This window comes from Budorcas taxicolor, chromosome 1 (genome assembly GCF_023091745.1).
Source record: "Budorcas taxicolor isolate Tak-1 chromosome 1, Takin1.1, whole genome shotgun sequence".
Classification (NCBI taxonomy): domain Eukaryota; kingdom Metazoa; phylum Chordata; class Mammalia; order Artiodactyla; family Bovidae; genus Budorcas; species Budorcas taxicolor.
In genome coordinates this window covers 161,687,056-161,831,234 of record NC_068910.1, presented here as the reverse complement: position 1 = coordinate 161,831,234, position 144,179 = coordinate 161,687,056, and the positions used below count along the sequence as shown (strand labels likewise).

General features: G+C 41.3%; 5 protein-coding genes and 2 non-coding genes across 7 annotated transcripts; 4 read left to right on the top strand and 3 right to left on the bottom strand.

Annotated features, from left to right (window-relative positions):
- Positions 1–22,176: 22,176 nt before the first annotated feature.
- On the bottom strand, positions 22,177–23,834 carry ACTRT3 (actin related protein T3). Its single transcript, XM_052649139.1, has 2 exons — positions 23,647–23,834; positions 22,177–23,095 (listed from the first exon to the last, which is right to left on the bottom strand). Exons 1-2 carry the CDS (start codon positions 23,832–23,834, stop codon positions 22,177–22,179), a joined length of 1,107 nt encoding a protein of 368 aa, XP_052505099.1.
- A 4,816-nt stretch (positions 23,835–28,650) lies between these two features.
- On the top strand, positions 28,651–28,723 carry TRNAV-AAC (transfer RNA valine (anticodon AAC)). Its single transcript has one exon. It is a non-coding gene; the product is annotated as a tRNA-Val (tRNA).
- A 2,002-nt stretch (positions 28,724–30,725) lies between these two features.
- On the top strand, positions 30,726–44,786 carry MYNN (myoneurin). The gene is made up of 7 exons (XM_052646116.1): positions 30,726–30,760; positions 31,716–32,012; positions 35,706–36,496; positions 37,201–37,360; positions 40,677–40,855; positions 42,671–42,757; positions 44,394–44,786. The coding sequence occupies exons 2-7, from the start codon at positions 31,747–31,749 to the stop codon at positions 44,654–44,656; spliced, it is 1,746 nt and encodes a 581-aa protein (XP_052502076.1). The 5' UTR covers positions 30,726–30,760; positions 31,716–31,746; the 3' UTR covers positions 44,657–44,786.
- Positions 44,787–53,445: 8,659 nt separating this feature from the next.
- LRRC34 (leucine rich repeat containing 34) lies at positions 53,446–71,471 on the bottom strand. Its single transcript, XM_052647423.1, has 11 exons — positions 71,372–71,471; positions 65,461–65,581; positions 64,841–64,959; positions 64,680–64,744; positions 63,483–63,566; positions 59,981–60,109; positions 57,950–58,045; positions 56,549–56,703; positions 56,031–56,186; positions 55,276–55,402; positions 53,446–53,649 (listed from the first exon to the last, which is right to left on the bottom strand). The coding sequence occupies exons 1-11, from the start codon at positions 71,469–71,471 to the stop codon at positions 53,446–53,448; spliced, it is 1,356 nt and encodes a 451-aa protein (XP_052503383.1).
- Positions 71,472–73,388: 1,917 nt separating this feature from the next.
- TRNAY-GUA (transfer RNA tyrosine (anticodon GUA)) lies at positions 73,389–73,478 on the top strand. Its single transcript is given in 2 exon segments — positions 73,389–73,425; positions 73,443–73,478. It is a non-coding gene; the product is annotated as a tRNA-Tyr (tRNA).
- A 3,389-nt stretch (positions 73,479–76,867) lies between these two features.
- Positions 76,868–93,600, top strand: LRRIQ4 (leucine rich repeats and IQ motif containing 4). The gene is given in 9 exon segments (XM_052649868.1): positions 76,868–77,392; positions 77,394–77,486; positions 77,488–77,733; positions 77,735–77,887; positions 83,823–83,996; positions 85,202–85,340; positions 86,823–87,019; positions 92,351–92,482; positions 93,550–93,600. Coding segments are annotated over 9 exon segments (1,710 nt in total).
- A 1,013-nt stretch (positions 93,601–94,613) lies between these two features.
- Positions 94,614–120,762, bottom strand: LRRC31 (leucine rich repeat containing 31). Its single transcript, XM_052648050.1, has 9 exons — positions 120,573–120,762; positions 114,214–114,357; positions 110,956–111,123; positions 106,256–106,423; positions 105,579–105,746; positions 104,635–104,799; positions 101,409–101,576; positions 97,568–97,735; positions 94,614–94,945 (listed from the first exon to the last, which is right to left on the bottom strand). Exons 1-9 carry the CDS (start codon positions 120,760–120,762, stop codon positions 94,614–94,616), a joined length of 1,671 nt encoding a protein of 556 aa, XP_052504010.1.
- Between the last annotated feature and the right edge of the window lie 23,417 nt (positions 120,763–144,179).

The following is a 144,179-nucleotide window of genomic DNA, read 5'->3' as shown; positions in this document are numbered from 1 at the left end:
ATCCTGTTAGGTCTCCTGTTTGGCTCTTGTCTATTTCATCTCTGAGAGGGGCCAACAGTTTCAAACTAAATTGCTGTTACTACAAGGGTGGAAGCTGGTTTCAGATGTGGAACACCCCAACTTAGATCAGATCAGGCAGAGAAAGACTTCTGCTCTGCTAGGCAGGCCTATGCCCATGCACAGCAGGAATAAGTTACAGAAGAAAGAGACCTCCGCCCCAAATCCCAAGGAGTATCTTGAATATGAAGTCTCTCAGTGGGGAGTTGTTAGGGGAAGCACACTGATTGAAACCACCCACCCTGGCCAGGCACCATAGTAACCATTTGCATGAGTTGTTTTATGACAGGAGAGCCTGATAAGGAATACGGAACTAATAAGCCACCACTAACTGGAAGAGTCCAGGAAAAGTCGAAAGGAGACACCGCGTGTCCGTCCACTTCCCAGAATCCCTCTCGCTAGCACCCATCTTGGCTGAGCGATGCATGCACCATCAGGAAAGACTCTGAATTAGAATGATTGGCCAAAGACCACCCGGAAACTAATCCCATCACCATAAAACCCGAGACTGCAAGCCACATGACAGGGCAGTTCTCCTGGGTTCCCTTACTCTACTGCTCTCCGCCCCGGTGCCCTTTCCCAATAAAATCTCTTGCTTTGTCAGCACATGTGTCTCCTCAATTCAGTTCAGTTCAGTCGCACAGTCATGTCTGGCTCTTTGCGACCCCATGAATCGCAGTACGCCAGGCCTCCCTGTCCATCACCAACTCCCGGAGTTCACTCAGACTCACGTCCATTGAGTCAGTGATGCCTTCCAGCCATCTCATCCTCTGTCGTCCCCGTCTCCTCCTGCCCTCAATCCCTCCCAGCATCAGAGTCTTTTCCAATGAGTCAACTCTTCGCATGAGGTGGCCAAAGTACTGGAGTTTCAGCTTCAGCATCATTCCTTCCAAAGAACTCCCAGGGCTGATCTCCTTCGGACAATTCATTTCCGAGTGTTAGGTAAGAGCCCAGTTTCGGGCCCTGGAAGGGGTCCGCCTTCCTGCAACAGTATCTTCTCTTGTTGCATGGCACTGGATCGAGAGCAGGAAGACTCAGAGGTTGTGGCACACTGGCTTAGTGGCCTCGAGGCATGTGGAATCTTCCCGGACCAGGGATCGAACCTGTATCCCCTGCATTGGCAGGTGGACTTTTAACCACTGGACCACCAGGGAAGTCCTAAACATTAACTTTTACATAAAAATTAAAGTAGATGGATATCTGACTTCAGATATAACATTATTCACAGGAACTTCTCTATAATAAACAACCAGCCAATAAAGGGATAGCCTATTCTGAGAAAAGGAAGGAATGGGATTGGGAGATGGAAAAATTCAAGTTTTCATTACTGTATATCGCATTATTGAAAAGCTACACATCAACACACAAGACACACACATAGAAGAAAAGATTCTTTCTTCTCTTAGAATAAGCAGTCTAAGCATTCTTAGGAAGTTGGCTCCAACTTCCTCGTCTTTGGGCCTATATCCCTGAATAGCATAAGTCTCTTGTCAAGATTGGTGCTGCCTCTGCATTCCAGCATCTGTGCCTCTGCTCTTTGATATTATAAATAATCACATGCCACATCCATGGTAGTGGTAGCTACAAAACATCCCTAACAGGAGAAAATCTACTTGCAAATATAGTATCTGAAAGTTGCAAGTCCTGTCTTTAGAAAGAGCAATGCCCTCATCACTAGGCATCCAGGCTGTGGGAGTTCCCAGTGGAAGAAGAACAGGCCCCAGAGATCTCCGAGGCAGGCCTCCTATGTCATGGAGAACATCTTCTTCTAGGACAGAAGCCACCTAGAACAGGAACACAGTTCCATTACTTGGCAAGATAGCAATCATACTGCAGTCATGCCAGTCCTCCTGCATCATTACACTGAGCTTCGTAGAAGCAACAAGAACCTTGACTCCAACTGACTTGAAGAATAAGTGATTTATTAGCTCATGTATTTGAAAAGTCCAGAAGCAGGGCAAGCTTTACAATACAGTCCATTAAGGACTCCACCTTTCTCTCTGTGTGTCTCTGGGTTCTGCTTTTCTTTATGTGTTGACTCTGTCCTCAGAATGGCTTCCCTCTTTGTTGCCAAGAGAAGCAATATCAGTTTCTTGCTTCTTCGTTCCCATCGGAAGAGACTCTTACTTCACTGAACCACTAAACTGAAGTGAGGGACTTGTATCAGCTGGACCATCCTAGAACCATCATGATGACAAGGGAGATGGGAATAGAACCGTTCCAGAAAGAGGCCAGGGTCAGTCTATCCCACCTGCAATGCATGGCTGCAGCTAAATGCATGAGTCAGGTGTGATGTAGGAATGGCATCACTGTCTCCTTATCCAGCCTCTGTACTAATATTCTTTGTCCCTGTAACCTAGAACGTCAGAGCCGTCCAAGAAAGAGACGCACTCTGTTCTTGGTTATTCTCTCTCTTTCTTTCCACTCTTTCCCTCTCTTTCTTTCTCTCATTCTCCATATCATCATTACCTTCTGCCTTGTGAAAACTGATTGGCAGTGAAAGCAAGGTGGGAAAGGGGATGAGGAAAAGACAAAAAAGATATAATACGTCCTTCATTTTAGTAGAAGGACTCTAGAAAACTTCTAGACTTGAGAAATGAAAGATTAAATCTACACAGCTACCCAAAGTCTGAAACTGTGGTCCGAACTCATGCCCTACATTAGCAAAGTGTGTGGTGATCCAGAAAAAAATTTATTATGGAAACTTTAGACGAGAAAGCAAAATAGGTAGATTATTATACCAGCTTGGACAATTCTGCTTCAAACCAATTCTATTGCTTGTGTTAGTCATGCACTCTCAGTAATTAAGTAAATGAATAATCTAAAAATATGTCAAGAAGTTCCCTGGTGGCCTAGTGGTTGTAATTCCAGGCTTTCACTGCCATGGCTCAGGTTCAATCAATGGTTAGGAAACTGAGACCCCACAAGCTGTGTGATACAGGCAAAAATAAAGCTCAACATTTAGAAAATGAAGATCATGGCATCTGGTTCCATCACTTCATGGGAAATAGATGGGGAAACAGTGGAAACAGTGTCAGAGTTTATTTTGGGGTGCTCCAAACTCACTGCAGATGGTGACTGCAGCCATGAAATTAAAAGACGCTTCCTCCTTGGAAGAAAAGTTATGACCAACCTAGATAGTGTATTCAAAAGCAGAGATATTACTTTGCCGACTAAGGTCCGTCTAGTCAAGGCTATGGTTTTTCCAGTGGTCATGTATGGATGTGAGAGTTGGACTATGAAGAAGGCTGAGTGCCGAAGAAGTGATGCTTTTTAACCGTGGTGTTGGAGAAGACTCTTGAGAGTCCCTTGGACTGCAAGGAGATCCAACCAGTCCATTCTGAAGGAGATCAACCCTGGGATTTCTTTGGAAGGAATGACGCTAAACTGAAGCTCCAGTACTTTGGCCACCTCATGCAAAGAGTTGACCCATTGGAAAAGACTCTGATGCTGGGAGGGATTGGGGGCAGGAGAAGAAGGGGACGACCGAGGATGAGATGGCTGGGTGGCATCACAGACTCGATGGATGTGAGTCTGGGTGAACTCCGGGAGTTGGTGGCAGACAGGGAGGCCAGGTGTGCTGTGATTCATGGGGTCGCAAAGAGTCGGACACAACTGAGCTACTGAACTGAACTGAACTGATTAGGGACTTCCCTGATTGTCCAATTGTTAAGACTCCATATGCAGAGGACATGGGTTCAATCCCTGGTCGGGGAACTAAGATCCCACATGCAGTGCAGTGTGGCAAAAAGAATTAAAGAAAAAAATCAAAATTGGCAAATGTGCATAATAATTATTCACAATAGCAGGAAAATAGTTGAAATTAACTTAAATATCCATCAGTAGATAAAATGTCATGTAGATTACAGTTCAACCTTTCAATGGAACATTAAGTAACAGTATTAAATAACAGTTCTGAAGGATCTGCAATATCAAAAAGCAATGCCTGTGATGGCTTTACCACCAAGTATTAAAAAGCAGAATTTGAAAAATAATTCTTTAAAATTTACATGTCAGATATAATTATGTAAAATATACAGTCAAAAAGAGAGTAAAAAGAAATATACTGAATGGTACTTGAGTTTTACTGAAATACTGTTATCTAGTTCTCAATGTTTTTTGTGATACTGTTACATTCATTTATAACTGAAAAAAAATTAGAAAGCATTATTACTTGGCAGAAATCTACTTAGCATTTGGCCTTTGTGCTGATAAAAGAGCAGTTACAATTGGTGGTCTGTGGTCTGTCCCAACAGCACTCATTCACTTACTCAACAGTTGCTGAGTAATTATTCACTACCTGCTGTGTACTAGACCCCAGGGATATTTCAGTGAGGGAAATGACTTTCTCCCTGCCCCATCCCTACAGCCCAGTGAGGAAGACAGACAATAAGCAAATAATTTATTACAAATCAGGAAAACATGCTATGAAGGTAACCAACAACATGTCATACAAGGAAGGGGAAGCTGCTTGAAAAGAGGGTCAGAGGCTTCCAAGGAGTTAGTATCTAAATCGAGATGAGGATGAGAAGGTGCCCAAAATTCCAAGTGCAGGGACAGAGCAATGCAAGCAGAGGAACGATGGTGACTAAGAGCTTGGCAAGTCCTGGGAACTGAAAGGAGGAGGCCCTGGGGGGCTGGAGCACAGAAAAAGAGAGAAGAGCGGAGAAAATGAGGTGGAAAAGGCAAGGAGGGATCAGGTTATGCAAAACCTTGATAAAAATTTTGGATTTTATTCCAAGTGCAATGTGAAACTATTGAAGAGAAGAAACATAGTCTGGTTTGCATTTTAATAAGTTCACTCAGGCTGCTTTGTGAAGAATGATTTGGTGGTGACCATGGTGCGCTGCAGTCCATGGGGTTGCTAAGAGTTGAATGAGACTTAGCGACTTCACTTTCACTTTTCACCTTCATGCATTGGAGAAGGAAATGGCAAGCCACTCCAGTGTTCTTGCCTGGAGAATCCCAGGGACGGCAGAGCCTGGTGGGCTGCCATCCATGGGGTCGCACAGAGACGGACACAACTGAACCGACTTAGCAGCAGCAGCAGGGGACATGATAAGAAGCAGAGAACAAGTCAGAAGGTCTCTGCAGGAGAAACAGTGAACTGGATTAGGGTGGTGGTAATGGAATGAATTACCGCGTTGGCTGCACAGGCACAGGAGGGCCTAGAGGAGCTATCCCACGTTGAAGGTCAGGAAGGGCGGTAGTGAGGAGATACCCTTCGTCCAAGGTAAGGAGCAGCAGCTGCACTTTGCTGGAGCAGCCGTGAAGAGATACCCCATGTCCAAGGTAAGAGAAACACAAGTAAGATGGTAGGTGTTGCAAGAGGGCATCAGAGAGCAGACACACTGAAACCATACTCACAGAAAACTAGTCAGTCTAATCACACTAGGATCACAGCCTTGTCTAACTCAATGAAACCAAGCCATACCCACAGGGCAACCCAAGACAGGCGGGTCATGGTGGAGAGGTCTGACAGAATGTGGTCCACTGGAGAAGGGAATGGCAAACCACTTCAGTATTCCTGCCTTGAGAACCCCATGAACAGTAGGAAAAGCCAAAACGATAGGATACTGAAAGAGGAACTCTCCAGGTCAGTAAGTGCCCAACACGCTACTGGAGATAAATGGAAAAATAACTCCAGAAAGAAAGAAGGGATGGAACCAAAACAGAAACAATACCCAGCTGTGGATGTGACTGGTGATAGAAGCAAGGTCTGACGCTGTAAAGAGCAATATTGCATAGGAACCTGAAATGTCAAGTCTATGAATCAAGGCAAATTGGAAGTGGTCAAACAAGAGATGGCAAGAATGAATGTCGACATTCTAGGAATCAGCGAACTAAAATGGACAGGAATGGGTGAATTTAACTCAGACGACAATTATATCTACTACTGCGGGCAGGAATCCCTCAGAAGAAATGGAGTAGCCATCATGGTCAACAAAAGAGTCTGAAATGCAGTACTTGGATGCAATCTCAAAAACGACAGAATGATATCTGTTCATTTCCAAGGCAAACCATTCAATATCACAGTAATCCAAGTCTAGGCCCCAACCAGTAATGCTGAAGAAGCTGAAGTAGAACGACTCCATGAAGACCTACAAGACCTTTTAGAAGTAACACCCAAAAAAGATGTCCTTTTCATTATAGGGGACTGGAATGCAAAAGTAGGAAGTCAAGAAACACCTGGAGTAACAGGCAAATTTGGCCTTGGAATGCGGAATGAAGCAGGGCAAAGACTAATAGAGTTTTCCCAAGAAAATGCACTGGTCATAGCAAACACCCTCTTCCAACGACACAAGAGAAGACTCTACACATGGACATCACCAGATGGTCAACACCGAAATCAGATTCATTATATTCTTTGCAGCCAAAGATGGAAAAGCCCTATACAGTCAACAAAAACGAGACCAGGAGCTGACTGTGGCTCAGATCATGAACTCCTTATTCCCAAATTCAGACTCAACTTGAAGAAAGTAGGGAAAACTGCTAGACCATTCAGGTATGACCTAAATCAAATCCCTTATGATTACACAGTGGAAGTGAGAAATAGATTTAAGGGCCTAGATCTGATAGATAGAGTGCCTGATGAACTATGAAATGAGGTTTGTGACATTGTACAGGAGACAGGGATCAAGACCATCCCCATGGAAAAGAAATGCAAAAAAACAAAATGGTTGTCTGGGGAGGCCTTAGAAATAGCTGAGAAAAGAAGAGAGGTGAAAAGCAAAGGAGAAAAGGAAAGATATAAGCATCTGAATGCAGAGTTCCAGAGAATAGCAAGAAGAGATAAGAAAGCCTTCTTCAGTGATCAATGCAGGGAAATAGAGAAAAACAACAGAATGGGAAAGACTAGAGATCTCTTCAAGAAAATTAGAGATACCAAGGGAACATTTCATGCAAAGATGGGCTCGATAAAGGACAGAAATGGTCTGGACCTAACAGAAGCAGAAGATATTAAGAAGAGGTGGCAAGAACACACAGAAGAACTGTACAAAAAAGATCTTCACAACCTGGATAATCACGATGGTGTGATCACTCACCTAGAGCCAGACATCTTGGAAAGTGAAGTCAAGTGGGCCTTACAAAGCATCACTATGAACAAAGCTAGTGGAGGTGATGGAATTCCAGTTGAGCTGTTTCAAATCCTGAAAGATGATGCTGTGAAAGTGCTGCCCTCAATATGCCAGCAAATTTGGAAAACTCAGCAGTGGCCACAGGACTGGAAAAGGTCAGTTTTCATTCCAATCTCAAAGAAAGGCAATGCCAAAGAATGCTCAAACTACCTCACAATTGCACTCATCTCACATGCTAGTAAAGTAATGCTCAAAATTCTCCAAGCCAGGCTTCAGCAATACATGAACCATGAACTTCCCGATGTTCAAGCTGGTTTTAGAAAAGGCAGAGGAACCAGAGATCAAATTGCCAACATCCACTGGATCATGGAAAAAGCAAGAGAGTTCCAGAAAAATGTCTATTTCTGCTTTATTGACTATGCCAAAGCCTTTGACTATGTGGACAAGAAACTGTGGAAAATTCTGAAAGAGATGGGAATACCAGACCACCTAAACTGCCTCTTGAGAAATCTGTATATAGGTCAGGAAGCAACAGTTAGAACTGGACATGGAACAACAGACTGGTTTCAAATAGGAAAAGGAGTGCATCAAGGCTGTATATTGTCACCCTGCTTATTTAACTTCTATGCAGAGTACCTCATGAGAAACGCTGGACTGGAAGAAACACAAGCTGGAATCAAGACTGCCCGGAGAAATATCAATAACCTCAGATATGCAGATGACACCACCCTTATGGCAGAAAGTGAAGAGGAACTAAAGAGCATCTTGATGAAAGCGAAAGAGGAGAATGAAAAAGTTGGCTTAAAGCTCAACATTCAGAAAACGAAGATCATGGCATCCAGTCCTATCACTTCATGGGAAATAGTTTGGAAAACAGTGGAAACAGTGTCAGACTTTATTTTGGGGGCTCCAAAATCAGTGCAGATGGTGACTGCAGCCATGAAATTAAAAGACGCTTACTCCTTGGAAGAAAAGTTATGACCAACCTAGATAGCATATTCAAAAGCAGAGACATTACTTTGCCGACTAAGGTCCGTCTAGTCAAGGCTATGGTTTTTCCAGTGGTCATGGATGTGAGAGTTGGACTGTGAATAAGGCTGAGGGCCAAAGAATTGATGTTTTTGAACTGTGGTGTTGGAGAAGACTCTTGAGAGTCCCTTGGACTGCAAGGAGATCCAACTGGTCCATTCTGAAGGAGATCAGCCTTGGGATTTCTTTGGAAGGAATGATGCTAAAGCTGAAACTCCAGCACTTTGGCCACCTCATGCAAAGAGTTGACTCATTGGAAAAGACTCTGATGCTGGGAGGGATTGGGGGCAGGAGGAGAAGGGGACGACAGAGGATGAGATGGCTGGATGGCATCACTGACTCGATGGACGTGAGTCTGAGTGAACTCTGGGAGTTGGTGATGGACAGGGAGGCCTGGCGTGCTACGATTCATGGGTTCGCAAAGAGTTGGACTTGACTGAGTGACTGAACTGAATGGAATGAATTAGAGATAGACCAGAAGATATGGTGACGTGAGGGGAGAATGAGTCAGGGGTGAGGCCCAGATTATTGGTTTGAGCAATGGAGTGTACAGCAATGGCACTTACAGAGATGGGGAAAGTGAGTAAGAATTAGGGAAATAAAACGAAGAATTTAGTCAAACTTAGATAACACTGTGGGAACTCCCTGGTGGTCCAATGAGTAAGATTCCACTTTCTTAATGCAAGAGGCATGGGTATAATCCCTGGTTGGTGAACTAAGGTCCTACATGCCATGTGGCATGGCCAAAAAAAAAAAAAAAGATGCAATATATTACCTGTTTATATAATCTTACCCTCCAGGAAGAACTTTGGGGAGGGGAATATGTTTCTCACCTTTGAATTCTCAACAATGCAACATGTTACAGACAAAGTATTTAGTAAGTGTGAAATGAATGTCACACACATGAATGCAAATATTTCATTCCTTCCAGTGTAATAAAATTCTACTTATTGTGAAAAGCCTGATTTTAGACAGTTTCCCTTTCCAAGGCAGACAAGGAAAAAGTGATTGACCATTAATTATTCTTTAATTGAAAAAGAAAAAGTTTAAGATGCTTATTTTTGTAATTCTTTGTTTGTTTAGTTTTCTGTAGTTAAACTAAAATGGGAGTTAAAAGCTTTAGTGTGTATGTTTAAATTCTTGGGCCTGCTACTGACCTTCTTCAAGTGAGTTTTACCTCCCAGTGTTTTAGTTTTCTCCATTTGCAAAAGGGAGATAATGGTAGTTGCCTTATCTCACAAGGATGTCATGAAAATAAGTCAGATAAATTGCTTTGCCCTCCTTAGAGAGGGGCTCTAGAAAGTAAGCATTATTACATATGATGATGAATACCCACAACTTCAAAGATATTTTTAAATTGCCCCCCAAGTCTTTGAACATGTTAAGCCTATGAATAGCACTGTGTTAGGTGTTTATACATTTCTGGCAAGCTTTCACCTCTTGTTAAAGCAGTAAATGGTCTTTGAACAAATGTATTTCTCATTCTTTGATAACTGTGCTTCCTTGTTTGTACACTTGAAAGATGATTATCATCTGGCATACGAGGTCAAGTTGAACTTGGTGCCATTGCAGTTCAATTGCAGCTTTAATTGAGTTTTTCTCCCAAGGTTGAAAATAAGTCAATGGTTCACTTTAATAAGCTACTTACATTTTAAATAATTATGAGATGAATTCAACTATTTTCTGCAAATGATATGTACAAATAATGCTTTTCATTTTAGCTATAATATCCTCACTCAAAACTTGATATAAAAATTCAGTATTTTTATTTCTTCATTTGCTGTATTTTTTTTTCTGATGGGTTTTCCTAAAATTGGGTTTAATAGCTATAATTATTCTTTTAACATTTCTAACATAGACAGCCATGATGCACATATAAATATCATCAAAGTAAAGACCTACAGCCCTCAAGACAAAACATAGGATAGCAAACATCTTCTAGAACCACTTTTTTTCTTTTCTTTTCTTTTCTTTTTTTTTGTTGGTCATGCAGCATACAGGATCTTACTTCCCCCTGTTCAATCAGGGATTGAACCCATTCCCCTTGCAGTGGAAACATGGAGTTATAATCATTGGACCACCAGGAAAGTCCCTAGAACAGTATGTCTTATTACTGTTCATAAGCAGTTCGGAATTACAAGTTCATAATCAGTGTGATATAAAAAACCTGACATTAGCACTTCCAACCTTATCCATACATCCTTTACCTGTATACTCAACACAAATCAAAACCACTTTCTGCTGGAGTGGACACAATGCTCCCAACAGAGTGCTATAAAATCATTCTTTGCAAACTATGAGAATAAGACCCGTCTCTCCTCTTAAGTAAAACCATTTAAGTTAAGCCTTAGTATATCCATTTGATAAATGTCAAGTCTGCAGTTAGATGACTTATACTAGATTCTTTCCACCAGGTTAGAACCCAGGCTTAAAATGTTTGAGTATTTCTTCCTGTCTCCTTCTTCTCTTGGGGAAGAAATGAGAATTTGAAGATACTGCTACTGAAAAAATTTCATGTGCCTGATGCAGAGTGAGATCAAATAAACCAAAATGTCAGAGTTTGGAGCAGAGAAAGGTTTACTACAAGGCCAAGCAAAGAGAATGGGTGACTTGCACTCAAAAACCTCAAACTCCCTGATGGTTATGGGGGGAAAGTTTTTATAGGACAAATTTGGGGTGAGGGCTGCAAGGTGTGTAGCTTTCTTCTGATTGGTTGGTGAGGTAACAGGGCAGTACTCCAGGCATCTTGTGGTGAGCCTGAAGTCTCCACCCTCCACTTGGGTGGGGGACTTAGTTCTGCAGAAGAATCTAAAGATATTGTTGGAAATATTCCTCGAGGACCCTGCCCCATGGCTACAGAACTCTGCCTCCTGGCTAAACTATTGTTTCTTGACTGCCCCTCCAATGTTTTTGCATTCCCTCTCCTCCCTGATTAGCCCTGTGAAGCTCAGGGAAGGTCACAGAGGCTGAATGAAGCCTATTTCCTACAAGTTAAAAAAGGGCGACCCAGAGAGGAGTTGTTCCTGGGAGTCCCACAGGGTTCTACTCAGTTTCAATACTGGACACTTTGATGACTTTCTAAGAAGGGAGATCTAAACCAAGGTGGAGAAAGAGTATGGGGGAAATAGCCTCAGCCTCACCAAGAGATGGTAGAAGCCTCCTCACACCCCACCAGGATCTGACCGATGGACACTGAAGGACAGGCCTGTCCCTCAGGCTGATTCACGAAACAAATGTCCTAGGTGTCCTAGGTCCTAAAAGTGGGGAAGGAGTTCCAATTATATTTTCACAATGTTATTAAGGTTTTATTTTGAAATTTCTGTCTTTAGTGATATTTCCGGGGGCCTATAAAAGTTGCCATGAGCATAGCCTCCTCTCAAATACAATTATCTTGCATAGGCCTTTAACTGGTGGGATGGCCCAAACTGCCCTAGTTCTGGGAAAATCACTCCTAACTTCTGGTATTGTTGTAAGCCATGCATTCCAGGAAACAAACTCACTCAGAAGGACAATGCAGATAGTGGAGTGCAGTTTATTACACCGGTGGGCTCAAGGCAGTCTCCTCTTAGCCAAGGACTCCAACCAGTTTTTGTGAAAACCTTATATACCCTAAGTGTACATGCACAAATCCACCTCCCCAAACTCCCTGACAATAAAAGTTAACCCATGATTCATATGCCTTAAGCCTAGGTAGTTAACAGTGGACAATTATCAATCGGCCTGTGGTCATACCCCAACAAGCATAATAGAATGTATGATTCTATTCCATTACACAGATAATTAGGGTATTCTTTTAGCAATGGAGAGCCCTGGGGCTCTCCCTTCCCAGGGCCTGGTTTTCCAGTTGGTATGTCATTTCCATAGATACTGGGCATATAGCTCAAAGTCCACACACAGTCCGGCCCAAGATGGAGTCCTGCTTTCAAGATAGAGCCTTTTCTGTTTCCTCCTTCAGTATTGTTGAATTTACTTAGGCCAAAGGTCACAGATAAGTAGGTAGAGTGGGCCAGATGTTTCCTCAAAATGTTTTTGAGTGGTCCATTGCAATGACTTCTGACACCAACATCCAAGTTAGGCCAAATTTCACAGGTTAAGGGCACAGTTCTCCATAAGGCTGCCCTTAGTGATATAAGGGGTGATACAGGGGTTCCCCAAGCCATCCTCACTTCTGACGAGCTGGCTGCAATTCAGTTGACTACTCCTCAGGTTAGATAATTCATTAGAGTGACTCATAGAACTCAGAAAAGTGCTATACTTATGATTTCAGGTTTATTACAGAAAAAAGATTCAAATCCAAACCAAAGAGAGAGATGTGTATGGTGAAGTCTGGGAGGGTCCCCAAAGTGAAGCTTCCTCGCCCAAGCTTCAAAATGTCCAGAGTACTTATTGGGACTTCATTATGTCAGCATGACCGGTTGAGTCATTGGTCAGTCTCTAACCCCACTACTCTCTTGAGAGGTCTGGCTGATGAGGACATGTTTGGGATTGCTGGTGTAACCAGCCTCCATCCTAGGTCATCCCATAAGATATCAGGTGTGGTCTAAGGGGCCCACCATGAATAAGAAAGGCATTCCTAGGAAATCCCAAGGATATAGGAGCTACTTCTCAGGATTCAGGAATAAAAGCCATCCAAATTCTTTATTGGGGCTTTCCCAACGGCTCAGATGTAAAGAATCTGCCTGCCAATGCAGGAGACTCAGGTTCCATCTCTGGGTGGGAAGATCTCCTAGAGAAGGGAATGGCAACTCACTCCAGTATTTGGATAGAGGAACCTGGTGGGCTATGTCTATGGGGTAGCAAAGAGGCTGATACAACTTAGCAGATTAACAATAACAACAAATTGTTTATTATACAACCATACTGAAATGGAGCAGGACCCTATGGTCCTTCCCTCCACTACCCACCCCCGCATGTCTTCTGCTTGCCTTTTGTCTGTGGAAAACTTTAGTCAAAGAATAAGTTTATTCAGAGAATGAAAAATGCACAAACAAAACAGAGAAGGAAGACCAAGTAATAATAATGTAGTCATTAGGCATAGTCAAGGGCCTTTAGTTCTTTCTCAAGGGCTATAAATAATATTCTGAGCTATATCTTGTGAGCTGTCTTATAGATAGCAAAACACCAGGTGGAGAAGTTAACTACAAGATGACCAGACTGTACCCACGACATGAGCTGCCACAATTCTGAGAACTGGCTTCAAAGAAATGGGAACAAATGGATCCTGGAACTGAAGATATTAACTGTACCTAAAACAACCAAGATTACACTGGTCAGACCACCGATGGCCAATTTGCAGATGACTGTCAGAGCTGACTGTTCTGTTTTTGCAGGTAGCCCCTTCCTTCTGTCTTAAAAAAGAAAAAAAAGCTCTTGCCCCACGGGTTGCCAGAGCGAGAGTTGGCTTTTGGACAGATATTTGCCTTCCCCTCCTTCCTCCCCAGTTGCCAGCATATGAAATAAAGCAAATTTTCCTTTCCACCAACCTGCCTGTTTATGAGTTTTTGAGCAGTGAGCAGCTGGACCCCACACTCTTTCAGTAGCAATATTTAAATTTTATTTTAAATTAGCTATCAACATTTTGAAATCAGTCTTCACATAAATATCTCTACTTTTTGTCTCCCCCTGAAATATTTGCAATTTGGGGACTCCATTCCCACAAGGCCACCTCCCCTTTAAAAGGGATAGTTTCCCCACTATATCCACAGTCTATTTTCTTAATCTTGATGTGATTCATTCCTTTTGTTTCCTTCTGGGGCACTGCAGAGATTCAAATTGCGAACCTTGGCCTAAGTCTTGGATATTTTTGCTGTTTTTAACGTCCATCACACATTATTACCTTAAAAGAATAAATGGGGAAGGAATGGCAATTACCTTTTGTCCTTTCATTCTCATCTGAATTTAAAACCACTTTTTCTGTACACTTCGTGTGAGTGTGGGTGCAGGTATCTTCTGTTTGTCTCTTATATCTTAAGCCAGGCCAATGTGATCGAGAAGGCAATGGCACCCCACTCCAGTACTCTTGCCTGGAAAATCCCATGGACGGGGGAGCCTGGTAGGCTGCAGTCCATGGGGTCGCGAACAGTCGGACACAACTGAGCGACTTCACTTTCACTTTTCACTTTCATGCATTGGAGAAGGAAATGGCAACGCACTCCAGTGTTCTTGCCTGGAGAATCCCAGGGATGGGGGAGCCTGGTGGGCTGCCGTCTATGGGGTCGCACAGAGTCGGACACGACTGAAGTGACTTAGCAGCAGCAGCAGGCCAATGTGAAATTTTTGACTGCAGAACCAGGACAAACTAAATTAAAACTCATGACATCCTCAAATAAAAAACTATACTATACTACTAAGTTGCTTCAGTCGTATGTGACCCCATGGACAGCAGCCCACCAGGCTCCTCCATCCACAGGACTCTCCAGGCAAGAACACTGGAATGGGTTGCCATTTCTTGCTTCGGCACCATACCTAGTAAGGCTAAATGTCATTTGGGAAATCTTTTTAGTTATGTGTGTATCACAAATTGCCATGTAAATGATTATTACTGTGGATAATGGTTAAAACATTTGAAAAACAGACATAAAACATACCTGTAATATAAATTCCATGCTATCAGAAGTTCCTATCCCTTTTAAACACTTTAATTTTATACCAGGTAGGAATGAAATCTACAACAGAGCTAGTCAATGGCCTGCCATTGCTATGATTAATAATATGCATTTGGTGGCCTAATCTTCAGGAATTATCAGTATATTCTGTAACATATATTTGTCATATCTGTCATTCACTATTAAAATCAGACATTTTTCAGCTTTCATTGAGACTTTTTTTAAGACTAAGGAAACAAAATACAAATATTTCGCTTACTTTTCCAAGTAGCTAACAAAGAGGCAAAACTCAAAATTTTCAAACTATAGCCAACCTTAGAAAGAAGACTCTCTTTCTAAAGACAAAACAAAACCCATGTTTCTCAATAATTTTAAATTCTCACATTCCCCTTTATAACTTGAAATTCATCATAAGTAATTAAAACTAAGCTCATAGGTAAGTAATCTTTAAGGATGTTATTTTAAGTCAGAAAATGATGGTGGGGCTAACACTAATAATCTTTGCCGGCAAGCCAATGAAGCATTAAGGTGGCACATAGTAAATACAACACTGGACTTCAACAGTTCAAGGGGCTAGTTGCTGGTCCCAACTCAGCAAAAAATAAACTTAGATAAGGGAGTTTCTCCATCTGGTGAAGGCACTAAAATCTTGTAGGAATAGGAAGTCATACTTGTTATAATTATTATCTATAAAACAGTGCCATGTAAATTATCTCATTGGATAACAAACGGTCCTACTACTGAGAATTTTCCTTTGGAATGTTTATAAGACATTTGTCAAGGAAAGGATTTCAAGTGTAAGAACAAGAAAATAGCTGTAGTATTTTTGAATTGTACTTATTAAATCACTACTTTCCTTTTTAAAAATGAGAGAGGGGCCTATTATACAGGGTGACGTAAGTCAGAAAGAGAAAGATAAATATCGTATACTAATGCATATATACAGAATCTAGAAAAATGGTACTGAAGAATTTATTTGAAGGGCAGCAGTGGAGAAACAGACGTAGAGAACAGACTTATGGACATGGGTAGAGGGGAGGAGAGGGTGAGATGTATGGAAAGAGTAACATGGAAACTTACATTACCATATGTAAAATAGATACCTAATGGGAATTTGCTGTATGTCTCAGGAAACTCAAACAGGGGCTCTGTATCAACCTAGAAGGGTGGGGTGGGGAGGGAGATGGGACGGAGGTTCAAAAGGGAGGGGATATATTATACCTGTGGCCAATTCATGCTGAGGTTTGACAGAAAACAAAAAATTTTGTAAAGCAATTACCTTCAATTAAAAAATAAAAAATTTTTTGGAAGAAAATAAAAAGAAGAGAGAGAGGGACTTCCCTAACTGTTCAGTGGTTAAGACTCTGCACTTCCACTGCAGGGGCATGGGTTAGGGGAACCCCACTGATTTACAGAGCAGCCAAACAGAAAAAAAAAAAAACAGAGAGAGAGAAAAAGAGCCTCCCCAGCAGGAGGCTCACTTCAGACCAGCCTCCACCACAGATTTTGTAAATGTGGAGAAGCAAAAGTACCACTAGATGGAGCAGGAACAAAAGACATCTATTTATTTATAGTTTAAGGAACACTGGCAGTCTTCAAAAGCGATCTTAAGAGATCCCTTTCTGAGTAAATGCAAGCTTAGTAAAGCTAGCTGAGTTACCTCAAAAACCTAGAAAAATCTTTAGCAAAATCAGAACTAGAACCTTATTCACTAATTTACTCCATGTTCTTTCCACAAAGCCATGCTGATGGGAAGATTCTTTTTCCTTCTTACACAGAGAACATTCCCAACAACGGTGCAGTTTTTTCCACATTTCTTAACTGAAGGATAAGAATTGTATTGGACAACACTGATTGGACAATACTTCAGGCAACAAGATGAAATGCTAGACACGTTCATAAAAGCATATACTCCCATGGTCCTCCCGATCTATCTTCCAGGGTCAAGATCCCAACAGGGTATCACACTGATTGCCTTTGTAATTCAGGCTGCCTGCTACTCTCTCTCCCAGCAACTGCTACCAGAAGAGCTGTCTTAAGAGAGTGAAGGCCTCCAGTCAAAATGGCCCTCATCAAAGTCTACAAACAAAAGCTGGAGAGGATGTGGAGAAAAGGGAACCCTCTTGCACTGTTGGTGGGAATGTAAATTGATACCATCACTATGCAGAACAGTATGGAAATTCCTTGTGAAATGGGGAATAAAACTACCATATGACCCAGCAATCCCACTACTGGGCATATACCCTGAGAAAACCACAATTCAAAAAAGATACATGTACCCCAATGTTCATTGCAGCAGTATTTGCAATAACCGGGACATAGAAGAAACCTAAATGCCCAGATGAATGGATAAAGATGTGGTATATATATCTATGTGTGTGTGTGGAATGTTAGTCAGTCATAAAAAGGAACAAAATTGAGTCATTCGTAGTGATGTGGATGAACCTAGAGTCTGTCAGAGTGAAGTTAAGTCAGAAAGCGAAAAACAAATGTCATATATTAACATATGTATGATATCCAGAAAAATGATACTGAACCTATTTGCAGGGTAGGAATCCAGACGGAGTGGGGGGTGCAAACTGAGAGAGCAGCAGTGACATACACACACTACCGTGTATAAAACATTAATAGGTAGCTAGTGGGAAGCTGCTGAATAGCACGGAGAGCTCAGCTTGGTGCTTTGTGGTGACCTAGATGGGTGGGATGTGGGGAGCTGGGGGAGGTTCAATAGAGCGGGACTGATCTATACATATGGCTGATTCACTTCTCCTGGACAGCAGAAACCACTACAACACTAAAGCAATTACTCGCCAATTAAAATGTTTTCATTATTATAGAAGAAAGTGAAGGCATTGACTTCGGATGAATCCTCACAGAACTTGAAAGTTAGGTTTTATGAAAGGAGGGCAGAATGACTTGTTGGTTGTTTCCTAATTGGCCTTTTTTTTTTTTTCCTTCCCTTTTGGCAAAGAAACCTAATTCTTGTGGATGGGGGCATAGATTTCTTCTTAAATTCCTATCGCCCCCTTAATACTTTGCATCCAAAGATGGAGACAAAGATGAAAAACGACGACCATTAAAGGACATGACTTCCACTGTTTTGAGAACACACTAGATCTTCCTGTTAATAAATACGAATTAATGATCTCACACACAGAAATCACCGCTGTTCCAAATCCCAGGACTGATCAGGATCAAGTTCGACAGAGGCAAAAACCTGGACAAAATCTGCAGAGCAGGAACTAGGTTGAGATACACTGACAAAGGGCAATAAAACCAAAGGAGGGGAGGAGGAAAAAACCCTATAAGATAGCCGACTACTCGGCTCATTGCCCGTTCATTTGGACGGATTTTGGAGCTGCCTCCACTTGTCCTTCTGACAGTCTATTTGCACGCTCTCCGGTCTAATCTGCAAAATTCGAGGTTCACTGATGGCAGGGGAAGACAGACGCACACAGACGGACCCCCTCCATTCAAGGAGAAAACAGATCCCTCCGCTACCCTTCCCCTTCCCGCCCTCCGCAGTCCCTCAGGCTGCAGGTGTCTGAGCCGAGTCCCGGGTGCAAGTCCCACAGCTCAGGGAAGCGCACCGCGCGCGGGGACCCTGCTCCGTTCCTTTCCCTGCGGTTACAGCCATGCCTCGGCCCACCGAGCGACCCGCGGCTGACAGAGCCCAACTCTTCACGGCGGCAATGGGCACCTCCAGAGAAGCACCCGGCCGACCGCGGCCTCAGGCGGGGCACTGGGGCTGGGCGAGCGGGCCACCGCAGGTTCCCGGGAGAGGTGAGCGAGCCAGCGGCTGACATTTTTTGTTTGTTCCAGACTGGATGGTGGATGGCGGTAGGCCGAGGCTTTTCCGCCCGCTGAAAGTCAGCGAGAAAAACAGCGCGCGGTAACCAAAAGCACAGCACCTACGCCTGTCTCAATTAGGGTTAGGTGAGAAATGGCTGCCACCAACCCGGGGCCCACCCTCCGCATCCCGCCGCGCCGCCGGCTGCGTGTCCTTATGAATGCAGCAGCCGGCGCCTACGCGGATTGGCTGAGCCTGTCCACCGCGGTTCTCGCGATAACCGGTCTCGCAAATTTTTTTTTCAAAAGTTCTGTTTCCGGCCAAAAGGATAGTCGCCGCCCCACCCCACGTTTATTATCCGCAGATTTGAATCTTTACTTCGGACGTATGACCTTGTGACTTAAAAATTAACTTGAGTGCTTCTGAGCGCTGTTTTCCACCTCTTAAAAACCAGGTACGGCGCACGATATCATCTTAAACAAATGCAGTTCTTAGAAAAAATGTAGGGCCAATACAGTGATGCTCAGTTCTGATCATCACATTTGATAGAGAGCTTTAATAGATTCCCTAGCAGCACCGGCTAAACCAGAATCTTGGTTCGGCTCGTTGGGCTGCCTCTGAGATCCTACCTGTTCCCTCCTCCTTAGACTGTCCTCTCAACTTTTTGAGCAGAGGATGTTTTTATTACATATAACTAATTACTTCATTCTTGATCTTAACGTTAAGAACTGAATCTCCCTTTTATTAGGAAATAAAGGCTTTTCAATCATGGACTTTGCTTTAATGTGTCATGATCACATTAAGAAAGAACAACGCACCATAAATTGTAGCAGGTACGATGGTGTTTTTCATATAATTGGTTGATCTTAAAAGTTGAACTTTTCAATTGGGTAAACTCCATGGAGCTGCCACTATTGGCATCTCTATATGAGAGAAAAGTAAAATGTTATGGGGATTTGATTTGATACGGGAACAACAAAAACTACCAAACGAAAAATTTCACATTTCCCTTCCCTAGATTTCCTGAAAAGGATCATCCATAATCCTAAGAGGCTGGAGTCTATTCCAGGCTAGTTGTTGGGTTAACTGCCTAAGAAGCCACAGTTAAATTAGTTAAGTTAGTTAACCCAGTAAGCTACTTTGGGAATCACTTTAAATTTTTATCTCTTAATCTCTTTAAATCTCAGCTTCTTAATTTGTCAATGGGAATACTACTTGTCTTGCCCATCTCTCTGAGCTGTTGAAGTTTAAATTAAGGTAACGCGTTGGCTGAGATTTCTTACAGGAAAAAAGCACTTTAAGAACTCTGAAATGAGGGGGTTGGGATCATTCTCTCTACAGTGCTTGTGGATCTAGTGAGTACCTCACGAAATGTTCAAAAACTGCTCTCAGATAATCATTTTCTACACCATATGCAATCTAGTAGTTTGGCTTACAGTCACTATTAATTAAATGGGAAACATGTCAAAAAATGAAATGCACCTCTTCACAAATGTTTCTTTCAGGCCAAACTGAATTACTTCCTGCTGCTTGTACATACCATCATTTGTACACCTTGGAACCTTTGCCCTAATGTCCCTAATGTGTGCTTTTCGTCAGTTCTCTATATCTGCATACCTACCACAGAAGTCATGAGGGAAGGGGACAGAGATGAAGAAGAGAAAGCCCACAACTCGTCTTCTAAGAATGTATCTAGTAAGGGAGAAAGACAAGCAAACCAAAAGAAAAGCCTGCATAAATTGTGATCAATAAAAGTTCAAGTAATATAATGTGTGCTGAAGGACACAAACGATTTTTGACTCTGCAGAGGAATTAGCATGAACTGGATCTATAAATTGTCTAATTCTATAAGCAAAGTAACATTTTGAAAGTGCTTATAGAATCATTATCTCACGTGTATTTCATAAGGACCGTGTGAAACAGATAGGGATTAGGATTAGCAACCCCACTTACCAATGAGGAAATTGATATTCAAAATGTTTAAACAATTTGTTGAAATGCAGCTGGTAGGGTGGCAGGGCCTGGACCTGAATCCACATATATTGCCCCTAAATTCGGAGGGAGGGCAATCTGTTAGATTTAAATTCCAGCTTCAAGTTCAGCCCCAAAGCCAAATCTATCAGAAAGTCTTCCTGAGCACTCAAGGTGTTTTCCCTCCTATGAAACCCCATTTCACATTTCTCTTAAGACACTAACCCACTTTGCATCTTATTGTAGTAGGTATGAACTTCATCTCTTACACTGAACTGCTGGATTCCACAGGATACAATCTGACTCCTGATTTAGCACTTACTGCACTTAAAACTGCTTTGCACAGGGCAGATAATACACTGTGTCATGTCAACACTGCCAACATTCTCTCAGCCATCTTGGTCATTTCAGACCCTTCTTTCCCCTTCATAACTAATTAAGCACCAAGACTTGTCAGTTTTTCATTTCTTGCTTATAATCTTGAGTGTGAGACTTCTTTATATCTAGACTAATAACTTTTTAATTGATCATTGAATCTACAGGGCCTTTCCCAGGACAATTTATCCTCCCAACTACCACTACATTCATCTTAATTTCTTTACGTCTCCTGTTTTCAAATCTTTTACCTATACAACATTTAAAACAAAGCCTTCCAGCCTCTGGCCTTAATTTACATTCCTAGTCATTGCTCTTAGTCTGTTCAATAAGAGCTCTTCATTTTAACTAAACCAGTGTATTAAACATGCCTTGAATATGCTTTGTTCATCCTCATATCTAGACTCTTACTCATTTCCATTATGCTCTTCTGAATATCTGCCCTTTTTTTTTCACCCTGCCATGCCCATCCTAGGTAAAGGTAAATTCGCTCAGTCGTGTCTGACTCTTTGCGACCCCATGGGCTGTAGCCTACCAGGCTCCTCTGTCCATGGGATTTTCCAGGCAATAGTACTGGAGTGGATTGCCATTTCCTTCTCCAGGGGATCTTCCTGACCCAGGGATCAAACCCGGGTCTCCCACATTGTAGACAGATGTTTAACCATCTGAGCCAACAGGGAAGGCTTCCCTCTGCTATGAAATCTTCCCTCATAGCAACCTTCCTTTCATAAACTTCAACAAACTGAAAGCTATATCACTCATTTGGCACATACTATGTTGTACCACAAATTGCTCTCTCCCTCTAAAGGAAATGTCAGATCTCCAAGGTCAAGAATAATGTCTCCTCTAGCGTTTAACTTGCTTCCCAGGTAGCGCTAGTGATAAAGAACTGGCCTGCCAATGCAAAAGAAATGAGACATGGGTTCAATCCCTGGGTCAGGAAGATACCCTGGAGTGGGGCATGACAACGCACTCCAGTATTCTGGCCTGGAGAATTCCATGGACAGAGGTGCCTAGTGGGCTACAATCTATGGGGTCATGAAGAGTGAAGATACAACTGAAGAAACTTAGCACGAGCATTTAATTTGGTTCAACTCAGTAAGCATCTGTTATTTGACTGCTTCTCCATTATTTCCCCCCATTATAGAAATACAAGAGAGACATGGACATTCCAATAACTGAAATATTTTGTTTTCCCAGAAACATATAATATCCAAAGTTTTCTATCACATATACCCAAAACATTTTCTCCTAACCATGTTATCTGTAGTCAGAAGCATCTCTGGTGTACTATATTGGGTCCAACTTCTTTATATTCTGCAGCAGTGATCCACATGTCCTGGAAGGCAGACAGGGATGCAAGAATAGAGCCTCCCATCCACACTGATATTTTCCTTTCTGGGGGAGCAATAACCTGCACAGGGGTGTTGGCAGGCACCATCTTTGCTATATCCTTAACTAGACGTTTATCTAAACCAGGGAAAGAGGTTGATCCCCCAGCAAGGATAATATTGGAGAAAAAAGCATTCCTCAGATCTGCATCGCATTTCATTATGCTGCTGAAGCACATCTTATCAATGCCAGGGGTCTCAAGGTGCATGAGACTTGGAGAGAAGAGGGCCTCTGGACAATGAAAGAGCTGGTTATGGAGCTTGAATCTCTTCCCATCAGGTAGTTGGTAAATCTTCTCTATACAGGCAGCTTTCTTGGCCTTTTCTTCTTCAAAGTTCATTGCCACATAGCAATAGGTTTCCTTAATGTCTGTGATGATCTTTCTGTCTGAAGCATGAAGCAGCATGATGCCCTTCTCCTTCAGCAGCATCATGAGGTGGTTGGTGAGGTCAAGACCTGCCAGATCTAGTTGCTGGACACCATGAGGCAGACAGTAACCCTCAAAGATGGGTACACACTGGGTAACCCCAGCACCTGAATTCAGCACAAAGCCAGTTGTGAAGCCAGCTGCAAAGAGAGCTAGCACCCCCTGGATGGACATAAAGAAAGCAGGAACCTCCAGATGTTCAAAAAACACCTCAGTGACCCGTTGCCGGTTGGCCAGTGGGTTCAGTGCTGACTCTGTAATCAAGACTGGGCCATCACAGGGCTTTAGCCCAAGGTTGTCATCATAGATATGCTGCCACATGATCTCCATGTCCCCCCACGAAGTAATGAGACCACGTTCCACTGGGTAGCTGTAAGAAGAGCAATAAGATAAATGGGAGCTTTAAATTTTTCCAGTTTTTACTCTCTTCAAACTTGGGTTAATCCTCATATTTATTAACAGTATCCCTTTATGGGTGGTGACTGCCAGCAAAAGATAGCCTAGCTGCCTTCCTCTGAAATTTTTTGTTGATTTCCATCTTCCCTGTCCCTTTGGAATACCCTTTTTAATTAAAAAGAAAATAGGGAGATCTTCACATAATAGTAGTTTTCATATCAGTTAGCTGAAAACAAATAGCCCAAATGACAAAGGTACCAGGAATTAACATTTCTAAATGAACTTGTATTTTATGAACGATAATGTTTATACATTTGAATATATTCGAATAGATACAAAGAACAAGTAATGTTCACTCTTTAGGTATGTGGTACACTCAGAGATTTGTGCTCAAGCGTTTGCAATAACGCTGCCTGGCAGAGACTCTCGTTACTCGCTTTTTATCCTTTCTCTAGCCTAGGTCCCTCCTCTGGGTTCTCCCGCCTTCCCCTCCACCGGGTCCTGGCCGCCGGGAGAAGGCGGTACCTGATGGAAAGCGAGCTTCTCCGCTGCTCCGCTTGGTCTCCCACGCACACTTCCTGCGCGCCCTCGACGCCTTTGGCGCGGCCCACAATGTTCGAGTAGACAAACTGAGGCTCCCGGGACCCGGCCAGGCCCGCCTTGATCACTCCTGAGCCGTTGTCGATCACCACTGGTAGCTGGTAGTAGCTCATGCCGCCGCCGCCTCCTGTCTCCCGGCTGCTCGGACTGCCGTGGCTGCGGGGAGCGAGGAGAGTGATGTGCGGGGTCTCAGTTCCTGGAACCCCGCGTCATAGAGGCCCTGGCACCGCCCCATGGGTCTGAGCCGGGCGGGCTAGGGAAGGGGTCGGGGGGAGCGGGGGAGGGGTTGGGGGCAAGAGAGTCCCAGGCAGAGGACTCAATGGATGCAAGGTGCGCTCTAAAGTGCAACTTACAATTGCGTCGGCCTGGACCACTCCTCACCCCCTTGGAATCCAGGAATACCAATATCAGGAAAACCTGACTTTCTTCCCCAAAAGCTTAATAAAAAAAAAGGCTTCACAAAAGGCTATCTCTAATATCTCCATGAGCTGTAAAAACCTTTTATTTCTCAACGTCATTAAAATGAAGTCACTCAGTCGAGTCCGACTCTTTGCGACCCCATGGCCTGTACAGGCGCCTTCATGGAATTTTCCAGGCAAGGATACTGTAGTGGGTTGCCATTTCCTTCCCCAGGGGATCTTCCTGACCCAGGGATCGAATCCGGGCCTCCTGCACTGCAGGCAGACTCTTTACCATCTGCTGCTGCTAAGTCACTTCAGTCGTGTCCGACTCTGTGTGACCCCATAGATGGCAGCCCACCAGGCTCCCCCATCCCTGGGATTCTCCAGGCAAGAACACTGGGGTGGGTCTTTACCAGAATGTAGATTCTGGTTAATACATGCCTGTCCAGGGTCCTGCGGGAAGTTCTCAGATGCGCCCTTGAAATTGACAAAAGGTGCAGAGATTTGAACCGGGAAAGTGTTGTATAAGGCAGGGCACGATTCACGCTTTTCAACTTCTTGAAAGAGAACTTTGTCAATTTCTAACAGGAGAAAGGGGAAAAGTGCCAGGATTTAAAGTGGATTTAACATAAATTATATCTATACATAATCGGCAATACTTTGTTTCTTTCTCCGTGGCTTCTAAACAAAGTGTACTCAAAACCGAAATAGTACCATCTCACTTTTAATTTTTTTTTAGTAATCCCATCAGATTACTCCTCCAATCCCCGCCCCCGGTGTAATATGGAAGCTCACTCTCATTCCCTAAAAATTACTGATTTTTAAGGGTGTATCTGCTTCTTTTCAGAATAAACGATATTACTTAGGTCATAAGAAGTTCAGGCTTAGAAAATATATGCACGCTGTGCGGCAAAAAGTGCATCTTGGTGTCTGATTTAAAAAAAAACCCTGAATTTTGCACACCCTATAGAAGACTTATATTCACTCATTCAAGTCCATTTTAGTTCACTGATTCCTAGAATGTCGACGTTCACTCTTGCCATCTCTTGTTTGACCACTTCCAATCTGCCTTGATTCATGGACCTGACATTCCAGGTTCCCATGCAATATTGCTCTTTACAGCATCAGACCTTGCTTCTATCACCAGTAACATCCACAGCTGGGTATTGTTTTTGCTTTGGCTCCATCCCTTCATTCTTTCTGGAGTGATTTCTCCACTGATCTCCAGTAGCATATTGGGCACCTACTGACCTGGGGCGTTCCTCTTTCAGTATCCTATCATTTTGCTCAGGTGACCATTGTATCTACTACTGTGGGAGGAATCCCTCAGAAGAAATGGAGTAGCCATCATGGTCAACAAAAGAGTCTGAAATGCAGTACTTGGATGTAATCTCAAAAACGACAGAATGATCTCTGTTCGTCTCCAAGGCAAACCATTCAGTATCACAGTTATCCAAGTCTATGCCCCAACCAGTCATGCTGAAGAAGCTGAAGTTGAATGGTTCTATGTGAAGACCTACAAGACCTTTTAGAAGTAACATCCAAAAAAGACGTCCTTTTCATTATAGGGGACTGGAATGCAAAAGTAGGAAGTCAAGAAACACCTGGAGTAACAGGCAAATTTGGCCTTGGAATGCGGAATGAAGCAGGGCAAAGACTAATAGAGTTTTGCCAAGAAAATGCACTGGTCATAGCAAACACCCTCTTCCAACGACACAAGAGAAGACTCTACACATGGACATCACCAGATGGTCAACACCGAAATCAGATTCATTATATTCTTTGCAGCCAAAGATGGAAAAGCCCTATACAGTCAACAAAAACAAGACCAGGAGCTGACTGTGGCTCAGATCATGAACTCCTTATTCCCAAATTCAGACTCAACTTGAAGAAAGTAGGGAAAACTGCTAGACCATTCAGGTATGACCTAAATCAAATCCCTGATGATTATACAGTGGAAGTGAGAAATAGATTTAAGGGCCTAGATCTGATAGATAGAGTGCCTGATGAACTATGGAATGAGGTTCGTGACACTGTACAGGAGACAGGGATCAAGACCATCCCCATGGAAAAGAAATGCAAAACAGCAAAATCGCTGTCTGGGGAGGCCTTACAAATAGCTGTGAAAAGAAGAGGCGAAAAGCAAAGGAGAAAAGGAAAGATATAAGCATCTGAATTCAGAGTTCCAGAGAATAGCAAGAAGAGATAAGAAAGCCTTCTTCAGCGATCAGTGCAAAGAAATAGAGGCAAACAACAGAATGGGAAAGACTAGAGATCTCTTCAAGAAAATTAGAGATACCAAGGGAACATTTCATGCAAAGATGGGCTCGATAAAGGACAGAAATGGTATGGACCTAACAGAAGCAGAAGATATTAAGAAGAGGTGGCAAGAATACACAGAAGAACTGTACAAAAATGATTTTCACGACCCAGATAATCATGATGGTGTGATCACTAATCTAGAGCCAGACATCTTGGAATGTGAAGTCAAGTGGGCCTCAGAAAGCATCACTACACACAAAGCTAGTGGAGGTGATGGAATTCCAGTTGAGCTGTTTCAAATCCTGAAAGATGATGCTGTGAAAGTGCTGCCCTCAATATGTCAGCAAATTTGGAAAACTCAGCAGTGGCCACAGGACTGGAAAAGGTCAGTTTTCATTCCAATCTCAAAGAAAGGCAATGCCAAAGAATGCTCAAACTACCTCACAATTGCACTCATCTCACATGCTAGTAAAGTAATGCTCAAAATTCTCCAAGCCAGGCTTCAGCAGTACGTGAGCTGTGAACTTCCTGATGTTCAAGCTGGTTTTAGAAAAGGCAGAGGAACCAGAGATCAAATTGCCAACATCCACTGGATCATGGAAAAAGCAACAGAGTTCCAGAGAAACATCTATTTCTGCTTTATTGACTATCAAAGCGTTTGACTATGTGGATCACAAGAAACTGGAAAATTCTGAAAGAGATGGGAATACCAGACCACCTAACCTGCCTCTTGAGAAATCTATATGCAGGTCAGGGAGCAACAGTTAGAACTGGACATGGAACAACAGACTGGTTTCAAATAGGAAAAGGAGTGCGTCAAGGCTGTATATTGTCACCCTGCTTATTTAACTTCTATGCAGAGTACCTCATGAGAAACGCTGGACTGGAAGAAACACAAGCTGGAATCAAGATTGCTGGGAGAAATATCAATAACCTCAGATATGCAGATGACACCACCCTTATGGCAGAAAGTGAAGAGGAACTAAAAAGCCTCTTGACGAAAGTGAAAATGGAGAGTGAAAAAGTTGACCTAAAGCTCAACATTCAGAAAATGAAGATCATGGCATCTGGTCCCATCACTTCATGGGAAATAGTTTGGGAAGCAGTGGAAACAGTGTCAGACTTTATTTTGGGGGGCTCCAAAATCAGTGCAGATGGTGATTGCAGCCATGAAATGAAAAGATACTTACTCCTTCGAAGGAAAGTTATGACCAACCTAGATAGCATATTCAAAAGCAGAGACATTACTTTGCTGACTAAGGTCCATCTAGTCATGGCTATGGTTTTTCCTGTGATCATGTATGGATGTGAGAGTTGGACTGTGAAGAAGGCGGAGGGCCAAAGAATTGATGCTTTTGAACTGTGGTGTTGGAGAAGACTTGAGGGTCCCTTGGACTGCAATGAGATCCAACCAGTCCATTCTGAAGGAGATCAACCCTGGGATTTCTTTGGAAGGAATGATGCTGAAGCTGAAACTCCAGTACTTTGGCCACCTCATGCGAAGAGTTGACTCATTGGAAAAGACTCTGATGCTGGGAGGGATTGGGGGCAGGAGGAGAAGGGGACGACAGAGGATGGGATGGCCGGATGGCATCACTGACTCCATGGACATGAGTGAGTGAACTCTGGGAGTTGGTGATGGACAGGGAGGCCTGGCGTGCTGCGATTCATGGGGTCGCAAAGAGTCCGATACGACTAAACGACTGAACTGCACTGAACTGATAGAAGATTTTAAAACTAAGTACTCTCTAAAACTAGTGCAGAAGCAAGGAAGGAAATTCAAAACCAAACTACACATCCTTCCAACAGAGGCTGAAAGCGTCACTTTCTCTCTAAAAGCTAAGTTCAGGGCTAGGGAGTTTGGTGCCCCTCGCCCGCCCCACCCCCACCGCCCCTGCGCGAGGGGGTCCTGAGCGAGGACTCCAGGATCCAAGTGCAGTAGCCTCTTCCTAGCCAGCCAAAGCCCCGAAACACACCCGAGACACTCAGCAACAAAGAAGCTAATACACTTCTTTTCCATAGAAGAAAGTAAAGCTCAAAGAAGGGCCAACTAACGGGTGCTCAGTTTCTAACTAGGGGCTTTGAAAACAATGTACGTAAATTCCAACTTTTGAAATGGTAGCACTATTTAACTGGACTTACGGTTATTTTCCGTTGGGGTTTCTTTGTTCTTTTGTTAAAAGTTACGGCTAGCTTTGTGAGCCGCATGGTACAGCAGAACTATGAAGAACTATGAGGGAGTTTCTCAAGCTCTTTTTCCACGGAGGTTTCCGTAGTGTAGTGGTTATCACGTTCGCCTAACACGCGAAAGGTCCCCGGTTCGAAACCGGGCGGAAACAGTTTTTCATTCCTTTTTTAACAGGAGCCTGTGATCCCCCTTTTCTCATTTAGCAAGAGACTGTGATCCTTCTTTTCTTACCCTTTTAAAAAGCAAAATTCTGATGAATATTTTGCAGTACCTTGGGAATTTGAATTTTCTATGTGGAGTTTAACAAATATTCTTATTAATGGCTTGCACGTGGAAGAAGGGTTCCAGACTTTAAACAACTGTTTTTAAATTCAATTCACAACCTGATACTGAAAAAATAATGTACAGCCTAGTAAGAGTAATTAAACGCAGGGTAAAAACTGGTAATCCCTGTCACCTCAGCACTCTTTGTATTACAAGTCATTCGGTTTTCCATTAGAAAATGGAATCTCAATCCCCATTGAGATTGTTGATTTTTCTAAATGCCAGAGACCATGTTTTGCGGTCTTTCATACACTTCCTGTTTGACACCTAGTATAGACTCACAGCTATCCCTGAATTAATAAATTACGAAAAATGATTCCGACAAAAATAAATAATCAGAAAATTTCTCAGAGACAAGACGAAATCAAGAAAGAACCAGCCTCATTTTTTTCCCTTATAAACCTAACGGTTGTGGGACTTCCCCCCCCACCCCCCTCCATAAATATGGTTCTTACGGAGTCGAAAGAATTTACAAAGAGAGCAAACAAAATCTGGTTGTAAAAAAAATGTCGAGAAAAAAAAAGAATAAATTCAAGTTTACAATGTTCTTTAAAATAAAGTCGTGAGCAAATTTCCCACGGTCCTGACACAACTTTTAACAAGGAAAAAAAAAAGCTGAAGTTTTGGTTTTCTTAGATTTTTGATGTCCGCGAGTAGCACGAAAGAACTCACCCTAACATATCAGCACGTACCGTTTGTACGTCTTTTTAAATCACGGAGATAACCTTTCCCTCACTGTGGTTGACCGCGTGCTCAGTCCTGTCTCTTTCCTACCCCATGGACTGTATGTAGCCGGCCAAGCTTCCCTCACTGTACAAAAACCTGCATAGAATGCAAATAATTGTATTAAATGTTTTCTAGTCTACAGGCCCACTCCAGTACTCTTGGATGGAAAATCCCATGGGTGGAGGAGCCCCGTAGGCTGCAGTCCATAGGGTCGCGAAGAGTCGGAAAGGACTGAGCGACTTCACTTTCACTTTCGTGCATTGGAGAAGGAAATGGCAACACGCTTCAGTGTTCTTGCCTGGAGAATTCCAGGGACGGGGGAGCCTGGTGGGCTGCTGTCTATGGGGTCGCACAGAGTCGGACACGACTGAAGCGACTTAGCAGCAACAGCAGCAGTAGTCCACAAGCAGAACCTTTTCCGGCATAAAGCCCACCTTTCCTCAAGCGCATGCCCAGTGTGCCCTACTGCTTTGCGCCGCTTTCTTGCATCTCAGACTTCTATCACCAGGTAAGGGTATCCTGGATACTGGGCTCCAGTTGGCTGATGCAAACAAGACTCATAGTTTCCCAAGAGCTTTCCGGCAGTACCTAAAATAAAAAGGGGTGATCAGTCTCAGCTACAAAATTCCCATGGCCGAGAGCCGGAGTACACAAAATAGCTGTTCCCACTCGTGGGCCTCAAGGAAGTGGAGGATAATGGGAGAAGACGAGCAACTAACTACAAACCCCAGCATACAATGCACAATTTGGCTCCTGGAAAGAAGCCCGCAGGGCAGCGCGGCTCAGCCTCCGCGCAAAACGCAGGCCCAGCGCGAGATGCTGACTATCTAGAATGCTCAAGGTGAGGACAACAGGCTTGGTTCCGTAAGAGAGCCCTTAAGTCTCCTAGCCAAGACTCTCCCTGTTTCCGGGTGTCCCGGTGTGCTAAGTAGCCGGGTCTCTGTACCAGCCTGCTACCCTCAGGCTGCTGTTGGACCTCCAGGGTCCTAGAGCCTACCGCGTACACGCGGATCGCCCGGAGCCGGATGTGACGTCATCGTGGAGGAAGCAGGGAAAAGGCGGAGCGTGGCGTGGTGACGTCCTTCCAAGATGGCGGAGAGAGACTGAAGAAACTGTGTTCCCCCTCGGGTTTCTATAGGTGAGTTCTATCTTTGCCCCCAGGCCGCTATTCCCGCTCTCTCCAGACCTTGGGGCATTGGAGGGCAAGCTCCGTGGAGTTCGCATTCAGGCCGGAGTGAAGGTGTTAGGGTGGAAAGCTAGGGCGAGGCAGCCCCGATGTTGGCCTTGGCCACAACCTCTGCCGTGGGAATTGGGGGAGTGGGAGCCGGGCGAAGAGCAGGAAGGCGGAAGTCGGGAGAGACCGGCTTTTACTGTCACTTTCCCTTGCGGCCTCCAGTAGACGGGGGTGGTGGTAGGGAGGAGCGTGGCCTCCTCGGGGCGGGTGACCAGATCTTTGAAAACTTTTGGCCCTTGTGCTGGTTCTCCGCCCCCTCCGGCACCCGCCTTTCATTTAAGGTACTGTATGCTCTGCGGAAGGTAACGGGTTTCGGCAATTTGAGAGCAGTTTTACACTTAGTCGAAAGGCAGAGAGGCAGTTGAGAAAATTTTAACGAACTCCTACCATGTCCTTTGACCATTTGTCCCAAGGAATCATTTCTTAGTGGTGTATTAATTTTTTTTTGTTTTTTCGTAATTTACATGTGCCCACTGAGCTTGAAACTGTGAAGGTTCAACTGATGTTCAGTTCACTTCAGTTCAGTCGCTCAGTCGCGTCCGACTCTGTGATGTAGAAGTGTGAAATTTTGCGGTGCTTTTTTTTGTTTCACTTTGTGGAAATGTTTTCACACATCGTCATTTGTTGACGTGTCCAAAGGATTGTGTTAGTTGACCAAGATGAAATAAAAACTAGGAAGGATTTTTATCCCTTCGGCATTTTTATCCGTATTTGCTTGGTAAGAATTTTCTGGGGACGTAAAATGAGAACAGGCTTTGTTCTTGTTTGGATTCTATGTCTCTTTATTCACCAATGGCTTGGGAGAAAAGTTTGATGAAAATTTAGTGGTGCTGATTTACTCTCTCTCTTGTTTTTTTAGAACAAGGATAGAATTCGATTCCGATATCAAAATGCAGTATTCGCACCACTGTGAGCACCTTTTAGAGAGACTGAACAAACAACGGGAAGCAGGTTTTCTTTGTGACTGCACCATAGTCATTGGGGAATTCCAGTTTAAAGCTCACAGGAATGTGCTTGCCTCGTTTAGTGAATATTTTGGTGCAATCTACAGGAGCACTTCTGAGAACAATGTCTTTCTTGATCAGAGTCAGGTGAAGGCTGATGGATTTCAGAAACTGTTGGAGTTTATATACACAGGAACTTTAAATCTTGACAGGTAAGGTACCTATGTTATTTCTTTTCACTTACGAAAGCTGGTCAATAGTCTTGAGCTAAAGCAGATTAGTATTTTTTCCATTCAGTCCCTGAACTCTCTGTCTTCAAATACTGACCTGCCCAGTGTTGTTTTTAATAAAGAGGTCAATATCACTGGTTTGCAGTAAACAGACTACATTTCATAAGCACAAAAAGTAGAGATGTTCATAGAATTACAGCATGGTTTTTGACATATTTGACTTATCTACTGAAACAAGGTATGTATTTTGAGGAATGGAAACTTAAAGATCGAAATAGAAATATGAATTTTCATTTAATTCCAGTTTCCCCTTGCTTTTTGGTCTTTAGTTTCCCTCTGGTCTTCTCTCTCACTCTTCATCCTCTACCTCATAAGATGTTTGGGTGGGAGGTATAGGTGGAGAAAGAAGAAAAAGTCTGTTCTTTAATAGTGCCCTCTTTTCTAGCCGTAAATAGCAACATGCAGGACCTCTTCCTGATTTTGATTCAGAAAAATACAATGTTTAAGTCGGCTAGAATGCTTCTCTGAGATGTTGAATGCTGTCACTGCACTGACAAGAAGTAGGTTCTGAAGAACCTGGTAACTCAGGCATTTTGTCTTTCATTTTCGATGAACTGTGTAAGATTAATACTAATTAATATGTTTACTGGTTGTTGTAGAGAAAGGCGATGGGGATAAAAGGAAAGAGAAACCCATCAAATTACTCTCGCCTTCTTTTCTCCAGCTTTTTTGAAAGTGTAAACATGAATAGGTCACCATCTGACATAGCACAGTTATGAACTTTAGAATTAGATCTTGCCTGTCAGTCACTATGTCTCTTGGATCAATATACATCCTCTCTAGGCCTCAGTTTCTCCATCTGAAAAAATGAGATGATAATAACTACATGGGTTGTTAACTGTGAAAATTTAGGATTTACTGTCTCCCAGTGAACATTAGTTTCCTTCCTTTATTTCTTCTTTTCTATCCTACTCTCCAAATCCTTTGAATCCACATTTATTGGAGAAAAATTAAGGAAAAAAACAAAAAAGGAAACATCTGAAATTCTGCCACACACGGATAATCACTCTTAACACTTTGATAAATATTCTTACATTGTTTTCCAGACGATCTCTATAGATACATATGTGTTCACATTAAACAAAATCCTTCCCTTTTTTTACATTGCAGCTTATCATGAAAATATATTTCTCTGAAAAGCTGGAATCAGGATTTTCCTTAATCCTATTAAAAAGGAATCGTTCATGCTGTTTGGGATTACTTTTAAATTTTGATGTAATGAAATTTTTATGTCAGTTCTGTATAAGTTGCTTAAAGGAACAGCAGTGTCACAGATAAATGTCACATGATATTAGTTAAGTTTACTGAATATTTGGCTATACAAGTGTCTTTGATCTAGAAATTTAGAATGTGTAATATAAAATAAACAATCACAAAACCAGTGAATTTTGGTTGATCTTTGATTTAGTGATTACCCTTTCTCAGTTAACTTTGCCAGAAAATCTTGAATTGATTTGAACACACTGAAGGGCAGCTTACTTTGAGCTTTCATGCAGAGGACCAGTGTGAAGAAGAGCCAGATGTTTGGTTCAGTCTTTTTTGATATACATCTTTCCTGGAGAGCTGGGGAGTTAATTGTTTGAGCACAGCCACAAATGTAAGAGAAGATATAGACCAAAAATAGAAAGTCTGTACAACTTATTAAGAAAACAGAATAATAAAGAATTAAGAGGACTCAGGAGCTAGTTTCCTTGCTCAAATCTTAGTTTTAATGCTCTGTGATCTTAGATGAGTTACTTTGAACCTCTGATCCTTTGTATGTAAAATAGTTACTCATATAAAGCAGTTAGCCATATATCTGGCATAGGTAATAAATGATTTTCAGTGACTGTTCAAAAAATGAAATCAAGTTTGCAAACACTTTTAACTTCATGCTAATAAACAAAAATCAGTTACTGACGTGAACAAATGCTAATTGATTTTTTTAACTGTAACTGAGCTTATAGGCTGTCAATGAAATAGGTAAATAATTTGTATGAATTACAGTTTCAGTTCTGAACAGTTCGTGTGTGATTGAGTACAAGTTTGTAGTGGTCTTAAAGGTTATCTCACCTAGTTTGTGGTTCATTTACTAAGAACAATTGTAATTTGAGACCTTGGTATATTAAGTGATAGAATAAATTTGGGTTTCATTCTAATAGTGTCTCTCACTTTTTGTAATTTAATAATAGAATGTGTAACAAAATCAATTAAAATGCTTAAGAAACAATGTTTTTCCAGACTAAGTGGTATATACATGCAAAGAAATTCATATGGAAGACTAATAAGATTGTATTTGTTTGGGGGGCATTCATACTGTACCTTTGCACACAGAGAGTTAACTTGATTACAAAGATCATCCCTTATTTGTTCCAAAATTATAGCCAAAGGCCATAAGAATAGAGTAAGTAATGTATTCTTAGCTAAGGAAGTCAGTTTGCAAACATATAATTGTCCAAAAGTTTGTAGTATATTTAGGAATTTGGGATGGATTTTCCCAGAATAAAATGTTCACTAAAACTGGTGATTAGGTTTCCAGACTAGTCTATAAATCTACTTAATGTTTTCTGAAAAAAATTTCTTTCTGGGGAAAAGGACAAATAGGAGGGTTACTTGAGGGTGTATATATATATGTGTATGTGTGTTAAGTATATATTCATTCTCAAATAATTAAAAGGGCATGTTTTTGGTATTAATACCAACTCAGCTTTCTGACTTTACAACTAAGAAAATTGAAGCCCCCAAAGATGCTGACTTACCCTAATTAAGTCAGCTGGTAGCACAGAGCCGTTGTTAATGTAAGTGAACAGCCAGCCTTCCCCTGCATTGTAAACTTCTGGTGGGCAGAGTCTATTTGATATGTCTTAATATCCCTCTGAGTACCACACATGGTAGATGCTCAATAAATATTGATTTGAATGTTGAACATTCAAATTGAACGTTAAATTTTTCTACATAACTCTAATATGACAAATTTTCCAGCTAATTTATGTTGAATATCAAACACAAAAAGGTGGGAATGTTTCTAGAGAGAGCTTAGTGCATTCTAAAACCTCGTTCCTTCAGCTGTGATCCATGGGCCAGCAGCATTGGCATCACCAGGGAGTGTGTTAGAAATGCACATGCTTGGGCCCCAAAACAGACCTACTGAATCTGAATCTACATTTAACAAATGCCTGGGAAATTCAAGTACACAGGAAGTTTCAAGAAATACTGTTCAGGTTCCTCATAGGGGAGCAGAGGAAGATAATAGTTGTAAGACTCTTCTAATTACAAATAAAGAAAAGTTGGTTGCTATCTGAAGAGGCCTCAGGATAAATGGGAGGAGGCAGTAGGTTGCCAACAACTATTTTTGTGTTCCAAGTGTTTTTTTAACAAGTAGAGATATTAACATTTTTGTTTTTCCATGGCTGTACATATGAATGATCCATTACCTTTTATCTTTTCAAGTTCTGTAAAACTGAAGTTTTTTCCTAAACATTCTGAGTGAATAAATTTTAAAAATTTGTTCTGTTAATCATTTTTCATCATTCTACTTCATTAGGTGTTTAAAAGACAGAAATATCTGTGTAGTTGTGTTTCAAAAACGTTTTTTCTTTGATCAGAATATTGTCATTTAGCCTTGTTTCCTTACAGTTGGAATGTTAAAGAAATCCATCAGGCTGCTGACTATCTCAAAGTGGAAGAGGTGGTCACTAAATGTAAAATAAAGATGGAAGATTTTGCTTTTATTGCTAATCCCTCTTCTACAGAGATATCTAGTATTACTGGAAACATTGAGGTGAATCAACAGACTTGTCTCCTGACTCTGCGAGATTATAACAGTCGGGAGAAATCAGAAGTGTCTACAGATTTAGTTCAGGCAAATCCTAAGCAAGGAGCTTTAGCAAAGAAGTCATCTCAAACTAAAAAGAAGAAGAAGGCCTTCAATTCCCAGAAAACAGGGCAGAATAAAACAGTGCAATATCCCAGTGACATTTTAGAGAATGCGTCTGTTGAATTATTTCTCGATGCAAATAAGTTGTCCACACCTATAATAGAACAAGTTGCACAAAGAAGTAATTCAGAACTTGAGTTGACATCAGTTGTGGAAAATACTTTCCCAGCACAAGATATTGTGCAGACTGTTACAGTGAAACGGAAACGTGGAAAATCACAGCCAAACTGTGCTCTGAAAGAACACTCTATGTCTAATATAGCCAGTGTCAAGAACTCTTATGAACTGGAAAGCTCTGGAGAAGAGCTGGATCAGAGGTATTCCAAGGCCAAACCAATGTGTAACACATGTGGGAAAGTGTTCTCAGAAGCCAGCAGCTTGAGAAGGCACATGAGAATACATAAAGGAGTCAAACCTTATGTCTGCCACTTGTGTGGAAAGGCATTTACCCAGTGTAACCAGCTGAAAACTCATGTAAGAACTCATACAGGTAAGACTGTGGGAAGTACAGTTTTTATATTGTGACTGAAATGTTTATATAGACATTAATACATAGTGTTGACTATTTATGTCCAAAATTTAGTGTACACTTAGATTCATAAAAATATTGAGCATGTTAGACTTGAAAATACCTTTGTAATTGTGACCAAATATTTAATGGCTCTTTGTTTTGTTGTAATTGGTACTCTGAAGTCCCAGTGTGTGAACTCTAAACCATTTTTCCTCACAGTTAAAATAAGCATAAATTAAGTTCTAGCTTGCTAACTGTTTAACAGACAATATATTAAAACTGATAAAGAGAAAAAGTAATTACAACTCAGGCTGATTATCAGATTTTGCCAACATATCTCACTACCTACTTCCTTAGACTTAGTCAACTTCTGAACGAAAATTATATGTACATTGCTTCCTCAGCCTTTATTGGTATGCTAGATTTGTACTTTTTAGAAGCATTATATATTTCTCTTATCACCTTTCACTGTTACGAAATAAGAAACACTAATTTCTTTTAACTCTATTGGTATTTTCAATAATCAGTCTGGAAAAAGATCCTATATGCTTTTTTACTTCTAGCAGTTAATATTTTCTGAATACTGAAACTAATACTGTTCAACTCTTTTGAAAGCTTGTATGAATTAAGCAACTAAAACAATATTTCCTTCTAAATACAAATTTTATTTACTTTTCTTTTAGGTGAGAAGCCATACAAATGTGAATTATGTGATAAAGGATTTGCTCAGAAATGCCAGCTAGTCTTCCATAGTCGCATGCATCATGGTGAGGAAAAACCCTATAAATGTGATGTATGCAATTTACAATTTGCAACTTCTAGCAATCTCAAGATTCATGCAAGGTAAAAATAAAAGCAAAAAAAGACACTTGATCTTTAAGTCTGTCATTCACTGTAGCCTTAAATAGACTATTATATGAGAATTCAGGACAGTAGAGTTCTAATTGTGGTACTGTCACACAATATTATTAGCACAGTGAAGGAACCAGAAGGAAGCCATAATGCCTGGAGGGGAATAAGTAAGGGAGGGAAATAAGGTCTGAATGGTGTTACGGTGTTCGGAAGGAGAAGGTTTGGTAGGCCATTATGAAGCTTTTATATTTAAGAATGAGAAATAAGTGATGTGAACTTATGTGCATTTAAGATCACTGTGGATGGTTTGTTAGCAAAAAATTGTAAGATTGCAAGAGTGAAAGCAAAGTTACCAGTTAGGAAGCTATAGATAAAACCCGAGAGAGGGATGATGGTTCAGGTCAGAAAGGTAGTAGTGGGAGAGACAAGTGGTAGTCAGATTCTGCATGTACTTTAAAGGTATAGCAAACAGAATTCTCAGCACATTTGGATGTGGGGTATAAAAAAGAGTAGAATTAAAAACGATACGCAGGTTTTGAGCTTGATCATATGAAAAGATGGAATTACCATTAACTGAAATGGGAATTTGTGACTAGAGCAGTTTAAGTTTCAGTGTGGGAGTTTAGGAGTAGAGTTCTGATCATGTTAAATTTGAGATGACTTAGATACATGAATGGAAATGTGTAAGAGATGGTTCAGTCTGGAAGTCAGGGGACTGGTTTGAGCTGAAGACATAAATTCGGTGAAGAAGGAAATGGCAACCCACTCCAGTATTCTTGCCTGGAAAATTCCAGGATCAGAGGAGCCTGGTGGGCTGCCGTCTGTAGGGTTGTACAGAGTCAGACACTACTGAAGCGACTTAGCAGCAGCATAAATTCGGAGTCATTGGCATGTAGGTAGTATTTAAAGTCATGAGATGAGGTCACCAGGAGAATGAAGATAGACAGAAAAGACATCAAAAGATGGAGCCATGAGGCACACTAACTTTGAGTTCTGAGAGATAGCCAAGCTGAACCAGCTGAAGTGACTAGGAAGGAACAGCAAAAACAGAGGCAAACCAGAATGGTGGGCAGTCTTAGAATCCAGGTGGAGGAAATGATTTCAGAAGGGAGCCGTCATTGTGTCAAAATCTGATGACAGGGACATTAGGACTGAGAATTGACTATTGGATTTGGCAAAGTAAAAGGTTAGCAGTGGTTTTGACAAAAGCAGTGTTAGCAGAGATTAGTGGGGAAGAAATGAAAGTAGAACTCTTGGAGACTCAGGATCTTACCAAAAGGAGAGCAGAAAAATAGAGGAACAAGTAGGGTCGGGTTTTTTTTTTTTTTTTAAGATGGGAGATGTATCAGTATATTTGTATTTTATAATCCAAAGGGGGGAGGGAATTGATACAGGATGGAAGAAATTTCAGGAGTGAACCTGGAGTAGGCAAGGGGGATAGTGTCTTACGTGTACAAATAGGAAGAACTACTGTTCTGAAGAAAAGCAAACTCTGTAGATGCCTGTACGTGGAGGTTTGTGATGTAGAAATTTTTTTCTGATTGCTAAGATTTTTCTTAGCAAAACAGGAAGCAAGGACATCAGCTGAGAGTGAGGATGGGTGCTGAAGGTTTAAGGAAAGGGAGTGGACAAGCAAAAATCATTGCCTGTAGTATTGTGGGCATACTTGACTACCACATATAGCTGATGGGAAAACTTTGAACTGATCTCAGAACTAATGTTTTCATAACAACTGAAACATTTATTCTTGACATTATACATAGAAACTGTTGATTTTATTTTTAAATTTATTTTTAAACTTTTTATTTTGTATTGGAATATAGCCAATAAACAATGTTGTGATAGTTTCAGGTGAACAGGGAAGGGACTCAGCCATACATATACATATATCCATTCTCCCCTAAACTCCCCTCCCATCAAGGCTACCACATAACATTGAGCAGAGTCCCATGCTCTATGTAGTAGGTCCTTTTTGTTTATCCATTTTCAGTATAGCAGTGTGTACGTGCCCATCCCAGACTCCTCAACTATTTCTTCCCATCCTTCCCCCCAAGCCCCCTCCCGCACAACCATAATTTCTTTCTCTAAGTATGTTGAGCCTGTTTCTGTTCATATGTATCATTTCTTTTTAGATCCCACATATAGGGGATTTCATATATTTCTCCTTCTCTGACTGACTTCAGTCTGTGTAACAGTCTCTAGGTCCAATCTTGTTGCTGCAAAAGGTGTTTCATTCTGTTTGATCTCTGAGTAATATCTGTTGTATAAAAGTATCACGTCTTTATCCATTCCCCTGTAGATGGACATTTAGGTTGCTTTCATGTCTCGGCTGTTGTAAACAGTGCTGCAGTGAACATTGGGGTGCATGTATCCTTTTGGATCTTGTTTTTCTCTGGGTGTATGACCAGGAGTGGCGTGCAGGGGCATGGTAGCTCTGTCTTTAGTTTTTTAAGGAGCCTCCATACTGTTCTTCCTAGTGGCTGTACCAGTTTACATTGCCAACAGTGCAGCAGGGTTCCCTTTTCTCCACAGCCTCTCTTCAGCGTTTGTTTATGGATTTTTTGATAATAAGACATTCTGGCTGGTGTAATGTGATATGTTGTAGTTCTTTTCTTTTTATGTCATAGTTTTGATTTCCATTTCTCTAATAATAGTGATATTGAACATCTTTTCATGTACTTCTTGGCCATCTGTGTGTCTTCTTTGGAGAAATGTCTATTTAGGTCTTCTGCCCGTTTGTTGATTGGGTTGTTTTGATGTTGTTAAGGAAGACTAATCCCTTGTTGGTCACATCATTTGCAAACATTTTCTCCCAATCTGTGGGTTGTCTTTTTTGTTCGGTTTATTGTTTCCTTTGCTATGCCAAAGATTTTACATTTAAGTAGGTCCCATTTGTTTATTTTTGTGCTTATTTCCGTTATTCTGGGAGGCAGATCGAAAAAGATATTGCTGAGATTTATGTCAGAGTTCTGCCTGTGCTTTTCTCTAGGAATTTTATAGTGTCTGGTCTCACATTTAGGTCTTTAATCCATTTCATTTTCTTAATGTAGCTGTTCAGTTTTCCAGCACCATTTGTTGAAGAGACTGTCTTTCCAATATTGTATAGTCTTGCCTCCTTTGTCACAGATTAATTGATCATAGGTGTGTGGCTTTATTTCTGGGGAAAACTGATGAATTAAAATACATTTTCTAGATCTGTTCAGATGAAATGAAAATGCTGCATGAAAAATTGTACAGAAAAGTTTGCTATGTAGCATGATCTTCAGATTATTTGCCATCATATATCTCTATAATTATTTACTAATAGGAAGCATAGTGGAGAGAAGCCATATGTCTGTGATAGGTGTGGACAGCGATTTGCCCAAGCCAGCACATTGACCTACCATGTTCGAAGGCATACAGGAGAAAAGCCTTATGTGTGTGATACCTGTGGGAAGGCATTTGCTGTCTCTAGTTCTCTTATCACTCATTCTCGGAAACATACAGGTAAGAATGTGACATAGGGATTGCCTAAAATAAGGACAGTTGTAAATAAAAGAAAAAGGGAAATTGAGCCTTTACAAAAAGTAGGTTACAGGCTTTTGTGTTTGTGCTTCTTGAAGCTTTTTATGTTTCTGATTTTCACATCAATATTAGATGTAGAAACAGACATATTTACTAGAATAATAAACAGTGGGTGAAATTTTTTTTATCATGTAACTTACGTACATGAAAATTAGGTAATTTTGACAGTATGTAAGTTTGAGTTAAGACATTTTTTATGGCGTTAGAAAAACTCCTTAGCCTCTTGAAGCTTCATTTCCCTGGAATAAAGCTGTAAAGTTAAGGGGTTGGGATGAGTTTCAATAGAACATCAATTTAGTAACTTCTTTTCTACAAAACATTCTAAGATTTGTAAATTAAATAAATACTTAAAACCCAAAGTATCAATTTTGAAGCAAAATCTGTTGTTCAAAGATTTTCACTTTTTTAATAGGGTAATTTTTAATAGATCTTCCTAAGTGATTTTAATTCCCCTTTAATAATCTTGTAGATAACAAGAATTGAAATATGGATTGATGAATTTTCATGTTTTTAATTTTATAAAAGACTTCTTGCCCATTTTTAGTCTACTGGAAGGATATTTGGAGAAAGTTTTATTATATGAAAAAGTATCAAGTTATATGAACAGTGTAAAATAATTACTAACGTTCATTTAAGTTGGATCACACTGGAAATACCTCTAAAATACAATATAAAGAGGTCTTAATTTAAATAATACTTTAGAACAGCTTACTATAGATTATTGTAATTGATAAATATTATATTGGTATAGTACACCACTTCGCTATCTTTTATTTTCCATCTAGGTGAAAAACCATACATATGTGGTATTTGTGGGAAAAGTTTTATTTCCTCAGGAGAGCTCAACAAACACTTTCGATCCCATACAGGTCTGTGTTTAGGGAGAACGTATTATTTTTTGTTCTCTCTAATTTCTTTTTATGTAAACATTGACTTTAAACCATTATGGACTATATGGTATCTAGTCATACTCTAGCTATAGCTATATTTTAATGTATGAGTATCAGCTTTTATTTGTTTTTTTATTGTTTGGAGTATGGATTAAATTGGGTCGAGAATTATGTAGATTCTAAGACATGTTCCAGGTAATCAGTAGTTTTTAAATGATTTGGATAAAATTGCACAGATATGCCAAAAAATGAAAAGGGATGGGTAATACTAAGATAATATCAGATTTTCTTAGGAAACAATATTCAGTGTGCAAGTTTTAGGGATATATTCTAACAATGACAGGTTATTCTAAAAGGTAGTATACAGATAGTATGAAGAACATATTAAATGTTCAAGGTTTTTTAAAACAAAGGAAAAGACCACTTTGAAAATGTACTGTTCTTTCTAAAAGTTATTCCTCATAATAGAAAGGGTTTTCTAATTTATAAGCTACCTGAGAGTGGAAACCATAATTGTGCATTTTCCCCCTTCAGCTACATCTCTCAGCCAGAGTCTGGCATATTATTGGCACTCACTAAATGTCTGATAGAGTAAATTTTTTAGTTTGAGGTTTCTGTCAGTGAAAATGCTTGATTTTTCCTTGAAATAGGGAAGCTTTGCATAAAGGAAAGGAGTGCCTACGTATGGAAGCTTTTATTTTGCTATGTTAGAGCCAAGAGATTAAAATGGTAATTTGAAAGAAATTAAAGTAATATAATAATGTTAGTACTGTGTTCATGAACGTTGGTATTTTTGCCTTAGCAGTTTCTGAAATACTGAGCTTTGATTTTTTAACTTATTTTTCAGGAGAAAGACCATTTATCTGCGAATTATGTGGAAATTCTTACACAGATATTAAAAATTTAAAGAAGCACAAAACAAAAGTACATTCTGGTAAATGCTTGTGTTTTTTAAAAATTTGGAGCTCTCATTTGCTATTCCTTAAAATGTTGAGGTACACATTCTAACAGTTTAAATTAGATATATATTTTTTAAAACAAGGTATACCCATATGAGGAAGGTAGCTTTGTAATGTGCAGGTGAGTTCCCTCTTTCCATATTGACCTTGTAGTAAACATTGCTTTAAAATATTTTCTCCTTTAAAAACCTGATGTATGAACAATTTCGAGAATGAAAGAATACATAAACAACTGTTTATCACTCTTCCCCATACTAGAGTCTGGGTTACCTGGGGTTTATTGTAGTTATGCAGAGAAAGGAGCACCATGAACACTAGTCCAAAAATTGTATGAGAGGAAATAGGGAAACAGATATCCGCAAATTGTCATAATATGTGAAATGGAAAACCATACCACAGAATTTTTAGTCTGTTGCTTAAAAATGAATCCTTAAAAAAGTTTCAACATGCTTACCATTCTTTTATGCCTAGAAACAAAATTAATCTTCCTCACTGTGTAGAGATGATAGTAAGTTTTTGGTAGTAAACATCATAAAGATTAAGGTAGTAACATCTGAAAACTTTAGTGAGTCATAAATTCAACGAGCATTTATTAAGTACCTCTAAAGTACACGTAACCATGCAGGTACTAGGAAAGTGTAGTCCTAGTCCTCAAAGAGCTTACAGTCTAGTGTGGGAAACCAGAAATCTAAATAAATAACTGTGATTACAAGACAAAATGTAGGATATGGTAAAGACATAAGAGTACTGAAGAAGAGATTAAGTCTTTCTGACATGAGTATTGGGAAAGCTTAATTCTAGAGAACCTGAAACACGGAGGATGGAAAAGGGAAAGGAAATATTCATCCAGGCAGAGAGAACATTGTGAAGAGAGTCACTGCAACAAGAAACTGCAGGTTGTATTCTTGACTGGTTGAACTGAAGAGTAGTTTGGCAAAAATAGAGTTATAACTTTATAAAAGTATGCAAGTTTGTCTAATGAGGGTAGTGAGATTGAAATCATGTTAGTACTTTTGGAGTGACAAGAGCATGGGAAAGCTAGTGGAAAATTTGAAAAGTGTGTCTTTAGTCAGCCACATAATTAATCCCTTGAGTTATGCAGAATTTCTTCTGAAAATAAATGAAAGTACCATACTTCTGAACTTGAACTCACAGAATGATATGAATTACTCACTAATACATTCAGTGAATTGAAGAGTACTTATCTGTGTAGCACTGTGAAGTACTTGAAAGTAGAGAAGTATAATTAGACATTTGCTCTAAGGAATATATCATCTGTTGAGCATTCAAGGCATACCTAAGTAGGATGTTACATAGCAGTAAGATAGATAGCTAGGTGTCCCAAGGTGGTATATGAAGTATCGACAGATGAGTGATTAAGAAACAGCTTACCCTGGTCTAGAGCGATTAAGTCCATTTTTATAATGGAGTTGATGTGTGAACCTAGTCTTGAGGCCCATGATGGATTTGTGCAGGTAATGAGACGGGCAGATCAGCGGAAGAGAAACAGTGTGACTAAAGGTGGAGTTAGAATGGGAATGGTAAGTAGATGAGTCTTCCTCAGGGTTTTTGTTTTGTTTTGAAAGATAGTGAATTTTTTCCCTTCTTCAGGTGCTGATAAAATTCTAGATTCCAGTATAGAGGACCATCCCTTGAGTGAACAAGACTCCATGCAAAAAAGTCCTCTGTCAGAAACTCTGGACGTGAAACCTTCTGATGTGACTTTGCCACTGACTCTCCCACTGGGGGCTGAGGACCACCACCTGCTGCTGCCTGTCACAGACAGCCAGTCCCCTGCGCCAGACGCATTGCTGAGGCCGGCCGTGAACGGGTATTCAGAGCCACAGTTGATTTTTTTACAACAGCTATATTGACTTTGTGAGGAATATGGAATTGCTAAGACGTCTCTGGTAGTAAACATAAACATCGCTGGTAAGGTGCATATATTCATATTAAATTGACCATTCATTTGAGTTGTGACCATTATTTTCATTCACCGAAGTAAAAGCACCTGGTGCTGCATCATAGCTGCAGTGCTTGTTTTGATGTTTGGGTTTCATGTCTAGGTTTATCCACACAGCTTTTAAAGGAATGAATTATACTGCAGTAGCACTAATTGGGGTGAATAAGTATAACTTTGTTTTATAGCTGCCTTAATTTCATTTCTGTTTTTCATTTCAGAATTGCCTTTCATTTACTGAAGTGAAATCTATCAGTTTATGATTGAGTTTTGACCTGTAGAATATGTTTATTTTCTTCTCAAAATTTAAACAAAATCCATAATAGTATCAGCCCATGACAGTGCTGTTAGCAAGCTCCATAGACCAGTATATAAACTATGAAACTCGCTCAGTCGTGTCTGACTCTTTGGCGAATTCTCCAGGGCAGAATACTGGGATGGGTAGCCTTTCCCTTCTCCAGGGGATTTTCCCAACCCAAGGATTGAACCCAGGTCTCCCACATTGCAGGCGGATTCTTTACCAGATGAGCCACAAGGGAAGACTTTCACATATAAACTGTGAGGGGGGAAATTCATGTTTCTACTATAAAAATTGAGGTACTGAGTAAGAATTGTGCTATTTCTCTATTAATATAGTCCACTGAAGGTAACTTTTCTAATGAAACAAAAAGTGCTTCTCTTAAAAACTAGAAAACTACATATAAATTTTATTGTGTAGAACTCAGAATTCTGGAGAAAACCAGTGGTCAGTACTTTTTTGATTTGAGTTATCTGAGACTACATTTTCAAAATGAATTTTAGATAGATATTTGGTGTTTTTATCTTATTAAAAGCAGTTTCAAATTTGATGCAGATTGTTTTAATAAGTTTCTAGATTATTGGAGATGAGGGAAATATACTGAGTTTTGAAAATTTTTGATAAGCTTCTCTTATACTTCTTATGCACTTTTTATAAAATGAAATCCTAAAGAATTTTCTAAATGGAAACTTAGTGCATAGTATAAAACACTTGACTTCTGAATTTGGTACTTATATTCATAAATAGTTAAAAGATTAACTTCAATTATAAGTAGACATTTGAGTTATCAGAAAGCCAGTTTATTAAACATTTTATATTTGAGTTTTTTAAAGTTTCAAGTTTGAAATTTTTATAGATTAAACCATAACAGTTGGTGGTGGCTATAGTTTCACATTAGGCCCTTTCCTTCTTAATGAACTTAGAAAATTCAAATTTATTCTGATACTTACTACCACTTGGCCCTTCTATTTTCCCCACGTATTGATTTAATCTCACTGCCTAGTCTTTGGACATTAAATTTTTAGTTCCACAAAGTCTGTTCTTATACTACTGATCAAACACCATTGTGACATTATTTCCTATTTCTCCCATGCATTAGTTATGGCTCATTTGTTTTCTGCTTTTAAACTACACCTGTAATAAAATTAATGTATTTTCTATTGGTATTGATTTCTTTAATTGTGTTTTCTCTGGGGTCCTAGTCATAGGAACCAACCAGAAGACTTAATAAAACCAAATTCTTGTAAACTGTACAGATCATCACCATTTCATAGCACACTCAGCATTTTCACAATAAATTGCCACCAGTGGGATTGACTTAGAGTTTGAAATACTGCCTTTGTACAATGTACATCAAACTTAGTATTTAATTTATCTAAGAAATCTAATTATTCATATGTATTAATTTAATATACAGGATTTAAATACAATTTATAAAGTTATAAAAATGTTCAACTAATCTATTCTGGCTTAAATTCAATAGGAATTTATTGGAATGTGAAGAAATTAAAGAAAATTAAGACTCAGCCTTTTTAAGAAGTCTGCTGAAATGGAGAGGTTATATTTAATTCACATCTTCATTAATCCAAGCATCTAATGAACAAAATTTCTTTTTAAAAACTGCTACAGTGATGTCATAATTGTGTAAGGGTAGTAGTTACCAGATTTCCTCTAACATGATGATAATTAGTATTTTGTCTTTACATAAATTAGCCTTTACATTTATTATTTTTCAGATTAAAGGATTGGAGTGGCTAAGGTTGATTTATTGTGTTTTTCTTCATCACATTATCTGCTTCTTAGCTAAAATAATTTTATTTTAAATTGCCATGGCATGACGCTCTTCCAGAATGACTTGTAAAGAAAGTTTGAAGACTGAGTTTTTGTCCTGTCATTCTTCTTCTAATGTTGTATTACTATCCTATGCATATGTTTTAGTTGTATTTGCTATCATTGTAACACTCATAATTATCAGTTAAGTTCATCTTTAAATATATTTGTTACAGTGCAGTGTTTTGGGAAAGGTCTACTATAAATTATATAAGTATTACTACGTTTTTTGAAAGTCTTTTTAGAATGCTGAAGATCTTACTAAGAAATTATTTTCTAAATTAATTTTGTTTTGTATTAGATAATTCCTTCTGTATTGTTAGATTTTAGGCTTTTAAAAAAGAAACCATAGATTATATATAAAGGATTTTTTGCTGGTATGTTTTATGTTTCATTTCACAGAATGATTTTGATAGATTTTAGAAAAGTGTTTTATCTTTTTCCAAAAGAAAAGGTCCTGTCAGTTGTTGCAACAGTAGTTTGTCACTTTTCTGTATGTTTCATGTCTACAGAAATTGTACAAATGATAATTGAAATGTGCTTATATAAAGATAGTTAATCTACATGTACTCATTTAAATATCCTAGTACGATAGCTCTAACATTTGATACACATCAAAAACATTTTAAAAATAGTTGTGTCCAAGACCCACCACACCTTGGGCCCTCTGAATCAGTCTCCAGAACATGCTAGAAAAGCTCCATAGGTGGTCTTAATGCATACCAAACATAGAAAACGATTATCCTAAACACTTCCTGGTGTTCTTTCTTTCGGCTCTTGATATGTGGTATGTAGGCACTATCTTTTTTTTTTTCTTTTTTGCTGCACCCTACAACTTGTGGGATCTTAGTTCTGTGACTAAGGATTGAACCTGGGCCTTCGACAGTGAAAGTGTGGAGTCCTAACTACTGGACTGCTAGGGAAGTTCCTGTATTGTCTCTTGATAAATGAAGCTCTTAATATGACTTTCCACTTTTTACTCAGATTTTGAGTCTTTGGAATTTGGCTAGAAATACCACCAAATAAATTGTATTTTAATGCCATTTCTGTACATTCTATATTTTTACTCATTATTTATGAACATTATTGATAGTTATCAGAGCATTTCTTGAGACAGTGATATAGTTTACTTACCTGGCCTCTGCAACCCCCACCCCACTTCATTCAGCAGAGATGTGATGTATTTGCTTAAGGGATTTGGATAATTACCATGTAAACATAGTCATTCAGAAATAGGGTATTTATTTTCAAGAAGTATATACTGAAATAAACACCATGGATATGAATCAAGAATTTGAATTAAAATATCTGGCTATTGAAATGCTAGAAAATTACTGAAATCAGAATACATAAGGCCATAAAGATGAACAAGATGATTTCCTCTTTTAAGTTTACAGTCAAATGGGAAAGACAGGCCTGAATGCCAAGTGTTATAACAGAGGAAGGCAGGAAAGGAAATGTCAAGCAGTCAGTGGAAATTGAATGGACAGAGAAAGAGCTGTTGCTTTCCTGGATAGGCAGGCAAGAGGAGATGGCTATTGGGAGGGATTTGTTCACAGCTGACTGAGGTAGGGGAATGGAAAGAAAATCTGAAAGGTATTGGCAGAGATCAATCATCAAAGACACATCTAGGACTATACTCCTACCACCTTGAAAGAGTCCTCTGCCTTTCACTTGTGCTGGAAGAATGGGATTAGATAGCCAGGTTTACACTCCAGGATTTCACACCCTCAACTACAGTTGAATGCTAAAGGGCAGGGAGTAGACGGCCACGTTTGTAACATGCTTGTGATTCCATGCTTGTGATCACACCTTATAGAACACCTTGCCAGGAAGAAAACAGTTCTTAGCCCAAACAAGCTACTTCAGACACTTGGTTTATGTGTACATAAAAAAGATCATTTAGATCTGGTCCATAGTGAAGCAAGCCAGAAATCTAAAGGAAACAGTGAAGAAGCAGAGAAAGCTGATCTAGAGAACAAAGCAAGGGGATGAAGTAGGTTTGCAGAACCAAGCGACCACGACCCTGTGAGAAACCAAAGTGGCCTGGGACTTTACAGTCCCCACCCCTTCTAAAGGTGGCATAGCTATGCTTCATTTCCTTGTACCTTGAATGCTCATGATTTTTGCCTATTAAATCTTACAGTAAATCCCCCCTTTCTTTTTTTGGCTATGCTGCGCACCCTGTGGGATCTTAGTTCCCCAGCCACAGATTGAACCTGCAAATTCCCTAAATCCCCCTTGTCTTAAGCAGCCTTGAGCCAGTTTTTCTTCCTGCATCCCCAACTTAGTAACCTAAGTTTTGATCCTTAGTGATTGAGTAGATGGTGACGCTGTTAATTATGATAGGGAGATAAGATGGAGGTTTATGGAAGAGAAGACTTTTTATCTGCTGAATTTGATTGGTGGTGAGACATCTATATGAAAATGTCTAGCAGAGGTTGGAAATGGGGACTGAAACCCAGTTGAGGTTAAAGCTAGAGCTATAGATCTTGCAGCATAAGGCTAATAATTATTGTGACAAGTGATTTAGGCAACCCTGGGAGATGCTATAGAAGAACAAAAGATGAGGACAGAATCCTGGGGGAAAATACATTCTTAAGAATCAGCAAAAGACGGAACAGGAGATGGAAATTGACAACAGGAAGAAAATGAGGGTGGTGCAGATTTCATGAAGACAGAAGTGGCTTTGTACTGATCGCATAGTACAGAGAAATAGGATTCCAGTCAAAGACAAAATTGGGTTGGCTAACTGGAGCATGATGATCCTTTGAGAAAGGCAGCTGCAGTAATAACGTGGGTAGAAGCCGGGTTGATACAGCTTGAGTAGATGTAAGGGTTTTTCAGACTACTTAGTTTGAAAAACAGTGAGTACAGCAATCATTTTATGAAATATCTGAAAAGTATAAACCACTTTCTTTCTTGCTTTCAAACTTGAAACTGATAAGTGATGAGCATAATAGAGTCTGCAGCACTGTAACAGAAGTCTGGATTTGCATTGGATCTTAAAGGACGACTGCTAAGAAGGAAATGGAAGAAAACGTTTGACATGTATATGGTTGCAAATCTACTCATTACAATTCAGATATGCAGAAGAAGTAGAGTTTTCCTACAGAATTTAACATGTTCGTCCCCTTGAGCTCCCACCCAGTGGAAAGTCTGGAAAAAAAAACCTAGTCTGATATAAAGACAATTTATATCTTAAGGGAGTACTGAAACATTTTAAAACTTGTTGTCTTATCTCTACCCTTTGTCTTCTCTCTAAAATGGTGTCCACCTATGTGGAGGACAAGAGGCTTATATAACCGAGGGGCATGAGGGAAAACACTGTTCCTTCTTTTCCGTTTTCTGGACATGCTGCTGGCCTCTGATGCAGTAGGCAGCAGCTTATAAAATATGTGATCAGGTTTTTTCCTAGCCTGCTCAGAGCCCAGTACTTCTTGGTTGACCTGGCTTCACTTTAGTTCTCTTGGATGTTAAAAAAGAGAGCCCTGAGGCTTCTGCATAAATGCCTCAAACAGTCTTGTTTCAAGGTTGCAGGTTAGTACATGGCACCCCACTGCAGGCTCCAGATAAGCCTACTGTCTTCACATTCACCTATTTGCTTCCCACTCAGTTACCTTGTGAGTCTCCCCTTGGGAGAATATTGGAACTTGTGGGTCCACTCCATAGCACAGAGGAACAGAAAGTAGCCTGGGAAAGTAAACTACATCACAAAGGTTTACTTTGATGTGACTATGTCCTAGCCTGGGAGAATCTCTTTTAGAATCCTATTGATACCCCTAAAGTAAAGTAAAGTGAAGTCACTCAGTCGTGTCCTACTCTTTGCAACCCCATGGACTGTAGCCTACCCGGCTCTAAGGAGCCTCTCAGTCCATGGAATTTTCCAGGCAAGAGTACTGGAGTAGGTTGCCATTTCCTTCTCCAATTGACATCCCTACTACCCAGCATATTATGGAATATCTCAAAACAAAAGCTGAATGGATTACTGCTACATTAAACAACATGAATGAATTGCACTAATGTACAAAAGTAGTCGGATACAAAGAACATACATATGATTCCATTTATATAAAATTCTAAAACATACAAGACTGTGGTGTTAGACATCATGATGGTGGTTGTCTATTGGAGAAGATTGTTGGAGGCAGTTCTGACATTTACTCTATCTGTATCGTGGTTAACACAGATGGGTTAGCTTTGTGATAATTCATTTAACTCTTAGATACTTCCATTTAAAAGAAGTATATAAAAAAAAATTAATTTGAAGAATGAGAAAACCAGAGTGTTGGTTTTTAAACTTCAGTGAGATTAAAGATGACTTGGATTGTAAAAATGCAGGTTCCCCAGACTTTGGAAATTCTGATTCCGTAGTCCTGACTCTTAAAAATCTATTTTTAACAGTTCCCCCATTTGATTCTCATTCTCCATACTTTTTAAAAAATGCTGATTTAGCATCTTCAGTTTAAACTATACACTGGACAGATGTTCGAGCATAAGAAGTTTGTCATACTGTTACACAAGTCTGAGTTTATTGGCTGTCTTAATTGCTAAGAATAGCATTTCCTCATCAGCTTAATGTTTTCCAAATGTAATGACAATTGTTAAAAATGTTTTTATTTTTTCTTATAGCATGGCTTTCTTACACGTTGAATTCTGTGGCTTTTCAGATTTGATGAAAAAAATTTTATTTCCTATTGCGTTTTTAACAATATAGAAACCTGACTTTCCTCTGACATGCAACTTTTTTTTAGATAACAGTTATTTAGTTCTAGCTATATTCAGCATGTAATGTAAAAGTGCCAAAGAATTGATGTGTTTGAACTGTGGTGTTGAAGAAGACTCTCAAGAGTCCCTTGGACTGCAAGGAGATCCAGCCAGTCCATCCGAAAGGAAATCAGTCCTGAATATTCATTGGAAGGACTGATGCTGAAACTCCAACACTTTGGCCACCTGATGCGAAGAACTGACTCATTTGAAAAGACCCTGATGCTGGGAACGATTGAAGGTGGGAGGAGAAGGGGACGACAGAGGATGAGATGGTAGGATGGCATCACCAACTCAATGGACATGAGTTTGAGTAAACTCCAGGAGTTAGTGATGGACAGGGAGTTTTCTTTTAATATAACATATGAATGATACTTATTCCAAAAAAAGCCCTGAAACCCACTTCACACATTTTGTTGTTATTAACATCAACTAATGAGTGTATTTCTCAAACAACTGCAGATGTTATTAAGATTTTGTTTTTCAGTATAGACTCAACCCGATAGCAACCATCTGTCCTGGATGATTCAAGTTCATCTCTCTGAAAGCGTGAGAATGGATTTGGTAAGGCATTTAGGTCTTTTCTGGCTCAGTAACTCAGTAACCCTAGAACATTAAGTGAAAAATAATGGCTCATATAATTTACTCAGATGTTCTTCCCATTTCATAACCATTACCACCATCTGTGCCTACCCCTCAGCACCCCTGCATGCGTGCACACATTTCCCTAGGGAGTAAGGAAATGGGGTATTAGGTGATGAATATAAGGAAAAGCCTGATAAATTTTTAAAATCATTAAATAATAGGAAATTTCTATCTTAATTCTTTAAGGAATGGAGAATAACAGATTTGGGGTTTTTTGTAATGTTAAATTTTTGGAATAAATATAGCTATGATATGAGGAATTCATAATAATAAAGTGAAGGCAATATTTTGACAACTGTAAAGCTGAACACCTTTATTTCACCTCATTACAATATTTAGAGACAGATGGTTTTTCCTTTTAGATGCAAAACTTAGAATAACCTCTTTAAATTGTCCACAGTTGTTGGGTTGTTTTTTTTTTTTTTTCTCACACTTTGCCTGGCTTTAGCAGTAATAAGTCATTCAGGTTAAACTGTTAAGTGGTATATATGAATTAATAAATTTGTGAACATGAGTCTGTAATCAAAGGATTGTAGTGTCTGTTGCCTCTTTGTATAAATCTTAATTTGAAAACAATTGGCCACAAACAAGTGTAATTATTTGCCATCAAATCATTAAAATGTTAGTGGCATCCTCCAAAAGAGAATTCTCTTTAAAAGTTCACTGGCAGCACTGACATGTTTGCAGAGTATATATTTACATGTATTTATATGTGTGTCTGTTTATATATATTTGCCTATATTTGTGAAATTGAACTAAAACCCATCTATAAAATACCTTAAATACTTTTTCAACCTCTAAACCCCTTGATGGTACCTGGAATCTGCCCCCTGAAACCTTTTTACCTCATGACAACTTTCAGTTAGGATACCTAGAATGACCTTTCCTTCTATACTGCTTTACTGTTTGGGTGTATTTTCTTTATAAAAAGAAATTAGTTCCTTGATTTCCTTCTTCAAGTGTTCAAATTTTGGTCCCTATTTTGTAAAATTTTTTTGAAAAATTACTCAGTTTTTCACAATGGACAGTTACTTAGAATTTAGTATCTTTTACCTGTCTAACAAAAGTAACATAATCTATGAAAGAATTTAATAGATGATAAAAATATTAATATCTGAAAAGTAATAAGACACATAGATGAAAATTACTTTAAAGTTTGTTTTTCATAGATGTTGACCTACTGGTGCAAGAGAAAAACCTGCATTAGATGACGGGCTGCAAGCTTCCCCATAACCTGGTGTCCAGTAATAATGCCTTTTAAGGCCATTGGAGACTTCTGCAAGGTACACATGTCCATCCACCGCAAACGGCTCCACATCTGTATTGTCTGATTTTAGACGGCCTGTGTGAATTAAATCTGAATATGCCTAGGATTTTTAAGAAAAACTGTATCATTAAGAAAATAGTTTATTCATTTTACAAATTTCAACATTCACATTTAGATGTCATAATTTATAGTCTGAAATATTCTGAATAACTGCTGAATTTTAAAATTTTTCAGGTATTGTTCACACAGTGTGTAAATTACAATCTCATAAAACTTATTTCTCCATTTTAACATTAAGGATGTTTTGTTGTCTTATGACTCACTGAGATAACAATTCTATATATATAACCAATTTTGTGGACCAGAGGTTTCAAGTCAAAATTTTCAAGTCCCAAGGTGACTCATAAATGGGGGTGGAGTGCTATTGTATATGCCCCTGAAGATCCAGTGATAGCTGGGGATCCATTTTTTAGAAAAATAAACACCCACAGATTTTGGCTTAAAACTTTGAGTTCATGGACTCCCTGAAGGTAACTGACAGATTTAGGCTGAGACCATTCCTTTAGTATTAGATGCTGGCGTAGCTGGCCACATAGTTATTTCTTCATTGTAGAATTTTCTTTGTATATCTTGTATGGATCATTGACATCTACATAAAGGTGTCATACAAACATGTTAAACTAATTTGTCAGTAAGGCTGTGACTACTGTAGAGAAAAGCAGAAATCAGTAAAAGATTTAAGTCTAGTTGCTTTCTGCTATAGCTTGTCATTATTAGTCCAACTCAATTCAGCTTCTAGTGTTATAGAATGTGGATGTGATGTTTTTCTGAAATCAAGCTATTTTTTAAAAAATAGTGTACATGTTATTAATCTTTTTAGTGACAGAATTCTGATTAGTCTTTTGGCAGTTTTTGAGAATTCTGACACCTTATTTTTCTTTCTATTCTAACTGAAAACTATTCCGTTATGATGCTTTTTGTGTGTTTTGAAAGCAGTATTAAGGGTTCTATACATTTACATAAGCAACATACCAAATATTTCTGTCTTGATTTAATTATTGGGTAGCAGATTAGAGATTGTGCCACATCAAATTTATACTGAATCAACAATTGTGATTTTTTTTAATTAACTTTGGAGTAGAATTAGGACTGTATAATTTATCATTTTATTTATTTGTTTATTTTCCGCTGCACTAGACCTTTGTTGCTGTGCACAGGCTTTCCCTAGTTGCAGCAAGCAGGGGCTGCTCTTCGTTGCGGTGTGCGTGGTGGCTTCTCTTGTGGAGCACAGGCTGTAGGCGCACGGCCTTCAGTAGTTGTGGCACATGGGCTCAGTATTTGTTACATGGGCTCAGTATTTGTTACATGGGCTCAGTATTTGTTACACGGGCTCAGTATTTGTTACACGGGCTCAGTTGCTCCATGGCATGTGGGATCTTCCCAGACCAGGAATGGAACCCGTGTCCCCTGCATTGAAAGGTGGATTCTCAACCACTGAACCACCAGAAAAGTTCCTCGGTGATATTTATACTAACATGTAGTATTTGATATCTTTCACTGTTTCAACCACAGAACTTTCCAGTAGCTAATTTTTAGAATGTATGTTAAAATTTATCAAAACTGAAGTGTCTCACTGTACTTGGTAATCCTGACTAACTCATCAGTAAATAACATCTGATGTTGTAGGGAAAGCCCCAGGAAAAAACCTCAGTGAAGACAAACTTACCACACATGTAGCTTCATCAAATTTGTTTCCCCAGATGTAGATATGAGAGAGTGTAGGATTTGTTTTCATTGATTGTGAAAGTGCAACAAGTCCTTTTCCCTCTATGTTGTTGCTTACCACAGACAACCTGTGGAGAAACAAAAAGTAATAACCCTGGAAACAGTTCCACAGAGAGAATGGATGAGCTACCAACAGCATTTATTACACACATCTTACTGTGTTGTCTTAGCATTAAATGTATTCAATGTAGTAGTTAAAATACTGATAATTCCTGAAATCCAAGAAACTTTTCTAATTGGATTCTTCATGTACCTAAGTAGAGTTACCTACATTTTGGAAATTGTTTTAAACAAACTATTGTTCTACTTATTATTCAGTAAAGGTTTGGAGTGGATTGCAGATATATTTTTCAGGATAAAGTCACCTGAGCAATATTTTCTTCTTGATTCATTCTTAAAGTCATTACCATATTGAATGATTATAACTTTTCTGTTAGAATTTGGGATAAATAATACAAGTGATAAGAATTTTCTCTTTAACTTTAAGCATTCATAACTGGTATCAATCTAATTTTAAAAAGACGTTCCTTTAAAAAGAAAATAGAAGATACTGAAATGTTTCCTGTAACTTAATATGTTAGTTTAGAAACTGAGTTTTCATATTTCACCATGAATCTTAAGTGGTAAGAGGTTTAAGGTTAGTGTTCTAAACAACTTTTTTTCTGTTATTTTAATTAAATGTAAAACCATACTAACGCTTTAAGAGTCCTGTTGTGTGAAGCAAGAGCATCACTGAGATAGTTTGCTCCTGCATTTTCCATTCTGTTAAAAGAAAGATCTATTACTTCCAGGGTAGTATTGCTTTTCAGAACATCAGCCAAACACTTCATTCCATCCTGAGTTATTTTATTGCTGGGAAAGGAAAAATATCTAGTTATATTTGAAAATATGAAGTGTCCTTTTATTCATAGAGATCACAGGCTTAGAAACTTTTAAGCAGTACTTTGTATTTTAGTTAAGATTTATTTTAGTCACTCAATTTCCAAAAATGTTACTGAAAATTTGCCATAAAATGTTGCTTTTGTTCTGGTTTACATATTTAAATTGCTCACTCCAGTTATTAGGAGATATTATATCGGTTTAAACTGAATAATAAGTGAAGCTCAGGATAAAAAGATAAAAATAGTTTTATTTCCTAATTTTTGGATTTAGTGTCTAACACAGAATCATACCTACTATGAATCTTTACATAGATTTTCCAGATTATCACTTACCAGCTTACATCAAGGTATTGTAGGCTCCTGTTCAGATACAGTGCATCACATAACTGTTTCATACCACAATTTTTTATATCATGTTTACACATGTGTAATTCAACAAGGCACTGATTTTCTTTCAACATGTGGCCTAGGTGAACTGTAGACTCTTCCTAAAAATAGATAGTCTTTTTTTCTAAAATGTAATTTTAAAGCAGTACATGTTTATTTCAAGCATGGTCAGTTATTTAAATTAGCTTTTTAAGAAGACTTTATCAGTTAAGACTGTTAGTCTACAATTTGTATTTGTTTAGCATGGCTTTTAAAAAGAAATCATTTTGTCACAAATGATACCTTTACCATCTTAGAAACAGGCAGCAGGCACTTGTAAAGTGCAATGACTAAGTGATGTAAAAGAGGGTAGTTAAAAAGGCTGAGCGCCGAAGAATTGATGCTTTCTATTTGTGGTGCTGGAGAAGATTCTTGAGCATCCTTTGGACTGCAAGGAGATCAAATCAGTCAATCCTACAGGAAATCAGCTGTCACTGTTGGAAGGGCTGATGCTAAAGCTCCAGTACTTTGGCCCCCTGGTGTAAAGAGCTTGACTCACTGGAAAAGACCCTGATGCTGGGAAAGATTGAAGGCAAAAGGAGAAGGGGGCAACAGAGGATAAGATGGTTGGGATAGCATCATCAACTCAATGGGCGTGAGTTTGAGCAAACTCTAAGAGATAATGAAGGAGAGGGAAGCTGGCATGCTGCAGTCCATGGGATTGGCAGAGTCAGACACAACTTAGCAACTGAACAGCAACAACAGAAATCATTATTTTAAAAATATCGGTCATCCCAGAAGGAAAACAAATCACAATAATTGGTACCATAGTTGAGCATGGCAGTCCATGCTTTCACTACTGGGCCCAGATTCAGTTCCTGGTTGGGGAACGGAGATCCCACAAGCTACAGAATGCAGCTTATGTACAGAATGAAGTCCAGACCTCCTGGACTGCTATTCTTAGGCAGTATGCCATTATTACTTATGACTTCAGAGATGCAGTGGCTCATCACATCAATACAACAAAACAAACAAATGACAAGACAGTTCACACTGGGCTTTTATAATTCTCTAGCCCTTTATCATTTGTGTGTTCATCTTAAGCACTCTGCCCCTCAACAGGTTTACCCACTGAGAATGAGTTTATAAGAACAAAAGACAACATATTTGTTTAAATAAGCAACTTCTAAAACCATGTTATAACACTCTTACCAAGAATTTAAAATTTTCCATTCAAGTTTTCATTTGTAAATGGTAGTTTACAATTCTAAAAATATAGCACATTCATGAACCTTGACATAACCCTCAAGTTAGTACCTTCATTTTATTCACATACAGCATTATTAACTGCTCACTTAGAATACATACCTGTTCACCATACAGTATGGGTCGGTTTAGGTTTAATCCTTTAATTGTTTGGTTTTGAGTTAGGACTGTAGCAAATGCTATCACACTTTGCATTCCCTAAAAACAGATAAATTCATTAAGTCAACTGACAAAAACTTTAAAAAGTAACCTCCTTAATATTTCAAGATGAGTAAAACTGGGCTCTCATAAATCAAAATTGTGCTTTTAAAGGTTTAATTTCCTAGTCTTTGAATGTAGGTTGATCAGATTCAGAAAAAATCCATCTTTAACATGCACGGGGACTTTCTTAAGGATTCCTTGGACATTTACCTCTAGGTTTGCTCCTAAATCTTCAAGATTCTGTATGATGCAGACGTCAGACATGCGGACACACAAGTGGATCCCAGCTAGGGCTCTATGCTACTTACATATCCTTAATGCAAACCTCCTTTTATATTCATACTAACACTTTAAATGGGTGTTTATGGCGGCAAACCATTACTAATCACATTTTTCACAACTCCAGTTGGCCCCCTCTGCCTTTTGGAAGGGCCTGATCCTCTCGCATCTCTGTGATGGATACAAACCTAGTTGTTACACCAGAAAACCTGGGCCTCTTCCCACTCCACCCGTCCTCTTACCTTCCTGTCAGTTGACTGCCAGATCTTAGAAGCAAATCTTACAGATTCTGCTTCCAAAGATGTCTCTAATTAGTCCATCTCTAGCTACCACCTCACCCAGGTTCTCACCACCCACCTGAACTAGGGCAGAAACTTCCTAAAACTGTTTCACTTCTTTAAATGGGAAACATAAACCCTTGAAATAAATAGAAAGCATTTGTAAAAATAAATACATGAGTATTAAAATTACTTCAATCTCTGTCAGTCATGTTACACTTGGGGAAGCACACTCTCAGCACCATAGCACACTTGGGGAAGCACTTTCTTAGGGTCTGCATGTTCTGGATCCCTGGCCTGGAATATTTCTGCCATGTCCCTCTTGAAGGCAGCTCTTTCTCATCCTTCACAGATGGGGCATCTTTTTTCATCCTAGTATTCCTTCCTCAGGTCTTAGGCATAACCATCCTATCACACAGATGACCTCCTACCTACCCATTATCAGAGTACTTTGCCATCTTTGTAGCATTTTGCTCTAATTTACTGATATTTTCCCAACTAAAATGTAACCTTTATAAAGGCAGAGACTATATCTGATGCACTCCTGTATCCTTAGAATCTAGGATTGTGACTATTACGTGCAGAAAATATACAGTTGACCCTAAAGGGTCAGAGGTCAATTGTATACCTTGGTATCCATGGATTCAAGGAACCTTGACTTCTGTAGCAATTGTAATATTTACTGTTGTAAAAAGTCTGCATTTACCTGGACCCAACAGTTCAAACCCATGTTGTCGAGTCAACTGTATATTGAATTAATGCTTTCCCCATTCCTTCCTACTGTATCTACCCACTTAAACTTTAGAGCCTATTATACCAAAGAGCCTCCTTGGCCCATCTTACTGACATCCTGTCCCAGTGATGTTGCATTAACCTTTTAACTAGGTTCCTAACAGTAGGCCTGAAGGTTTGAAGGCATGTTTGAGAAAATGAAGCCTGGACTTTGAAGACATATCAGGTCAGATGAGGGCTCTTAGAATTGTCTTAGGTTTTATGCTATAACTACTCACTGAAAAATGTTTCCACAAATAAAAAATTTACATTATACAAATTAAGTATTTGTTTAATTAAAAGGAACATAAAGTTCTTTAGAAAATCCCATGCAAGTTAAGAAGGGTAATAGATGGAAATTTAGGACGATTTTTATTACACTGGATATTCTTCCATAAAATTATTATAATCTGATTTTTACTTAAAGATTTTTTTTCTCTGATACTAGATCTTAGAGATGAGCTTAAATCATTCATAAGACTGTCATGTAGCTGGTCTCTTGACACTTCTCTGTGCTAGTTTCCAGGGAGAATGATCAAGTACGTGAGTGACTCTCTTTTTTTTTTTTTTTTCGTGAGTGACTCTCATAACCAGTTTAACTCACCAGATCACAGTCACCCAGATCTAATTTCTCTAAGGATGAATTAATTTGTAGCATTGCAGCAAAAAACATTCCACCCTTATTTTCAATCTTGTTTCCAGTCATTCTTAGGTGTTTCAGAGTTCTATTCTTCTGAAAAGGAAAAGAGGCAAAACTGGATTAAAATTTTAACCCAAAGAATTCTCTTCAGATTACGTTTTAGGAGACTATTACTATTTGAGGACTCAGTTTTTCATGGAGATTGAATAGAATATATTCCATAAAGGTAACATTCAATTTCCCATAATAGGTAAAAATATAAAGTGTACAATTTGGGAATTCCCTGGTGGTCCAGCAATTAGGACTCTGCACACTCACTGCTGAGGGGTTCAGGTTCAATCCCTGGTCAGGGGACTGAGATCCTGTAAGCCACATGGTACAGCCAAAAAGTACAATTCACTGGATTTTACTACATTCACAGTGTTGTGCAGCCATCACCTCTAATTTCAAAACATTCTCTTTACCCTTAAGGGAGACCCTATACCCGTTAAACACTCACTTCACATTTCCCTGTATTACTTTGAAAGTGACACAATTTCTCAGACATTTGCAAAGTTTAATTCCTTCTCATAATTCATTCTTTCGATAAATCATTCACAAAATTACAGACATTTCATTGTCCTAATGAATAAATATTTGAACCATAAGTGCACATAATTATCTTTACAATTAAGTCAAACTTCCCTCCCCCCCCCACCCCCGCCAAGAGTGGGAAGAAGGAAAGGATGTCCACTCTCACCACTTCTATTTTACATTGTACTGGATGGGGCTAGATAAGGCAAGAAAAAAAGGCATACAGGTTGGAAAAGAAGCAAAACTTTTTGCATATGACAATCTTTTATGTGGAAAATTCTAAGGAATCCACCAAAACAAAAAAAGACCTGTTAGAACTAATATATGAAGAAACACATCCCATGTTTCTGAATCAGAAGACAATATTCAGTTCAGTTCAGTTTAGTCACTCAGTCATGTCCGACTCTTTGCAACCCCATGAATTGCAGCACGCCAGGCCTCCCTGTCCATCACCAACTCCCGGAGTTCACTCAGACTCACGTCCATCAAGTTGGTGATGCCATCCAGCCATCTCATCCTCTGTCGTCCCCTTCTCCTCCTGCCCCCAATCCCTCCCAGCATCAGAGTCTTTTCCAGTGAGTCAACTCTTCTCATGAGGTGGCCAAAGTACTGGAGTTTCAGCTTTAGCATCATTCCTTCCAAAGAACACCCAGGACTGATCTCCTTTAGAATGGACTGGGTGGATCTCCTTGCAGTAAAAACGGCACTATTCCTCAAGTTGATCTAAAGATTTAAAGCAATCCCTCTCAAAATCCCAGTTTGTTTGTTTGCTTTGCAGAAATTGATAAACTGATCTTAAAATTCATGTGAAAATGCAGGGGACCCAGAAGAACCAATACAACGTTTAAAAGAATAAAGACGACCCACACTTTTTCAAAACATAACTACAGGACTACAGTAGCCAAGATAGTGTGGGACTGGCCTAAAAACAGATATATAAATTAAGAGAGAGTACAGAAATAAACTCATTTATAATCGACTCTTGACAAGGATGCCAAAATCAGTGGGAAAAGAACAGTTTTAACACAAGATGTTGGGTCAACTAGATAGCCACGTGAAAAAGAATGAAATTGCTCCTACGTCACTTCATATACAAAAATTAAAATGAATTAAATTGAATGAAAGAGTCAAAAACTTAGAAGAAAATGTAAGTGTAAATATTCATGACTAGGTCATATATGACTTTAGATATAACACTAAAAGCATAAACAACAAGAAAAACAAAATGCATTTTACTGAACTTCTAAAATTGTGTGCTTCTAAAGATACTACTAAGAAAGTGAAGAGGTAACCTACAGAATGTCAGAAAATATTTGCAAGTTATATCCTATAAGGGACTTGTATCCAGAAAGGGCAAAACATTTGAAAAGAGAATTATCCAAAGAAAATATAGAAATAACCACTTAGCATGTGAAAAGATGTCAGCATCATTAGGAAAATGCAAATCAAAACCACAAAACCTCTTTATACCCACTGCTGCTGCTGCTGCTGCTGCTAAGTCAGCCCGACTCTGTGCGACCCCATGGATGGCAGCCCACCAGGCTCTGCCGTCCCTGGGATTCTCTAGGCAAGAACACTGGAGTGGGTTGCCATTTCCTCCTCCAATGCATGAAACTGAAAAGTGAAAGTGAAGTTGCTCAGTTGTGTCTGACTTTTAGCGACCCCATGGACTGCAGCCCACCAGGCCCCTCTGTCCATGGGATTTTCCACGCAAGAGTACTGGAGTGGGGTGCCATTGCCTTTTCATACCCACTAGGATAGCTCAAATAAAAAAGTATCAAGTATTGGTGAGGATATAGAGAAATCAGAATACCCATTGTCGGTGGAACATAAAAAGGGGCAACCACTTTGAAAAACAGTTTGGCAGTCATTCAAGATGTTAAATAGAGTTTCCAAATGATCCAGCAATTCCACTCCAAGGTATATACCCTAGAAAATTGGAAACATAAGTGCACAGAAAAATGTGTGCAAATATTCATAGTAGCATTATTCATTATAGTGGAAACCCAAGTACCCGTTAACTAATGGATGAATGAAATGTGCAATGGAATATTACTTGGCAATAAAAAGGAATGAAGTATGTTACAACATGGATGACACTTGAAAGCATTAAGCCAGTCAATAAAGGCCACATGTTATATGGTGATTCTATTTATGTGAAATGGCCAGAATAGACAGTTAGAAAGTAGATATGACTGCAGGGTGCTGGAGAGAGGGAGAGAAGCATAGAGAGGGATTACTAACAGGGTCTCTCTTCTGTGGGGAGGAGGTGTTCTAACAACAGTGATAGTGGTGATGGTTGCAAAACTGTGAATATAGCTGATCATTGAACAACACAGGGATTAGGAGCAGTGACCCTCTGCTGTTGAAAATGAGTTTATCTTCACAGTTGGCCCTCCACATCCAAGTCCTACACTCTCAGATTCGACTGACTGTGCATTGTATCGTACTGCAGCATGTATTTAGTGAAAGAAACCCATATATGAGTGGACCCACGCAGTTCAAACCTGTGCTCTTCAAGGTGTCCATTGTATACTAAAAAAGCCACTGAACTGAACACTTCCAAAGGATAAATTCTTATGTGAATTATGTCTTAATAAAACTTGATTTTTTTATTGAAGTATAGTTGATTTACAATGTGTTAATTCCTGCTGTTCAGCAAACTGTTATATATACATTTTAAAAATATTTTCCATTATGGTTTATCCATAAAATTGTATTAAAAGTGAGTTCAAAAGTGCTCATGTGATATCTAAATGTTAATGAAGTGCAAAAAAAAATATACAGTTGCACAAAATTAAATTGACATTAACATTTATTTCTGTTGGTTTCAAGCTAAAATTAAAGAAATTGAAATCCCCAAATTGTTAGTTTGAGGTATACAAATGCTTACATGTAGGGCTTTAGCAATCAGTTCTCCACCTTCAGGCCCAATGTCATTAAACATAAGATTTAAGTAAATGAGATTATGTTGTTTCTAAAATAAGAGAAAAGAAGCTATTATACATGTATTACTAGAAATCAATCAAGAATATATGAGCTGCCTTTTAAGTAAAAGTGTTTACCAGCAAAGAAAATCTTTACAACCAGAAAAGTTCAAGGTCTCCAGCAAAACAAAGGATGATTAAGGAAAAACAACATTCTCATTTAAACAAATATAATTACAGGATAAAGAAAAAGACTATTCATTTTTTTAGTTTTTTTTTTTTTAATTGGAGGATAGTTGCTTTACACTGTTGTGTTAGTTTCTGCTGTGCAACAGTGTGAGTCAGCTATTAAGCATACACATATCCCTCTTTAGCCTCCCTCCCAGTATATTCATTTTTCATCAATGATTCAAAGTATGGATGTGCTTCATGTACTGAACCATAGTGTATCACTTTGCAAAAGATGACTCAAGAGGCTCTAGGTATGAGCTCTACTGAGACCATATACACAAATGTGTTTTTACTGTATTTCAAGTGTTATAGCACAGTCAAGACCCTTGATATTTTACAAAACTATGTTTTGTGTATATGTCACTAGACTAGGTGATTTCACCATAAACAGATCTGAACATGGTGGCTATGATTTTTGGAGCGTTTTGATTTGTGGTTGTTGAAAATAACTTAGTGGTGGTTTTTTTTTTTTTTTAATCTTCACTCCATCCTTATATTCTGTGCCATTTCATGGGTATGCAAATTTTAAGACCTTTTTTGGCTCAGTAGAGACACTTGCAGCACACGAGAATGGGACAAATAGCTAGGAAATTAAAAAGCCAACTTAAGGGAAGAATAACATGATATATGCTGCTTTAAACATTTTAAGTGAAAATACAGACACACACGTATATGTCAATCTTCTGAGGTTGAAACAAAACCTTTTCTTTAAGGACACCTGTTCTTATTGGTGGACCACACTACCTTTCTTAAATAAAATGCAACCATAAAGCAGCATTTTAGTTTGGGTATCTCGAAAGTGAAGTCTACAATAAAGGGTTAGTTTAGCAGGCTAGGGCTGCTGAAACCCTGCACATTCCAAAGAAAAGACTGGTTCTTAACTTCGTCCTGGAAGAAAAAAAAAGAACAAAGAACATTTTGCAGTAAAATACCTGGAGCAGTTTCGCAGCATAGTACGCGCCAACATCACTTAGGAGGTTGTATCTAACATCCAAACCTGAAGAATACAGATGAATAGAAGCTGATATTCCTCCTAATGAATACTTAATCAGCAGAATGAGAACAGGAAGGAATGATTCTTAAGGAGACATACCATTAATATATGAATTATTCTTTAAAACTCTGCAAAGAATCCAGAAATCTTCACCTGTTACTCTTTCTCCTGATAGTGAGCGACTGTTACCAGCAATATTTAATGTGATTCCTACCGATCTGTTAAAATATTAAAAGGAAATCCAGTAAAGGAAAAATATTTTTCCTTCATGTTTAGTGACATCACTGGATAGTATTTACTGGAACCAAGTACCACAGTACAGAGTTTTATTAAGTGTAACTTAAAACTACTGAATATATACTACAGCTTTTGGAAAGCACTTTAATATATGCATAATTTAATTTTTCAGGCACAGAAAAAGTATTCCTACTTGATAGGTAATGACATTGAAGAATGTCATTCAATGATTTGCATAAATAAACCCAGCTCACAGGAGTTAATGACCAATCTGGAACTCAGACTTGGAGAATGCTGGTCTAGTGCTTTTTTTTCACTAAACTACCTCCAAGACCTGTGTCAGTCATCTATGCTGAATCAAAAAAGCATGTCCATTTCATCTAGCATTTGCAAATGGCTTTCAAATCACTCAGTATTCCAAGAGTTTTCACAGATGAGTATCAGTGGCTGTTCTGATGTAATCAAGTATATGTCTTCCTTACCCTTTTTCAATTTCTTCATCCACTTCTTGGAGTATTTGCAATATAAAAGGTTTAATTTCCTTGGACTTTTCCATACATAAGTCATTATAATATTCCTGGAGACCACCAATAGATGCTGAAACTTTTGAAAAATAAATGCAATACTTTTCATCACATATAAATTAACCCAGGAGCTTCCTCCCACCAAAATTAGATTTCTTTCAAAGATACAAATGTGTGTGTGTGTAGAGTTAGGGGTGAGGGGAAGAAAAGGAAGAATAGAGAAAGTAAAATAAGGAATGGGAGAGAAGAAAAATGCTGTTTGGAGAACTAGGGCCATAGAAGTACCCACTGAGGATGGGCAGACACTTAACTTGGAAGTGACACAAAAGGAGAACTAACTTCTGTTAAGTAACAGGCCTGGCAGCTGAGGAAAATGACGTCCAGAAAAATTAAGTATTTTGCCTGAAATCATACAGCACAGTATTGAATCAAACTTGACTCCAAAGCCTCTTCCATTCTGCCATAATGGATTAGGGTAACTCATGTTTGCTTATAATGGCTTCAGGTAAAGACAGTTTTATCATAGAGTCTAAACTCAAAAGGGATCTGAAAAATCAAGTCCAACAGGCTTCTTGAAGACCTTCTATAGCCTGTAAGTTGATAGCATCTTTGAATACAGCTCTGTCTGTTCCTCCTAGAAGAACAGGTCTCCAAGTTGAGACCTCACTCATAGAAGTGCTTTACTTGCCATTGTCTTCTATTTCCTCTTTCTAAAGGTGATTTTTCCGTCAGTCACTAATAGGGAAAACAAAACAGGAGTTGAAGTCGTCTTCCTCTGTTACACCTGCAGCAGCATCTTTCCTTGATGCATCATCTTATTATTTTGATACTACTTTTTAAAAAAATTTTTATTGTAGTTGATCGACAGTGTTGTGTTAGTGTTAGGTGTACAGAAAAGTGAATCAGTTATACATAAATATTGTATGTTGTGTAGTGTGTTAGTTGCTCAGTCCTGTCCGACTCTGTGACCCCATGGACTGTAGCCCACCAGGCTCCTCTATCCATGGGATTTCCCAGGCAAGAATACTGGAGTAGATTGCCATTCCCTTCTCCAGGGGATCTTCCCGACCCAGGGATTGAACCTGAGTCTCTTGCATTGCAGGCAGATTCTTTACTATCAGAGCCACCAGGGAAGGCCACATACATATACATATATCCACTCTTTTTTTAGGCTCTTATGCTTTGGTCACTGGTTCATTTCTGGCTTGAAGGAGGTACTGGTTGCTTTGGGCTTCCCTTGTGGCTCAGCTGGTAAAGAATATGCCTGCAATGTGGGAGACCTGGGTTCGATCCCTGGGTTGGGAAGATCCCCTAGAGAATGGAAAGGCTACCCACTCCAGTATTTTGGCCTGGAGAATTCCATGGACTGCATAGTCCACGGGCTCGCAAAGAGTCGGACATGACTGAGCAACTTTCACTTCACTTCACCCATATAATTCATGAGAGTGTATCAAGTAGAGTAGGTCCTTATCTATTTTATAAATAGAAATGTGTATATATCAGTCCCAATCTCCCAATACATCCCTTCTCCCCTCCCCTTTGTTATTATTTTAAAAGCATGTTTTTCCATGCCAAGGCTTTCTAGGGTAGAAGGTATGCTGACACTTTTCTTACAAGCACATAGCACTCCCTGTCTCTTTTCTGTCTTAGCTTTTGTGTTTGTATGTCTCTTTAAGAGAGCTTAGTGATCTCACTACTCAACCACCCTGAGATCTTGAGGATCCAGTTTCTCTAAGTCTCTTCCTCTCAAAAACGTGCCTTCATGAGTGGATTTCTGCACTATATGAACTAAAGAGTTTGCTAAACATGCAAAACAAGATTCAAGAGAAAGAACATTATGTTAAAAGTGAAAGCAAATAATCTTTTCTTACAGTTTTTTAAAAATAAACTTAAAAAAAAAAAAATTTAGGGGAATTCCTTAGTAGTCCAGTAGTTAGAACTCTGTGCTTTCACTGCCAAGAGTCCTGGTTCAATGCCTGGTTGGGGAACTAAGATCCTGCAGCTGCATGGTGTGGCCTAAATAAATAAATAAATAAAATTTAACCTACGTTTATTTCAAATAACTTGGAAATTTCAGTATCAAAAAGAAAATAAAGAAAAGAAACATTGATCAGCAATCTCATTGCCAAAGAACCACTGCAACTGAGGTCTGGGAGTGTTCCCTATTATTTTTCTTTTTCTATATCCTTTTCCTATTCAGTTAACATTATGAGCATCTTTCCCATTTCATTAGCTACCCTCTGAAAATTTTTAACAGCATAATTGTACATAAGAAATCTTCACTTACTAAGCATAAAATAATAAGGACCTACTGTATTGCACAGGGAAATATATTCACTATCTTGTAATAACCTATAATGGAAAATAATCTGCAAAAGTACATATATATTCTATATAACTAAATCACTGTGCTGTATACCTGAAACTAACACTATTGTAAATGAACTATACTCCAATTTAAAAATAATTTTTTAAGAAATCTTTCACTTATTTTAGGATGTGTATTTATATATTTAAATAATACTTTATTTCATGTATTAAATAATACTTTAGCACAGTATTTCCCAAACTGTGTTCTGTGGAATACTAATCTACTGCATGATCAAAGATATTGTAAATAGAATGGAGTTTATCCTAAAATAAATTTGAGAAATGATGAGTTAAATAATGCTAAACAGATTCCTATCTACAGTAATTCTCGGGACATTTAAAACTCTCAGGTACACAAGGACTCCTCAAGTTGTTGAGCCCGGAGGGGAAGGAGGATAAAAATGCTTCTAGACTTAGGACTTAGGAGACCATGGTTCACATGGAATACAATCCAAAAAATGCTCCCTTAGCATCCTCAACAGAAAATAAAACAAGTAGACCTCAAACGAATTAACTTGTTGGAACTGGGCTCCCACTGGGTTCCCTCTGCTCTGGCTCCTACCTTCCTTGGTATTAAAAATGTTAAACAAAATCTCAGAAATGGAGACCCAACTGAAACAGAGGTAATTATCTGGTGTTTGTTAAAAATGCAACCCAGGAGACACAGATCCAAGAAGCACTTGAACTGTGTTCCACCAGACTACAAAGTGGTGGCGATTTACAAAGGCAAAAAACCCAGAAGTTACATAAATGGTTCATCAAGAATTGGGATTGGGGTTTGAGCTGGTAAGAAATGAGGTTGCTTGTTAAGCAAGGAATGACTGGGAGTCTGAAATGATTACAAAGTTGCAATGGTGGGAAGAAATTTGAAACTATAAGGATGTAGCTAGCAGCTCCTATTTTGAAAACAGCTAGTAGTGTCCTTGAGTCTGACACTGTGCTGTATAGACCCAATGGACTGTAGACCACTAGGCTCCTCTGTCCATGAGATTTTCCAGGCAAGAATACTGGAGTGGGTTGCCATTCCCTTCTCCGGGGGATCTTCCCTACCCAGGGATAGAACCCGTCACCCACATTGCAGGTGGATTCTTTGTTGTCTCAGCCACTAGAGAAGCCCAAGAAAACTGGAGTGGGTAGCCTATTCTTTCTCTAGGGGACCTTCCTGACCCAGGAATTGAACTGGGGTCTCCTGCATTGCAAGCAGATTTGTTACCAGCTGAGCTACCAGGGAAGCCAATTCAAGTTCTCAGTGATGAAGGAATGCATCTGAAATCATATCCACAACAGCCACCCAGCTCCATTTTGCATGCCTGAGCCACAGTTACTCCATTTTGATTTTTAAATAGCTTTAAATATGTCATCAAAGAGAAGAGAAGGCTGCCTTGAGAATTTCTCAGGTTCATTGCCTGCCCTCAGCTGGCAGAACCGTATCCAGGACATGCAAACAGATGTAGACTTACAAGTCATGTTTACGTGAAGGCATGAAGGAATCTTAGATTACAGGCCAGACAAAGCCAAAGAATATGTATATTTAACTACCTGGCCATGGATTTAAAGTATTTTTGAGCATCAGCTATATTTTTCTGCTACTCTCTCTTTTATTTAAAATTCACCCAAGTATTGTGTCAGGATTCTATGGCACCAACAATTTATTTCCTATACTGTATTCATATTAGGAGAAAATAATAAACTGGTTTTCAAATCGAAAAAAAGCTAGGAATAACCAATTCTACAAGAAAATGTCAAGAATTTGACCTAGATTCATTCTTAATCCACACCTGACTCTTGAATTCCAAATAATCTTTACCTAATATCCCATTTAAACATTACTTCAGTTCAGTCGCTCAGTCGTGTCCGACTCTTTGCGACCCCATGAATCGCAGCACGCCAGGCCTCCCTGTCCATCACCAACTCCCGGAGTTCACTCAAACTCATGTCCATCAAGTTGGTAATGGCATCCAGCCATCTCATCCTCTGTCGTCCCCTTCTCCTCCTGCCCCCAATCCCTCCCAGCATCAGGGTCTTTTCCAATGAGTCAGCTCTTCGAATGAGGTGGCCAAAGTACCGGAGTTTCACCTTTAGCATCATTCCTTCCAAAGAACGCCCAGGGCTGATCTCCTTTAGAATGGACTGGCTGGATCTCCTTGCAGTCCAAGGGACTCTCAAGAGTTTTCTCCAACACCACAATTCAAAAGCATCAATTCTTCGGCACTCAGCTTTTTTCATAGTCCAACTCTCACATCCATACATGACCACAGGAAAAACCATAGCCTTGACAAGATGGACCTTTGTTGGCAAAGTAATGTCTCTGCTTTTTAATATGCTATCTAGGTTGGTCATACCTTTTCTTCCGAGGAGTAAGCGTCTTTTAATTTCATGGCTGCAGTCACCATCTGCAGTGATTTTGAAGCCCCCCAAAAATAAAAATAAGGGCTTATTTTGGAGATGGTTACCCTCTTCTATGGTGGCTCAGAGGGTAAAGCGTCTGCCTGCAATGCAGGAGACCTGGGTTCAATTCCTGGGTCAGGAAGATTCCCCTGGAGAAGGAAAAGGCAACCCACTCTGGTACTCTTGCCTATAAAATCCCATGGATGGAGAAGCCTGGGAGGCTACAGTCCATAGGGTTGCAAAGAGTTGGAAACGACTGAGCGACTTCACTTTCACTTTAACCTTCACCCTCTTCTATCAGACTTCACTTTCACTTAAACCTTCACCCTCTTCTATTGAAACAGTCAAGTGCTGGGAGATTGAGGACTGAGGGGTCAGTCAGACTTGGGTGCTAATCCGGAAGGGCTGTGTGATGTCAAACAACTTACTGAAATTCTATCTTAAATTTCCTTTTATGCTAAAAGCAGAGCATGTCAATGCCCACCTCACAGTGCTGTGTGGAATATGTAAGGCCTGTGGCACAATTCCCTATCTACAAGCACACAAGCATCCTAAATGGAAATTGTGAAGGGAGACGGGTGTACACTTTCCGCTTAACATGAGAGTGAAAGCGAGTCACTAAGTCGTGTCCGATTCCTTGTGACCCCATGGGCTGTACCCTGCCAGGCTCTTCTTTCCATGGAGTTCTCCGGGCAAGAATGCTTAACATGCTACCAGATAATTCACGGGTGCAGAAATACTTAAAACCGTGCAGGCGTGAACGTGCAAAGAGTGGTCTCCAGAGCCTCTAGCTCACCTGGGCCCTGTTCTCTGGAGACTTCACAAAAAAGGGGCCCAAGTAGAGCATGGAGACAGACAACGCGACACATACACTTGAATTCAGGACAACCCACCGCGAGAACCGCGCACCCACCGCGGGAGCTTGGGGCTGCCCTCTCAACCACGTTTGGGGGCGCCCCGAAGTTCCGGGCTCAGCTGGGGTTCCTAGCGGCCCTCTCCCGCCGGGCAACCTCTGGCCCCAAGTCTGCTCGGAGGACTCGGCCTGGCCATGACCCCCCTCGCGCGTTTCCTCCGGGCTAGGCTGGCGCCGAAGGGACCCCCTGTTTCTTACCGCTACCGTCTGCCGCAGCCCAGGCCGGAGTCGGGGTCCTAGAGGGAGCGGGAAGTGGGGACCCGGACGCCAGCCCGGCCTGCTTCTGGCTGAGCTCCATGCTCCGTACATCCGGCCGGCAGCGGCGGCGTTGTCATGACGACCACGCGCGTGCTCCTGCTCCGCCTGCTGCAGCCGAAGAGCTGCAAGAGGTGTGGCCCCACCTCGCGATCATAAGCGCCCATGCTGTGCGAACCTCTGCCATTCATTACCCCCTCGGTCCCGGAGGCCTGGCTGGGCAGGTAGTGACCGCCGATGCTGTGGAGACTCCTTGTTCACCATCTGAGTCCTAGTCCCCTGCGTGGGTTAAAGACACAGGGAGGCAGGGCATCCCGGTTCTTTTGCAGAGAGAAGTTCTCCAGGTTTAGGGGGCATGGCTGATGAACTAAGGGCCGGGAATACAAAGATGATTATGACACAGAGCGCTCCCCAAGTTGTGCTCATACCTGCAGAGGGTAGGTGCAAAAGCTGAGTTGCCCACCACAGCTAGGACGGACGGAGGTAAGGGAACTTAAAGGGGCTAGTTGATCAATTTTGTGGAGGGGCCGGGCCATCAGGGAGGGCTTCTTGGAGGAGGTATCGTCCTGACCCGTCCAACTGAACTTGCCAGAGGACGGAACTGCTTTGTGCGTTTTGGAGATGAGCATGAACTTAGGGCTACCCAGATGAACAGACTGGGTGTGTTTTAGAGGCGAAGCAGTTCAGACCGGATCCACGTGGAGTCCTGTGCATCCTCTGAGAAGCACAGCTGTTATGGGGCAGTGAGACCTCAGATTGGGAACAGCTGATGGAGGGTGGCGCTAGTAGTTAAAAAAAAAAAAACAAAAAAACCCGCCTGCCAATGCCGGAGACATAAGAGAGGCGGGTTTGAGCCTTGGGTCGGAAGATCCCCTGGAAAAGGAAATGGCAACCCTGGAGAATCCCATAGACAGAGGAGCCTGGCGGGCTACGGTTCATAAGGTCGCACAGAGCCGGACACGACTGAAGTGACTTTGCACACGCCCAGGGGAGAAGAGGTCTGAAACATCTCAGGAGTTTGAGTGAGGAGACAGAACCCAGCGTTAGTTACCAGGTAAACGGGTCAGGATTTGGTACTTGGGCCTGGGGGAGAGGAGACAAGGAAGTAGGAAAGGAAGGCCTTCTGTCTGGGGTTGCCACAGGTCAAAGAGAAGGAAGTGAAAGGGCCTTGCAGGCGACTCTGGAGACATAGACTCCTTGTCTGAAAAGTGTGCGAGGAAGATCCTCAAGGTAGAAACAGGTCATTTATGAAGTTTATTGTTTTCAAAGGTGAAGAAGAAAATATCTGAATCCTCTCTCCCTCCCACTACCCAGCCAGGCATTTCCAGACCATACTCCATTGCCAAGAAATTGTGCCAGGCAAGGCAGAGGTCTCTTGAAACACTCTGTAACCCACAGATTTTAAGCATCACTGCAGGTAGTTCTTCAGATTAAACATGATGATAGAAAAGACAATTATGTTTTCATTTACCCCATGTGCTACCGGCAAAGTTGAAAGGTAGCCTGAAACTCTGAGATGTGAGTGTAGGTACAGTTCAGCACACTCCCTTCGCTGTGCTGCTGCGGTTTAGTCGCTAAGTCGTGTCTGACTCTTTGTGACCCCATGGAATGTAGCCTGCCAGGCTCCTCTGTCCACGGCAAGAATGTTGGAGTGGGTCACCATTTCCTTCTCCAGGGGATCGACCCAACCCAGGGATAGAACCTGCATCTTGTGTCTCCTGCATTGCCAGGTGTATTCTTTACCACTAGTGACACCTTGGAAGGCCTTTGAAGAGTAATTCCACTCAGAAACTTCTCAGTAATACTGGGTTGTAAAAGTACATCCAGAGAGCAATCCCTAGTTAAAAATAGCCAATAAAGAATCAATCTTCCCTATTCTTACTTACTGGCAGCTGTTGTAAATCCTGGCTTTATAACTTCCTTTTATTAAGTCCACTAAAAATGCATGTACAGTGCAATTCCTTTGATAGCTCAGTTGGTAGAGCGGAGGACTGTAGTGTGAAGTTTCTCAGGCATCCTTAGGTCGCTGGTTCGAATCCGGCTCAAAGGAATTGACATTTTGGACTTCCCTGGTGGCTCAGAAGGTAAACAATCTGCCTGAAATGCAGGAGACCTGGGTCTGATCCCTGGGTTAGAAGATCTCCTAGAAAAGGGAATGGCAACCCACTCCAGTATTCTTGCCTGGAGAATTCCATGGACAGAGGAACCTGGTGGGCTACACTCCATGAGGTCACAAAGAGTCAGACAAGACTAAGCAACTTAACAACAATGCATATACAATATAAACAGCTTTCATAGGGCTATCAACTTGATTCTAAACACATGTGGGATATGATTCATGTGAGCTAATACACAAACACATGTGGGATATGATTCATGTGAGCTAATACACACATAGAGACCTTCTAGGCAGGTCACATCATGGAACACGATGAATGTTAAGAGAAATAAGTTCTTTTATGTGTCTGGAAGCCCAGACATACTTGTGCTAACTAACCTTAATTAGAGCGGCCAGTGCACACAGATTTCCCCCAGATAGCTCTGTTGGAAAACTGAAATAGAAAAATCAAGCCTGAACCTTCACATCCAAGAAGATTTTAATTAAAACCAGGTTTCTGGAGAACAAATGATTGTTACAAACCCAGGTGAGGAAGTGACTGAGGTTCAGTCAAATACTCTTGCTCCTTCTCCCACTTCCTACTGTGTCTTGAGAAGAGCCTTTCGGTGGTTTCTTTACTTGTGAAACAGGGATTGTAACAGTACCTCCTTAGAGTTCTTGTGAGGATTAAATAGGTTAAGTAAAACCTAGAACAAGTAACTGTCCTTGGCATTCTCTATTTCTCTTTTATTTATAATTTCTTATTTTTATTTATATTATCACCTCAGTCTGAATACCGTCGATTGCCTAAAAGCCATCAGCACTGTCAGTCATTTGTATTTAGGAAATGAGATTTTAACCTGCAGGACTCTACACTGCTAGATAAAGACAAAAATGTTAGAGACAACTAGTCCTAGACATAATTTAGTCCATGATACATCATCTCTCTTTTTTGGCCATGTGGCTTGTGGGATTCCCTGACTGGGGGATCAAACCCTAACAGGAGATCAAACCCAGGTGCATGGCACTGAAAGCAAGTAGTCCTATAACCACTGGACCACCAGGGAATTCCACATCTTCTTTCTTTAAATAACAGCCACACCATCTCATAACTCTTTGGGGGGCTGCTGCTGCTGCTAAGTCGCTTCAGTCGTGTACAACTCTGTGCAGCCCCATAGAGGGCAGCCTACCAGGCTCCACCGTCCCTGGGATTCTCCAGGCAAGAACACTGGAGTAGATTGCCATTTCCTTCTCCAGTGCATGAAAGTGAAAAGTGAAAGTGAAGTCGCTCAGTCATATACGCTCTTTGTGACCCCACGGTCTGCAGCCTACCAGGCTCCTCTGTCCATGGGATTTTCCAGGCAACAGTACTGGAGTGGGGTGCCATTGCCTTCTCCGTTTGGGGGGCTAGGTATATAGAAACAAGGATCTGAATCACACACTGCTATGCTGCAAGGAGCAAAAACATTAAGTGTGGGGCTGGGAATTCACCCCTCCCCGTCTTGACTGGGCCTCTATGCCGGATGGGAGGTCTAGTCCTCCAGCAGAAAAGACCCCACCCTAGAAGGCAAGTCAGAGATGCCACAATCAACCCAGCCACCATCATGTCAGAGTCCTTCCTGCCTTCCCCCTTAGGCTGTGTGTGTATGTGTGTGCATGTATTCATAACCAAGGGCTTGGTTTGGTTTAGTCACTAAGTCTTTTGCAACCCTGTGGACTTACTGTTACCAAGCCAGGTTCATTTGCCTGAGAACAAAGCAAGCCAAACAATGAGAGGTGGAGGTTTGCAGCAAAAAATCCTTATCGTGAATCAGTCAAGTGAGCTGAAAGAACAAATCACAAACCCACCTCCCCAAAGACAAGGGACTCAGGATATTTATGAGACAAAGAAGCAGGGTGGCCTGAGGTATGGGGAGCATGGGGAAAGGTGATTGTAGATTTTAAAAAGTGAGATAATTGTCCTTCTGTGCAGGCACAACTGGGATACATGCTCAGAATTTGGTGGCATTAGCTCATTCTGGGGGCAGAGTTCTCGAGTTTCTGATGGCAAATGGTCACTGACCAAACACACATACACAGGTACATGGTCAATACTGCCAACCAGTCTTAACTGGCTGGGGTGCCAACTGGACAGCTGACTCCAAGTTCCTGAAAAACAAACTGGGCAAACATCTCAAGACTCTTAGTGAGAGATACTATCCATAGTGGTGGTGAAGGGTCTGTTAACATTGTTTAGGCTACGCAATGCTTTTTGTTAAAAAACAAAACAAAGTGAGCTTGGTCAGTGAAGACAGGTTAGTTTTTTATTTATTAAGCAAGTTATAGTTTAATGGATCTAACTGATAACTACCCTTGGTTTCACAGATTCTAATCCATCATACCAACTCACACATGGCTGTTACCAATGCCTACAGAAAGCCTGATTGTCCACCTGCCAGTCCTAAAACTTTAAAGTTCCACCAGGCACAAAAATGCCCACTGGTCTCTCCTGATTTAGAAATGCAGTTCATCTCTTGAATTTAATTCTGTGGGCCTTTATATCTACAACTTTATGCCGGATTTAAGGGAAAATGCAATTTTTGTTTTGTTTTTTGGCTGCATGGCTTGCAAGAGATCAGTTCCCCACCCAGGAATTGGACCCGGGTCACGGCAGTGAAAGCCTGGAATTCTCTAGACCACCAGGGCAACCCACTCCAGTACTCCTGCCTGGAAAACCCCATGGACGGGGGAGCCTGGTAGGCTGCAGTCCATGGGGTCGCCAAGTCGGACACGACTGAGCAACTTCACTTTCACTTTTCACTTTCATGCATTGGAGAAGGAAATGGCAACCCACTCCAGTGTTCTTGCCTGGAGAATCCCAGGGACGGGGGAGCCTGGTGGGCTGCCGTCTATGGGGTCGCACAGAGTCGGACACGACTGAAGCGACTTAGCAGCAGCAGCAGACCACCAGGGAACTCCTCCAAATGCAATATTTAAAAATGCTATTTATCCTAGTGTTTTCTCAGTGTTTTAGAGCAATGATCTTTTGCAGCTTTCTATACCTCCAACCTGAAAATAAAATCAAAATTGGCATTTCTAAAAACTGAAATTAGACAAACCAGACAGTCCTTTCTTAATTGAGTCAACCTAGGTTAGGAGAAAGAGGAATCTACACTTCGATTTATCTTCCAACATGAAACACAAAACCCTACATTTTATGTTGTCTCACCGTGAGCACTCATCAACTAGATTTTAATTTTGTTTCTCTTAAGGATACTAAATCTGGTGACAGGTAAAACTCTGATATATTTTTCTTATCACAATATTTCAGATTTTGAATATCTGAACTTTCCATCAGAATAATGTCAAGTGACAGCACAAAAGGTGAACATTCATCTAGAATTCAGCAGAAAAGTGATCCACAGCAGGTCTCTGATAGGATATTTTTCATTGACGCTTCAAATCAGAGCTTGCTTACTATTCCAGCAGACATTTTAGCATTAAGAGAATTAGAGGAAGTGCATTTGGAAAACAACCTGATTGCAGAAATCCCCGAGGATATTCAGCATTTAAGGAAGATCAGGGTTCTCTACCTGAACAAGAACAAACTGAAGAATCTATGCCCGGAGATGGGAAGGCTGAGCAACCTAGAGGGCCTGGATCTGAGCGACAACCCGCTGGAAGCCTCGTCCCTGCCTGTGCTTAGTGGCATCCGCCAGCTCCGCGAGCTCCGCCTCTACCACACCGACCTAGCAGACATCCCTGTAGTCATCTGCAAACTCCTTCACCATCTCGAGCTGCTCGGACTGGCCGGAAACCGCCTGAAATCTCTGCCCAAGGAAATAGTGAACCAGACCAAACTGAGGGAGATCCATCTGAAGCATAACCAATTTGCAGCGTTCCCTCTGGAGCTGTGTGATCTCTACAACCTGGAGATCATCGACCTGGATGAGAACAAGCTCACGGTCATCCCGGAAGAGATCGGGAACCTGACGAAGCTGAAGAAGTTCTACGTGTCCTACAACAGCCTGGCTGTTCTCCCGGAGTCGCTGGGCCGGTGCACCAGGCTATCAGTGCTGGACCTCTCTTACAACCGCCTCCACACCCTCCCGCACACCTTGGGCGAGCTCATGCAGATGACGGAGGTGGGCCTGAGTGGGAACCACCTGGAGAAGATGCCGCGCCTCCTCTGCAGGTGGACCTCGCTGTTCCTGCTCTACCTGCGCAACACCGGCCTGCGGGTGCTGCGCCGCTCCTTCCGGCGCCTGGCTAACCTGCGGTTCCTCGACCTCAGCCAGAACTTTCTGGAACATTGTCCGTTGCAGATCTGTTCACTGAAGAACTTGGAAGTCTTGGCCCTGGATGATAATAAGATATGCCAGGTACTGATTCCTCTCCTGGCTGTCACTATGCTGCCCGGCCCTACATTGGTGTGGTTCCGTGTCTAAACATCAGAAAATTCGAGCTGAGTTTATGAGTGAAAATCGGGATTGACAGATCTCTCCAAGGTCATCATTCATATTACCTTTCCTGCCTGAATAGCAGTAGTAATCATAATGGTAGCTGATGTTTATTTGCAGTATGTAGGTGCCAGTCACTGGGTTAAATGTTTTTTGTGTATTATCACATTTAACCTTCACAATGACTTTTTATTTAAAGTCTTTCTTTTTTAGGATAGCTTCAGATTATAGTAAAATTGAGAACATATTTCAGAGAATTTTCATATATTCCACACTGAGATTCCCCAACAATTAACATCTTAGATTACTATGGTACATTTGTTACAATTAATAAACCAATATTGATACACTTTTATTCACTGAAGTCCACAATTTATCCATGTTTCCTTCAGTTCAGTTCAGTCACTCAGTCGTGTCCAACTCTTTGCGATACCATGAATCGCAGCACACTAGGCCTCCCTGTCCAGCACCAACTCCCGGAGTTCACTCAGACTTGGGTCCATCGAGTCAGTGATGCCATCCAGCCATCTCATCCTCTGTCGTCCCCTTCTCCTCCTGCCCCCAATCCCTCCTAGCATCAGAGTCTTTTCCAATGAGTCAACTCTTCGCATGAGGTGGCCAAAGTACTGGAGTTTCAGCTTCAGCATCATTCCTTCCAAAGAAATCCCAAGGCTGATCTCCTTCAGAATGGACTGGCTGGATCTCCTTGCAGTCCAAGGGACTCTCAAGAGTCTTCTCCAACACCACAGTTCAAAAGCATCAATTCCTCGGCACTCAGCCTTCTTCACAGTCCAACTCTCACATCCATACATGACCACAGGAAAAACCATAGCCTTGACTAGACGGACCTTAGTCGGCAAAGTAATATCTCTGCTTTTGAGTATGCTATCTAGGTTGGTCATAACTTTTCTTCCAAGGAGTAAGCATCTTTTAATTTCATGGCTGAGGTCACCATCTGCAGTGATTTTGGAGCCCAAAAAAATAAAGTCTGACACTGTTTCCACTGTTTCCCCATCTATTTCCCATCAAGTGATGGGACCGGATGCCATGATCTTCGTTTTCTGAATGTTGAGATTTAAGCCAACTTTTTCACTCTCCTCTTTCGCTTTCATCAAGATGCTCTTTAGTTCCTCTTCACTTTCTGCCATAAGGGTGGTGTCATCTGCATATCTGAGGTTATTGATATTTCTCCCAGCAATCTTGATTCCAGCTTGTGCTTCTTCCAGTCCAGCTGTTTCTCATGATGTACTCTGCATAGAAGTTAAATAAGCAGGGTGACAATATACAGCCTTGATGCACTCCTTTTCCTATTTGGAACCAGTCTGTTGTTCCACGTCCAGTTCTAACTGTTGCTTCCTGACCTGCATACAGATTTCTCAAGAGGCAGGTCAGGTGGTCTGGTATTCCCATCTCTTTCAGAATTTTCCCGTTTCTTGTGATCCACACAGTCAAAGGCTTTGGCATAGTCAATAAAGCAGAAATAGATATTTTTCTGGAACTCTGTTGCTTTTTTCATGTTTCCTTAGTTTTGATCTAATCTTTTTCCCTTCAGAATTCCATCCAGGTTTCTACATTACATTTAGTTTTTGCTTCTCAGCTCTTCTTGGCTATGAGAGTTTTTCAGGCTTTTCTTGTATCTGATGACCTTGCCAGTATTGAGGTGTACTGGCAAGGTATGCTGTAGGATGCCCCCATTATTGGAATTTGTTTGATTTTTTTCTCATAAGACTGGAGTTATTGATTATTGGGAGGAAGATTAATTTATACATTTGTAATACAGTCATATTGTCTTATCACACTCTGCTTTCCTTCCTGAGATCCTGTGACTACCTGCATGATTTTTTTCTTAAATTGCACACATTACTCACAATGATTTTTTGATGTTAGTGATATTATCCTCAATGATATAGGAGGAGAATGAGGCATGGGGCTTTTAATGTGTCAAGGCCACACACCTGTACCTGATAGAGTCAGAAAACCAGTCCATAGCATTGGACTGCAGGGTTCATCTTCCAGAGTTCCGACACATGCAACCTTAGGCCCTAATGTTCCAAAATCAGATATCCACAAAACCAGATTAGTCCCCAGAGAAGCTCTCCCATGTGTGTGCAGGGTGGTGTGTGCAGATATTCATCATAGTATTGTTGATAATCATGGCTTATGGGCAATAATGTGAATGTCAGTTGGGAGAGGAGTTTGCAAGTAAATTGTGGTATATTTATAAAATGGAATACTATACAATAATTTAAGTGAATGGGAGTTATATGTGCCAATGTAGATAGATCTCAAAATTGTGATGTTTATTAAAAAATAAGGCACCTAATTGCAGAGTATTGTGCCACATAGAAATCTTTAATCACACAAAACTACATACACAACATATAACACATATTTTATGTCCCCTACATTGAAAGGCAGATTCTTAACCTCTGGACCACCAGGAAAGCCCCTTATTGTTTTTTAATATTTGAAAATTTGAAAGAACAGAGTTCTGTTAAAAGCAAAAGACTATTCTGGAGAGAAAGAATGGAAGGTTTAGAAACCAACACCGCTAACCAAATATCATGTCTGTTTTTCCTGGTTGTGAGCAACACTCTCAATGTGTATCTCATTACATTATAAAAGTCCTAGCTTTAAAGTTGTTTTTTGTTCTTTTTGAATCTTTTACTTGATTTTCAACTTTTAGAACTTTGGGATTTTTTTGTTTTGTTTTCCTCATTGTTAGAGAGTTTCAAAACTGGAAGTAAATTTTTTGATGATTACTTTAAGATTTAAGAAGAGAATCTAGCACTTAATTTCGACTTATTATAGGTAGCAACCCATCTTGGAGGATTTTAGAGGTTCTATGAGAAGCCCTCTGCCCATCCCCAACTCTTCCGATGTAAGAATTCCTGGTACAGTGAGCACAGTCTGTCATTCCACAGTGGGAGTGAAAGTATCAGAATATAAAGTGCCCTTGGGAAATATAACACAGTTCACTTAAATCCTATTGAGTCATGCATGATACCTAATCCTCTCCTGTGAGACTTTTTAAGAGGTCAGGGTGGAGGAGAGAATCACACACAGATGTGTGTGTGATTAGCAAAGATTCAGTTCAGTTCAGTTCAGTCGCTCAGTTGTTTCCAACTCTTTGCGACCCAATGAACCGCAGCACACCAGGCCACCCTGTCCATCACCAAAGATTAGCCTCATCCAGTACCCAGCTTTACTGCAAGTCAGACTGCATCGAAACATGGATATGTTCAGTGTTATTATGTTGAACTTGGAAATTTCCATATACCAGTACTTATGATTCTTCAGTTCTTATGATGGTATTACTGTGTTTTTTGTCCTCCTTTCTGAATTTCCTATTATTCCAGTCCCTCTAGGAACCTCCCAATCATTTCTCTCTCTAATGACACATGGCCTTTAAGCCAGCTTCTTCTCTCTTCCACCCCCAAATTTACCGGATGGATTTTTGGCACTTGAAGCCTAGACAGTAGCTTTTTCGTGCCTAGTTGGAGGCAAAAATAGCTGACTTTTCATATATACCTAGATGGATTTTATGTGTATGGTCCATTCCTATTGTTGACTGAAAAAGTGATGCACAACCTAAAAGTTGAGAACTGTGTTTTATTTGGTGGACAGAACTGAGGACTTAAGCCCAGAAAGCAGCCTCTCAGCTCAGAGGGACTGCTCCACAGAGATAAGGGAGGAGCCAGGAGATGTAGGACTTTTCACAGCAAAGAACACGTAGTCAGAACTTCAAATGATTTAACTGTTAATTAAAGAAATTAATTAACAAATTCTGACTTCCCTGGTAGTTTAGTGGCTAAGACCCTGTGCTCCCAATGCACGGGGCCCAGGTTCGATCCCTGGTTGGGGAACTAGATCCCACATGCCACAGCTAAGACCAGGTGCAGTCCAGAAACAAAAACAAAACAAAACATTCATCCCTAAAGAAAACCAAATTCTCAAGTTAATGAATTCAGTACTTTTCTATATATGGGAAGATGCAGGAGTCTGGGTTCATTGAAATCATGTATTTCAATGACGTCATTGAAATCATTCTTTTGATATGAGCCTTAGCTATCTAAGGCCAGTATTCTGTTCTTCCCATCCTGAGTTCCCTCAGGGTTCATGGTCCAGTGGCTGCAGTGGCTCAATGGTTGCTACGTCCTTTGTTTACTGATTTGGCAGGCAACATTTTACATTCACACTATTAAGGGAGAAAACTCAGGTTTCAGAATGGCTACAGCTCAGTTATACTGTCAGCAATAATTGTTCTCACCTGACGCTCTGCAGGCTTTCTGTACATCCAAATTTATTTCTGCTATAATATGACTATCTATGATGGTATTAATTATTGGCTCTTGAATATCCTGGGAAAAAAATCTTTAGATATTCAGTGGGCTTTTGAAAAAGTAAATGCTAATCCTCTGGGCTGAGAATATAGCAATACGAATGAAATAACTGGGTTATAATGAGGTGGTTAGGTTGATAAGTCCTTCCCTGTTATTTAGGACTGCACTAAATGCAGATGCTTTGCATTGAAGGAATCTAAGGGCCTGTTGAAGAATTTTGAAATAGCCAAGAAGGAAAGCTTAAACATCAGTTTCTCTGGACGTTGACTTGTTCTGAGTTTTCTTTTTCTAGATGTAAATAAAACTGAAAATGTTTTATAACTTTTTAAAAAAATGAGCCCTCACCTTACATAACAAAGAGGAAAATGTCTTACGGTTTATTCCAAGTGTTTGAAACTTTTGCCTATAGGTCAAAAGAAAGCCTACTATGGGGATAATCTATTCACTAATTATTTACCTATTCCACCCATTTAGGGAGAGTTTGGGTTGAGCTGAACTCTACTAACCATTCTCATGAAAAATAGAATGGCAGGTTATGGAATGGGTGGAAGGAAAGCCAAGGTTTAAGCAGGGACCTGTGAGGAAAGGTTGCCCAGTGAAGAATAGAGCCAGGCAACAGAAGTGTTTCAAAGTGAATTAAGTTTTTAACATTCAGAGTTGGGCCTTTTTTTCCTGCAAGAAAATAGGTATCTGTGTAACTTATTCAGTAGGGTGATTGTGTCCTGTATTTAAAGAATGAGATTTTCCATGTGGTTCCAGAGGGCCAGCCAGATGTCAATAGGGGATGGATTAGTGACACAGATTTTGACAGGAGAGGGAAATCCGAGTGGCCTTCATCCAATGATCTTTTCATCCCAGGAGGTAGTGTTTAAATAAGAGCTGGATGGCTAGCTATGGAACATATCCAACCACCATAGTAGAGGGTAAGAACAGGGAGCTTTTTAAGGCCTTCCAACTCTGAAAGTCTGAGAATCTGTGCAATGCCTGCCTAATACACATAGCCTTGGGATTCACTGCAGGGCAGAAGATATGATTATAATGGTCTTCATTGTTTCCTTCCAACTGGTATTTTAACTAAAGTTTCAAAATTGCTGACCTAAAGCCTTTTAGGATGGATGTCACATCACTAAATTGATCAGTGCCAATAACTGAATTAATTATGAATATTATAGTTGCAATAATATACTAATAAGCTTTGTACTTTTTCTTTCAGTAGTGTCCAGCATTTGCTACACCATAGTTGAAAAATTCGCAATAACATAGGTTAAAAATTGCTCTAACTTTATCCAGAGCATGAAAGTAAAGTGCACAGAGGTTGGGGAAAAAATAGAACTCCAGACTTTGGATCTACAAGTACAAATACTATAGATGCAAACATATGGGCCAGCTTTGCATCTGCAGGAGATGCTAAATTGCTCCCTTTAAAAAAAAATCTTCCTCAAAACTAAAAGCCCAATTTATTTTCTTCTAAAAATAATCCTGATCTGAAACTTATCTTTTTGAAATCTTTCCAGTTACCTTCAGACTTCGGTTTACTATCGAAACTGAAGATTCTTGGACTAACGGGAAATCAGTTCTCTTCATTTCCGAAAGAGATCCTTTCTTTAGCATCTTTAGAGAAGTTATACATTGGCCAAGATGAGGGAGCCAAGCTTACCCATCTGCCTGAATGCATTAAGAGACTAGAGGTAAGCCTCCCCAAAGGAGCAGGCAAAGAAGTATACGCCCACCGATTCCTTGGCTAATACTGAGAAAACATGGTTGTCTTCTCACAGGTTGCATGTGGAATCATCTATACTAGATTTCTAGCTCCCAACAAGAAGTCATTATTACACTTTGAGGCTTCCACTGTCTTCCTGAACAACCACAGGATCCACACTTGAAGAACATTTTATTGTGACTGGTCTTGGATATGTCAGGGCATACTCATGTTTTATTTAAAAAATTGAGCCATACCACTCTCCAGTTAATTTCCACTTTTTAAAAGTATTCTCTGAAAGTTGTACTACTTTGAAGTTACAGTGTCATATAGATGATGTGGCCAGGAATCTGCATTTTGCATGAGAGAGTCTGATTCCCCTTCCTGCATAGTGGAAAGCATATCATGGTTTATTTAACCATTGCAACAGGTTCATGCTGAAGATGGGTCCACAGCACTAAACCCCAGCAAAGCAACATAACATTATTCAAAGTAGCTATACCAATGTGTCTTTATGTATGCATGCTTTAAAGCATGATTTTTTCATGTTCCTGGTGCTACACTTTTAATAATAATAAAGTAGGTGTAAGCCACTACAAAGCTCCCAGTCATGGACCTGAGTAATGACAGGCACAGCACAGGTCCTTCTCACCTATTCCTAATTCTTCATTCCTTTGCTCTGTGTTCACAGAACTCCTTTCATCAATTTGCTCCTTGTACGTGTCATGCCACTCTCTCCAGAATCTTAGGGTGAAATGCAAACATTGAATTTTTACCCAGTGAATCTGAAAATAGTCAACCTATTCTCTGTACATTTTGGCTACTTCCACATGGACGATGTTGGATTGATAACTGAGGCAATTGCAGTTCTATAGCAACTGCCACAGATAATTAGCTATTAAAAGGGAACAAATTATATTTGTAGTTAAATGATCCAAATTGTTTTTCTGCATTAAGTTCTAGTGAAACAAATAAACACTAGATTCCCATGTTCTCTTTTCCCTACATACCTGGGAACCATGACTAATGGCTTATCTCAAGAATAATTATATTTTTTTGATGACTCTTTAAATGTGCTTTCCCCTTAATCCTAATGAATAATATTCCCATTGAAAGAACATGGGAACTCACAGGTGATTCTAGTTACCATAATTCTTTTATTATGGTATGATAACATACTCTTCTGTTATTCAGAATCTTAAAGAGCTGTATATTGAGAATAATCATCTCGAGTACCTGCCTGTATCCTTGGGATCAATGCCTAACTTGGAAATTCTTGATTGCCACTGCAATCTAATTAAGCAACTCCCGGATGCTATTTGCCAAGCACAAGGTGAGAAATCTTTGTAGATCTACAACCCAGTGGAGTTTGACTAGCATTTCCCATGATGGAAGGCATCCTTGTACTACTAAAGATCAGTCTCAATGTTGAGGAGACTTCCCTGGTGGCTCAGATGGTAAAAGCTTCTGCCTACAATGTGAGAGACCTTGGTTCAATCCCTGGGTTGGAAAGATCCCCTGGGGAAGGAAATGGCTACTCACTCCAGTACTCCTGCCTGGAAAATCCCATGGACGGAGGAGCCTGGTAGGCTACAGTCCATGAGGTCGCAAAGAGTCAGACATGACTGAGCAACTTCACTTTTCAATGTTGAGAGCTTAGACCTACCCCGTAATCTCCTTGCAGAGCTTCTTAGTTGGTGATACAGGGAAGGCAAGGTACCTGACTGGTACAGCTAAAAGCCTCACAAAGGCAGTTAGTTTACTGGGAATTGAAAAGAAAATATCAACTGCTATGAAGATGGGCATTCATCCTCATAGCCATTATACTGTGAACCAGAACTTACTGAATACCTATTATCTGCCAGAATTCGGGCTTGGGGGTCCTGTAGTAAATTTGCATTAGATCACTAAGTCACTTACGAAAGAAAGGAAAAGGATTGACCCAGAGTAATAAAATTAGCAAGGCAGTTGGGGCTGGGGGGTTGGGAGTGGACCTATTTGATTGCCATGAAAAATCATACATCATTCATATTTGAATATGCAAAGATTTTCCACTAGGCTAAACCTAAACAGGTTTTTGCTGAGATCCTCCTAGAACCAGATTTAAAAAAATGTTTCTTTGCCATATTGTGCTGAATCTTCAGGTTTATAGATATATTTTCAAACTGTGACTATTTAATGAAAGAAAGATGAAGGAATATGAGTGGATTCTGTTGCCTACTCATGGGACATTCCAAGATTAGCAGCAGGACTTCCCTGGTGGTCTAGTGGTTAAGAATCCACCTGTCGGTGCAGGAGTCACGGTATCAATTCCTGGTCTGGGAAGATCCCACAAACAAGTATGCCCATGTACCACAACTACTGAAACCCAAGCTCCCTCCAGCCAGTGATCTGCAGCAAGAGAAGATACTGCAATGAGAAGCCCAGAGACCACAACTAGGGTGTAGCTCCCACTTGTTGCAGCAAGAGCAAGCCCACATGCAGCAACCAAGACCCAGCGCAGCAAAAGATAAATTAAAAAAAAAAGCATGGCCACAGGGTTGGATCTGTGACACTCCTTAGTCATCTCCTGATTCTGTCTTTAATCTCTGGAGGAATGGAACATTCTCAACATTTTTTAGTATTTACTATTTTCCTGTCTCTGACACTTATTTACACTGACTTCAACAACTCTGAGTTGTTATAAAACATTAAATTTTTTTGTTACATGGTCTAACAGGAAATAAACATTTTAAAGTGTTTGGACTAAGCAATGTATGCTTTAATTTTGCTAGTTTTTAAGACATATTCATTATTTTTTAAAAAATAATTTCAGCTTTGAAAGAATTACGGTTCGAGGACAACTTGATCACTTATCTTCCGGAGAATTTGGATAGTCTAGTGAATCTAAAAGTTCTGACACTAACGGGCAACCCCATGGAAGAACCCCCAATGTCAGTGTGTACCAAAGGCACTGAGGCTGTATGGGAATACCTTAAAGAAAGGAGAAATATGAAAGAATTGGCAACAAAGGTAAAATAAGCAATGATTTTGGATAACATAATCACAGTTGCTCGGAGTAGGGTATTGCTAAACTTAACAGATTATTCTATAGGGCTGCTCTTTACACATCTACATTTTGAGAATTGTGATTCTTACTTATTGAATACTTTTACATCCCCAGGCCTAAGCAAGAGATTTTTAAACAAAAATCCTAGCTTTTTTTTTTTTTTTTTGTCTTTTCTGTTCCTTTTCTCTTTGTCAGATAAGAAGCCAACAAACAGGCAAAAGAAACCAAAACTTCAAACCCCCAAATGATCTAAAACTGTTGGACTAGTCACTGGAGTGAAAGGCTTATGTTAACTCAGATAAGACTGAAAAGTTAAAAATGAAAGCATTGTGGAGCACAGGTCTAGAGGCCAGAGTTCTGCTCTGCCACCAACATAGCATCAAAGGGTTAAGATCCTCATTACCCACTAAGCCGGTGGAGACAGAAGGATACCCCAGAGCCCAGGAATGTGTCCATTACAATCAGTATTCAGTATTCTCCATTCGGCTGGTCCAAGCCTGCAGCATCTCACACCCAGATGACTGCATTAGCCCTCCAACTAGTGTCCCTTGTTACTTGCCTGCTTCCCCTACCATATATATTCTTCTCTCTTTTTTTTTTTTCGTATATATTCTTCTACTGAGCAGTCAGACCTACGCTGTTGAAACCTAGGTCAGATCTTGCTGTACTTTGCTGAAATCAACAACTCTCCATTTTACCCTGAATAAAAATTAGTCTTTGGTCTGTAAGACCCTGTATCAATAGCCCTCAATCAAATCAGACCTAACAACACCCTCCCTTCTCTAATAAGTATTATATGAAACTTCCCTTACTCTTTTAAAATTAGACTCATAGATAACATAAACTACCACACACAGAATTCTAATAAATCAAAATAATGCCCAAACTGTAATACAAAAGAAAAGTAGTTTATATTGAAATATTAATTTTAGTATGTATATACTCAGGGATGACTACACTGGAAGAATGAAATTACTTACTACTTTTAGGATACTTCCTAGAAGTATTTTGAACAATGTACCCCCTTGCACATTTTAAAATTGATATTAGACCTTTTTGTGAGTTTAAGTTTAGTCATTGCAAAGGATTTGCTTTGATATCAGTAAACATCAATTTACAAAATATTTGAACAAACTCTTACTTTACAGGCAAAAATTTTGTCATTTATTTTTCTTCTTGAACATGTATTTCCATTCCACTTTTCCTTTAGAATTGACCTTAATATGTGTGTGTATGTATATAATCTAAATAATTTATAGATCACCTTTCATATTTCTAGGCTACAAAAGTTTTATGTAAATTAAATTTTTTTTCTATGATCATAGCATTTTAACATTCTGGATTGAGTCTGTGCAATTAGTAATAGTATAAAATTGACCAAAACAATATAAAATCTAGTATAAAATTTGATATTCAATTATTTGATATATAGGATTTTTGGAAAGATTTTTTTCACATAGTTTATATGTTGTTGTTGTTCAATTGCTAAGTTGTGTCCAACTCTTTGTGACCCCATGGACTGCAGCAAGGCAGGCTTCCCTGTCCTTTATTATCTCCCAGGGCTTACTCAAATTCATGTCCATTGAGTTAATGATGCTATCTAACTATCTCATCTTCTGCTGTCCTCTTCTCCTTTTGCCTTCAGTCTTTCCCAGCATCTGAGTCTTTTCCAGTGAGTCAGTTCTTCACATCAGATGGCCAAAGTATTAGAGCTTCAGCTTCAGCATCAGTCCTTCCAGTGAATATTCAGGGTTTATTTCCTTTAGGATTAACTGGTTTGATTTCCTTGCAGTCCAAAGGACTTTTAAGAGTTTATATGTCCTTGCATAAATATTACTTATTGCTAGAATGAAATAGGGTTTGGCATCAGTTCCATTCCTATTTTTTAATTTACAGAGGAAATACTGAGAAAGCTTGTTCAAATTCATAAGTTGACAAGGAAAAGAATGGAAACAATTTGTTTGCCTGTATTGTTTTGCTTTAAATGGCAGTGCTTCACACATCTCTGAACTCCTTCCAGATATAGCTCCCCGAAATTAGATAGCAGGCTCTCAACTGACAAATCAACTTCAATGTTCTCAAAGGCAAAGAGCTGGAAACCATCTCTCTTATAAAGGATTGGTTACCCAGTCCTTAGAGCCAACATCTATACTGCTATTTTGAATTACCCCTTTTTCAGTGCCCCCGAGGTTTTTGGAGTCTTGGGCAACCCACCCTGGTCAGATTCAAATGGGTGAAGGGCTGCCAAACGGCCAGTTGGGAAGGGGCGGTGGGACTCGCTATGGGACTGGAGGGTCAGCAGTTGTGTTCCTCCGCAGACACATTTTAGGGAGGGGGACGGGTGAGAGTTGAAGCTCTGGAAATGAGTTGCTTCCAACCCATCCAGGCCTGCACAAGCTTGGAAAGTCTCTGTGGACCAGAGTAAGTGGCACACAATTGAACTCTGTTGAGTCTTAACACATAAAAAGCCTTGCGTGTTTCCGGAATCCCTCTCCTGGGCACTGCTCCTTCCCTGAAAAGGCACCGCCTTAGCTGGTCTGCCGCTTGCAGGCTCCATCTCATCCTTCCCATTTTCGCTTTACTCCAAGGCTCATGCGTGCTCCTGCCTCTCTGTCCAGAGGTGCTTCCCACCGGGTGTGGGCAAGACTGTGGCCCTCACTTAGTTCAGTCTCTATTCAAATATCCATACACCTGTCCTCAAGCCCCGTTATATAAAACAGCATACCTCTACCCACCTCATTCATTCATTCATTCAACAAATATTTATTGAGCTGCAACTATGTACCTGGCACTGTTCTAGGCACTGGAAATACAATACTGAACAAAATGGGCAAATATTTCTGTCCTCATATTGCTTAAAGCTTCATGTGGTGAGAGTAAGAACATGAAGTGTAACACATAATATATATTAGAAAGTTATTTCTAAGTGATGTTAGAAAGTGATTATGTTGTTTCTAACATAATCACATGTTAGAAGGTGATTAAGTGCATTGGAAAAAAGTTCAAGCTGAGGGGAACTGAGGTTGCCAGAAGTTGTGTGTGTGTGTGTATTATAGGGGTTTTATTTTATTTTATTTTTTGATCAAAACATGTATTTAGATAGGAATACCTGGTAGGGTTCAGACTGCTCATTTCACTGGACTACTAAAGTAGCCACTTAATCTATTTAGTCTCCTTCCATCTGATCTTGCTCTATTAGCTTCTTCTTCCTTTTTTTTAAATTTTTATTTTATATCGGGGCCTAGTTGATTAATAATGTGTTAATCTCAGGTCTACAGCAAAGTGATTCAGTTATACACATACATGTGTTAATATCCTTTTTCAAATTCTTTTCCCATTTAGGTTGTTACATAACATTGAGCAGAGTTCCCTGTGCTACACAGTAGGTCCTTGTTGGTTATCCATTTTAAATATGCAGTGTATACACGCCCATCCCAAACTTCCAATCTATCTCTTCCCCCACCCTTCTCCTCTGGTAACCATAAGTTTGGTTTCTAAGTCTGGGAATCTATTTCTGTTTTGTAAATAAGCTCATTTGTATCTTTTTTAAAAAAGGTTTATAGTGGTTTCAGTTTAATGAGATGGTCAGTGTAGGATTCTTTGGGAGATTGACTGTCTCGACAGTTATTACAATATATCATAGACTGGGTGGCTTGAACAACAGAAATTTATTTTCTCACGTTCTGGAGGCTTGAAGTCCAGGATCATGGTGCCAGCATGGTGAGAGCTTCCCTTCCTGCCTCACAGATGCTGCCATTTCACTGTGTCCTCCTATGACAGAGAGAGCAAGCTAGCTGTCTCTTGTAAGAGCACTGATTCCATCATGAGAACCTCAGCCTTAGGACTTTATCTAAACCTCATTACCTTACCAGGCCCAGTCTCCAAATACCAGCACATTGGGGTTTAAGACTTCAACACATGAACTGGGGGAAACATAGCTCAGTTCATGGCAACGACAATCAAGCAGGTTCTTGAAGAAGTGGAGGCATGAACCATCTGAATATTAGGAAGAGTGTTCCAGGCAGAGAAAGCAGCAAAGGCCGAGGCCCTGAGCTGAGATGGTGCCTACGTGCATCTGAGCAGCAAAGAGGCCTGCGCGGCTGCAGTGAGTGAGCAAGGGGAGAGTGAAGAGGTCCGGAGGGTGGGGGAAAATTGATAGGGCTTTGTAAGCAAATGCAAGGACTTGAATTTTGGGTTTTTGTTTGTGTTTTTAAGAAGTGGATTTATTTAGAGAGATACACATTCCAGGTGGTGCAGTGGTAAAGAATCCATCTGCCAGTGCAGGAGATACAAGAGACACAGGTTCAATCCCTGGGTTGGGAAGATCCCCTGGAGAAGAACACAGCAACCCACTCCAGTATTCCTGCCTGGAGAATCCCACGGACAGAGGAGCCTGGTGGGCTACAGTCCGCAAGGTTGCAAAGAGCTGGACAGGACTGAACTGACTGAGCACACACGTATACACATTCCACAGACAAAATGCTGTTGGTCTCAAAAGGGGAAAAAGACCTTGGGAGAAACACTCCACAGAGAAAGCATGGGCTGTCTCAGAAGGCAAGAGACCAGGACTTGAGTTTTATTCTGAGAGAAATGGGGAGCCACTGGCAGGTATGAAGCGTCTACTAGAGAAGGGATGTTCCTGAGTGGGTATTAGGAAAGAAGATCTCAAGAGCAAGAGAGGTCTGAATAGCGCAGGGGACTCTGCTCAATATTATGTGGCAGCCTGGGTGGGAGGGGGATTTAGGGGAGAATGGATATTTGTATACGTTTGGCTGAGTCCCTTCATTGTTTACCTATAGCTATCACAATAGTAATTGGCTAGTCCCCAATATAAAATAAGTTAAATTTTAAAAAATAGAACAAGTGGCAATTACCTGTAGGTGGGAGCACAGGTGGTCCCAGAACAAGAGAGAAGGCAGAGTACCGGCACACCCATTTCCCTTGCTGTGCCCTGTCACCTCCGTGGCGCTTGGCACCATCTGTCAATTATACAGTCACGTGCTTCTTGTCTATTGTCTTTTCCCCTCACTGGAATGTGAGCTCCACTGACTCAGTGATACTGGTAATTCAACCGCTGTTTCCCTAGAACCATGCCTGGCATGTAAAAGCACCAAACACTTTAAAAATTCTTTGCCTGGATGACTGGCCAACTGAGAAAGAGGGAAGATAAGGTTTAGCGTTCTAGCTATATTCCATTCTCCGTATTTTGAAAATCACATATTGCATACCAGAACAAAGAGCTGTAACCGTCTCCAGTCCATTGTGATATGAGCTGCTGCTGTTCTTATTTTCAGATTCAGGCTTGGTGGCGTGGAATGATGGTACGCAGAGGACTTGGGAAATTTGAAGAACTGCTAAAATTGCAAAAGAAGGGAAGGAATTCTCCAAAAGATAAGAAAGGAAAGAAAGATGTAAAAGGAAAACCTGTAAAGAAAAAAAAATAATTCTATAAATGTATGAATTGAGGTAATGAAACCTGGTGGATTAAGAAGGCAAAATCGCTAGGAATTAGATGCCTATCATACAAAAATTACTCACAGTTACAGTTACATATAAAAGTAAAGATTCTTTTACTGAATTGTTTATGGATAAAATGCTTTGATGTCTGGGAATTGCTTCAGAATAATATCAGAGAGAGGCAAGTGTAGATGATCCAAATGAACCAATGTGTGTGCTTAGTCCCTCAGTCATGTCCGACTCTTTACGGCCCCATAGACTGTAGCCCACCAAGCTCCTCTGTCCGTGGGATTATTTTCCAGGAGTGGGTTGCCATTTCCTTCTCCGGGGATCTTCCCTACCCAGGGACTGAACCCAGGTCTCCTGCATTGCAGGCAGACTCTTTACTGTCTGAGCCACCGGGGAAGCTGTAAAATGAACCAAGATCAGCCATAAATTGGGAATTGTGAAAGCATGTGGTAGGTACATGGAGGTTCACTACACTATCACGTCTGCTTTTAAAACCCTTACTTACGAAACAATTCATAGCACGTTCCAAAGAAACGTACAGAAAGGTCCATGCACCCTTCACCCTTCCTCAGTGTTGACACCCTCCATGACTATGGGAATGGACATCAGTACCATCCACGGAGCTTATTCAGATTCCATCACTTATACATGCACTTGTCACTTGTGTGTGTGTGTGTGTGTGTGTGTGTGTGTAGTCCAATGCAATTTTCTTACATGTAGCTTTTGTGTAGCCACCACTACAATCAAGATAGAATTGTTCTATCACCACTGTGCTATTACTCTTAGTCACACCTACCACCTGTCTCTCTTCCAGTCCCTAACCTGTAATTTTGTTATTTCAGGAGGATCATATAAATGGAATCACATAGTAAGTGACATTTGGGGGCTGGCCTTTTTATTTTGCATAATTCACTTCCAGTCCATCCAAGTGGTGCACGTAGCAATCGTTCATTCCTTTCTGGTTGCTGAGTAGTATCGCATAGTTTGCTCACCATTCACCCATTGAAAGGTGTTTCTCTGTTTCCAGTTTTTGGCTAGTTTGAATAAAGTTGCTCCGAATATTTACTCAGAGAAGTGAAGAATCATTACCTAAAACATCCCCATTTATACTAATCAAGACCTCCTCACCCTGATGACTTTTTCTGTTGGAATAACATTGATTTCAAATTCAACATGTCCTTCAAGCAATGATTATAATAAGAATTATTACTGTAGCAGGAAGAAAGCAAAACATGATCTGATTAGAATATATCAGAATACAAATGTGTGAGCAGATCCCTCTGCCATGCAATGAATTTCATGCTCTAGTAAGAGAAAACCAGAAATTCCCCAAATCACCGACAGCAACACAGGAACTTTAATTAATGAATTAAATAGGTTTTATTAGGCAAATTCCATGTCAAAGAAATGCTCAGAGCTATTAATAATATGTTAATTTGTTCATTTTAGCAACAAAATATTTTATTTTATTTTAACAAGGCATGTTTTTGATACTGGGTTTTGAATTTTTGATCACTTTTCATGAAGATCTGTATGTCAGTGACCATTATTTGTATTCATGGTTTGTATCTGAGATAAAAGGCAAGAGAACATAAAACAATAAACAACTGAAGAGCATTCTTTCTGATGAAAATTACATTTCCATCAGACCACATTGAGACAGATATAATGATAAAGATAACATGAAAATGTTCCACAGTTAGTGCCTTTCACATTTTACATACTCACATAAAGACACACCCTTATATTTAAAACATTTAGTAAAAGAGGCAGAAAATTCTAGGAAAGAAAAAAGGAAATGTGTTACTGGAATCTAAACACTTTGTCAGGTCTTCTAAATAGAAAGTGAACTAACTATATATCCAAACAAATGAAAGCCCATTGAAAAATGTCACCCTTGTTTCATAAAATAGAGCATGAAGGCATGTTCATATTAGATTATCCTAAACATTTATTTACAAAGCTCTTGTAACATAAATCACGTTAAACAGCCCACAAGCTGGTATTCCTTTGACTTCACCAGGATTCACTCATGTTCTTTTCTTCTTCCTTTGGGTGACGCGTAGCTTCGTCGAGCCTTGGAAAGTCAGCTTACTGAAACCCACCATGGTCAAAGTGAACACTGCTTCTGTGATCTTGGTCAAAGCCTTGTAGTTCCTCCTCCTGTGAAGCTGGGAGAAGCCACCTCTTCATTGCTACCTCAGTGATCTTGGGAAGTTTGGTCACGGCACTTAGCAAGTGTCTAAACCATTGTCCGCATTTCCTAAAAGTTGATGGCCGAAGGCTGATATCCAGCTCAGTTAATTCCTTGAGGAGCCACAGGTTTTCGCAGAAGACGGTCCATCCTGCCTCACAGATGCTGTCGTTATAACTCAGGTCCAGCTTCTGCAGCCTGGCCAGGTGACCTGTCTGAATTACCGATGCTGAAAAACAAAAACACTCTGCTAAAAGCCAAGAACACATTCGAGTGCAACTGTTTTCCACTTCTAATAACACAACACACTAGCTCCAGGATTTGTAATAAGAGTGGCACTAAGTAATAGAATGTTTTTAGCTAGCAGTTTTTTACAGGGCATTTGAAATTACTCTAGAAACACCTCTCTGCATTCCATGTACAGCTTGAAAATGAATTTTTTTCTCCTTCCAAATTCCAACCCAAAGAATGTCTTTTCTGGTTGAGCTCATGCTCTCTGCTCTCCTGGAGCCCCGACTCTTGCTGCAGACTTTCTCTAATTAAATGTGAGGAGTGACTACTCACTGGCTTTAACTCAGGATCATTTGTGAATAGTCTTCTTGCTGTTTAATGCTGTTTCATTATTCATTGTTTATTTACTCATTTTTCATTCAACAGTTATTTGAGTACTTTCCATGGACAAAATATACTTGGATAATTTCTAATTCACGGGTCAGTTAGAACCTTTCACACATGGGTCAACTTTTCCTTTGAATAGCACACATTAGGTAGTATCACAGTGCTACCTAAAATTGCTCTTAATAAATAACTGTTAATGAGGAAGCTAAGAAAAGGAGCAAGGAGGGACAGCCAGAGCAGACGACACGTGCTTCCCTTTTCAGCCAAAAGCAGGAATGGATTAAAAAGATGAGATGGGCAGACTCTCAGAGCTGGCAGGGACCCTGGAGGGCTCCTCATTCAACCTCTAGATGGATGATCAGAGAAAAATCCCTCTCACAGCTTCTCTAAGGGGGACCAGCCTGAATCTGCCTGAAACCCCTTTCAGGCTGCCCCAGCAGAGGGAAGCAGCTCTCAGCTGGAGGAAGCCATGCTTCTGGGCCCCATCTGACCTTGCCACTGCCTATCTTCTGGGAATCTCAGCTCCTTCCACATGCCAACCATGCAGTATTGGACCACAGGTCCCCTCAAATGTCCCCCTGTTAGGACTAAACATACCCTGGTCCTTCAATCATTTGTCACACATCATGGCTTCCAGACTGGGCAGGATGCTCCATTCCCATCAAGGCTTACTATAAAGCTTTAGTAACCAAGCCAGTATGAAATTGGTAAAAGAATAGATGCATAGACCAATGGAGGCTTCCCTGGCAGCTCAGTGATAAAGAACTTACCTACATTTTCCTCTCACCCCCTTAACAGTATCTTTTTCACAGCATAACTCACAGTTTTGATAAAGATCTGTTTATCAATTTGCTAATTTGGTGGGCAGAGCTTTCTGTGTTATATATTAAAAACTTTTTGCAAAATTCAAGTTCCCAAGTATTTTTCCTATATTTTATTCTAAGGTTTTACAGTTACATTTTACTTATCCATATTAAGTTATTTTTGTCCAAGTTGTGAGATATAGGCTGAAGTTAATATTTTTGTGTATGATAGCTCAGTTAATCAAGCACTGTTAGTTGAAAAGACTTACTGAATTGCTTTTGCATTTTTGTCAAAAATCAATTGACCAGTTTGAAACCCCATGGACTGTAGCCTGCCAGATTCCTCTGTCCATGGGATTCTCCAGGAAAGAATACTGGAGTGGGCTGCCATTTCCTTCTTCAAGGGATCTTCCCGACCCAGGGATTGAACCCATGTCTTTTGTGTCTCCTGTATTGGCAGGCGGATTCTTTACCACTAGCACCACCTGGGAAGCCCTCATTAGTCATTAGGGAAATCCAAAATAAAATCACAGTGATTTGTGCCCATCTTCTAATTACAGTGTTTGGCCATAACACTTGTTTTGAAAACACGTATTTATTCCAACTAGATTGAAATATCAGAGAACAGTGTGAATGTAACATGAATTTCTTGTTTGCTTACACATAATTCATCCACAGGAAACACCAGGTGAACAGAAAAAACTACACCCAGCTGAGCAAAGCCAGGAATAGGCGTAAACAAAATTCACACATGCACAGCCCTCCCAAGGACAAGGAGCCTTGCCCATCCACATCCAGTTCCAACATTCTATTCTATGTCAGATAATCCTCCTTCTTTCACCACCATATCTGTATCTATCTCCTTTTTCTTTTTTTTAATGGTTGGCTGCACCTGGTGGCTTGCAGGATCTTAGTTCCCCAGCTGGGAATAGAACCTGCACACTCAGAAGTGAAAGCATGAAGTCCTAATCACTGGACCACAAGGAATTCCTCCATCTCATTTTATGAACCAGTCTCTACTGTGTATTTGGTTTTAGAATTGCCTGTGTCTCTTTAGCTTCCCAGGTGGCTCAGTGGGTAAAGAATCTACCTGCAATGCAGGAGATACAGGAGGGGCAGTTTCGATCCCTGGGTTGGGAAGATCCCCTGCAGGAGGGCATGGGAACCCACTGCAGTGTTCTTGCTGGAGAATGCCATGGACAGAGGAGCCTGTTGGGCTATAGTCCATGGGGTTGCAAAGAGTTGAACATGACTGAAGTGACTGATCACAAACCAGCTTTCTCCCAAGCAGATGTCAGGGAGCAGGGAAGGTGCACAGAGGGCTGAACTCCAGGCCTCATTGCCTCCTCCGCCTTCCTTCCCCCAGGCTGGCAGGGGGGGCACACTGGGCTCTGAGTGTCACGACGGCTTTGGAACCAGAAGATACAAACCCAGGAGAGCCATGTCCTCTGTCACCAGGGAACAGCTGCTCAGCCTCAGCACTTGAAGACACATCGAAAGCTTTAGCATCTCCAGGAGCAGCTTCAGGTTGCCGCCAATACACTTATTCCAAGAAAGGTTGACTATTTTCAGAGCAGGGAGGTGAATGGAGGCTTCAGCTGAAATTGACAGCGATAAGAATAGCAATAACTTAGACTTCCTTAGAGGTCATAAACTTTGAACAATAGCAACTTAGGCTAGGGCAACATATTATCACTGAGTTAAGACAGTTGTGGGCTTCCCTGGTGGCTCAGATGGTAAAGAAACCGCCTGCAATGCGGGAGACCTGGGTTCGATCCCTGGGTTGAGAAGATCCCCTGGAAGACCCACTCCAGTATTCTTGCCTGGAGAATCCCTTTGGACAGAGGAACCTAGTGAGCTACGTCTATGCGGTCACAAAGAGTCAGACATGACTGAGCAACTAGCACTTTCACTTTGAGAGACATCTTAGTTGCAGCATGTGGGATCTAGTTCCTGACTAGGGATCGACCCTAGTCGGTCAGTGGGTCCCCGGCATTGGAGTGTGGAATTTTAGCCCAGGGGCCACTAGGGGAGTCCTGAGATCCAGCAGTCTTTGGATTAAATTGGGTGAAAGAGGGAGATCATTTCTGGGTGTGGGCAGTGAAGAAGTGAAGTGACGTCTCTTAGTCGTGCCTGACTCTTTGCGACCCCGTGGACTGTAGTTTACCAGGTTCCTCTGTCCATGGAATTTTCCAGGCAAGAGTACTGGAGTGGGTTGCCATTTCCTTCTCCAGGGGATCTTCCTGACCCAGGGATCAAACCCAGGTCTCCCGCATTGCGGGCAGACGCTTTACTGTCTGAGCCACCAGGGAAGCCCTCCACAATTCCTTGTTTCTCCTGCCTGAAATGCATGGATTCAATTTATGTTGTCTATTTTCATCTGGAAGAAATTTTGGAAACTATAGAAAAGTAAAACTTGGTTAAATGGTTGAGTGAGTGAGTGAAGTCGCTCAGTCGTGTCCGACTCTTTGCGACCCCATGGACTGTAGCCTATCAGGCTCCTCCATCCATGGGATTTTCCAGGCAAGAGTGCTGGAGTGGATTGCCATTTCCTTCTTCAGGGGATCTTCACAACCCAGGAATCGAACCCAGGTCTCCCGCATTGCAGGCAGATGCTCTACCGTCTGAGCCACCAGGGAAGCCCCTGGTTAAATGGTTAATTCACTATCAACTGGCATTTCTTTCCTTCATCTCAGGTTTAAGAAGGAGAGAGAGAGAAACAGTTTTCTCATCTAGTCAAGATTTCCAGAGTGTGTCCTGGTTTTACATATCCCAGTAGCTTCTGAAACTGAGACAAGGCCAAACCTTCCTAGAACTCTGAAACACCAAAATGTATTGTGTTTATTTAACTGCAGTTACAGAAACAAGGAAGGGAAATAGTGTGTCTTGGAAAGCTGTTTAAAGGAAATTGAAAGATTTTCTGCCTAGTTCTCAGTTTCCCCTAACATTAAAACTAACCAGAGCAACTTATTCACAAGGTATAGTCATTAATTACATTTTACATTTCCTTTCTAAGAAATGTTTGAGGGGTAGATATATATTCTTTTTATAATATCTAATAAGAACACCCCTCCCACTCATATGATAGAGACCTATCAATAAGAAATTGAACTTTTTCTTCTAAAATGATATACAGAAATATGTATATATTTACTTGATTTACTTCTTTTTTATTATTGGTTTACTTCTTAATTCAAATGGAATAAAACAGATCTTCCTAGACTTATGGTGGGATTGCATCCTGATATGGAGAAGGCAATGGTACCCCACTCCAGTACTCTTGCCTGGAAAATCCCATAAACAGCGGAGCCTCGTAGGCTGCAGTCCATGGGGTCGCTAAGAGTTGGACACGACTAAAGAGACTTAGCAGCAGCAGCAGCATCCTGATAAGTTGAAAATATCTTAAGTAAAAAATGAATTTAATACACCTAGGTCATCAGTATAGCTTTGCCTAACCTGGTGGGCTACAACAGTCCATGGGGTTGCAAAGAGTTGGACACAACTGAAGTGACTTAGCAAACACGCACACAACCTACCTAAACATTCTCAGAACACTTATATTCATCCACAGTTGGGCAAAATCATCTTACACAAACCCTATTTTATACTTAAGTGGTGGATATTTCATGTTATTTATTGAATACTATACTGAAAGTGAAAAACAGAGTTGTCTGGGTACAGAGAGGTTGTTAAGTTTGCCTTTATGATGGCATGAGAGAGTATCATACCACATTATGTATCACTAGCCCAGGGGAAGATCAAAATTCTAAGTGTGATTTCCACTGAATGTATATTGCTTTTAGAAAGTAAAAGTCATTCAGTCATGTACGACTCTTTGCAACCCCATAAACCATATAGTCCATGGAATTCTCCAGGCAAGAATACTGGAGTGGGTAACTGTTCCCTTCTCTAGGGGATCTTTCCAACCCAGAGATCAAACCCAAGTCTCCCGCATTGCAGGAGGATTTTTTACCAACTGAGCTACGAAAGAAGCCCTTGCTGCTGCTGCTGCTGCTTCTAAGTTGCTTCAGTCGTGTCCGACTCTGTGTGACCCCATAGACGGCAGCCCATCAGGCTCTGCCATCCCTGGGATTCTCCAGGCAAGAACACTGGAGTGGGCTGCCATTTCCTTCTCCAATGCATGAAAGTGAAAAGTGAAACTGAAGTCGCTCAGTCGTGTCCGACTCTTTGTGACCCCATGGACTGCAGCCCACCAGGCTCCTCTGTCCGTGGGATTTTCCAGGCAAGAGTACTGGAGTGGGGTGCCATTGCCTTCTCCGAGAGAAGCCCTTACATCATCTTAAAGTCAAAAACTCTTAAGTTAAACCATTGTAAGTCAGGGACTATCTGTAGATTCATGTCACATGATGCAATTTAGTGTAATATCTACTTGATTATGATTCTTTGATTGTGTAGCTATAATTGAAAAGAGTTATGCCTTCTGATGGCCCATCAGACTCACAGCAATCCCAATTTATATTGACCTCAGTGGAATTACAAGGTAGTACAAATGTGAACCTCCAAAGTAGGTTATACAGCCACCCCTCCGTATAGACAAGGATATTGTTTCCAGAACCTGTCCATACTGAAGTCCCTTATATAAAGTGGCATAGTATTTGCACATAATATATGCACATCCTCCCATATATATACTTTAAATCATTTCTGTGCTGTGCTAAGTCGCTTCAGTTGTGTCCAACTCTTTTCAACCCTATGGACTGTAGCCCACCAGGCTCCCCTGTCCATGGGATTCTCCAGGCAAGAACACTGGAGTGGGTTGCCATGACCTCCTGCAGGATATCTTCCTGACTCAGAGATTGAACTCACAACTCTTATATCTCCTGCATTGGTTGGTGGGTTCTTTACCACTAGCACCACCTGTATAATACCTAACACAATACAAATTCTATCTATATAAACAGTTGCCTGAATGAGGCAAATTCAAGTTTTGCTTTTTGGAGCTTTCTGGAAATTTTTTCCCAATTATTTTTGACCTGCTATTGGTTGAATCCAGGGATTTGGAACCCCTGGATACAAAGGATCAAGTCTGCATACTTTAAATGTTAAAGGTTAAATTTGCAAAAGCCAGAAATCATCCATGTGGCCTTGAAAGTCACTTTTAAAAGAGCGTATTTCCTGAAAAGAGGACAGATTGACACTTCAATATGCCTATGGCTGAGCCTTGGAATGAAATTCACTTGGAGGGAAATAGAGGCCTCCCTCTTGGGTGATACTGTGCCGGTGTCTGCAGGGACCCGGAGAATCGCTTACCCAGGGCAGTAAAAGTCTCACTCTCCAAAGCACAGTTGCTGATTATCAATGACTTCAACACTGGTAAAAATCGGAGCCTGCTGAGTAGGTTTTCAGAATAGCTGCCCATCTCTTTGTTGGCAGATAAATCCAATTCCTGAAGACTCACGAGTAAAGGGATAACCTGAGCTGTTGAAACATCAAGAGTGACATGGCTTAGGCAGTATCTCACAAAGGGTCTCGGGAGGTGCCACAGTCTGCTTGATCAACAAGCATGGCTCTTGCTTATGTGACCCCTGCCCTTCCTTACACACCGTTCCTCCCCACACACACCAGCCACTTTCCCCAGCATGCAGCTTGGGCTCTTCTCTAAGCCTCTCTCCAGGCTGGAAGTAAAGAGCAAAGACTTCGGAGACAGAGGAAACTGGGTTCTCATCCTGTTTGTTCCTAAAGAACAGTGTGACTTTGGGTAAATTGCTTAACTTCTCTGAGCCTCAGTTTTCTCGATGATAATAACAATAACTACTCCATAGAGACAATGGGAAGATAAAGTGACTTGGTATATATATAGTGCCTGGTACAGTGCCTGGCACACATTAACTGCTCAGTTAATGTTTGATATGATCATTCTTTCCTCAGAATATAAGTCAGGAGTACTAGGAAGGCAATGAAATCAAGCAATCAGAACAGATGTCTGTTGGGACTTCCCTGGCAGCCCAATAGTCGGGACTACACGCTTCCAATGCAGGGGGCCTAGTTCAATCCGGGTTGGGGAACTAAGATCCCACATGTGGCTTCATTTTTTTTTTAAATTAAGGTATGTACATTGGTTAAAAAAAAATAATAATAACCAGATGTCTGTTGGTGACAGCACCAGAGTGGGGTCCTGAGGGCCCCTGCTGTGCCAGGAGGGACCCGTTTCCCTGTCTTTGTGCTGCTTTTCATGCTTTCAGGCCTTTGCCCTAGTTCTTCCCAGTGTGGGAAATATAGTTTCCTGGGACCCCTGTGGGGCTGACTCACCTCCTCAGAGCCTTCCAGGGCCACCAAAGCCACAGGAATCCTGTGGTCACAATCACAGCGCCCTGTTCTCTTTTCCTCCCAGCACCCCTGTTACGTGACTTGTTTGCGTATCTATTGTTCATTCACAAATCTTCTGCCCTCCCTCACTGAAGGTGAGCTCTGTGTGTAGAGGCTTCTTCCTGCCCAGAATGTGCATCAGAGTCTGGAAATCTGAGGCTCAAATGTTAGTGGAAGGAGAGAAGGACAGGAGAAAGGAAGGGGAAGGAAAGGAAAAAAGAGGGCAGGTAGTTGTGATCCCCGCAGATGCAACCATTTCTCCCTCGTCTGATGCCCACAGCACGTTGTACTCACCATGTGTACTAAGTCACTTCAGTCGCGTCCGACTCTTTGTGACTCCATGAACTGTAGCCTGCCAGGCTCCTCTGTCCATGAGATTTCCCAGGCAAGAAAACTGAAGTGGGTTGCCATTTCCTTCTCCAGGGGATCTTCACCATGTATTTGGTTTATTTCCGCCCCCACAAACTGAAGCCCCTGACTCTGAATTTCCCTTAGCCTGCAGCACAGGGCCTCGAACAATTAGATGATTAATCAGATGTCATTGGCTAAGTGATCCATAATTCCCTTTCTTTGAAGCCATTGAGAATGATCAGATAAAAGAATGTTCAATTCTTTAATATCACAAGGTAGAAAACAGTATGTATTTTCAATTCTGCCTTTTTAAAATTAAGCAGGAGGACCATGCAATTCTTACTAAATAATCATTACCTTTCTGGGGCTATTTACTCTATTGGTGGCCTCCAGATAATAGAGGCTAATCTCTTGGTTGCACTAGTGATAACAATTCAAGTCCTCTAGCACTTTAATTTTCATCTGAGCAGCAAGATGAGATGTGAAGTTTGTGTTATTCAGTTGTAGCAGGGGAAATTCATTATTTGGAATCCGATGGACTGATAATTCAGGAGTGTCTCCGCAGGTATGACACTCATAAGTAAAAGAGATGCTGATCCATCAGAATTTCCATTTGAAGCTCAAAAAGGTATTGTTTACTATTTTAAAATCTTCATGAAAGACTTGAACTCACCTCAATTTCCCAAATTGAGGGATAAGAGTCTAAGAAACAAATTAGCAGGGCTAAAAGATAGATATTAGACCCAAAGACCTATTTTGCTGTTTTCTTCCCCCAATTATAAGAAAAATGACAAAAATTTTCTTTTTCTCGTTCTTTATTGATTGATTCGTTCAATCACACATTCAACAAGCATTTGCTGGGTGCCAACTGTGTGCCAGAACTTGTGCACAAGCGGTAGAGAGATACTGAAGAAAACCATCGCTAGCTAGGAGGAGCCCATCGTTCAGAGAGAAAGCAGAGCATGGCTGGTGCGCATGGGAGTCAGCACAGTGTAGCTGGAGAAGTTGATGCGGGAAAGAAATAGAGAATGCAGTCAGAGCGACCGAGGAGCAGGAAAGCCATCTAGACTCTTGCAGTAATTTAGGCGTGAACTGACAGCGGGCTGGAGCAGGAGAGCAGAGGCCTAACCAGTGAGCCATGGTCAGACTCAGCATGTATTCTGAAGGTTTACTGTGGCTGCAGATGAATAAAACCCGTAATCTCTATGGCTGTGCTTGCTGTTAGGGGAAATCGCATATACGTTACCTGTCACAGGACTATATCTGTGGTAGGAAAGTAAAGGTAGTGACCTAAAATTGTAATTATGCACTATCCACTGAGCTTCTGTAACTTCACCTTATCTAAGTGCCTTGGCATAACCTGTGAGAGAGAGTGCCTCAACACCCTTCGTTTCGGCTTTCCCTCTACATCCTTCTTTGTAATATGCTTTGTGACATTAATAGATTCATTTCTAAACAGCCACAGGAATTCAAAATTTCTTCCTCCTTCACAGATGTCTATAGGAGTTTAGATTCACTAACATTCACCAACTCAGTGGAGGTGAGTCTGAGCAAACTCCAAGAGATAGTGAAGGACAGGGAAGCCTGGCCTGCTGCAGTCCATGGGGTTGCAAAGAGCTGGACATGACTTAGCAACTGAACAACAACAACATTTATTGGGCACCTAATATTTGCCAAATACTATATGGGGACATTCACAGAACGTTTATGATGTGATCCTCCCAGTAACTTCATAAACAGTACATCTCAGATTTGCCAGTTTCCCAAACATATGCCAAGGCTCTGAGAGCACTCCCTCAGCTCTGCAGCACCTACTCACTCAGGGACAACACGTCGTCAGCTGTCAGCGAGCACTGGCGAAGATCCAGCCCCTCCAGGTGCTCCAGCGTGGCCAGCCCTGCGGTGTCTTCAAACCCTCCACCCAGCTCCTTGTTGCAGGAAAGGTCTAGTGTCCTCAGCTCACACAAATATCTAAAGGCAGCATCTACAAAGAAGGTCAAAATCCCACTCTGACATATTACAGGACAGTCGGCAGGAGCGGAACAGGGCAGGGGGCAGACGTGGAGAAGGGAGACTAAGAAAATACATGCACTGTGATGACAAAACCCCAAGTGGAGGGATAACTGTCTGCTTTGTACCACTAGCCCCTTTGGACCTGACAATGGCTTCGAACACTCTCCCTATGACCTGCATTGATTGCTAGTGCTTTTGCTCAGATTTCTGCAACTAATGGTCCTTCCTCTACTATCCTTGAGCACCGATACATTAGCAGCATTCTAGACTTAAACTGCCAAGGAGAAGGATAGGACAGGCTCTAGAAGATTCAAGGATAAAAACACATTTCACTTTATATTCTCATGTAATGGGGGTACTCTATATAGCAGAGCAAATTTTAACTACAGATGTCACTGAAGTTGTTTTTATCAGCACCAATTCCTTCCTACTACTAAGCATAAAATAATGCTGGCACTTTCAAAAGTAAGAGAGAAATGGAGAGCTTTAGTAGCACACTTTTATTTTGCTCACTTTCTCTCTCAAATCTAAAATACCCTGGCCTTTTCGGAGCTGGCCATTTAGTTTTGTAATTGTAAAAATACATGCTCACTGTAAGACTTGGGAAATCAATAAAACTTTTAATTTTAAATTACCCATGATTTCATTCCCCAACCTAACCTCTGTTTCTAGTTTGTTATATTTCCTAACAGCTTAAAAAGTTAAACATAAAATAAAATTATATAGACGCTTCAGTCATTGCTAACTCACCCAGTAGCTTGACACTCTTTTGTGACAATCCACACGAATGTAACTTCAAGACTTTCAGGTTTGAGGTACTTTTTAGTCCATGAGCAATACTACTGAGACTGCCACCGATATTTCTGTTAATAGAAAGATCTAGTACTTCAAGGTTTTGCAGTCTAGGTAGCAACTGACCTGGAAGGAAAGAAATCCAAAGAACAACTCAGTAAAGATGCAGGGTGTGGGACTTCTCTGGCGGTTCAGTGGTTAAGAATCTGTCAGCAATGCAGGGGACACGAGTTCCATCCCTGGTCTGGGAAGATTTCATATGCCATGGGGCAACTAAGCTTGCAACGATTAATACTAAAGCCAGTGCTCTGGAGCCCACAAGCTGTAACTGCTGAGTCCATACACCCTAGAGCCAGTGCTCCGCAAAAAGAGTAGCCTCACCCACCACAACCAGAGAAAGCTCACTTGGAGCAATGAAGACCCAGCACAGCCAAAAAAGCAGATGTGGGCATGAAAGTTGGGGCAGGCGGGGGCTGTGGTGGGGGGAGTGTTACATCTTCATGTGACCTGGGATATAGTGAGCTACTTTTTCAATTCGGGGTGAGAGGAAGCACAGCCAATGTCAACTCCCAAGCTCTCCCATTATGGGCATCTTCACATTTCTCCTGGGAAAGACTCTACCAAATTCTACTTACCCACAAACACCCCATCTCCTGATGTGAGTGTACAGTCCACGAGCTCAAGTGTTCGTATCTTGCTCCCTTCTTGCAATGTCTGGAGGATCAGAGGCAAGTTTCCTCCCACTTTACTGTTCCAAGACAAATTCAACTCTTCAAGGTCAGGCAGGACTTTAAGTGCTTCTCCTGTTCAAAAAAAAAAAAAAAAAGGTCCAAAGATCAGGTTGGTTGCCAGGTTCACAAAGCAGGGAGTTCATTTGAAAGTCAATACAACCATCATTTATAAAGTATTGAAGCCGGGCCAGGTCCTGGTTAGATGCCGGGGAACAGGGAGGAGAAAAGGACCCAGTTCCTACCCATGACCAGCAGGGTGAGCTTCTAGGCATAGCCAGAGTTCTGAAGCCATGCTCATAAGCAAAAATTGTGAAAAAAAAAAAAAAAAATCCACTTGTTGGTAAGGGATGTGTGTCTGTCTTAGTCACTCAGTTGTATCCAACTCTTTGCAACCCTATGGACTGTAGCCCGCCAGGCTCCTCTGTCTGTGGGGATTCTCCAGGCAAGAATATGGTAGTAGGTTGCCATTCCCTTCTCCAGGGGATCTTCCTGACCCAGGAATCAAACCCAGGTCTCCTGCATTGCGGACAGATTCTTTACCTGAGCGACCATGATTTTACCAAATCGTTTTTATGGTAGTAAATATTTCTACCAGTCCGTCTACTTTCTCTCATCCACCCTCTTTAGGGATCATTATTGCTGAGAAGCTTGTCCAGAGGTAGAAATATAAAAGATTTAGAAAATAAAACACGAAGATTTAAATCACCCATAATTTCATTCCCCAACATAACCACTGTTATATTTCAGCCAGAGGTAGAAGCAAAAGCAGGGCACTGGCCATCACAGAGGAAAAGCTCACTCTGACATCAAGGATATCACATACAACTGATCCAACCACGGCAGGGAGGAATGAGTAAGAGAGCAATAGGCATTAGCAGCTCATGATGCCTTGGAATGCCAGCAGCTTATGACAGCCCTGGGGTAAAGCAGGATGCAGTGAGCAGGGATGAAACTTAACATTTCTGGGGCCACTTCACACAGGAAACACTTGAGGGCTACAGAGTGGAAGCCGGGAGAGAATGAGGGGTCAGCCCTTAGGAATGATTGTCATTGCTTTGGGGGCAGAACAGAATGGTGAGCTGCACACACGGAAAATATACTTTCTCAACATGTGGAGTCAATCTGAACACCAATTAAGAGTGTTGGAAGGTCCACTGAGTCCAGAAACCTCTATTCTACTGCTGGATACTGGGTGTGAACTTCTGCCACTGATTACTTATTCTATGGTTTAAGGTTTTTCAGGCATCCCTTGTGGCTCAGCTGGTAAAGAATTCACCTGCGATGCGGGATACCTGGGTGCGATCCCTGGGTTAGGAAGACCCCCTGGAGAAGGAAAAGGCTAATTCAGTTCAGTTCAGTTCAGTCGCTCAGTCATGTCCGACTCCTTGCGACCCCATGAATTGCAGCACGCCAGGCCTCCCTGTCCATCACCATCTCCCGGAGTTCACTCAGACTCACGTCCATTAAGTCAGTGATGCCATCCAGCCATCTCATCCTGGGTCGTCCCCTTCTCCTCCTGCCCCCAATCCCTCCCAGCATCAGAGTCTTTTCCAATGAGTCAACTCTTCGCATGAGGTGGCCAAAGTACTGGAGCTTCAGCTTTAGCATCATTCCTTCCAAAGAAATCCCAGGGTTGATCTCCTTTAGAATGGACTGGTTGGATCTCCTTGCAGTCCAAGGGACTCTCAAGAGGCTTCTCCAACACCACAGTTCAAAAGCATCAATTCTTCAGCGCTCAGCCTTCTTCACAGTCCAACTCTCACATCCATACATGACCACAGGAGAAACCATAGCCTTGACTAGACGGACCTTTGTTGGCAAAGTAATGTCTCTGCTTTTGAATATGCTGTCTCGGTTGGTCATAACTTTCCTTCCAAGGAGTAGGTGTCTTTTAATTTCATGATTGCAATCACCATCTGCAGTGATTTTGGAGCCCAAAAAAATAAAGTCTGACAGTTTCCACTGTTTCCCCATCTATTTCCCATGAAGTGATGGGACCAGATGCCATGATCTTCGTTTTCTGAATATTGAGCTTTAAGCCAACCCACTCTAGTATTCTGGCCTGGAGAATTCCATGGACTATACAGTCTATGGGGTTGCAAAGAGTAGGACATGACTGAGCAACTTTCACTTTAAGGTTTTTGGAGTTCTCGAGCCCCACTTAAACATGCAAATTCTTCAGGAATTTTAACAAAATAAGCCGATAAACAGGTATCATTTTGTATGCCATTGCCAGTCAATGGGGTGAGGCTTTGAACAGCCCTGAGGCGTGCCCAGGATCAGGGAGAAAGGGCATGATTGTCTGCAGTCCATCTAATATTGGAGCACTATACACTTGCCATCCTGCACTAAGCAGTTGTAACAGGTGTAATAATGTTGGGATGACTCCTGATTTATGCTTTCTTAACAATCAAGAAAGCTGAGCACCGAAGAATTGATGCTTTTGAACTGTGGTGTTGGGGAAGATTCTTGAGAGTCCCTTGGACTGCAAGAAGATCCAACCAGTCCATTCTAAAGGAGATCAGTCCTGAGTGTTCTTTGGAAGGAGTGATGCTAAAGCTGAAACTCCAGTACTTTGGCCACCTCATGCGAAGGGTTGACTCATTGGAAAAGACTCTGATGCTGGGATGGATTGAGGGCAGGAGAAGAAGGGGATGACAGGGGATGAGACAGCTGGATGGCATCACTGACTTAATGGACGTGAGTCTGAGTGAACTCTGGGAGTTGGTGATGGACAGGGAGGCCTGGCGTGCTGCGATTCATGGGGTCGCAAAGAGTCAGACATGACTGATCGACTGAACTGAACTGAACTGAACAATAAACCATTTACTCTCCTACCCTTCTTATGCCCCATCTGCCATTAAGGCTGAGTAGAGTATGGATGATAAGAAAGCTCCTCCTGGTAAAGAGGATATAGAAGTCCTTCCAGAGAGGATAAATTCTTGAGGAGAGGGAAAAGGACACAAAACATCAGTGACAAGGTTGCAGACGCTCTCCTGGACGAGATGAGTTTGGAGTGAGTCCCAGGGTAGAAATCCACTTGCTGGGTTTCCCTTGTGGTCTGTGGTAAAGAATCTTCCTTGAAATGCAGGGGACACTGGTTCGATTGCTAGTCAGGGAAGATTCCACATGCTTCGGGGCAACTAAGCTCCTGTGCCACAACTACTGAAGCCTGAGCGCCCTAAAGCCTGTGCTCCTCAACAAGAGAAGCCACCACAGTGAGAAACTCACGCACTGCAACTAGAGAGTAGACCCGCTTGCCACAACTAGAGAAAAGTCTGTGCAACGAAGACCTAGTGCCTACAAAAATAAAATTCAAATAAATAAATTTAAACATTAAAAAAAAGAAAATTTAATTTCTGGTTCCTTAAGGTTGGAGGATCATGAAAAAGATTAGATTAGTCAAAAAAAAAAAAAAAAGAAACTGTACTTCTTTTCATGCCTGAGTAACAGTGTGTTAAATTTGAGACTCTGCTACATGATAACCAGCTGCTAACCTATGAGGCTAAATTGATCATAGAAAACCACAGAAAGGTAATTTTGGATGGGGAAGTAGGGAAAGAAGGAATTATCAATTATTGAGTGCCTACTATGTGTCAAGCATGTAGTAGGTACTTTATAAAAATTATTTAATCCTCACAATTTTTTGACGTGGATATCATCCCCATTTCAGAGATAATAAAACCGAGGCTCGGGAAGGTTGTTTTGTCCATGGTCACAAAGATAGTTAGAAGTGGGACCAGGATTTGAACTAGGATCTGGCCATTTTCTAGGGATTGATTAGAGAGAAGTGCATCTGTGCAGACTCAGTCGTGTCTGACTCTGTGACCCTCATGGATTGTAGCCCACCAAGCTCCTCTGTCCATGGGATATTTCTGACAATACTGGGGTGGATTGCCATTTCCTCCTCCAGTTTAGAGAAAAGACATTGGCATAAATTTTGTTGCTTTTACAGAAATCTTTGCCGAGATGTAAATGATCAAAATACATAATTGAAATAAAGACTTGAGATGAAAAGAAGACTAAAAAAGTATGTCTGACATCTAAAATCAGCAAGCATTCCAGTAAAGCAGCTGGGTTAGCAGCATGACAAATTTTAGCCTACATTTTAGGTTATTCAACGTTCAACATACAAAACTAACTTAATTGAGGTTCTGGTTCTACTTAAACCATTGCTTTCATTTGAAAAATCTTGTTTTCATCAATTTTTTAAAAATAGGAATGGGAAAAGAGAAAAGTATTTTGAGATTGGAAAGGATCTTAATTTATCTATCCCAACTTCTCTGTGTTACAGATGAGGTAACAGATCCAGAGAGAGCAAATTTTGCAATTATTGTTTCCATTTAAACTCCCTGAGACCAGAGGCTTGGTCAGCCTGTTCCCCTCTTTATCCCAGGGCTTAGCACAATTCTGGGTGCAGGTTACACAGTTCTCTCGAAAGTATGCAAATGCTCAACACAGCATTGCCTCCTGTACGGACAGTGCTCTCATCCTCGTCCACAGGAATCCAAGGGGAGTGGGCACCCAGGTGATTTGCCCTTGAGGGTTTGGATTGCAGAGATCCTTCCAGGCAAGCACTCTCTCAAGGGAAGCATTCATCATACCCAGTGCCTGAACATCATCAGCGGTAAGTCTGCAACTACTCAGCCTCAGGATTTTTAACTTGCTGACAAGATGCATTTGCTGGGTGAGTACATGGAGGTTTCCACCTATGACATCATTCCAGGAAATATCCAGTTTTTCCAAGTCTGGGAGAGAAGGCAGCAAAGCAACTAGAAGTGAACACAAGAAAAGACAGATTTACATGTGGAATTTGTGATTTGTAGTAAACAGGATTCATGTACTGGATGGAAGGAGGATGAATGGGCTGACTTTCCGCACAGCAGGGCTCCCTCAGGTGTGCAACTGGAGACGTCATGATATTACATATCCTATTTCTGGGACCTTTTTTATTTCTGCCAAATAACTGCATTCTGAAAAGGCAGTGGTGTTTCTGTGAGATTTCATAAGAATTCCTTTACTGGAAACGGCAATTCAGCTACAACTGTTACTACTGCTGTCACTACAGTGTGTACACTGGTCCTTTTATTTTGCAAACCCTCTAACAACCATCACTCTGTCATTCTATTGGACCCTCAGGCCGAAGGCCCGGGGAACACTCCATTGGCCAGAACTGCTCAGACAGTGCCTGTTAACTATTTTTTCTTATCTAGATCACCTGGGTATCACCATCTTACAAACCTCCTTTTATACCTACATGGGCCAACATGTGGCGGTTTAGACAGGCACAAAGCCTGACCAGAACCTTCTCTGAGTCTCCTCCATTGCTCATGAAAAATGAAATTACTCTCTGTGAACAAAATTCTCCAAGGTTATCTTTATCTCCTGCGGCAACAAGACTTGAGTGGAAATGCCAAAGTCAAGGCTGGAAGATGTCTTTGCTTGCTTGCTTTTAAATGGCTGTCTTGGATGTCAAAATAGTGGCAGCAGTTAGACATCACACAGTGAGCTTCTAGAGTTACAGGCACAGCAATTCCTGACCTTCCACCATTCTGAAGAAATTCTGAAGACACACTTAGGGGCAAAAAAATATGTTTATAGTTGTTTTTTTTTTTTTTTTTTAACCAGCGTTCAAAGTGTTAGTCACTCAGTCATGTCCTACTCTTTGTGACTACATGTACTATTGTCCACCAGGCTCCTCTGTCCTTGGGATTCTCCCGGCAAGAGTGGGTTGCCATTTCCTTTTCCAGGGAATCTTCCCAGCCCAGGGATGGAACCCAGGTCCCCCACATTACAGGCAGATTCTTTACTGTCTGAGTCATCAGTTCAGTTCAGTTCATTTCAGTTGCTCAGTCGTGTCCGACCCTTTGTGACCCCATGAATTGCAGCACGCCAGGCCTCCCTGTCCATCACCAACTCCCGGAGTTCACTCAGACTCACATCCGTCAAGTTGGTGATGCCATCCAGCCATCTCATCCTCTATCGTCCCCTTTTCCTCCTGCCCGCCAATCCCTCCCAGCACCAGAGTGTTTTCCAATGAGTCAACTCTTCGCATGAGGTGGCCAAAGTACTGGAGTTTCAGCTTTAGCATCATTTCTTCCAAAGAAATCCCAGGGCTGATCTCCTTCAGAATGGACTGGTTGGATCTCCTTGCAGTCCAGGGGACTCTCAAGAGTCTTCTCCAACACCACAGTTCAAAAGCATCAGTTCTTCAGCGCTCAGCCTTCTTCACAGTCCAACTCTCACATCCATACATGACCACTGGAAAAACCATAGCCTTGACTAGATGGACCTTTGTTGGCAAAGTAATGTCTCTGCTTTTCAATATGCTATCTAGGTTGCTCATAACTTTTCTTCCAAGGAGTAAGCGTCTTTTAATTTCATGGCTGCAATCACCATCTGCACTGATTTTGGAGCCCCCCAAAATAAAGTCTGACACTGTTTCCACTGTTTCCCCATCTATTTCCCATCAAGTGATCGGACCAGATACCATGATCTTCGTTTTCTGAAAGTTGAGCTTTAAGCCAACTTTTTCACTCTCTTCTTTCACTTTCATCAAGAGGCGTTTTAGTTCCTCTTCCCTTTCTGCCATAAGGGTGGTGTCATCTGCATATCTGAGGTTATTGATATTTCTCCTGACAATCTTGATTCCAGCTTGTGTTTCTTCCAGCCCAGCGTTTCTCATGATGTACTCTGCATATAAGTTAAATAAGCAGAGTGACAATATGCAGCCTTGACGTACCCCTTTTCCTATTTGGAACTGTCTGTTGTTCCATGTCCAGTTCTAACTGTTGCTTTCTGACCTGCATACAGATTTCTCAAGAGGCAGGTTAGATGGTCTGGTATTCCCATCTCTTTCAGAATTTTCCACAGTTTATTGTGATCCACACAGTCAAAGCTTTTGGCATAGTCAATAAAGCAGAAATAAGTGTTTTCCTGGAACTCTCTTGCTTTTTCCATGATCAGGGAAGCCCAAAGCACTTCAGCAATTTAATTTTGTTTACCATGATCTTAACTGTTACAAAGTATGAAAGTCTATTGAACACATTAGAAGGCAAAAAACTAGGATTCCTGGGACACAGCTCTGGAAGATTTCAGTTCAGTGGGTTTGGGTGGGACTCAAGTGTATGCATTTCCACAGGTTCTGCAAGATTCTGACCCGTACACAGGCATTTGAGAATCACAGGCACAGTTACAGTTTCCTGTTAAGAGATCTGTCTCAAATGTAATGGCATGGATTTTAATTAAAATAGTCAAGGACAGCCCCTGCCCACCCCGCCTCACTCAAAAACAGTTCATTTGATTCCTCTGTTGGTAGACACATTTAATGTGATTAAATACTTGACTTAAGATGTCCGAAAAAAGAGAATCTTTAAGAAGGTGATGATGGTGTTGTTGAGCAGAAGGTTGTTTGCAATCAAACTGTTGCTAGAGTGTCACAAACAGGAGTTGTTCTTTTGTGTAAAAAAAAAGTGTGAGCAATAATCACTAGGAATGATACTTTTCATCCCACAGATAACAACATGATGCCGCTTTAAATTCCCAGCAGGGCTTACTTTTATGGACGAGTTTATATCATATATAGGAGGAGATGAGTTTCAGAGAGTTAGAGGTAATTAATAGAGAGGTAAAATTGTTCAGGAAAAAACAAACCTCCCACCTAAATTTGGGCTCAAATCTTTGAGACTTGAGGAAGAATCAATTGACTTTTTTTTTTTAAAACAGCAATGTGGCTGCTCTTCCCGAATACTCTAGGCCACCCTGCAGACCTCAGGTTACCAAGTGAGGATGGAGCGCTTTGCCTGCTCATCTCAGCCCTCTGTGCCCTCTGTGCCTCTGGATAAGATCGACTCCATACAGACCCGTCTCCCTCACATCCGCTGTTGTCAGTCTGCAGTTGTTCAGATCTAGACACTTGTTGACAGCCTTTCTGCCTAGCTTCTGCAGAAACCGCTCATTTTCCTCCATCCTGGATCTCGGTTCTGTTTCTGAAGTGAGAGTCTTGGCTGTATGATAAGAATAAAGAAGACTTTGCTATGAATGACAGTATAAAGATGAGACACATGAGAAGACAGACAACTGTGAACTAGTCCTTTGTGAAACCTCAACTCAGAAGGGGACAAAACCTGACCTCTGTCCCTGTGGCTGGTGCTCAACACTGGCTGCTCTAGGGACCCTTTTCCTACAATGGAGCCTGAGGAACTCAGGGGCTTTTCTTTCATGGCCTGACCTGGGCTTCTTGCATGGAGACTGAATCATGTTCCTAGACGAAGCGGTAAACTTGTCAGCACCATGTTAAGACAGCTCTGGTGGAAGGATGCACAGACATCTTTGGTGAATGCACTGCTGGGAGAGGTGCCCACATGCTGGCCTCCTAACAGGACAGACGAGGAGGGGGGACATTGCAGTCCCCCCTGATGAGCCTCAGATGGCTAAAAGGAGCAAGTGAAGCACTCGCTGCTCATTTCCTAGACCCTTCAACTAGTAAATCCAGACAGTAGTGCCTACAAGAGCTTTTGTATTTTCTCAACTCCTGCCAGAGAATATATTCAGAAAACCTCATTTGTCTTTGTTACTAGGTACTTTTTTTTTTTTTAGGGACATGCGTGACACCCTTGCCAAGTTCCTCTGTAATAATGCTGCACTATGTCACTAACATCTAAAAAGATTAAATAAAAATAAAAAGCTACAATTTTGTGTGTGTGTTACTTTTTTGTCAGGGTTAGTAGAGTATTACTGTACATTTGGAACTTATGTTTCTGACTCTTTGCAACTCCATGGACTATTAATTTTATTAATTAATAATTAATTTTATTGTCCACTACCACATGTGTCAACATGTAAGCCACATGTGGGACATACTGTACTTTTGTAAGACAAAATGCATAAGCATGTACAGACAGTGACTTTAATTAGGGACTTCCCTGTTGGTGCAATAGTTAATAGTCCACGCTCCCACCACAGGGGGGCATAGGTTCAGTCCCTTGTCAGGGAACTTAAATCCTGCATGCCAGGTGGTGAGGCCAAATAAATAAATAAAACATATACAAACAGTATGCATACTGGAATCCAATAGGAAAGCATAAGTTCCAAATGTACAGTAATACTCTACTAACCCTGACAAAAAAGTATACAAATCATATAGAGAAAAAGAAAGATATTGGCACCGGTGAAAATGAAAAGATAGCAGCATTACCATAGTAGTAAATTTAGACTAAAATATTAGCAGAATAATAGACTCCATCTCTCTTCTGCAGCGGGTCTGGTGGCTTGCCATTCTTAAGAAAACCACCTATAGGCCAACCTAGGATGGTTGGTGTTGCCACATTCTACCAGTAAGAGGCAGCATCATCCACCCACCATTTACCTCTTCACTCTGGCCTTCAATTTTTATTATAGTAAGCTGTATACAAGGTATTTTATTTTGGGTAGGGTTGCAGATTTAAGAAAAACAAAAATACCATGTCCAGTTAACCTTAAACTTCTGGTAAACAAAGAATCATTGTTTAGTAAAAGTACATCCCAAATAATGCAGGTATTTTTCTTTTTCTGACAACCCTAATTTGGGGTGGATCATAGGAGAGTTATGGATGAGGGGGACGAGGACAGACTGCCTCTTATATGCCAGTGAGGACAGAACATTTTGTGTACACTTGATGCAAGGAGTCATAAGCACACTGTCTCATAGATTTGGAAGCCGAGACTCAGACTGTTAATTGGTCAGCAGCAGAGTCAGAATTTGAACCCAGAACAATCTGCTCCAAAGCCCATTATGTGTGTGTGCTTTTTAAATATTTGTGCTTAAATTTTTTTCTCTGCATTGTGTCTTGCACTCCTTCTTGTCTTTTAGCTTTTTTATCTCTGTAGCTTCAACCTACAACCATGCTCAAGTTCCAGCTTCACCAAGCCTTCTTTTTTTTTTTTCTCCTCAAGCCACTGTTCTGTCAATCATTTCCTTTACTGTCAAATGTTTGAAAAGAGAGGAGTGTGCTTGCTGGCCCCACTTCTTCAACACTGTTACCAATTAGTCCTCTACATTCTGGTTGCCACACTTATCTGGCCAAATAAATTGTTTCTCCAAGGTCACCACCACCAATGATGTATGTATGGTCAGGCCATTAAGGATGGTTGTTCTCTTGATCTCTATCCATCCCCTACTTGACCAGGCCCTGCTTCCCTCACATGACTATCCAATCCTCTTAATTACAGGACTTAATTAGTAACTGCCTGCCTGCTTGCCCCCTGCCCCAGCTGCTGGTTTCCCTGGTTACTGATGAGCCCACCTCCCCTATAAATGGTAGCCTCCTCCTCCGGGTGAATATCAAAGACTGCTGCCATGTTCTGCCCGTTGCCTGTCACACATGGTGGGGTGTGACTCCAGGATCTTTGTGTAAGATGCCCCTAACCAATGAACACTGATGTCTCTGTTGCTGTCACCAGGCTTTTTCTTTGGTCTTAAGTCTGGGCAACTACAAGATTTGCAGGCCAGCGGGGGGCAGCCCAACAACCAACCAACTGACAGATTCTGAAATCCCTTTGCAGACCACACCCTACGTGGGTGCTCTGTAATATTTATTTTATATGATTGATTGGCAAGTCCAAGGCAGCACAGCTGGAAAACCTAGATCAACTCGTGGGTCTATCAGGTAAGCAAGTCATTTAACTTCTCTGAGCCTTGGTTTACTCATCTATAAAATGGAAATTATAATTCCCACCTGGTTCACTTATCAGGAGTGTAGTGACTTAAAGTTGCTGAACCTTCCCAGGAAGATGGGACTCTACAATACCTTTGACATGATACATACTTTTTAAACATTGTTGAATGAACAAATAGCTAAATGAGTGAATGAATGAATATTCGCTTTATAGTTCCTCAATTACCAAAATCAAGATGATAAATCTTTATCAAAACACATAAGTATAAATATAAGTACCCATTTTTGAGGCCCCCACACATCGCCTTACAGACCATATGTATGTTTTTTTAAATCTAGGAAACTCTTCCTTCAAAAAATATCTTATGTGACAGCTCAGTATATATAACAAATGAGTCAGATCTGCTACAGGTTGGCTGTTGCTAAAGGAGGGCTGGCACTCCGTGGAGGGGGCAAAGTCACCACGTGTGAGCAGCTCTGTGGAGTGATTTGGGGCCTTTTCTGGCTGCTGTTCTGCTGAACCAAGTTCTTGCTTCTCCAGGAGATTCTGTGAGCCAAGCAGGATCTTTTCATTAGGTTCTTTTCCAAGCTAAACCTGGAGAGGTTGGCTTCTGTTGTTTACAACCAAGAATCCTAATGCTCTCGTAAAACATGATTACGTGTTTGTAATGTGGGTGGTGCGGTACAGGGAATCAAGATAACAAGTTCCTGTTAACAAGGAGCTACCTGTCTGATGGAGGAGACAGATGAAAGAGCCACGGTCACAGTACAGAGAAGTACAAGGGTGGAGGCCAGCAGGGGTGCCAGGTGGCCCAGGGTAGAGACAGTAAGTGCTTCAGTTCTTGGGATGGGTGTTGGCAAGCTTCCAAGTGGAAGTATTAGTCACTCAGTCATGTCCGACTCTTTGCAACCCCATGGACTGTAGCCCACCAGGTTCTCTAACCATGGGATTCTCCAGGCAAGAATACTGAAGTGGATTGCCATTTCCTTCTCCAGGGGATCTTTCCAACACAGGGATTAAACCCAGGTCTCTCGCATTGCGAGCAAGTTCTTCACTGTCTGAGCCACCAGGGAAGCCTAAGTGAAATAAATTGCGCCTTAAAGATGAGTTGGAGTCAGCCAGGTGAGTGGTCAGGAGGGAGGGATAAGTGGGGGAGGGGTGCAGAGGGAGGGTAGAGACACAGGGAAGGTCTTTTTTGGCACAGGGACCCGCTCTGGGGGAATGTGGCCAGATCAGGAAACTGCAGGTAAATCACAATATCAGCAGTAGAGGAGGAATGTGAGATTGGGGGAAGGCAGAGGCCGTGAAGAGATATTCAGCTTACCAGAAACACCATGAAGATCATGCTTGAGAATATAGACTTTGTCTTCAAGGCAAGAAAGACTCAGTGAAGAATTTCAAACCGGTGGAAGACATCTGTGGTTTAGAAAGAGCACCCGGCGGAACTGTGGGGGACAGGCTGGCAAGAGAGCAAGATCAGGAGGAGGGAAACCAGGTAGGAAACAGCAGCAGCGGTCCATGCAGTAGACAGGAAAGCCAGGACAGCAACAGAGAGGACCAGCTAGGTCCCAGAGCCATCTGGGGGACGATTCATGCAACTCCAGGGGCCACTGAGTTTGGGGAGAAATGAACATGGAGATGCCACGCACATCTTGAGGGGCTGGTATTCGCCAGCTGAGATAACCAGCTGACCGCACTGTTAATTTAATCATGATAATAGTTATCCACTGGGGCTTCCCAAGTGGCTCAGTGGTAAAGAATGTGCTTGCTGACAGGAGATGCAGGTTTGAACCCTGGGTTGGGAAGATCCCCTGGAGGAGGAAATGGTAACCCAATCCAGTGTGCTTGCCTGTGGAATCCCATGGACAGAAGAACCGGGCAGGCTACAGTCCATAGGGTTGCAAAAGAGTCAGACATGACTGGGCAGTACTACCTGGGTATCCATTAACCACGTTCCCAAAGCTCCAAATCATACTTTAGAACAAATAGCAACAACCTTCTGATTACCTTCTTTTAAAGACAGACTTCTTAATTTTCTACTTTCAAAAATGTATTCAAACTGCCCACAGGTAAAGTGATACTTCTGGTGTTTGGAACAAATAATCTGACAGATGTGGGGGTAAGTATAAATGAAATAAGACTGGCCATGGGTTGATAATTGTTAGAGGGAGGTAATCATGGGGACTCATATTCTCTCTTTTACATGTGTTTGCACGAAAAGTATAAATGTTTTTAAAATACACTTACTCTAATAATATACTGATGACACTGTATATGTCATGACTTTAGAGAGAGGGTGGCAATATTTTCATAACCCTGGAATTTGTAATCTCTGTGCTGGGAATTTTCAGCTATTTAGTGTAACACAGTGAAGGAGAAAACAAGGGACTGGGAAAGCCAAAGATACTCACCAAAGGGCAAAAAAAGGAACTTAGTAATTATGCCATAGGCATAGAATGGAATATTATGCCACTGTCAAAAGTAGGCATATGAACGTCATGTAACCATGTGAGCATTGAACAGTATAATAAATCCCAGAAGGAGGATCACAGCTCCATGTAAGCTCAGGAGGCTTTTATAAGCTCTTCCAATTGTACAAAGCATGTCCGTTTGGCCTCTGCTGCCTCTGACTAGTCTTCTCCTCTCACCCTCTATCCATCTCTCATCCTGCTTCAGCATCCCTAACCTCCTGGCCAGCTCTCAAGCACTCCAGGCTCACTCCCATATTGGGCCTTTGCATTTACAGATCCCTTTGCCTGAAAAGCTGCTCCCTAAAATATCCATATGGCTGGCTTCATTCATTCTACGTGGCTGCCTTTCAGATCTCAGCTCAAGAGTTTCTGTTACTAAATCAGAAACTCCTTCCTGCCAACTGCATCTAAAATTACCCCAGCCCATCATTCGCTATCCCCTTATATTGCTTATTGGTCTTCATATGACTTATCACACAAAAAGTATGCCTGCTTTTGGTCCCTTGTATATATAAGGTTCTCTTTTGTGTGGCTATATTTCTAATAAGCGACTGGCACATAGGAGGTACTCAATATTTGTTGACTGGTTGGTTGACCATAAATATATGCATATGAAAAGAATCTGAAAAGAATCTTGAAGAGATAGCACTTTGTGTTAAAATGAAACTGGGTATTTTTCTCTAAACCTTTCATTGACATAATTACTTTTGATAATTTAAAAGTAAAATGAGCAAATTATTTAAAATATTCAAAAAAAATAAATGTTTAGAACAGATTTCATTATATTAGGTATCATTTAACTCATGTCATCTCTTTAGGGGAGAATGCTAAGTCACTTCAGTCATGTCCAACTCTTTGTGACCCTATGGCCTGTAGCCCACCAGGCTCCTCTGTCCATGGGATTCTCCAGGAAAGAATACTTGAGTGGGTTGCCATGCCCTCCTCCAGAGGATCTTTCCAACCCAGGCATCATAACTACTTCTCTTGCAACTCCTGCGTTACAGGCTGATTCTTTACCTCTGAGCCATGGGGGAAGCCCTTAGGGGAGAAAACTGATCTAAAAAATTAAGAAATAACATCAGGCAGAAGCTTACCAATGTCCAAGGAGATTGTCTTCAGTGTCCTGTCCTGGGGTTGGGAATCAGTTGTTTTGGGGTCAATGCTCTCTTTTCTGCTTCCAGCTTTGGGGAACCTGGATTTTGACCCCCTGATGCTCTCGTTGACAAGTGAAGCCTGGGGTGTAGTTTCTCCATCTGAGGAACTTTCCTTCCCTGTTCGACTCATGGTCAAGTTGAGCAGGGTCTTTCTCAATACGCCATCTTCCTGTGGTTTTCTGTTTTCTAGGATTTCAGAAAGAGAAGAGAATAACACTGTCAAGCCTCTGTGAAATCCAACTTCCCTACACATGTTTTTGTTTCCCCTTTCTGTTCTTATTGCTGGTAATGTTTAACATAGAAATAAGAAGGATATATCCCAGGATCCTGGAACTAATAGATAGCAGCAGATACAAATCCAAAGCAAATTTGAGTTTGAAACTTTGCCCTATTTTATTGTGAGAAACGATTCTTTAAACACCTCTTCGACAAGTGCATTGAATGTGTCGATACCTTTTGAATTTCAACGGTCATAGTTACCTTCTGAGAGAGATTGTATAGAAGTTGGCATGCCTCTAAGCTCCCTGGCCCTTTGCAAACTGTCACCCAGAGGAGACTGCTTCAGGGACTCCAGGTGCATCTCTTGGCATTTTCACTGTCACTACTCAGCCCTGCACTTGTTCCCATAAAAACACATTGGCAGTCAGGAATTAATTCACTCCACGAAGTGAACGTACTCTGGGCAAGATACTGTTCTTGACGCGAGAGAGTCAGTGACCAACAAGACACAGCTCACGTTACTTAAGTCTTAACCTGGTAGAAAGATGGCTCCATATGCTAACAATTACCCTGGGACAAGGGCTGTCAGGGAGAAGAGACCCCTGTGGTCAGGGAACCCACCACTGGACTAAGCCTGGCTGGGAGCATAACTCTGAGCAATGAGTGACATTACCTCGATTTTGAGATAGTTAAAAAGAGAGAAGGGAAAGTGTTCCAGGTAGGAAAAATCAGGCTCAAAAGCTTCCAGGTATGAAGACATGAAGGAGCCTGGGGTTGCCTCTAGGAGTGGATTCTGGGTGCCTGGAGCAAGGGATGTGGGGGATGGAGGTTAGGGGTGGGTCTGCTGTGACTTCAGGCTCAAGATTCATGAAGGTTTAATCTATTATCCCTCCTGGGATCTCCTTACATTTTTAAGGGAGGATTAAAGACTGAAACAGGGTTTTCCAGGTGGTGCTAGTGGTAAAGGATATGCCTATCAATGCAGAAAACCCAAGAGATACTGGTTCCATTCCTGGGTAGGAAATATCCCCTGGAGTAAGAAATGGCAACCCACTCCAGTATTCTTGCCTGGAAAATCCCATGGACAGAGGAATCTGGCGGGCTACAGTCCATGGGGCTACAGAGAGTCAGATACAACTGTGCAAAGCAATTAAGTACTAAAGACTTAAACTAAAGGGATAAAACTATAAATGGAATTTTAGATTCTGCTATTAAAGTTTACATTCTGTCCTCAGGCTAGGGCCTAATAGATATTCTTGAAATAACAATGTTCATGGCTCCCTCCCTATAAAATGGGTCTTTCTGTAATACTACATTCCAGAATGGTTCAAGAAACCTTTTGCACACAGGGGATCTTCAATGACCTTGCAGAGCCTACCTCCATGCCTAGGGGATGGAATGTTCCTAATACCTAGAGTACTACTTTAATTATTTCATTTATTTATTTTTGGCCCTGATCAGGGATGGAACCCATGCCCCCTGCAGTGGAAGCTTGGAGTCTTAACCACTAGACCGCCAGGGAAGTCCCCTGGAGTACTATTTTAGAAGTAACAGCTAGGGGTTTTTTTTTTTGTCTTTTCAAACCAGAGCAGGATTCAGCCCAGGTTTACACAGGAACAGACAGCCATGGGACCAGACAGTTGTCCAGCTACAGCCCCACAGCTGACCAAGCCTCAGAGGGTTAGGTGGGAGAGACCTTTAGCCTGTGAATCCAGCCACAACCTGCAGCCATGCCTGCCCATTTCAATTCCACCATCACCCAAGGGCCCTTTTCCTTTCACTGCTTCTCTGGCACCCACCCAAGGCTTACCTCCGTGGTCACTTTCGCTCAGTTTCACCTTTTGGAGGTGCATACACAGCCATTCTCTGGAGAGCCATCCCAGTAAATGCTTCCCCTTTTCTCCCCCCTCCTTAAATGTTGTGACTTCAACTCCCAAGTCTTAAGAAAACACTGCTGGATGGTGCTCCAGGATGTGGTCATTTACCCACACGAAACCCCACCCAGCTGGTGAGGCCCTGCTGGGCTCTCTGTGTCCACGGGACACTACAGAGCAGAACGGAAGGGCTGGGAGCCAGGAAGGGTTAGAAACTACACAGAGGAGACAGCACACAGTGGGGAACGAGGAAAGCAGAAAGGAGAAGAGAGCTGCTGAGAGCTAACAGGGAGCCAGAAAAATTCCAAGTATGAGGAAGGCGGGCTTGTGAGAGCAAAGGGGAAAGCACCCGCCTATTTCTTGATACACTGTGGCTTGAGCAGTATCTTACCATGCTCATGCTTAGAAATGTTTTCAAAATGTCTTTGGGAAATTCCTCTTTATATACAAACTTGAACGTTCTCAGGCTTTCTCACAGCAACTCAAGCAACTCAAACTCTGGCCTCCCCCTCATCTCTGTGCTGGGTTTTACACTGTGAAGGTAAACAAACCCTGGAAACTGAATTTGGGGAACTTTTCAGATCATAGCATAATTAGACTATAGCCACAAAAGAAAACTGAGGTTTTGCCTCTTCTCACAGAATCAGAGGCATTCACTTAAAAGCTCTTTGGGAAAACCAATGGCTGGCATTTAGTTGAGTAATTATTGTTGATAATTTACTGTATTATCAGTTGGCGAGGCTATTTGCCATGAAACCCCAAGGATAATACATATTTAACACATTATTTCTCTTACTTTTAAGTGATTTTCATTTATTTTTGCAAAAGTGAGGAATATCTTTTTCTTTTTTTGTCCATCCTTGGGTTTTGGCTTAACATTTATTTAAAATTTTCAAGGAATGCTTTCAAAGGCCTTAAAATTTTGATCCAACATTTTTAGAGTGAATCATACTTTCAGTGTTGCTTGTTAAGGGGAAATGTGTTTTTCTTTCTTCCCCAAACTTATTTCATTAAAAAGCATGACACATACTACAACATGAATGGAGTTTGAGAATGTAAGAGGAAAAAGCCAGTCACAAAAAGGCAAATACTATATGATTCTCCTTGCATGACGTATATAGAGGAATCAAATGTATAGAAACAGATTGTAGAACAGTGGTTGCCAGGACTTGGGGGAGAGGAAAATTGGGGGTTATCTTAATGCATACAAGGTTTTATTTTTGTAAGGTAAAATATTTCTGGAGATCGGTTGTTCAGCAATGTGAATATGTTTAACACTACTGAACTGCAGATTTTGAAATGGTTAAGATGTTAAATTTTATGTTTTGTGAGTTTTTAAAATTTTTTAAATTAAAATATATTTTAATTCAGAAGGCTGACTCTAAATGTTTTAAAAATGCTTTAATCACTTTTTGCTTTTTTCTCCTTATGTATTTACAAGTATGGCATAATTTTCAAAAATCCAAATGTCTAAATGGGTTTTAAGAAATACAAAGTAAAACTCCTAGGTAATTTTAAAAAGCTGACTCAGTCACTCAGTTCTAAAGCATTCTGGTGGCACACAGTATCTTAGGTCACTTGTCTAATGGGCCTATTACTTCAGCCCTATTCAGAACTCTTTTCTTGAAAACGTATTATTGTAGATACATTTCTAGTATTGGTTAATAATACTATTCTCAAAGAACTTAAGCAAGGAAAGGGATTTACTAAAAAGGATGACAACACTTCTATTAAAAAGGTGGCAAGAGGGAGAGGACATATGTTTACCTATGGTTAATTCACGTTGATATATTGCAGAAACAACACAATATTGTAAAGCAACTATCTTCCATTAAAAATAAACAAAAATTTAAAAGATTACAATGTGATCTGTTTTGCAAATAATAACAACAGAAAAGAAAATTTATTAAAAAAAAAAAGATGGCAAAGGTAAACTTGTGTTTACCATGTTAGGATTTTAAAAAACACAGTTCAGTTCAGTCGCTCAGTCGTGTCTGACTCTTTGCGACCCCATGAATTGCAGCACACCAGGCCTCCCTGTCCATCACCAACTCCCAGAGTTTACTCAGACTCACGTCCATCGAGTTGGTGATGCCATCCAGCCATCTCATCCTCTGTCGTCCCCTCCTCCTCCTGCCCCCAAACCCTCCCAGCATCAGAGTCTTTTCCAATGAGTCAGCTCTTCACATGAGGTGGCCAAAGTACTGGAGCTTCAGCTTTAGCATCATTCCTTCCAAAGAAATCCCAGGGTTGATCTCCTTCAGAATGGACTGGTTGGATCTCCTTGCAGTCCAAGGGACTCTCAAGAGTCTTCTCCAACACCACAGTTCAAACGCATCAATTCTTCGGTGCTCAGCTTTTTTCACAGTCCAACTCACATCCATACATGACCACAGGAAAAACCATAGCCTTGACTAGACAGACCTTAGTCGGCAAAGTAATGTCTCTGCTTCTGAATATGCTATCTAGGTTGATCATAACTTTTCTTCCAAGGAGTAAGCGTCTTTTAATTTCATGGCTGCAGTCACCATCTGCACTGATTTTGGAGCCCCCCAAAACAAATTCTGACACTGTTTCCACTGTTTCCGCATCTATTTGCCATGAAGTGATGGGACCAGATGCCATGATCTTCATTTTCTGAATGTTGAGCTTTAAGCCAACTTTTTCACTCTCTTCTTTCACTTTCATCAAGAGGCTTTTTAGCTCCTCTTCACTTTCTGCCATAAGGGTGGTGTCATCTGCATATCTGAGGTTATTGATATTTCTCCCGGCCATCTTGATTCCAGCTTGTGTTTCTTCCAGTCCAGCATTTCTCATGATGTACTCTGCATAGAAGTTAAATAAGCAGGGTGACAATATACAGGCTTGATGTACTCCTTTTCCTATTTGAAACCAGTCTGTTGTTCCATGTCCAGTTCTAACTTTTGCTTCCTGACCTGCATACAGATTTCTCAAGAGGCAGGTCAGGTGGTCTGGTATTCCCATCTCTTTCAGAATTTTCCACAGGTTCTTGTGATCCACACAGTCAAAGGCTTTGACATAGTCAATAAAGCAGAAATAGATGTTTTTCTGGAACTCTCTTGCTTTTTCCATGATCCAGCTCATGTTGGCAATTTGATCTCTGGTTCCTCTGCCTTTTCTGAAACCAGCTTGAACATCAGGGAGTTCATGGTTCACGTATTGCTGAAGTCTGGCTTGGAGAATTTTGAGCATTACTTTAGTAGCATGTGAGATGAGTGCAATTGTGTGGTAGTTTGAGCATTCTTTGGCATTGCCTTTCTTTGGGATTGGAATGAAAACTGACCTTTTCCAGTCCTGTGGCCACCGCTGAGTTTTCCAAACTTGCTGGCATATTGAGTGCAGCACTTTGACAGCATCATCTTTCAGGATTTGAAACAGCTCAACTGGAATTCCATCACTTCCACTAGCTTTGTGCATAGTGATGCTTTCTAAGGCCCACTTGACTTCACATTCCAAGATGTCTGGCTCTAGATTAGTAATCACACCATCGTGATTATCTGGGTCGTGAAGATCTTTTTTGTACAGTTCTTCTGTGTATTCTTGCCACCTCTTCTTAATATCTTCTGCTTCTGTTAGGTCCATACCATTTCTGTCCTTTATCAAGCCCATCTTTGCATGAAATGTTCCCTTAGTATCTCTAATTTTCTTGAAGAGATCTCTAGTCTTTCCCATTCTGTTGTTTTCCTCTATTTCTTTGCACTGATCGCTGAAGAAGGCTTTCTTATCTCTCCGTGCTATTCTTTGAAACTCTGCATTCAGATGCTTATATCTTTCCTTTTCTCCTTTGCTTTTCACCTCTCTTCTTTTCACAGCTATTTGTAAGGCCTCCCCAGACAGCCATTTTACTTTTTTGCATTTCTTTTCCATGGGGATGGTCTCAAGAAATCTGTAAGGATATAGAAAACTGGATAGATGCCAACAAAATTTTGGAATCTAGAGAGCATGAAGATGCGTTTACCTGACTTTATACTTAATTCCCTGCAAAGGCTGGGGTAAACAGTTTATAGTTTTTCAAATTTCAGAAACCCAAAGGTTCAGTAAGGGTACCAGCAATTGTACCAGGTAACTCTGAAGGAAGACATGGGTATGAGTAGTGGTGAAAACAATATGATTAGTGTAAAAGTGTACGAAGTTAAACTATCCAATTCCATTTCTCACCGCAGGGCAGACCGAAGACTGCTCTTTTTCCCACCCTGGAAAAGACAAAGTTTATTTTCAGAACCAGTTGAAACACAAAGGATCTGGATTCAGAGACTCTGGTCATGTTTTGAGTACCTTATTGGATACAGAGGTTGAATAAAGTCTATGTACAGAAAAATGAGATCTCTCCTTATTTACCCTGTAGGTCCTCTAAGAACACACTGGCAACCAAACTTAGTCACCCTCTTCCCCCACCCAGTGGAAGTAGGTGGAAGGACACCTATGTAGGAAACTGACCAACCCAAGGGAAGAACCCCACAGATACTGATTGTGTAGATAAAGTCCCTTAACTAAATGAAGCTGAAGCTGCCCAAGCAATTACAGAGAAGCCCACTGATGGACACATCCTATGGGCTTCCCTGCTGGCTCAGATGGTAAAGAATCTGCCTGCAGTGCAGGAGACCTGGGTTCATTCCCTGGGTCAGGAAAATCCCCTGAAGAAGGGAACGGCTATCTACTCCAGTATTCTTGCCTAGAGAATTCTGTGAATAGAGAAGCCTGGCAGGCTGCAGACCATGGGGTCACAATCAGACATGAGCAGCCAATACTCTATTATGTATATACACACAGCCCTTCATTCTGTTCCCCTGGAGGAGGAAACGGCAACCCACTTCAGTATTCTTACCTGGGAAATCCCATGGACAGAGGAGCCTAGTGGGCTACAGTCCACAGGGCTGCAAAGAATTGGACACGAGTGAGCGCACACACACTTCATGCTGTATATGCTTGGGTTGGGCCAAAGATCTCAAGGTAGTTGAAGAAAGACTCTGAGAAGAAAATGAGATGCAGAAACAGTAAGAAAAAGGAAACTTGGAGAAAATAAGGACAGTGTAAGGAGAAAAGAATTTTTTTTAAATCACTATTATACTTTGAGAGTTCTTGGGTCCATAAACCAAGAATCAGAAGACGAACGAGAGGGGCGCTCCAGGGGACAAAGGAAATTTTAGAAATTAAAAATGAGATAGTTTCTGTGCTAGATTAAAGTGACATTCTGTAGTTTTGAATCTACCTAATCCTACAGTTCATGGGGTTGCAAAAGAGTGGGACATGACTGAGCAGACAATCACGCAAGATTAAAGAGAAATGGAAAAAGCAGAATAAAACAACATGTTAATCCTTCAACAATAACATCATCACAACAAATGCATGACAGTCATCTACTATGAAAGTAGTACGATATCCTGTGAACTCTGAAATACAAGGAAAGGGCTGAATAACTGACATCAATGAGACCTACAGGGTATCAGCAAGTGGGCAAGATGAAGCAGAAAGCAGGCTAAGGGTCCTGGGGTGACACTGAACAACAGCAAGCTCGAATCAAACTGCCAAAGGCACTTACGCTGAATGCTGAATGTGCCCACTTGGTATACAAAGAAAATTGGCTTTGTTTCTGGGAACAGTGCCAGAGCTGGGTTCTAAGGGTGAAGGCAAAGGAAAGGTTAGATGGTATGAGACAATCTGGGTCCAGTTAAATCTCAGAACTAACCAACTGAATCTCCTTTCCAGGACAGAGTCCTTCACAGAGAAGGATCTGCGGTGGTAGAATCTAAACGGAGTAGCACAGGACTTCCCTGGTGGTCCAGTGGTTAAGAATCTGTCTGCCAGTTCAGGGGATACGGGGTAGATCCTCAGTCTGGGTAGATTCCGCATGCTGTGGGGCAGCATGCCTGTGCGCCAAAACTACTGAGCCTGTGCTCTAGACCCTGAGAGCTGCAACCACTGAGCCTGTGTTGCCTAGAGCCCATGCCCCACAACAAGGGAAGCCGCTGCAATGAGAAGCCTGCGCACTGCAATTAGAGAGCAGCCCCGGCTCGCCACAACTAGAGAAAGCCCATGCATAGCAACGAAGACCCCGTGCAGCCAGAAATAATTCTTTAAATTATTTAAGTAAATAAATTGAGTAGCACAGAGATACTACGAGCAAAGGCGAGAGAAGGTCCAGATAAAGTGGGAGATAGCAGAAGCAGCAGGGCAGAAAAAGCAGCTTCAAGAAGCCCGAGGCAATATTGTTTAACTGTGGCTCAGTCGGTAAAGCATTTGCCTACAACGCGGGAGACCCGGGTTCGATCCCTGGGTCGGGAAGATCCTCTGGAGGAAGAAATGGCAACCCACTCCAGTACTCTTGCCTGGAAAATCCCATGGACGGAGGAGCCTGGTGGGCTACAGTCCGTGGGGTAGCAAAGAGTCGGACACGACTGAGCGACTTCACTCACCATAACAGTAGCAAAGCCATCAAGCTGGGAAAGCTCTCCCACTGTACCCTCCTCTTCGAAGGTAACTACATGGGCCTCTTCACAGGCTGCCTGATGCATTCTCACAAAACCACAGCTGACTTGCCAGAGCACATGATTCACGGATCACACACCATCCCTCCCGCCTTACTCCAGGTGTTAGAAGTGAGTCCCTAAGTCCAGTCCATACTCTTAAGTGCAGGGAGTTTCACGCTGTAAAAGAAGGCATATCAAAGAATTTGTGGCATTTGAAAACTGATCTATGATATAAAAAGATTAGAGAGAAACTGAGATATGAATAGAAGATAGGCAAAAAGAAACAAACACTTGTCAACAGTTTTGAGGAATTTGGCTGTGGGGTTTTCAGTTTTCATTGCAGCACTGGGTATCTTTAGTTGCTGCATATGGAATCTAGTTTCCTGATCAGGGATTGAGCCGTGGCCCCCTGCTTAGCCACTAGGCCATCCAGGAGATCCCAAGCGGTTTCTTTTTTTTTTTCTTAAAAACATTTTCTTTTGTATTGGAATATAACCAATTAACAAACAATTGCTGTGATAGTTTCAGGTAGCAGCGAAGAGACTCAGCTATCCATATACATGTAGCAGGAGGTTTCGTTTTGATGTGGTTAAAATGGCCTAAATTGTCTGTAGAAAAGGTTGCACAACTCTATGAATCTATTTAAAAACAGTAAAATTGCACACATTAAATTGTATTTTATGTGACTCACATCTCACTAATGTTGTTACTGAAAAATGAACTTATTACTAATTACGGAAAAAATGTGTACATATTTTTGGCATACTTTATGGTTAAGCTGTGAACAGTATTTTACAGAACCGTAACAATATAATAGTAATGTTATATTAAAATTCCAAATAACCGTGTTGAAAGGCTGTGGAAAGGGGAAATTTGTAGAGGTTTACAAAGATATATTCTCATCTGCCCTACTAGGAAGACCAGTCAGTTCAGTTTAGTCGCTCAGTCGTGTCCAACTCTTTGCGACCCCATGGACTGCAGCACACCAGGCCTCCCTGTCCATCGCCAACTCCCGGAGTTCACCCAAACTCATGTCCATTGAGTCAGTGATGCCATCCCACTATGTCATCCTCTGTCGTCCCCTTCTCCTCCTGCCCTCAAACTTTCCCAGCATCAGGGACTTTTCAATTGAGTCAGCTCTTCGCATCAGGTGGCCAAAGTATTGGAGTTTCAGCTTCAGCATCAGCCGTTCCAATGAACACCCAGGACTGATCTCCTTTAGGATGGACTGGTTGGACCTCCTTGCAGTCCAAGGGACTCTCAAAAGTCTTCTCCAACACCACAGTTCAAAAGCATCAATTCTTTGGTGCTCAGCTTTCTTTATACTCCAACTCTCACATCCATACATGACTACTGGGAAAACCATAGCCTTGACTAGACAGACCTTTGTTGGCAGAGTAATGTCTCTGCTTTTTAATATGTTGTCTAGACTGGTCATAACTTTCCTTCTAAGGAGTAAGCGTCTTTTAATTCCATGGCTGCAATCACCATCTGCACTGATTTTGGAGCCCCCCAAAATAAAGTCTGACACTGTTTCCACTGTTCCCCCGTCTATTTCCCATCAAGTGATGGGACCAGATGCCATGATCTTTGTTTTCTGAATGTTGAGCTTTAAGCCAACTTTTTCACTCTCCTCTTTCACTTTCATCAAGAGGCTCTTTAGTTCTTCTTCACTTTCTGCCCTAAGGGTGGTGTCATCTGCATATCTGAGGTTATTGATATTTCTCCTGACAATCTTGATTCCAGCTTGTATTTCTTCCAGCCCAGTGTTTCTCATGATGTATTCTGCATAGAAGTTAAATAAGCAGGGTGACAATATACAGCCTTGACGTACTCTTTTTCCTATTTGGAACAAGTCTGTTGTTCCATGTCCAGTTCTAACTGTTGTTTCCTGACCTGCATATAGGTTTCTCAAGAGGCAGATCAGGTGGTCTGGTATTCCCATCTCTTTCAGAATTTTCCATAGTTTGTTGTGATCCACACAGTCAAAGGCTTTGGCATAGTCAATAAAACAGAAATAGATGTTTTTCTGGAACTCTCTTGCTTTTTCCATGATCCAGCGGATGTTGGCAATTTGATCTCTGGTTCCTCTGCCTTTTCTAAATCCAGCTTGAACATCTGGAAGTTCATGGTTCACATATTGCTGAAGCCTGGCTTGGAGAATTTTGAGCATTACTTTACTAGAGTGTGACATGAGTGCAGTTGTGCAGTAGTTTGAGCATTCTTTGGCATTGCCTTTCTTTGGGATTGGAATGAAAACTGACCTTTTCCAGTCCTGTGGCCACTGCTGAGCTTTCCAAATTTGCTGACATATTGAGTGCAGCACTTTCACAGCATCATCTTTCAGGATTTGAAATAGCTCAACTGGAATTCCATCACCTCCGCTAGCTTTGCTCATAGTAATGCTTCCTAAGGCCCACTTGACTTCACATTCCAGGATGTCTGGCTCTAGGCGAGTGATCACATCATTGTCATTATCTGAGTTGTGAAGATCTTTTTTGTACGGTTCTTCTGTGTATTCTTGCCACTTCTTAATATCTCCTGCTTCTGTTAGGTCCATGCCATTTCTGTCCTTTATTGAGCCCATCTTTGCATGAAACGTTCCCTTGGAATCTCTAATTTTCTTGAAGAGATCTCTAGTCTTTCCCATTCTATTATTTTCCTCTATTTCTTTGCACTGGTCACTGAGGAACGCTTTCTTATCTCTCCTTGCTATTCTTTGGAACTCTGCATTCAGATGCTTATATCTTTCCTTTTCTCCTTTGTTTTTCACTTCTCTTCTTTTCACAGCTATTTGTAAGGGCTCCTCAGACAGCCGTTTTGCTTTTTTGCATTTATTTTTCTTGGGGATGGTCTTGATCCCTGTCTCCTGTAGAATGTCACAAACCTCCGTCCATAGTTCATCAGGCACTCTGTCTATCAGATCTAGTCCCTTAAATCTATTTCTCACTTCCACTGTATAATCATAAGTGATTTGATTTAGGTCATACCTGCATGGTCTAGTGGTTTTCCCAACTTTCTTCAATTTGAGTCTGAATTTGGGAATAAGGAGTTCATGATCTGAGCCACAGTCAGCTCCCGGTCTTGTTTTTGCTGACTGTATAGAGCTTCTCCATCTTTGGCTGCAAAGAATATTATCAATCTGATTTCGGTGTTGACCATCTGGTGATGTCCATGTGTAGAGTCTTCTCTTGTGTTGTTGGAAGAGGGTGTTTGCCATGACCAGTGCATTCTCTAGGCAAGACTCTATTAGCCTTTGCCCTGCTTCATTCTGTACTCCAAGGCCAAATTTGCCTGTTACTCCAGGTGTTTCTTGATTTCCTGCTTTTGCATTCCAGTCCCCTATAATGAAAAAGACATCTTTTTTGGTTATTAGTTCTAAAAGGTCTTGTAGGTCTTCATAGAGCCATATATAGTATCTAAAGCTGAAATAACAGTATAAGTGTATTATGTAGAAACGTAGAGGTAAATAGTAGGCAAAAGAATAAAAGCGTTGAAATATGTTGCCCAAACAAAGTCTTCCTTATTATATTTAGGTTTTTCAACTACTATTTTGTGTAATCCTAGACATTTGTATTCTGTAAATCTCAGTACCTTCTTCTGTAAAATAGAAGGTATAATAATAAGAATTTTAGCTCAGTTGGTAAAGAATCTGCCCATGATGCAGGAGACCATGGTTCAGTTCCTGGGTCAGGAAGATCTGCTGGAGAAGGGATAGGCTGCCCACTCCAGTATTCTTCCGCTTCCCTTGTGGCTCAGTTGGTAAAGAATCTGCCTGCAGTGTGGGAGACCTGGGTTCGATCCCTGGGTTGGGAAGATACCCTGGAGAAGGGAAAGACTACCCACTCCAGTATTCTGGACTAGAGAATTCCATGGACTGTATAGTCCATAGGGTCACAAAGAGTCAGACAGGATTGAATGACCTTCACTCACTCACTCACTGCTTGTACCCAAGGCTCCTCTGGGGTCCCAAGGTAACAGAAGATAGAGACCAGTTTTGAGTGCAGGATTTTGGGTGCAGCCAATACATCCCTGGCCTCTCTACAACCCCTAACACTTAGTCCTTTCTCATTATCTTCCACCCATGCATCCCTTATTATGCAGAGTTACCGTAAGGATATAGTGACAAGCCTGCCCATGGATCTTCACTCCCACTGTGGGGCTGTTGGTCCTCAGTTATTTCCTACAGTGAACTCATTTCCTGATTGGAAAATTTCAATGTGAAGAATGTATCCACTTGAGCTCAGAAGTATCCAGATGGATTTAGATACACCTAACATTTTCCTGATGTTGGAAAGAGTACATCATAGGAAATGCCAGGCTGGATGAAGTACAAGCTGGAATCAAGATTGCCGGGAGAAATATCAATAACCTCAGATACGCAGATGACACCACCCTTACGGCAAAAAGTGAAGAAGAACCAAAGAACCTCCTGATGAAAGTGAAAGAGGAGAGTGAAAAAGTTGGCTTAAAACTCAACATTAAGAAAACTAAGATTATGGCATCCGGTCCCTTCATTTCATGGCAAATAGATGGAAAAACAATGGAAACAGTGACAGACTATATTTTGGGGCGCCAAAATCACTGAAGATGTTGACTGCAGCCATGAAATTAAAAGACACTTGCTCCTTGGAAGAAAAGCAATGACCAACCTAGACAGCATATTAAAAAGCAGAGACATTACTTTGCCAACAAAGGTCCATCTACTCAAAGCTATGGTTTTTCCAGTAGTCATGTATGGATGTGAGAGTTGGAGTATAAAGAAAGCTGAGCACCAAAGAATTGATGCTTTTGAACTGTGGTGTTGGAGAAGATTCTTGAGAGCACCTTGGATAGCAAGGAGATCAAACCAGTGCATCCTAAAGGAAATCAGTCCTGAATTTCATTGGAAGGACTGATGCTGAGGCTGAAACTCCAATACTTTGGCCACCTGATGCAAAGAACTGACTCATTGGAAAAGACCCTGATGCTGGGAAAGATTGAAGGTAGGAGGAGAGGGGACAACAGAAGATGAGATGGTTGGATGGCATCACCAACTTGATGGACATGAGGTAGAGCAAGCTCCGGGAGTTGGTGTTGGACAGGGAAGCCTGGTGTGCTGCTGTCCATGGGGTTGCAAAGAGTCGTACATGACTGAGCAACTGAACTGAACTGAACGTTTTCCTTACCTAGATATCACCATCTCTGTGCCCAGCACCAGAACAAGACTTACACAGAATTCTGAGACTCACTATCTAGACATAGCCTGATCACGAAAGCAGCCTTAGGTAAGGGAAATACAAAGAAAATTAGAGTTATAAAAGCACTGTCCAAATAGTTACAGAAAATAATATAGGAACAGAGACGTTTGAAGCATCTCCCTCCTCTGGTCCTTAAGCTGGATGCTCAGAGTGAAAGTGAAAGTGAAGTTGCTCAGTCATGTCCAACTCTTTGTGACCGCATGGACTGTAGCCTAACAAGCTCCTCTGTCCATGGGATTTTCCAGGCATGAGTGCTGGAGTGGATTGCCATTTCCTTCTCCAGAGGAAATTCCCGACCCAGGGATTGAACCTGGGTTTCCTGCATTGTAGACAGACACTTTATCGTCTGAGCCACCAGGGAAGTCCGGATGCTCAGAGTAGCTCATCCCAATTACATTACTTCTGCTCCCTTTTAAGTATTCTCAAACAGGAGTGGCTTCCTTATAGAGAAACTTAATTAGACAAATAATATTTGTATAGTAAGCATGTGTATTTACATTACACAGTGCTAGCTTCTGACAAAGCTCATTTGTGATGAAGAACTTGCCCTCTTACAGCTTCTAATGTTACTAAAGCAAGGAATAGATGGATAGAAAGGCCAGGACATGATTTGGCCAAGTGCAAAAGAAGTGGAGAAATAGACACTTTTACAGTGACTTGATTCTTGATAGGGGAAAAGACCATGGGAAGACAAGGAGAGTGGCACTAGGTAAGTGAAGTCGCTCAGTCGTGTCCGACTCTTTGCGACCCTATCGACTGTAGCCTATCAGGCTCCTCTGTCCATGGGATTGTCCATGGGATTCTCCAGGCAATAGTACTGGAGTGGATTGCCATTTCCTTCTCCAGGGGATCTTCCCAACCCAGGGATTGAACCCAGGTCTCCCGCATTGTAGACAGATGCTTTACCATCTGAGCCACCAGGGAAGTCCTTGGTGGCACTAGATAAGGACAGGATTTTAAAGAGCTAAAGTGAGAACTGGAAGATTTTCAAAAGCAGGGATCTCACTTTTATTCTTTTGATATGTGGTGTGATGAACACCATGAATTATATGCTCAAAATCTCTTTCAACCCCCCTTCCAGCAGGTTTTCCCTATTGCAGAAACTACAGACTTTAAATGCCTTTCCCCAGCCTCCCCTCAAGCTAGGTTCTGGTTGTGATTTAGGTTCTGCTGACCCAGTGCATTTGTGCAAGCCTTGAATTTGCAGCTGAGGTGCATGGGGACAGGGGCAGGTCACGTGATGTCTAATTTCCCGATGTGTGTGGTTTGAGTTAACAAATACAGCAGCTGCTTCCAGTTTCAACTGGCAGCAGCTTCATTATGACAGGGCAGCAGTTTTCTTGGTGGCCCAGTAACATGGGGTGGCTTTGTGGTCTTCCTGGAAACACAACTCACAATCCATTTCTCCATGATTCCATAACCCATATTCTACCTGTTATAAATCCCTTTTAAAAAATAACATCTATTTTTATTTATTTAATTATTTGGCTGTACCAGGTCTTAGTTGAGGCATGGGGGAATCTAGTTCCCTGACCAGGGACCGAACCGAGGCCCCCTGCCCTGGGAGCTCAGCGTCTTAGCCGCTGGACCACGGAAGTCCCAGATCCTGGTTCCTTCTGAAGAACCCTGCCTGATTCGGTGGAAGGCACAGTGGGAGCTGCAGAGGAGTGGCAGATGCCACACAGGGACCTCATCGGACAGGGGTACCTGCTCAACTTCTCAACTTGCTTAAATACCCCTCAGCAAGAAGGAACTTAGTACCACTCCACAAGGCTGCTAGGGTGGAGATAAGTATAATAGGGGAGTGATACATGACCATTAATTGTTTGCTTCAAGAATACCCAAATAAGTTTTAGAAAAGAGATTGAAATCTTTAACAAAGCCCACAAAGCTGTACAATGTAATTTCTACATGTTTCATCAGCCTGGTATACTGTGCCCTTAGTTTTTCCTGTCCAGCCATGCTGGTCTTTTCTTCAGATTGAATACTCGCTTCTGTGCCTCAGAAAACCAGCCAGGGATATTTTTTAACTGGTAGCTCTTCAGTTCAGTTCAGTTCAGTTCAGTCGTTCAGTCATGTCCTACTCTTTGCAACCCTGTGAACTGCAGCACACCAGGCCTCCCTGTCAATCACCAACTCCCGGAGTTTACCCAAACTCATGTCTATCGAGTTGGTGATGCCATCCAGCCATCTCATCCTCTGTCGTCCCCTTCTCCTCCTGCCCTCAATCCCTCCCAGTATCAGGATCTTTTCCAATGAGTCACCTCTTCGCGTGAGGTGGCCAAAGTATTGGAGTTTCAGCTTCAGCATCAGCCCTTCCAATGAACACCCAGGACTGATCTCCTTTACGATGGACTGGTTGGACCTTCTTGCAGTCCAAGGGACTCTCAAGAGTCTTCTCCAACACCACAGTTAAAAAGCATCAATTCTTCGGCGCTCAGCTTTCTTCACAGTCCATCTCTCACAACCATACATGACCACTGGAAAAACCATAGCCTTGACTAGACGGAACGTTGTTGGCAAAGTAATGTCTCTGGTTTTGAATATGCTATCCAGATTGGTCATAACTTTTCTTCCAAGGAGTAAATGTCTTTTAATTTCATGGCTGCAGTCACCATCCGCAGTGATTTTGGAGCCCCCCCAAAATAAAGTCTGACACTGTTTCCACTGTTTCCCCATCTATTTCCCATCAAGTGATGGGACCAGATGCCATGATCTTCGTTTTCTGAATGTTGAGCTTTAAGCCAACTTTTTCACTCTCCTCTTTCACTTTCATCAAGAGGCTTTTGAGTTCCTCTTCACTTTCTGCCCTAAGGGTGGTGTCATCTGCATATCTGAGGTTATTGATATTTCTCCTGGCAATCTTGATTCCAGCTTGTGCTTCTTCTAGCCCAGCGTTTCTTATGATGTACTCTGCATAAAAGTTAAATAAGCAGGGTGACAATATACAGCCTGGATGTACTCCCTTTCCTATTTGGAACCAGTCTGGTAAGTCCTACTTGTCGTTAAATCAACCCTCCCATTAGACTTCAAGATGTCCACATAACATGCTCTCTTGACACGTTCTACTTCCCTTCATAACATGAGCCACAGACAGAGTTAAATGCTGATTTACATAAGTCAAAATAGATGTCTGCCCTGCAGACAGGAAAGTCCATGCGCATAGAGACTGCTATATTCCGTCCAACAGTGCTTCACACCAAGACTGGTGCTCAGTAACTCTGATTTTGTGGCATCTCTATCCAAATATCTGCTCTCACAATTGCTGCAGCAAAGGAAGGTAGGTTGGAGACTTGGCCAGAGATTCTTAAATGCTTCTGCTGGGAAATGACATGCATCGCCTCCATGAACATTTTGTTGGCCAAAGCAAGTCACAAGGCCACCTCCCTTCAAAAGGACAATCTAGGACGGGGAGGAGAACTGTGACCACTGATCTGCTGTAGCCCCCTACCCAGGAAGCTGACCTAAACATTAGGATGGGGAAAGTAAAGTATTGATTATGCTATAACTCATGTTGTGAGTCTTATTTCCTAAAGCAAGCGCATTGTATTCTTTGTTTTGAGGCGCTTATTTTCCCCACATCACTTTTATTGTCATGTTCTCTACTGGCTAATGTGCATTCTTATCTAGGCAGTGCTAAGCTCAGGGCTTTACCAGCAATGTCCCTGTGAAAATGAACTTTAGGTCAATAGCAAATTTGCTTACCCAGGCTGGCTCATCATCTATTCATTGCCTTAATGAGGATAAGCAGGTTGAGTCCCTCTGTTATACATGAACCCTGGCTGTCCTGTTGTTCTCATTTGTGTTGAAATTAGCTGCTCTTGGAGCTTGGCAGCATGGGGCCAGCTTCCATAATCAATCATGCGTTCGGCAAACATCTGTTACCCATAATTCCTTTCCTAGGTATTGATAGGTGCAGAGAAGCACAGTTCATGACCCTTGTCCTCAAGGAGCTAACTTCCAGCTCAGGAAACAAGACATAAACCCCCTAATATTACCTAAGTTCATGGCTGTGTATGTTTAAATACAGAATGGGTGATGGGGCAATAAAAGAATTTCAGAGGCAAGAGAGTTCCTCTTAAGTAACGAAGTAGTGACAGTGTTTCCTGGTAGCTCAGATGGTAAAGAAACTGCCTACAATGTGGGAGACCCAGGTTCAATCCCTGGATCAGGAAGATCCCCTGGAGAAGGGAATGGCTACCCAGTCCAGTGTTCTTGCCTGGAGAATTCCATGTACAGAGGAGCCTTGTGGGCTACAGTCCATGGGGTTGCAAAAAGTTGGACACAACTAAACAACTAACACATAAACATCTATCTAATTTTTAAAATAGTGTTCACTGTATGGAATATCATAATTTATATAATCAATTCTCTATTCATTTCACTCTTTTGATAAGTGCTTTGATGGACATCTTTATCTGTGTAACGTCTTCTTTTCCCAAACTGTTTTACTTTGATATTCTTTTCCCTGCCCAAGACATTGCGAGAAATATCCCGGCCTACACTCTATTAGGATAGGCCAGGATTGATAGACTCCAGGTAGTAAAGCCAAGCTGGTAGGGATTTTTGCAGGGCATACAGATGTGCCTTGAAACTTGCGAGACTTTAGCCAACTGAGAAGTGAGAAGAAACAGTCCATACAAAAGACCAGACTCACTTCTGACACAAGTTTCAAGTTCAGGGATCCGCAAGACCACTCATAGGTTTGATAGCTTATTGGAAGATCTCATAGAATTCACTGAAAGCTGTTATGGTTATATGCTTTAATACAGCTAAAGGATAAGATTAGAATCAGGCAAGGAAAGAAATGCAGGGCAGAGTTCAGTCGAGTTCAAACTCCCCATGTTTCCTGTCCCCATGGATCATGACACTGTCACTCTCTCGGCATTGATGTGTGACAGTATGCATTGAATATTGCCAACCAAGGAAGGTTACCCAAGCCTCAGTGTCCAGTCTTCATTCGGTGGGGACTCAGATTCCAGCCCCTCAGCAGGTCCACTCACACCACCACAAACTCCACCCTTTATCACTTTCTGAGTATCTGCCTGGGTCAAGGCCCCCAGGCTAACAAGAACTCTCCTATCAAGAAGTTGAGGACTAAGGCCAGACCTCTTTTTGCAGTAAAACTTTAGACTCTTTACAACGACAAAACAGAGTTGATTTCATTAGATTTTTCTAGGAAAATGCCTAATTAACAATGTTTAATATATTTTCCTGAGGAAATTATGTAATCAAACAAAATGAGAACATCATCAGTTGACTCAGTAGCAAAAAAAAAAAAAAGGCAAAGAGAAGCTATTTTGGTCAAAAAGTACCCCCAATCTCACTCCCTGTCAGAACAGGCCTCCTGTAGCTAACAGCAAACTGCACTGGTCATATATTTTCTCCTTGGACTGGGAACTCTATTTTAAGGGAAATAAAATCCTTATGTTTCTGAATCATTTCCATTTTACTCACTTTTAAAATCTCACAATGGATATTCTTTGGTTCTCTCCTACTTTGCATCTTGGGTAGGAACAGGATTGTGAGAAGTAAAGAAGGTTATATAACTAGGTATTTTGCACATTAACATACCACAAATGTAGTTTCAGGCCAGGAAATCATGACTACTGGTGTGGGTGTTAACAATGCCACGTGACTCTATTCCTCTGGAACTTGCGAGCTCAGGCCGCACCAGACCCACAAAGCCTGCTGGGGCCCCAGACAGGGGCTGCCTTAGTCCCTTTGGGCTGCTCTAACAGACTGGATGCCTTATAAACATGAATTATTATTTTTTAAATTTATTTTTAATTGGAAGATAATTCCTTTACAATGCTGTGTTGGTTTCTGCAGTCCAGAAATGTAAGTCAACCATAAGGATACATATGTCCCCTCCCTCTTGAACCTCTCTCCCACCCCCGACCCCATCCTTTCCCTCTGTGTTGTCACAGAGCATTGGGCTGAACTCTCTGTGTTGTACAGCAACTTCCCACTTGCTATCTGTTTTACATATGGTGTGCATGCCCGCTAAGTCTCTTTAGTCGTGTCCAACTCTTCGTGACCCTATGGACTGTAGCCCACCAGGCTCCTTTGTCCATGGGGTTCTCCAGGCAAGAATAATGGAGTGGGTTGCCATACCTTCCACCAGGGGATCTTCCCGATCTAGGGATCAAACCCACATCTCTTAATGTCTCATGCATTGGCAGGAGATTTCTTTACCACTAGAACCACCTTTATATATAGTAAGGTATATTAAATCCAAGTTATTTCTCACAGTTCTAGAGCCTGGTAAGTCCAAGATAAAGGTACCAGCAGATTCAGTGCCTAGTGAGGACCTGCTTCCTGGTTCATAGACAGCCATCTTGATCTGTGTTTGTACATAGCAAAAAGGGCTAGGGAGCTCTCTGGGGTCTCTGTTCACCAGAACTCCACCCTCATGACCTAGTCACCTCCCAAAGTCCCCACCTTCAAACACTATAACATTAGAGATTAGGTTCAACACATGAATTCTGGAAGGTTGCAGTTGATAGCTGAAGGAATTTCTCAGGCTTTTGCCTGTTTTGCCACACCTCTGCTCTGTCTAACATGATAATAACAACACAGTTCAGTTCAGTTCAGTCGCTCAGTCGTGTCCGACTCTTTGCAACCCCATGAATCGCAGCACGCCAGGCCTCCCTGTCCATCACCAACTCCCAGAGTTCACTCAGACTCACGTCCATCGAGTCAGTGATGCCATCCAGCCATCTCATCCTCTGTTGTCCCCTTCTCCTCCTGCCCCCAATCCCTCCCAGCATCAGAGTCTTTTCTAATGAGTCAACTCTTTGCATGGGGTGGCCAAAGTACTGGAGTTTCAGCTTTAGCATCAGTCGTTCCAAAGAAATCCCAGGGTTGATCTCCTTTAGAATGGACTGGTTGGATCTCCTTGCAGTCCAGGGGACTCTCAAGAGTCTTCTCCAACACCACAGTTCAAAAGCATCAGTTCTTCAGCGCTCAGCTTTCTTCACAGTCCAACTCTCACATCCATACATGACCACTGGAAAAACCATAGCCTTGACTAGATGGACCTTAGTCGGCAAAGTAATGTCTCTGGTTTTGAATATGCTATCTAGGTTGGTCATAACTTTTCTTCCAAGGAGTAAGTGTCTTTTAATTTCACAGCTGTAGTCACCATCTGCAGTGATTTTGGAGCCCCAAAACAAATTCTGACACTGTTTCCACTGTTTCCCCATCTATTTCCCATCAAGTGATGGGACCAGATGCCATGATCTTCGTTTTCTGAATGTTGAGCTTTAAGCCAACTTTTTCACTCTCCTCTTTCACTTTCATCAAGAGGCTTTTGAGTTCCTCTTCACTTTCTGCCCTAAGGGTGGTGTCATCTGCATATCTGAGGTTATTGATATTTTTCCCGGCAGTCTTGATTCCAGCTTGTATTTCTTCCAGCCCAGCATTTCTCATGATGTATTCTGCATAGAAGTTAAATAAGCAGGGTGACAATATACAGCCTTGACATACTCCTTTTCCTATTTGGAACCAGTTTGTTGTTCCATGTCCAGTTCTAACTATTGCTTCCTGACCTGCATATAGGTTTCTCAAGAGACAGGTCAGGTGGTCTGGTATTCCCATCTCTTTCAAAATTTTCCACAGTTTGTTGTGATCCACACGGTCAAAGGCCTTGACATAGTCAATAAAGCAGAAATAGATGTTTTTCTGGAACTCTCTTGCTTTTTCCATGATTCAGCTCATGTTGGCAATTTGATCTCTGGTTCCTCTGCCTTTTCTAAAACCAGCTTGAACATCTGGAAGTTTACGGTTCACATATTGCTGAAGCCTGGCTTGGAGAATTTTGAGTATTACTTTACTAGCGTGTGAGATGAGTGCAATTGTGTGGTAGTTTGAGCATTCTTTGGCATTGCCTTTCTTTGGGATTGGAATGAAAACTGACCTTTTCCAGTCCTGTGGCTGCTGCTGAGTTTTCCAAATTTGCTGGCATATTGAGTGCAGCACTTTGACAGCATCATCTTTCAGGATTTGAAATAGCTCAACTGGAATTCCATCACCTCCACTAGCTTTGCTCATAGTGATGCTTTCTAAGACCCACTTGACTTCACGTTCCAGGATGTCTGGCTCTAGGTGAGTGATCACACCATCATGATTATCTGGGTCGTGAAGATCTTTTTTGTACAGTTCTTCTGTGTATTCTGCCACCTCTTCTTAATATCTTCTGCTTCATATTATACTAATTCTATAGTACTGGATCTATTGCATCTCTGTTCTTATCTGATATTACCTCAAGGGCTTATCTCTACAACCAGTGTGTTAATTTTGCTCCAGGGTCAGAGGACCCCTCATACCTGTGCATACACGGCACATTGCCAGCACAGCACACTTTGATGATACTGCTGGTGGAGCACATAGTAGGGGTTCAACAAACATTTGTTGACAATAAAACAATTTACATTTTTGTCAGTTGGTTTGCATATATATATTTTACATCTGCAGTGTGTGTTGTTACTTTGTTCTAAATTTAGAAAACAAGCTCCTTTACCCTCCCCTCCCCATTCTTTAGTTACAAAGTGCTGTACCACAAGTTCCAGCAAAGCCCTCAGGAGTAGCATTCCCTACCTATTCATCACATCTATGGGTCACAAATGTTCTGTGCTACACTGCGCTACCCTGAAAAGATGAAGGTAAACATGACTGAACGCAAGCAGAAACAATCTGAGTGTGGGAAAGGAGAGATTTTGCCATTAGAACTTTACTCCAGGTTTTAATGTTTTTCCCCCTCACTGAGAAAGTAAGAAATTAACCTCCACAACCAATGCACAACCAAAGCCTACTGACTTATTGCACCCTTGTTTATACCTTTCCTGCAGCCACAATTACCACCAGTTCTCAAATTCTGTGGTGAGGAACAGTATCATGAACACACAATACCAGGTTTCCACACATAATTGCGTGAAGCTAATCCACCGGTTCAGACATGACTGACTGGAAGACCATATTCTGCCCAAAGTGAAGGTGTTCAGTCGTGTCCGACTCTTTGCGACCCCACGGACTGTAGCCTACCAGGCTCCTCCATCCATGGGATTTTCCAGGCAAAGAGTACTGGAGTGGGTCACCATTTCCTTCTCCAGGAGATCTTCCCTACTCAGGGATTGAACCTGGGTCTCCCACATTGTAGGCAGATGCTTTACTGTCTGAGCCACCAGGGAAGCCCAAAAGAACCCTTAAAGATAATTGTTTACGAAAAGAGTGAAACTGTCCATTCAAGAACAATGTGGTCAGGGGACTGTCACCTTGGTGACTGATGCAACTCGAGTTAGTGTGTCAATTTTCAGAGTAATTTGGCCATAATAAATTTTTTTAAAGTCCAGTTTTAGATACATTCTTTTAGACTTTGGGGACAAATATTAATTAGATATATGAGCATTCTTTGTAATATCTGGCCTTATATCCATTTTTACCAACATTACCGAGACTCCAGCTGTTTTATCTGGTAAATATTTTATAAAACCAGGAATGTTGTTAACTCACTTTAGTGAGGTCTTGTAAAACGGGGTAGTGTCAGCTAGATGCTGTGAGAAGTGTGATCCTAAAGACCTGAGCTCAAGATCACTCCCAGAGAAGAAATTTGGGGCCAATAAAACCCTCTCACTGAGGTCCTTGTGATAGGGACAGATTGGTAATTAAGTAATGAATCTCACTAGAGGATTGTAAGTAAAGAAAAAAGTATGAGGAACCCCTGTA

Bases quoted from the DNA above. Each gene is read 5' to 3' on its own strand.
- ACTRT3 (XM_052649139.1), bottom strand. From the start codon at position 23,834: ATGAGCTACTACCAGCTACCAGTGGTGATCGACAACGGCTCAGGAGTG. The intron at 23,096-23,646 runs GTACCGCCTTCT...CTCTTCTTACAG, and splicing joins AGAAGCTCGCTTTCCATCAG to CTACCCAGTGGAACGTGGTC.
- LRRC31 (XM_052648050.1), bottom strand. From the start codon at position 120,762: ATGAGTCGAACAGGGAAGGAAAGTTCCTCAGATGGAGAAACTACACCC. The intron at 106,424-110,955 runs GTATGATGAATG...TTTTTTGAACAG, and splicing joins TGATGATGTTCAGGCACTGG to GAGAAGCACTTAAAGTCCTG. The intron at 97,736-101,408 runs GTAAGCGATTCT...TGTCAATTTCAG, and splicing joins TGAGACTTTTACTGCCCTGG to CTGAAGCCTCCATTCACCTC.
- LRRC34 (XM_052647423.1), bottom strand. From the start codon at position 71,471: ATGGAGCTCAGCCAGAAGCAGGCCGGGCTGGCGTCCGGGTCCCCACTT. The intron at 63,567-64,679 runs GTATTTTACTGC...CTCTTATTTTAG, and splicing joins ATGCTGCGAAACTGCTCCAG to AAACAACATAATCTCATTTA. The intron at 53,650-55,275 runs GTAAGTTTGTCT...TAAAAATCCTAG, and splicing joins TTGATGAAGCTACATGTGTG to GCATATTCAGATTTAATTCA.
- MYNN (XM_052646116.1), top strand. From the start codon at position 31,747: ATGCAGTATTCGCACCACTGTGAGCACCTTTTAGAGAGACTGAACAAA. The intron at 36,497-37,200 runs GTAAGACTGTGG...CTTTTCTTTTAG, and splicing joins TCATGTAAGAACTCATACAG to GTGAGAAGCCATACAAATGT. The intron at 42,758-44,393 runs GTAAATGCTTGT...TCCCTTCTTCAG, and splicing joins CAAAACAAAAGTACATTCTG to GTGCTGATAAAATTCTAGAT.